This window comes from Monodelphis domestica, chromosome 5 (assembly GCF_027887165.1).
Source record: "Monodelphis domestica isolate mMonDom1 chromosome 5, mMonDom1.pri, whole genome shotgun sequence".
In the NCBI taxonomy this organism is placed as follows: Eukaryota; Metazoa; Chordata; class Mammalia; order Didelphimorphia; family Didelphidae; genus Monodelphis; species Monodelphis domestica.
In genome coordinates, this window is record NC_077231.1 from 220817170 (window position 1) to 220961348 (window position 144179).

The following is a 144179-nucleotide window of genomic DNA, read 5'->3' on the forward strand; positions in this document are numbered from 1 at the left end:
ATGAAAAGACCAAATCAGACCTTATATGATGATCAATCATAGATAGATAGATAGATAGATAGATAGATAGATAGATAGATAGATAGATAGATAGACTGTAGTACAATGTCCTTTGGGTGTATGAAGGTAGTTCACTCACACTATTTAACATCATATGCATTCAATTCAATTCAATTCAGTTCAACAAACATTACTTAGAGCCCAGATAATAGTTTACTGAAGGTCATTTCACAGTGAATCTACAAAGAAATTCAGGATGTACTTGTGGCGTACTTATGACTTTGAATGTAAAGTGCTATACTGTAATGAATGAAGATATAATAAAACTTCTGTGCAATCTTCCTAGATTAATACCATATATGAAGAAGTAATTTGTATTCTGGAGAGCATAACTAAATGGATTTAACTATTTTCTCACAAATAATAACCATCCTTCTCCTTGGTCCTATGATATATAATAACCTTTCCCCTGGGACCTTGGATAGCTCTTTGTGTATTAAGCCTATATTAGTTTATAATTGCCAAGAAGGAAAGGACCTTGCCTTGTCTAAACTTTGTATTCCTCCCAAAGTCCATTATAATGTTCTGAGCACAGACAGAATTAAGATGTTTGATGAAATAATAAACTAAAAATACTCAGTTTAACTATCCAGTCTCAATGTTTTTAATATTTGTTAAAATAAATATGAATGAGTTAACATCAAAATTGATATGGAAAAAGCAATGCATAATGAAAGTTCCTCAGTTCAAAAATATTGCTTGTTTATTCAACCATAGTTTCTAAATCTCTCACTGACCATTTTGTCTTCCTAGCATTATTCCAGATTCCCTCTCCTCACATTTTCAAACACTGTGGGATGATTGTAGACAGAATTGTATAATGTGCAATGTTCTTTGCCTATAGTGCCATCCTATTGTATATTTCACCTCATTGCTATGTTGTGGACTCCCTCCTGAACTAACCATCTTTGATCTATCATTCTGAAGTTAAGCTTTATACCGAGTCCTCAATTTGGCACCTTCCGCAGATATACCTTCTAAATGAAGTGTCCTATTCTGCAAAAATTTTTTCCTCTGTCTCCAGTTTGAAATAGTCTTTTGGCTAATGTGACATTCCCTCTTTATATAAATATAAATGGTGGCCCTTTATTCTTGAGAACACACAAGGCAGGGAAAGTGAGGGTGTTGGGTGAGGAAAGTGGGAGATAAGAGCCCCTACAAATCCCCCCAAATACTGAGGGGTTCAGGCTTTCTTCCTGACCCTCTTTTTGGTCAGTTGTTGGATGTGTCCCTTCCTCCTAAGCTAATCTGGCTATGAGTTGAAGTTCAGGACAATTTGGGGAAAAGAGATCTTCTCAGTAGATGGCTTTCTATAAAGTCCCAGTCTACTTTTGTCTTCAGCTTGAGCCAGAGAGATTTAGGGGTTCACTGGAAGGTATTCAGTGTCCAGAGGGATCCTCCATCTCAGAGGTCCTCCTCTCAGACCGTCCACTCCAGCAGAGAGCTGACCAGAAGTAAGCTGGCAGTTTTGAATTCTCTCAACTCCTCTATTCCTTCCTGGAATCTTGAGTCTTCCTTGCCCTTTCCCCATTTGGGCTGTTCCTTTGCATAGCTGGATCTGATTTTTCTCTTCTTTTGTAACTTCTCTCTTACAGTGGTGAGCAGAATGCTGGTATACACTGATATACACTGCTGGTATTCCGAATTCCTTTTTTAATATAGTGCTGGTATTTGCTGAATTGATTTCTGTTTTGTTTCAGTAACTTTCTTTTTTTTTTGAAGATATGTTTCCAATTATTTTAATTAGTAGAATTTAGCTTCATTTAAATAGCTTGAACTAAAAAATATTTGGACAGCTAGAAGAGAGCACTGGGCTTCCTAACTGGGAGTTAGGAAGACTCATTTTCTTTCTTTTTCTTTTTAAATAACATTCTTTTTTTTTTTTTAATTTGGTCAGTTTCAAACGTTATTCCTTGGATACAAAAATCATTTTCTATTCCTCCTTCCCCTCCTGCCACCCCTCCTATATCCGATGCACAATTCCACTGGGTATTACATATGTTCTTGATCCAAACCCATTTCCATGTTGTTGATATTTGTACTAGGATATTCATTTAGACTCTACATCCCCAATCATGTTCCCTCTACCCCAGTAGTCAAGCAGTTGTTTTTCTTTGGTGTTTCTACTCCCACAGGTTTTCCTCTGCATGTGGATAGTGTTTTTTCTCATAGATCTCTCAAGATTGTTCAGGGATATTGCATTGCCACTAATGGAGAAGTCCATTACATTCGATTGTACCTCAGTGTATCAGTCTCTGTGTACAATGTTCTCCTGGTTCTGCTCCTTTCACTCTGCATCAATTCCTGGAGGTTGTTCCAGTTCACATGGAATTCCTCCACTTTATTATTCCTTTGAGCACAATAGTATTCCATTACCAACATATACCACAATTTGTTCAACCATTCCCCAACTGAAGGGCATCCTCTCATTTTCCAATTTTTTGCCACCACAAAGAACGCAGCTATGAATATTCTTCTACAATTCTTTTTCCTTATTATCTCTTTGGGATACAAGCCCAGCAGTGCTACAGCTAGGTCAAAAGGTCGACAGTCTTTTAGCACCCTTTGTGCATAGTTCCAAATTGCCCTCCAGATTGATTGGATCAATTCACAACTCCACCAGCAATGCATTAATGTCCCAACTTTGCCACATCCCCTCCAGCATTCATTACTTTCTGTTGCTGTCATGTTAGCCAATCTGCTAGGTGTGAGGTGATAGCTCAGAGTTGTTTTGATTTGCATCTCTCTGATTATAAGAGATTTAGAACATTTTTATGTGCTTATTAATAGTTTTGATTTCTTTAACTGAAAATTGCCTATTTATGTTGCTTGCCCATTTATCAATGGGGGATTGGCTTGATTTTTTGTACAATTGATTTAGCTTTTTGTAAATTTGAGTAATTAGACCTTTGTCAGAGGTTTTTGTTATGAAGATTGTTTCCTGTTATTTCCCTTCTAATTTTGGTTACATTGGTTTTGTTTGTACAAAAAGTTTTTAATTTGATGTAGTCAAAATTATTTATTTTGCATTTTGTGACTCTTTCTAAGTCTTGATTGGTTTTAAAATCTTTCCCTTCCCAAAGGTCTGACTTGTATACTATTCTGTGTTCACATAATTTATTTTTTGTTTCCTTCTTTACCTTCAAGATGTTCACCCATTCTGAATTTATCTTGGTGTAGGGTGTGAGGTGCTGATCCAAGCCTAATCACTCCCACACTGTCTTCCAATTTTCCGAGCAGTTTTTATCAAATAGTGGATTTTTGTCCCCAAAACTGGGATCTCTGGACTTGTCATAAGCTGTCTTGCTGAGGTCTTTTACTCCAAGTCTATTCCACTGATCCTCCTTTCTTAATGTGACATTCTCTGAAATTCATGCTAACTTATTTAATGACTGACATTGAAATGTTTTCTCAGGGTTATTAGCATTAAAAAGAGGAACTTCATATCAGAAATTAATTTCTAATGAGTAAAAATGTAATACAGTGACTAATTAAAGTGACGATCACATGTTGTGGGGTCCTATTTGAGATGGGGCATAAGCTCTTCCCAGAAGCCCTTACTTCAGAAATTGGAGGTAACTTTTGATTACCTCCTTATGAAAGTCTCTTAGTTTTTTTTCCAACCATAAACATTTATTAGGCATGAGCCGTGTGCCATGAATCTACTAAATGCTAGAGATACAAAGAAATTAAAAGACAGTTTACACTCTCAAGAACCTCACAGCCTAATGGGGAAAAACATGTATACATTTCTGTATATACAAGCTATATATAGTATGAATTAACAGTGATCAATAGAGAGAAGGCACTAGAATGAAGAGGGATTGGGAAAGGGTTCTTGTTAAAGGTGGCATTTTAGCAGGGACTTGAAGGAAGCCAGGAAACAGATATGAGGAGGGAAAGAATTCCAGGCATGAGGGAGCCAACAGAAAGAATGTCTTATTCAAGAAATAGTTTGGAGCTCAGTATCACTGGATCACAAAACATGTATGTGTGGTGGAGGGAGATTAGAGAAGGTTATAAAGGGTTTTACATGACAGACTACTTGCATTTGATCCTGGGGGTGACAGGAAAGCATCTGCAGTTTCTTAGAGTAGCAGGGTGATGTGTTTGGACGTGCCCTTTAGAAAGGCATATTTCAGAAATGCTATGAAAGTAAATAAGCCTTGGCTACAGATTGGCTATGGAGTAGAGAAAGGATGAGGAGTCCAAAATGCCACCAGGATGGTGAGCCTGTGTGACTAGGAGTATTGTGTTGCTCTGGACACCAACAAGGAGGTTGCAAAGAGGTAGGGGTTAGAGAGAAAGACAATGAGTTCAGTTTTAGATGTGTTGAGTTCAATGGAACTTCCAGTTTAAGAAGTCTATAGTTGGAAATGAGAGAGGAAAGCTCAACAAAGAAGGTAGGGCTGCATAAGTGGATTTGAGAATCATCAGCAGAGAGATGATCATTGAATCCAAGAGAGCTGATGAGGTCACCAAGTGCAATAGAATAGCCATAGAAGAGAAAAGACCCCAGGAGAGAGCCCTGTGGGATATTCACATTTAATGAAAGTGACCAGAATGAAGATCTAACAATGGAGGTAGAGGAGGAAAGATCAGATAGAAAGAAGGAAAACCAGAGCAGAGTAGTATCTGGAAAACCAATGGAGAAGGGAATATCAAGGGAAGAGGATGATTTATAAACTCTATTGAAATCTTCTTGTTTCATGGACCCTGTTGGCATTGTGACTCATGCAACCTATGGATCTGTTCTCAGAATTAATGTTCTTTAAATGTATAAACTAAGACATATCGAATTACGAAGGAATCAATTACATTGAAATGTAGTGCTCTAAAAATTTTTTGAATGAGTTCACAGATCCCAAAATTAACAATTTCTGCCTATGTAGATTTACCTCACAAACAAAAATACTTTGATTTCAGTTTGGCAGATACAAGTCAATATAAATATTCAAAATTTAAGGCTTTGTCTCACTGATGAACTTTAATAATCTAGATTTACAAAAGAGATTTTCAAAATAGTGTTAACATTTTGAAATGCCTACACCTTATTTTTGTCCAACATCATACATTTAACTTCCAAGGAGAAGAACTATTTTTAAGTAATGTTTCTGACAATATCATTTCCTGGCATAGCATAATCCCTCTGCATTACCGAGGACAAATCATTTCCAGACATGTCTAGTAAGAGATACTTGCCCATCCATAATACTTACAAACTCTATTGAAATCTTGACATGCTATTTTCATTGCTTATAAATATACCCTCCACTAACTGAGCAAGGCTATAGCTGTCACAAAAAAGAAAAGAAAAGAAAAAGTTAACTTACTTTCCCTGTTATCAAAGTTAATGTAACTAAGGATGAAAAAATCATGTTTTATAGTTTTTAATGATGGAGATTGAGAGAAGGTGGTAACTGGCTAACTGCAATGATGAAGAGGCCATCCCCATGAAGGCCATTATTTGCATATGGATTCAGAGAGTTAAGCTCCATCCAGATGATGTACTTGGTATATTGGTGATAACTGTAGAGGTTGAGCTTTCTTCTTCCTTAAGAGTTTATACACCTGGGATTCTTAGTTGAAGGACATCAGGTGTAGTAATCATAGGAAGCATGCTTCAAAAAATGTAAAGCTCCCTAGAGTTTATAACGACAGCAGCAAATTTGAAAATGTATTTTAGGATAAATATTAGGACTTTAAATGTATCATGCTAGAAAAAATATTCTTTACTTTTTTTAAAGGGACAGACTCAGGTCTGCATTTGTTCCTATTTCCTAAATATAGAGTTTTGAAAAGTTTTCAACTTAAGTAAACCTATTCTTTCTAAGAGTTTTCAGATAGTCATTATTCAATATTTTCCCTAATTCTTATAAATATCTATGATACTCAAACCATGATTTTTAACATAAGGGGACCATGTATCCTCATGAATTCTATAGACATATTTCCAGTGGTCCATCATGGGAAAAATTTATATCTTTATTGAATATAATTGTGTTTTCTTTATAATGTTATATATTTTATGTTAATCATTTTAAAATATTGTTCTCAGACTGTGTTCTTGACTTCATCTGGATTCCAAAAGGGTCCATGACATCCCAAAAGGTTAAGTATCTTTGTCTGGAGTTAATATTTAGATAATGATAGTTACTAATAATTGCTGTAATTTTTAAAGAGTACTGTAAGGTTCGATGAGCACTTTTACAAATATTAATTTATACATGGATCAAAAATGTCAGAAGATGATTATTAAAAACTGTACTGACTAGCATAATCTAGAAAAAAACAAAACCAAACACAATTAACTTATTTTTTCTCTCAACATTTCTAGAACAGAGTGCTTTTATTATCTCCATTTTAAATGTAATGGAATTGAGGCAGTTGGAGGTAAAATTATTTTCCCATAATGATATAACTAATAAATGCCCAAGCCTAAATTTGAATTTGGGTCTTTCTAATTCTAAGGACAACCTGCTAGTTTTATCTGTCTAGATGCCTCTGATACTAAACTGCCTTCAAGGCTGGACTCCATTAATGTAGGGAACTCCAAGATATAAAAGCTCTCCTTACCAATCTGATACTTGATTTACAACTCAGAGAATTTCCTAGAACAGTGTTTCTTCATGCCTTATCCATGAGATCATTTAAGGGGTACACAAACTATCATATAAATTGTTCAGTCATTTTAGCCATTTCCAGCTCTTTTTTTTTCCAGCTAAGAAAGATCCTGAAGTAGTTTGCCATTTGACCAATCAAGATTAAGTGACTTGCACAGGGTCATACAGTAAGTGTCTGAGATCTATTTTGAATACTAGTCTTCCTGACTCCAGACAAGCACTCTATTTACTGTGCTTTCATATCTATCCTTTCATAGCAATATAAAAATTTTATTTGACTTTTAAGATGCTCCAATTATATAGCTGGGTGAGGACAGACCTTCATATGCTTTTAACAACAAAAGCATATTTTGTGATAAATTAAATGCAAAAGTAAATGTGAGAAACCAACTGTATTTTATTAAGGCAGACATTAAAAATATTGCAATAACTATTTAACCCAATACTATTCATCCCCAATTTATTTGTTTTGGAAAATGTTGTTAGTCACAAAAATGTCAAATATTTTAACATGATGGGTTTATTATTGTTTTATAATGTATTCATATTTTGAAATATTATGTCTTAATTTCCTAGATACTAAATTTTAGTAGATTTAATGAAATGAATAAAAGCACTTTGGCTTCTCAATTTTAGGAGCCTAAAGGAACTTAAAGAAATTAGGTTAGCTATCATACAGCCAATATGTATCAGTAGAAAGATTTGAACTTGAATCCAGATATTCTTGGCTGGGAGCTAGCTCTCCATCTTATAATATTTATTGGGAAAGGAAATGGGGAATATGAAAACTGGGGGAATAAATAATGGGAGGTTTGCATAGGGGTAAGGAGGAGTTAAGGGGAGAGAGGGAACACTGTTTGGTGAAGCAAAGGAGGGAGATGCCCCCTGCTGAGAGGAAATAGAAGGGTCCAATAAAGACTGTTTGTTGTAGAATGATTGAACTGAAGTTCAGCTCCCTTTATGACCAGAAAAAAATAGTCCACTTATCTGACTGCGAATTCAAATAATATAAAGTTTAATAACCAGTGAGAATTGGAGTTTTTCCTTAGCTTCAGAGTATAGGGCCAGGCCATAGAGACTGGCAGAGGGTTTTCCCACTTCTGTATACTCTATATCAGTCTAGTTTATCTTTTTAGAATCTTAGCAGTAGATAGAAAGCAAATAAGAACAGGTCTAACCTTCAGAACTCTGTGTCTTCCAGCTGAACCAAGAAGAGCATGCCACTCCAGACTGGGCTGAATAAGCTCCTCTCTCCTTCCACACCAGGAAGCAAGTCCCAACCCTGCAGGAAGGAAGTGCTAGTCACAAGACCCCACTGCCACTCCCAGTTGGCCCCTTCCCCCACAAACTGTCAGTCTAATTTGCTTTCCACAATCTACAATATCATATTTAGAAAGGGTGACAGTTCTCACTGAGGTAGGAAGGGGCTACAGTGGATAAAGTGCCAAACCTGGAGATAGGCAGACTTATCTTCCTAATTTCAAAACTGACCTCAGATACTTAGTAGCTATGTGACTCTGGGTAAGTATCTCTGCCAAGAAAACACCAAATAGAGTCACAAAGAGTTGGGCAAGACTGAAATAGCTGAATAATGACAAAACAGTTCCCATGGAGAGACAATTTAAATAGCTTTAAAAGGAAAACTTGGGTCAGCAAGGGCCATACACAAAAATGAAAAGAGATGGAATGAGCATCCACAGAGATTCTACATAAAATTGTCATCTACTCAATGATACGTGTAAAACCCAGCCGAATTGCTCATTGGCTACAGGAAGGGGGATGGCGAAAGGGAGGGAAAGAGCATGAATCATTTAACCATGGAAAAATATATTCTAAATTAATTAATTAATTAAATTTTAAAATGAAATAAATGTCATCTACATTATTTTTCATCTGACTAATTCTGTGAATATTTCATCAAGTAAAATTTAGTAAGATGTCTTCAGGATTTGTTAGGAATTTAACTCTAATTAATGTGAAAGAGGCAATATTAATGCTTAAAAAGACAGAGACAAGGAAATAACAGATTAAAGTTTCCCAGCTTGATCCCAACCTTTCAATATTTAAGTGCCTTTTGGAGGCTTATCAAAGCTCTTAAGTGATTTGCCATATCCTTCCTCTGACAATCACTGTGTAAATGTGAAGAATTCAGCTCATATAAGCATTAGTTATTGTCATTTGTAGAAAGGGGTTCTAAACTTTCATAAGCTACATAGTCTATAATAATATGTAACTTGCATGTTACATATTATATAACTAAACCTAATTAGATTTATACATCCATAAGAGTATGGGCCTTAAAGTATTCACCTCAGGAAAAATAAACTCATTCCAGTGATGCTAGCTCAGAACATTTATTCAAAGAAGTTTGATTTGAAAAAAAAAAATTGTTACATGACTTGCAGTTACTCCAATCGTTTGAATTGCTTTGATTAGGTAGAACTATTAGTATTTCTCAAAAATTATTTTAATTCCACAAAATTGTGGTATTTCAATAAAAATAAGATAATTTCGAATAGTGTTCCTAATACTAGTAATTGCTTATTCTCTAAAGATCTGAACTTTCGGTATTATTGAATGTGTAATCTGTTTTTCCAGGCTCAGTTTTTGATGTTTAAAATGATGAAACCTAGGAGAAAATGGCCTTCAGATTATAAGCATAAACTGTAAGAGTCCTAAATTACTTTGAAATAACCATATTTTGGACTACAGGTCTGATTTTGCAGTCTGTCTCCAGGTAGAGTTGACTCTGGCCTCTGAGCATCATTGGTATGGATTGCATCTCTCTATCTGTATTAAAGCATGCTGGAAATACAGCATTAGGTCACATTGTCAGGCAGTACAGCAATCATTTTGGGTACTCCCAGGCGATAGGAAAATGAATCCTTCCTAGCAAATGTGAGTTCCCTTACTGATATAAAGACTATTCAGCCTTGCAAATTGCATAAGTCAGAAGATCTTTATTATTATTTTTGCTTTCTATAATTATTGAGCATCTGGGGGATGGGAGATATGAAAAATGTCAGGAGAGGTGGAATCTTTGCCAATGGCCATATGTTTTACCAGTGACTAACATGTTAGATATATCCAAGCTTAGGAGCTGGAGCAGGGGAGAGAAGTTGGTATTAGGGAGTTCTTTTTTTTTTTTTAATTGTAAAAACAAGTTTTATAATAATCAAAATACTTAAACAAATTTTAAAGAGGTTTTGAGAGTTTTGTTTTCAAATCATTGCATAGGTCTAGTTGGCCCAGGAGCAGATGACAGTGAGGGCAGGTATGAGCAGAAGTAAGCAACACAATTCCTGAAGCCTCCAAGAAAGAAACTCCAGCCATACCCCTAAAGCAAACTCATCATTTTCTTTCCTGATCTCTATGTCCTTCCTGTATAATTTCCATACGTTAAGGACTTGCCCAATTAGTCTTATAGTCTTAGAGATTTGCTTGAGGTTCAGTGTTAAGTGTCTTGACCATGGTCACATAGCTAGGAAGTGCCAGAGGCAGGATTTCTTCCTAGATCCTCCTCATTCTGAGACTAGTACTGATTCAGATTCTAACATGGTTCTCTCTCCCTCTCTCCTTCTCTCTCTCTCTCCTTCAATCTCTCTTCTCTCTCCCTTTCTTTCCCTTTCTCTCTTTCTCTCTCCTCAGACTTGCTTTTTTCTTTTTTTCTCTCCTCATATTTGTAGACATACATCCATATAAACATACATATACATACACACACATATATATGTGTATATATATATATATATATATATATATATATATACAGATTACACGCAAACATGTACATTAATTCTGCTAACTGCTGTTACTGTGATGGTACCAACATACCTTTCCAGTTTCTTTTCTCATACTCCTTATGTCTTCTTGCATTCTGTTCTTCAGCAAAATGAATTGTTCTCCCCCACTGAACATACTCTGCCCTCTCCTATTAAGTACTCAATAAATGCTCATCAAGTCTACCTATTCCCTTTACCAACAAGGATATGAGATCCAGAGTGGTCAGTGTATAATCAAATGCCAGAGGCAGAACCAGGATTTGAACTTGTGTCCTTTGACTTGAAAGGCAGCATCATTCCCACTGTACAATGTCAAGACCATTTATCTCCTCTGGCACAGAATACAGGGCTCTCTACAGAACGCAGTATGTGTGTATAACAAATATTTATTGAATTAGATTTGATTGAATTGTGATAATTCATATGCATTATCTAGGCAAATCATCAATTTGTCAATGTCTAATGTCTAGAGCATAGCTAGGAGGCATGATGGAGGACTGGGCTTAGAGTAGGAAGACATGTTCAAATCTAGTCTCAGATACTATTTCTGTGACCCTGAAAGTTTGCCTCAGTTTTTTATCTGTAAAATGAGCTGGAGAAAGGAATAACAAACTACTCCAATATCTTCACCAAGAAAACCCCAAGTGGATCCAAAGAGTCAGATGTGGCTTGAATCACTGAATAACAACTAATGTCTTTGTATTAGGTCTTAACTATGTTTACTGAGTTTGACATGACATTTCCACTTCATATCCCCCCCTGAATGAATGACTTGGGACTTTGGCTGGCTCTGATTCCTTTGAATTCTATTTGTGCTCTGATTATCCAATTGGTATTTGACTTAATAACCTCAGAGTTTAAACTTGTATTATCCCCTGTCAATTTTTCTCTAAGCCTGCCCATGGCTGTGGTCTTCTAAATCAGTAAAACATAAACTAAAGAATATTTTAGATTTTATTTTTAAACTAGCCCCCTCACATTCAGGCTAGATGTTATCTCATTCATTTACAGTTAACTATCATATAAAAGATGAATGTATTGTGACTCCCTTGAACAATTAGTTTTATTTTTTCAATCTTTACCTTCTATCTTAGAATTGATAATAAGTATTGGTTCCAAGGCAGAAGAGAAATAAGTGATAAAAATGGAGGTTAAGTGACTTGCCCAGAGATACCTATCTAGGAAGTGTCTGAGACCAGATTTGAACCCAAGCTCTCTCATTTATAGATTATGGCTCTCAATCTACTGAGCTACCTACTCATTGCTCCAAAAATCAGTTTTAAAATTGGGTGTACTTTCATTTGAATGTATTGCCCAAATGTCTGGAGTTATTTGCTACAATATAGGTGCAATGAGTTTGTTGATGGTTTGATTCCTTTGCTCCTATCATGCAAAGGAATCACTGGATGTGTTATCATATTGATGGAGATACTTTCCCTAACCAGTATATCTCATAAACGATCTAAGCTTTCTCATCGTGCAAGAATCTTGTTCATATCATTTCATTAATTTCACATTGAACTTAATGCCATGGAAGCTTCCTTTTTGTCTTTTATCATTCTATGGGTAACCATGCAGCACTTGGGCTATCTGTCTCCAAATCCATTATATGACTGATCTCCTTTTCTAAACATACATTTCCTAGCTGATATTCTTATGTCATTTTAAAGAGTCATCATAATTGAAGATATGTTACAGTTTATGCAATATGACATATACCTCCTTTTGGATCTTCAAGTCACCCACATTTTGGATTTTTTTGGATTACAGTATTCAAATCATTAAAGAAACTCAGAATTAGAAGGCTGAGAGGCTATCTGGTCCAATTAATATATGAAGAAGAACTCTGTCTATAACATAAAAAAAGATGTTTCAGCCTTCACTTGAAAACCTCCATTCAGTTAGCATGTAGACCTCACCATTTCTCAAATTATCCCATATCATCAGGCATAGTTTTAATTGTTAAGCAGTTTTTCCTTTATTTGTCTAATTCCACAACTTTTCAAAACTTCTGTTTTTTGCTCTTTGCTTTTACCCCACAAAGGGACAAGCATAACAAGTCTAAGTTATTTTCACTCATGTGAAGTGATCTAGGAACCTAAGGGAAGTGGCATGTTAGGGAATAATGGAGTGAAGGTCAAAGGAAGAAGAAATAGAATTGATTTTGTCATTATTGTATACTATAGAATATCTGAATAGAAAGGAGAAAGAGACTCTATTTCCAAGGAATTTGGGAAACAAATTACAAGTCTAGAACAGTGGCATGATAGAGTAGAGAGAAAGGATGTTGATTATCTCGGTGTCTGTTGGAATCCTCTCTTTGCCAAAAAATTGAAGAAGCAATTATTTTTTTTTGATTTGCCTTAGTGATAATTTCATCCTTCAAAAGGCAGAGGGACAAAGAGGGAATTTTATTTTGAATCCGATTCTCACTAACCTGAATGAATAGGAGATAATAAGAGAACATCTAGCAGTCTGATATGTTTAAGTTACTTAGGTCTAGGTTAACTGTGTCCTACCATTATTAGGGAAAGTAATGGCAAATGTGATTTTTGAACTAATATCAATGAAGATTTGAGATTGAAAAAGGTACCAAAGTATTGGTGAAAACCAAATGTAGTCCTCATTTTTTAAGGAGAGGAAATCTAATAAAATTAGCACAGAAAAGCCAATCAGCCTGACTTTAATTTGTCAAAATTCTATAGCATATAAAAGGTGTATATCGATGCTTTCCAGAATGTGGTGCCATCAGAAGAAAGCAGATGACATGGGCTTTTGTACAATCATAGATGATGATAATATTATCACTGTAAAAAAATAGACACGAATACAGGACTACAATCCCCACAAGCCCTTGCTCCACTTCCCCAAGATGCTTTGTAATCTCACGGGAATTCTAGGGTGGGCCGAGATGGAGGAAGGATTTAAGCTGGTGGCAAAGGTTTTTGGGGCTCTCTCTCTCTTTTGGACTTCCGTTTTGGAGCAGATGCGTCTCTTCCGTCTCTTCTGTGATGTGAGGTTATCTGGCCTAGGCCTCTGGCCTAGGCACATGTTTTTTCTTATTCTGTATTTTCTTTAATCTTTAACCTTTAATAAACCTCTAAAAAATGTAATACTCCTTGCAGAGAGAAACTAATTTCTACCTGCCTCAGTCTCCCTAAATTTTAACCGTTACATCACCTTTTCTTTCTATTGACATAGAGAGAGTACAGGATATGATACTGTGAGATGCTGTGAGAAACAGCAAGGAACTTTAATATTTGCCAATGGACTATCAAATACAATTAGTTTTGAAAGTTCTTTAAAATTATTGGTTCACTGAAATAACTATGTAGGTACTCACATTGAGTTAAATGTTATTACAGAAAATTTATACAGATCATAGAAGAATAGAAGCTTTTTGAGGGTAGATTTTTAAAAAAATTCTGTTTTGATATTATAATAACCTACCCAGAACCTTTCACAAAAAGAATTCTTAATATCTCATTGTTAAATTGAGATATTGTCATTGAGGGCTAGCTAGGTAGCTAAATTGATAGGTTGCCAGGTCTGCAGAGGGGAAGGCCTGGGTACAAATCTGACCTCAGAAACTTTCTTGCTACGTGGTCCTGGATGAATCACTTAATCTTAATTGCTTAGACCTTACTGCTCTTTTACCTTGGAACCAATAATTAACATTGATTCCAAGACAGAAGGTAAGAATTTTGTGACTACTCACCTTCAAAAGTTTTTTTTTTCATAATAAATTAAATTTTAGATTGTTTAGTTGACTTAATTATAAAAAAGTTATCAGAAGAAGGCTGAATTTGAACTCAGGTCTTCCTGATTCCATGCCTACTATCTATCCACTAAGCCATCTTGCTGCCTCTAGTCTAAGTAAGTGCCTGACAAATGTTTGTTGATTGAACAACTGGCAATATTTCTAGTTTATCCTGCTTAAAGTTTATTTTTTTTATAGCTCTGTTTTCATTTTTCTCCTTCGTTAGATTGGAAACCCCTGGAGAGAAGGGATTGTCTATTACTCCTTTTTAAAATGTCTGGTGTTTAAAAGTGCGTGTGGCACATACTGACCTCAAATCCTAGTTCTAGAGCTCTTTCCACCATTCTGGGCTCTCTCCACAGTAGGACACAGGGAATAGCACAGGAAAGTGATGCTGGATGAGTATCTTTGTGCCTTGTTGAAGACAAACTTAGTCCATTCCATATGTTCCGGAGTGGGACAAATGCAGTTTTGCTTTATGGAGCTGATATTTAGAGCATACTACTGATATTTGCACTCTTTCAGAAAACAAAAACTACTGAGTTTATCACTAAGCACAAATAGTTAAAATGGAAGCTAGGACAGAGCATACTTCTTCCCTAATTGTGATACCACTCAAAGGGGAGATGCTCCTCACCCCAGGCTAGTCTTTCTTCTCCAACAGAGACTTTATGGCACCTCTCAATTTCTTCCCCCACTTGATGAGTCTCTGGATTGGTTCTCTTAAGAATTTTGCTTCTTCTCTTTCCTTCCATGCATATTTTCAGGTATATTTGTGATGCTTTTGTCCCAGCTTCCATAATTGCTAGTTAGGTCTCATATTCCATAATTTGTTTCTGTTCTGGCTGGTGGTGTTTTATTTTTATGTTTTGTGGCTCAGAAGTCTCTGGTAACAATCCAGGCAAGTAAAGTTTCTACCATTCCAGGATGCCTAGTGTTCTCTCCTCCCAGCAGTCATGAAGTCTTTTCATAGATTTTTGGATTCCAGGGTTTACTCCCTTTCAGACAGATTGAATATTTAACCGAGGCCCCTCTGGGATCAAATCCTTCAGTTCTTTGGGAAACTATTTAGTCTAATTTAGGGCTAGCATTAGTAATTTACTAAATGGTAACTTTCTCTAAATGATACACTAGAGAAGGGTCTGAAGGAATTAATGTAGCTTCCAAATAGACCTACTTACAATAAGATAACAGCTGATATACAAGGAAGAACATGGCTCAGTACATATTTTCTTTCCTTTCAGATACAGCAAACATTCATTAGCCAAGCACATCTTTCACTGTGAGGGGTAATGAGGAGTGACCTGAGCTAGCCCCACTTTTCAGTAGCCTTTCAGCTCCTCCATCACACTCTAAACAAATTTACTAAATTGTGCCTTAGGGGTCTGACAGAATTTCTGTGATATTTGCTCATTCCCCCCCAAAAAAAAAATATTGAGTAGATTACAGATTAGGAGAATCTGGTTTGGTAAACTAAGAATGATAGTCTAATCATTTTATTCAAATGAACAAGGCCCACAGAGTCATACATAATCATAGAAAAAGATTTCTAAAGTCACCCAAACCTAAGCCTGTCAGGTATTTTGGTACTGGTTGAGAGATACTGAATGTTGAGTCAACGTTGAGGTAGATAATCCATATGAAAGTGGGGAAACATGGGTGAGAGATACCTAAGAAAGAGTGGACCACTTACCACTGTAATTTGAGTAATACTATGTAGTGCCCATGAAAGTAATTATAGAAAAGACATTAAGATAATTGATGAAAGGTTAAAGATGATCTTCTGAATGTCTGGACTAGGAGTTCTTAACTTGAGGTCTTTGAACACAAGGATCTGGGGGTAAATTACAGGGTACCTCTGAACTTAGAGGGGGAAATTATATCTATATTTTAATTAACCATTAATGGAAGTTGATTATTTCCTTCAATTTTGAATATAGGCAATACTATTATCAATTCTGATATGCCTTTTAAAAATAAAAATGTGGAAAAAATAAATAAAAATGTGATTTTAATTGGCATTAATTTAAATGTATTATGTTTTTGTTAAATGCATTGACTAAATAAATCTATTACTATGTCATTTTTTCTATTTTGATACCTGCATTTCAATATAACTGTTTTCTCTTTTACTATGATATGTTTACTTCAAATATTTAAAAATATATTCTGGAAGAGAGTCCACTTATCAGGAGTCCAAAAGGAGTCCATGAAATAAAAGCTATTAAAAACCTATATTCTAGACTGATAGTAGGTATTGACATGGGCAAGAGAACATCCCTTCTGTACTAGGGAGATAGAATATCAGATAGTAAATTCACTTCGAGCTAACTTGAAACTGATAGTGCTGATAACATTGATGATGGTAGGAATATATAGACATGAGAGAATGAGTGAGGATCGAAAGGTACCTTCGTTTGGGGAATGTGTCTTTGAGCACCAATATGGCAGGAATATGATAGAAAAGGGAAATATGGCATAGTTGATAGACCACTGCAGTTTGAGTTCTAGGTTCAAATCCTACCTAATATTCAAGATATGTGTACCTCTGGGGAAATAATTCAATGTCTCTGAAATTTAATTTCTGTATTAATAATGTGGTGATAATAATATCCATAGGATTCACCTCATTCGTGAATGATTATTGTGAAGACAAAATGAAAGGATATATGTAGTGACTGATTTTACTTTTACTTTTACATACCTTAAAGTTGTATACATGTCAGTTATTATAAAACCTTAAAAAGTGAAGGCACCTATATTTGGAACTATGTTTTGAGTTAAGGATGAATTTGACTGAGATTGTGTAAAGATAATTTTAGGGTTGTGACTTAAAATCTAAATTTAATTGGTTGCCAAGGGAAATCTCAAATAAAATACCCAAGTCAGTCTGGAAATTTATGGTAATTTAATTAATATAGAGGGAAGGAATTTAAGGAGAAGGGGGAAAGAGGATATAAGATTTCTCCTGCCTGGCCTGTGTCAAGGGGAGTTTAAAATCTCCGCCTCTAGGTCTCTGAAGAAGAATACAGGCTTCTAAGAAGACAAAGCTAGAAAGTAAAGGAGGAAATCTCATCCAGAAATTCACCACAGAACCAGACAATAGCTTGTAGCCATGTTAAGATGCCAAAAGGCCCAGCACGCTGCCACCAGCCAACTCTCCGCCTCCAGAAAGAAGCTGGAGAAAGGAAGTAACCCAAATATATAGATCTTTCACTCTTGTGTCTCCTCTAAATGCCCATATCTTTTAGAGTTCTCATCTTCTTTGATTAGATTATACCTTTAGAGTTACTTAACCTTTTTGTGATTAATTTAACCTTTACGGTTACTTAACACCTTTTTGTATTAAGATCTTAAAATAGACTTAACTTAAAGTTCTAGCTTCACTATAAGGTAAGAATTAAGTACCTTCATGTTCAATCAGGAGATTACAACTTTATCTTCCCCTAAAGTATGGTCTAAGTAGGGTGGAGTAATTTACCATTCACAATCCCACCCCCCCCCAATTTTGTTAGACTATGTATCTTCATTGTTAAATTCAGGAAATAGCTAAATCCAGTCTTCATAATTGTGACTAGGGTATGCTTCCTCTATGGAGTAATAAGGAAGAGCTCTTTCCCTGGGGAAAAGACCAATTTTTCCCTCTGATAGGATTTTATGACATCTACAGGGGAACTCAGATGTAAGATGGGACCCTGGACAAATAGATATACTACAGTCTTCTGGGAGATAATAAATAGATGTAGGCAAACATGGATGCTCTATAGAAGATTAGACGATGGTACTAAGGATGTACTAGTGACTGGTAATATTTATTAGATATAAAAGAGAAATTTAAGTGGTACATTAAGACTGAAATTGCAAATGACTAGAAAGAATCAGAGGAGAATGCCAAAGAAGGGGAGCAACCTTGGAGAGTTGTTTTTTGAAGTCCTGTCCAGGGCAATATATAAGTAATTGAAAGTATATTTGTCAATTGGGAAATGTTCCTCATTGATGTTTATCATTATTTTAAAAAGTACATTTTTATTTCTATCTTTGGCTTTTTAATCATCTAAAATTCTTCTAGTTTCCTACCCTTCTCTGCAACTTCACAGTCATCTAATATAATAAATATTATTTTTAAGAAAAAAATCAGCAAAACTGATCAGTATATAAAAATATGAAAAAACTTGCATTGTATTATTTTGTGAACCTCCTATGTGCACAGGAATTTGGAAGGGTATATTTAAATATCTCCTTAATGAAGTCATCATGCTAATTCTTTTCATTTTGAAGCACTGACTTTTAATTGTTTTTTTGTTTATTATATCCATTTACATTGTTGTGGCCATTGTGTGTTTTTATAGCTGTTTGTTTACTTTTATCCTATTGAAGAAATCTTCCCATGCTTTTTTGTATTAATCATAATCATCATTTCTTACCAAAAAGCAATACTCACTATTGTAATTTACCACAATCTGTTTAACCATTACTCTATCTCTGCTATATATTTATATAATTTGGATACCAAACCCTTTGGATCCAAAGAGTTTTTCCTTCCAATTTGACTGCTTCCTATTATATTCTAAATATATTCTTTTGGTCATGTGGAAGGTTTTTGGTTTCATGCAATTAAATTATATATTTTATTTTTAACTGCCTATATTAATTTTTTTTCCTAAGAATATGTCCACTACTGCCCCCTCACACATTAATTTTAGTGGTACAGCCTTTAATTTAAGGATCATGTATTCATTTTATTTATTGTAGAATATAGCATGACAAATTTTTGTTTGAAGTGGTTGTTGACAGGTATTTAATTTCTAAATCCCAAAATGAATTACTAAAGTAAATGGAATTTATGATATAATAGAGGGAAGATATTAAGGAATATGAGAGAGAGAGAGAGAGAGAGAGAGAGAGAGAGAGAGAGAGAGAGAGAGAGAGAGAGAGAGAGAGAGAGAGAGAGAGAGAGGAGAGAGATAAATCTGGCTTCCTCTGAGCCAGGTAGAAATTCTAAGGCCCTAATCAGGGAAAAAAGTCTGAAGACAATGCACCTTTCCTGGAGGAAAGACCTGAAGCCTCCAGGAAAGGCAGGGTTATTAAGTCAGCCTTTCACTCACCAAGGGTGACTGTCTAAACGGGAAGCAGTCTGAGGTCTTCTGCATGAGCTCCTCCAGGGATCCAGTTCCACATTCTCTCCTCTGAGTCAGAGAGCTCTTTGATGTCCTCGAATTGAATATCAAATTGAATATCTCTTCTTCTGGTATCTGATCCTCTTTTTTAAAGTTCTTTTTCTCTTGTGTCACCTCCCCTAAATTTGACATCTACCAACCACAGCAGATGCTCCTTTCCAGGACTACCCACTCTTTAGGTCATACCTTCTTTGGTTAGATTATACATTTTTTGGTTAGTTCACCTTTTGAAGTTACTTAACACCTTTTTGTAGTAAAAATGGGTAGACCTACTTAAAATACTGAGTTATCACCTTTTTGTAGATTAAAATCTAAAAATAGATTGTGGATTATAATTCAATTTTCCCAGTAAAGGAAGAGCTAAGTACCTTCATTGTTACAATTAGGGGATTACAATTTAATCTTCACAATAAAGGAAGAGAAAAGTATCTTCACTGTTACAATCAGGAGATAGCTAAATCCAAACTTCACAATCCCCCTAATGATCATTGGGAGAGTAGTCTGCCCATTGATCATTTAACTGAATCATTTTGTAGTCCTAAAAAAGTCTAACTACAGATGTATACAATATTTCGCTTTCTAAGAGGAAATTACAGTAATTAGAGAGAAATAGAAAAGAGAGAAAGCAAAACCAATGTTTTGCTAGGCACATTGACAAAAATCCAAACTGGGGGCAGTCCCCTTTGGCATAAAAGTGTACATTTACAATAAATGTTCAATTCCTTTTTATTCAAATGATTGTACCCAAAAGTTCATTCTGGCTATTCTTGATGCAGTGTAGGTTTCTGCAAGCATATTTGTTCAAAGAGTTCATTCTTCTGGATTCGAGGATTTAGCAAACTTCTTTTCCTGAAATTCTTCTGAAACAAAATTTTAAATATTGGATTTTTATAAAAATACAATACAATCCCCCACTGAGGAGGGTATTTATCAACACCTGGATCAACTCAAAGTAGTTGAGTTATGGGTGTATGAGTCAATTATCAAAAGAAAAATCCAAAAACATGAAAGAAAAATGAATAGAGAAAAAATTAAGCTTTTGAGAGAAATAAAAATCTCAAAATTAGAATCAAAATAGCAAAAACTATATATGTACAATTTCTGAATTAAAAAGGAATAAATTCATAATAGGTCCTTATTGTTAGGGTCCATTTAAAGTAAATTTTATCCCACAAGTCTGTAAGGGAAAAATTGCAGTAATATTGTATTTACCCATTATAAGTTAAGAATACAGGAAGTTGCCATAATGAGAGAAAAAAAAAGACTAGATTTTTGTGTAAAAAGGGAAGTGTCATTTCTTAGCCTGATCTTTCGTCATTTCTCAGGGATAGGGGAGACAGAAAAGCTAATTCTTAGGTACTTTCATAGCAAGTATTTTACATGGAGTGTGGTTCAAGAAGTCCTGCTTCTTAACATATGTCAAGAGCTAGAACCTCGAATCTCACACTAAATTTAAGTCCTTTCATATTGGTGTAGAAGTGCAGCAATCCCACATGGATTGGTTTCTTTTGACCTCTGTGCTCCTTTGGCACTTTAAATCTGTGCTTCTATGGCACTATATAGATAACATGTGTGCTCCTTTTTTGATCCCTAGAATCAGATAAAATCATTAATCACAGTCCCATAACATTTATCAATAAATGGCAGGTTTCTATAGTCTAAAGCTTTTGGGTATGCATTTTTATGCTAAGCAAATGTATATCTTAGTTTATTGCAAAAATCAAAAATATAAAGAAAATCTTTTCAATACAATTACATGTGCTTCAAATGCAAAAATGAGAGAAAGGAAAAAATAAAATACTGTATGACAAAAATAAAGTGCAATAAAATAGTACAGATCCATCAATAGGGAAGTCTTATCATAATCAATAGTTAAATACTATCAATATAGTCAATTATTCATTATCAACAGAAGGTATAATCAGTCACAGAGGTACTGTATTCCAAAAAATCCATTTCTTCTTCTTTGCTACTATTTGGAGGGGAGACAAAACTGAAAAGGGTTAATTGATATCAACAAAATCAATAGAGTCTAAGAGGCACCACATTCTGCCTCACTTGAAGGGGTAGTAGCACCCCGAGTATTTTTTGGATGAGCTCCACTTTTTATATGTTCTATTGTCTCAGTTTGAGCACTATCATTTTCCCAATTTCTATTTCTATAATTTTGATTTCTAAAAATTTGATTCCTATAGTCATTTCTATCAGGTCTAAAGTCATGATTTCTATGGTCATTATTATAGCCATTTCTATAGTTATTATTTCTAAAGTTTTTATTATTTCTTTTCCCCATAGCCAGTTCTTACAGACCATCATTACATGGTCTTTTTTCCACAATGAAGGCATGTTATTGATTTATCTGTAGATTCCTGTAAAGGGGTTATGGTCTCTCCATGATTTTTCAGTTTTCTTTTTAAGATTTCAATTTCTTTCTATAAGTCTTCCACTGATTTACTGTTTTCGTCACATCTTTTTGAATGGCCCTTATAAATGTAGACTGCTACTCTCCTCAATTCTTCAAGGTCCAAAGAGTCCCAGTTTGGACAGCTAGTTTTAAACTATTCTTTTACCTATGAACAACAATTCTTAATGAATTGTCTACATATTTGTCTAATGTCTCTTTCTCTGGATATATCAAAGTCCATATATATGTTCCCCACATCAATAAGTCTGTCCATAAACTGAGATGGAGTCTCAGTTTTTAAAAAAGGAAAATTTTAAAAAAAGGAAAGAAAAAAACAAATTGACAGTATCCACGATGAAAAGGGAGACATCACATTAAATGAAGAGGAAATTAAGGCAATCATTAAAAACTACTATGTCCAAATATATGGCAACAAATATGGCAATCTAGGTGATATGGATGAATACTTACAAAACTATAAATTGCCTAGACTTACAGAGGAAGAAATAAATTACCTAAACAACCCTATATCAGAAAAACAAATTGAACAAGCCATCAAAGAACTCCCTAAGAAAAAATCCCCAGGTCCAGATGGATTCACAAATGAATTCTATCAAACATTCAAAGAACAACTAATCCCAATATTAAACAAACTATTTGACAGAATAGCCCAAGAAGGAGTTCTACCAAATTCATTTCACGACACAAACATGGTACTGATCCCAAAGCCAGGCAGGTCAAAAACAGAGAAAGAAAACTATAGACCAATCTTCCTAATGAATATAGATGCAAAAATCTTAAATAGGATACTAGCAAAAAGACTCCAGCAAGTGATCATGAGGGTTTTTCACTATGACCAGGTAGGATTCATACCAGGAATGCAAGGATGGTTCAATATTAGGAAAACCATCCACATAATTGACCACATTAACAAGCAAACTGACAAAAATCACATGATTATCTCAATAGATGCAGAAAAAGTCTTTGATGAAATACAACACCCATTCCTATTGAAAACACTAGAAAGTATAGGAATAGAAGGACCTTTCCTAAAAATAATAAACAGTATATATCTAAAACCATCAGCAAACATCATCTGCAATGGGGATAAACTAGAAGCTTTCCCAATAAGATCAGGAGTGAAACAAGGATGCCCATTATCACCCCTATTATTTAACATTTTACAAGAAACACTAGTAGTAGCAATTAGAGAAGGAAAAGAAATTGAAAGTATTAAAATTGGCAATGAGGAGACCAAGCTATCACTCTTTGCAGATGATATGATGGTATACTTAAAGAATCCTAGAGAATCAACTCAAAAAGCTAGTCAAAATAATCAACAACTTTAGTAAAGTTGCAGGATACAAAATAAACCCACCTAAGTCATCAGCTTTTCTATATATCTCCAATCCATCTCAGCAGCAAGAATTGGAAAGAGAAATTCCATTTAAAATCACCCTAGACAATATAAAATACTTAGGAATCTATCTGCTGAGACAAAAACAGGAACTATATAAACACAACTACAAAACACTCTCCACACAATTAAAAGTAGATCAAAACAATTGAAAAAAAATATTGATTGCTCATGGGTGGGACGAGCTAACATAATAAAAATGACAATCCTACCTAAATTAATTTACTTATTTAGTGCCATACCCATTGAATTACCAAAAAACTTTTTTACTGAATTAGATAAAAAAAATATAATAAAGTTCATTTGGAAGAACAAAAGATCAAGGATATCCAGGGCAGTCATGAAAAAAAATGCAAAGGAAGGAGGACTTGCAGTCCTAGATCTCAAACTATAAATACTATATTTATATAGTATTTAATACACAGACACAGACACACACACACACACACACACACACACACATATATATATATATATATATAAAATACTATAAAGCAGTGGTCATCAAAACCATTTGGTACTGGCTAAGAGACAGAAAAGAGGATCAGTGGAATAGACTTGGGGTAAATGACCTCAGCAAGACAGTCTATAATAAGCCCAAAGATCCTAGTTTTGGGGACCAAAACCCCCTTTTGGATAAAAACTGCTGGAAAAATTGGAAGACAGTATGGGAGTGATTAGGCTTGGATCAACATCTCACACCCTATACCAAGATAAACTCAGAATGGGTGAATTTCCTGAATATAAAGAAGGAAACTATAATCAAATTAGGCAAACACAGAATAATATACTTGTCAGATCTTTGGGAAAGGAAAGACTTAAAAAGCACGCAAGAGCTAGAAAAAAAATCACAAAATATAAAATGAATAATTTTGATTACATCAAATTAAAAAAGTTTTTGTACAAACAAAACTAATGCATCCAAAATTAGAAGGGAAGCAATAAATTGGGAAACAATCTTCATTACAAAAATGTCTGACAAAGGTCTAATTACTCAAATTTATAAAGAGCTAAACTAGTTGTACAAAAAATCAAGCCATTCTCCAATTGAAAAATGGGCAAGGGACATGAATAGGCAATTTTCAGTTAAAGAAATCAAAACTATTAATAAGCATATGAAAAAGTGTTCTAAATCTCTCATAATCAGAGAAATGCAAATCAAAACAACTCTGAGGTATCACCTCACATCTAGCAGATTGGCTAACATGATAGCAATGAAAAGTAATGAATGCTGGAGGGGATGTGGCAAAGTAGGGACATTAATTCGTTGCTGGTGGAGTTGTGAATTGATCCAACCATTGTGGAGGGCAATTTGGAACTATGCCCAAAGGGCAATAAAGACTGTCTGCCCTTTTACCCAGCCATAGCACTGCTGGGTTTGTACCCCTAAAAGATAATAAGGAAAAAAGACATGTACAAGAATATTCATAGCTGTGCTCTTTGTGGTGGCAAAACATTGGAAAATGAGGGGATGCCCTTCAATTGGGGATTGGCTGAACAAATTGTGATATATGTTGGTGATGGAATACTATTGTGCTCAAAGGAATAATAAAGTGGAGGAATTCCATGTGAACTGGAACAACCTCCAGGAATTGATGCAGAGTGAGAGGAGCAGATCCAGGAAAACATTGTATACAAAGACTGATACACTGTGGCAAAATCAAATGTAATGACCTTCTCCATTTGTGGCAATGCAATGACCCCTGAACAACTTGGAGGAACCTAAGAGAAAAGCCACTATCCACATTCAGAGGCAACACTGTGGGAGTAGAAAACAACTGCTTGAATACATGGGTTGAAGGGATACGGTTGGGAATGTAGACTCTAAATGAACATCCAAGTGTAAACAACAACATGGAAATAGGTCCTGATCATGGACACAAGTAATACCCAATGAAATTGTGCATTGGCTGCAGGAAGAGTGGATGGAGGGGAGGGAGGGAAATAATATGATTATTTTAACCAAGAAATAATGTTCTAAATTGACTAAATAAACTTATTCAAATGGGGAAAAAAAGAAATGATAATAAATGATTTCAGAAAAAATATGGAAAGACTTAATGAATTGATGCAAAGTATAGAGATAAAAACCAGAATTTTAATGTATACAGTTATAGCTCTGTTGTAATAATGATCAAGTGTGAATGGTTTAGCTACTTTGATAGATACAAATTCTAATTCAATTCCAGAACTCTTAAGGTGAAAAAATGCTATCCACTTACAGAGTGAATTAATGATCTCTACATGTAAATTGAAATATAGTTTTCTCAATTTGTTTTTCGTGCTTTTAGTGATATAAATAATAAGTAAATACATTTTGAATTATTTCACATGTAAAATGAATATATTTCCAAATTATATATTTTCCCTGTTTTAATAGCTCACATTTTCTATTTTGGATTTAATTATTTGTTGACTTTAATTTATAAAATATAAATTGAGTTCATCAATGTACTCCTTTCTTTCCTTGTTATAATATGTTTTTAGGGATAATATTTTCTCCTTCAAGGACTATTTATTTAGCTCCATTACAGAAATTTTATGTTGTTTCAACATTATTCTTCTCTCTAACAAATATTGATTGTTTCTATGATTTACTCTTTAATCAATTTGTTCCATAAGATTTTATTGTTATCGCCATTTTGTTTGAGTCTTTTGGTTTTTCTCCATAAATTTATGACTAGTTTTGTTTTGTTATTTAATATAAAGGATCCATTTATCACTTCAGCCTTTTATGTATTTTTTGGTAATATCTCTCTTTGGTCAGTTTTTGTAGAAGTTCCATATGTTGCCAAGAAATATATATGTATATATACATACATATATACATATATATATATACATACAAACCCATATACCCATATAATGTTCTTTAATGATGTTTAAAAGGTGACATAAATTATTTAGCTCTAGTTTTTTAGCAATTTGTGCAACTCTATATATTATGATTTTAGAAGTTAAGTAATTTGATAAATATGACTTTAATTTTGTTGATTTGTTGACCAAATCTCCTTTTAGAAAAATACATTTTCCTTTTATACTTATTTTTATGTAATAAACTATGATTTCTTTTTGATAGTATGGTTCAATTCTTTATCTTTTGGATTTTTCTGAAGCAGAATAATTTTTTCCCTAATCCCTCATTTACATTCTGTGCAGGTTTTTGTTTTGAAAATTTTTTTTTTCCAGAAGCAAAAATTGTATGGTTTTATTTTCTTATCCAAAGTCTCACTTTTTAATTTTATCAAATTTTAAAAATAGATTCACATTTAAAGTTATGAGAGTAAGGTTTATATTTCTATCATTTTGTCTATATTTTTTTCCAAAAAAAGGAATTCCCTGCCTCTTCCTCTCTTAACACATTGGTTTGATTCTTGTTATTTTAGTTTAATCTTCAAGATATACCTTTAAAATTTTATTTTTATCACACCTAACACATTTCCAAATTAGTCATTTTTGTAAGAGCCCATGTGTACAAAACCAAAATCCCCAAACAAAACCGTAAATACACTGATGGCAAAGACTGTATGCTTGGATCTGCATTCACCCAACTTCAACTTTTCTTTCTCTGGAGGCAAATAGCATTCCCCACCATGTCTTTCAGGATTTTCCCAGATCATTGCATTGCTGAGAGTATTTTTCCCAGCTGATCATTGTACAATATTGTTGTTACTCTGTACAATGTTCTCCTGGTTCTGCTTATTTCATTTTGCATCAATTCATGTAGCTCTTTACAACTTTTTCTGAAATCATCTTGCCTATTTTTTCTTGTAGCACAATAGTATTCTATCACTAACATGTACCACAATTTGTTCAGCCATTACCCAATTGATGAATATCCCCTCAATTTCCAATTCTGTGCTACCACAAAAAGAGCTGCTAAAATATTTTTGTACAAGTGTCTCTTTCCTCTTTTTTTTTATGATCTTTTTGGGATACAAATCCAGTAGTGGTATTGTAGGATCAATGGTGATGCAGTTTTATAGTCCTTTGGGCATAGTTCCAAATTGTCTTCCAAAAAGGTTGGATCAGTTCATAATTCCACTAATAATGTAATCGTGTTCCAATTTTGCCATATCCCCTTTAACATTTATCAATTTCCTTTCCTGTCATATTAGCCAATCTGATAGGTGTGAGGTGATACCTCAGCATTGTTTTAATTTAAATTTCCCTAATCAAGTGTGATTTAGAACATGTTTTCCTATGATTATTAATAACTTTGATTTACTCATCTGAAAAATGCTTGTTAGTATCCTTTCAAAATTTGTCAGTTGGGAAATGGCTTATATTCTTATAAATTTTACTTAGTTCTCTATAGGTTTTAGAAATTAGATCCTTATTAGAAAATTTAGCTAGAAAATTTCCCCTCAGTTTGTTGTTTTCCTTATGGTCTTGGTTACATTGGTTTTGTTTGTAAAAAACAACAACAACAACAAAACTTTTTCATTTAATATAATGACAATTATTTATTTTACATCTTTTAATGGTCTGGATCTCTCATTTGATCATAAATTCTTCTCCTGTACATAGATCTGCCTGGTAAGCTGTTCTTTGTTCTCCTAATTTAGTTATGATATCACTCTTTACATCTAAATTATATATCAATTTTGAACCTGTCTTGTTATAGGGTGTGAGAGAATGGGCTATACCTAGTCCTCCTCACTCTTAAAGCTGAGATTCTTTCAGGCTAAATGAGATAATATTAGTCACTTTGTAAATAATAAAGAACTGTATAAATGCCAGTTGTCATCGTCATCATCACCATCCATATGCCTACAAGCTACCAGGATTCTAGTGGGATGAACTCTTCATTCTTTGAGCCATATACTTCATTCCTGCTGAACTCAAAAAATGTTTACAGATTATGTATAGAAGAATACCCTTGTAGATGTTTAACAGAGTATACACAACACACTTTTATGTGTAACCTGTTTTATTAACATTTTCTAAAGTCTAACCAATCCATCAAGACTTGATTTATAGTCAATTGCCAATTTCTGGTGTATAAATGCTCAAACTGAGAATGTAGCAATCCACTGTCATGAACCAATTAGAGCTGGTTTCAGCATACCCTTGCTTTCAACCCGAACTCTCCCATTTGTCATCCCTTTCTCTTGATTTGTAATTTTGATTAGCATATTAATTCCTTTTTACTTTAATTATCTAGCTTTCCTTTTTTGATCCCTCAGTTATATATCCAAATAAAACCTCCTTTTTCTTGTCTTCTATTTGTCTTATTTGATAGGTTTTTTTTTCATTTTTTTTCTGTGCCTTGTTTTTTTCTACAAAACATTCCCTCTCATTCTCTTCCCTTTCTATATTTTCTAGACTTTTCTTCCTTGATTCATGGCCGTAATACATATTTATTCCATCTTTTTTCCTCTGTATTTTTCCTGAATTTAGTGTTCTGAAAATATTTGTTAGGAGTTCCTTCTAATTTGTTTTTCTATTTCCTTGCTTTGTAGAATTTTCTACTTTCTTTCTATTCCAAGGGCAGGAACTATAGATTTTTTCCCTCTGCATTCCTAGTGCATTGTAGAGGGTTTGTCTCATCAGAAGATCTCAGCAAATATTTGTTGACTAAAATAGATTAGGATTGGTTAGGATAGGAAAGGAGAAGACAGAACAGAGCAGAACAGAAGAAGGAAACAAACATTTATTAAGTGCCTACTGTGTCAGGACCTAGTAAGTGCTTTATAATATTGTTTTATTTCACCCTCACAGCAACCTTGTGAGGTAGATACAACTATTTCCATTTTATGGTTCAAGAAACTGAGGCAAATGATGGTTAAGTGACTTACCAGGTTCACATACCTAAAAAGTATCCAAGGCTGGATTTAAACATATTTTCCTGACTTTACACCAGGAGATGCATCCACTGCGTCTCTGGAAAGAGAAATAAGGAAAGAGGAATGAGAAGAGGGAAAAAGGTGGTAGGGAAGGTGGAGGGGAGGGGAAGAGGAAGTGTCAACTAATGTGGAATGTATGGACAACATTAACCATGTAAACTAGAAATACTACTATCTATTTTCATATTTTTCTAGAATTAAAATGAAGGGAAGTGATGGGAACAGAATGGGATGTGACTGGGATAGATTTCAATAGAAGAGAAATTGAGTTCTATACCACCTTTTTATAAGAGTCCATCTCAGCTACACTCCACTCTTTGGGTAAAAAGTTGCTATAGTAATACCAGGTCTAGCTTGTGAGGTGACTACTCTTCACATATGACTGCTGATTTGGACTAATTTGGTTTGATTTGGTTGGTTTTTATGGTGGATAGGAAAGCCTGAACCACAAATAATTCTTCCTCAAATACTTTCTGCCTATATCTCACAACAGGGAGCCAAAGAGAATGCTTTGTCAAGAATTCTGTCTTGCTGACCTGGGCATAACTTTGCCAAAGTCACGGTTTAGTGGATCTTACTAAACACAATCTTTTTTTCTTGCATTTTGTTCTGCTTCCCACACCTTACTATCCCCAGGTAATCTCATGTGGAACACAAGGACAAATGTAACTGTGGACTTGAATTAGTATTATTTTCACTGTTACTCCAGCACCAAAATGAAGAGCTTTAAAGTGAATAAGTAGAATGTAAGTGAAATACTGCTTGATGCCTGGAAAGTGCTTATTTTGGATGTTTTGGGATAATGAATGCTGTTTTTTTTTCTTTCCTGTTGGTGCAACTAATTCATCAACTTTGGGATGGGGTAGAGTAGTAGTATATCCAGTAAGTAGTATATCCAGGTCAAATGCCTTTTATTCTTTAGTAATTGTGTAATTCAAAATTGCTTTCTAAAATGATTGTATCCATTCATAGGTCTTCCACTAGACCATCATTGTTCTTTTTTCCTGCAGCCCCTCCAACATTTACATTTCTCCTTCCTTCCTTCTTTCCTTCCTTCTTTCTCTAACTTGATGAGTAGGCGGCAGAATCTCAGAATTGCTTTAAATTGCATTTCTTAATTAGTAGTAAAATTTGAATCATTTTTCCCCCCTGCAATTATAAATTATTTGGATTTCTTCCATTGAGAACTACTTCTTCATATCCTTAGACTATTTATTGGTTGGGGAGTAGCTCTTTTTCTTATAAATTTGAATAAGTTCCTTATAAATCTTGGAACTGAGACCTTTTTTCAGTGAAAAACTACAAAGATTTTTTTTTCATTTGTTTCCATTTTAGTTTTAGTTTCATGGATTTGCTTGTTTAAAACCTTTTACTTTTACAACCTAATTAGATAATCAAAATTCTCCATTTTATCTTCTGTGATCTCTTTATCTCTTGTTTATTCAGGAGCTTTTTTTTGTTTGTTTATACATATGAAAGGTAAATATTTCTATTGTTGCAAATAAAATTCTTTGGAGACCATATCTTAATTTTATAATTATTTGTTAAATGGCAAAAAGTGGACCAGAGACGGAGAGAAGCAGGAGCTTCTTTGCTGGCTAGTTGGGAACTTAAGAGACTCAAGTCACTGGCCAGCCAGTTCTTCTAGCTACTTGCTACACAAACAGCTAAGCAAGTCCAGAGCCAGACTATGCACTTAACAAGTTTTTGGTTCCAGGAAAGAGGACAACTTCCTTTCCCTTCTATCAATTTATTCTCAAGCCTCTCTGGCTGGAGTACTGAGACCTCAATCAGGACAAGGGAAGGTCTTCTAGATGGCAGGAATAAGCATTTAGAATGTTGGCATAGTACATGTGCACTTTTTCTCACAAGGCTCAGCTTAGCCTATTTTAATTATTTCACTACCCAAAAGACTTTTTGTTTACAGATTAAACAAAAATCTTGTCTCAACCTGTAGAAGAGAGTTAAGTTTGGAACTTCCACACTAAGACCATTTTTTTTTGTAGCTTTAAATTTAAAAAAAAATTCCTTCGTGAGGCCAAAAGGGGGTAAAAATTAATTAATAATAATAATACAATTAATATTAACTTTCTCTAATTTGTTTATGATGATACTTTTTATTCTAGGTCATGCATTCACTTGGAGGTTATCAAAGCTATATAATAAAAAAAATAGAAATAAAAGGCATTAATTTACTAAATCAGGCATTCACAAAACTGGAATTTTGGAATTCCAAGATCAAGGAATCTTAATAAATGCTAGTGAAAATATTTCATAATAGATAACACATGATCATTTCCATAGTCATTGGAAAATTTTGGAAAAATTTAAGTACTTGAAAGTATTTTTCCTGTAAACAGTAGGAAGAATGATTGAAGCTTTGCTTATACTATTCACAGGACATCAATAAACTCCACACACTCTAATCTCTTTCTGAAAGCACAGCATAAATAGATCTATACAATATAGATTATATATTCTGTGAATTATATTAGCATTTTTATCTTGGTGTGATTACTCATGAGTCAGTCTCTACTTGGAGTAAATACTCATTGCCTCTCTCTGCTTATCTTTTTGCAAAATCTTAAAGGATTGTATACATTTGAATTGCTAATGATGATAACAAAAGCAGTTATTTAGATATACCTGTATAATAATCAGCAGAATATAAAAAAAAAACAAAATAGAAGAATACCTATCTAGATAGCAATTTGTTTCAGGACTGTTTCACATGAATTTTCTTGATAAAGATGGGGAAAATGAGATAATAATAACAAAAAAATTTAAATCACAATAAAATTATATCCCAGATACAAGAATTATATCAAAAGATCCTCCACAGTTGAGATGAATTTATCCAAAAATAAAATGACCAACCTTACTTTTGTTATGTAGGTTTATTCATAGAAATGGCATTTACATTATAATACATGGTCATTGTTACCAGAAATTAGTGATCAGTTAGTCTTAAAATTAATGAACTATACACACATGTATATGATTATATAACTATGTATGTATACTATACATATATATTACAAATATGTTATATATATATATATACATTCATTCATTCATTCATACATACACACACATATGGTAAGATGGTTCTAATTATACAGCATAATACTAGAAGTTGCAAAAGCTTTAGGCCATAGTAAATACTTAGGAAGATATGGTAAAGTGGTCAAGACTAGTAAGTCCCTACCTTTCCATAAAATAATTGGTGCTATATGCACACACTACAAATACAAACCCTAAATCGTTATTTTCAGTTTCCATAAATTAAACTGATTAGAAGCATCATCACAATGGAAACTTTTGTTTATAAATGACTCTACAAAACATCGATCCAGAAAAAATTAGAACAAAAATTTTAATAGATGCAACCATGCTAAATATTCATTACTCATAAATCATTTAGAAGGAAAACCTTTCAGCATACAGAGGGCTAGCAAGAGAACAAAAACATGTCAGAACAGGACAAGATACATGTCATTCACATCATCCCGTTTCCTATTACAATTGTTTTGAAGATTTTTGTTTGTGAAATTACAAAAGATCATAAAACTTTTGCCTTGAGCCAGAGTCTGTAAATGTTTATTAAGTTCCCACTATATACCAGGCACTGTGCTAATGTATGAGGAAGGCATGATAGTCTCTGCCCTCAAAGAGTTCATAATACATACAAATATATAATAAGAAGCTGATAAGTGGGGGTAGAGAAAATTTCCTGCCTTTGGGCATGATGAAATCCTGAGACCATGATGGGGACATTGTGAGGAGATGTGACTTTCAGAGCTGATTTCGTCTTGGTAATTGATGAATTTATGGAGATGATGAAGTCCAAATGCAGAAAGCGTTTATTTTGTTCACTTGGTTAAAGGTCCTCAAATCGCTAAATGCAAAATGAAATTATAACAGTACAGGAACTTGTCTCTTAGTTTTTTTCTATCTGAACCACAGATAAATATGAGACAACATAATATTGATACTACTGCCACCATTATTAATAGGATTCTGAACTTACCTGCTTGGGAGGGGATGCCAATACTGTCTGTAACAAAGCATTTCTAGAAGGTGAGGCATTAGTATTCTTCACTTGTTCCACTTTATATTGGTTTCTTCTGGTACCAAAATACAAAGAAGCACCATTTCTTCCACAAAACTCTAGGTCAGGTTGTTCATTACAATGGTTTTGAGTTTGATCAGTTTCCAGCCCTATATTGCCCCATTTCCTTCATTTTTAAGAATAGTTATATTGGACTGGCTGGAGAATTAACTCAAGTACTGGAACCAGGATACCATTCAGCTAGTATTTCAAGGGATTTTTTGAGACTCTCTCAGATACTGTACATTACCTTTCCTAGCATGGCTATATTCTTCAGTTGCCTTCTACTGATGAGATGAATGATGGATTGGACTTTAAGGGAGAAATATTAATAATGATAAAATATTTCCCATTTTTCAAGGCTCAAATTTTCTTACTTTCTCCAGCAAATCTTTTTAGACCATTCCACAACATAGTTTTAGAAGTAAGAGCTTCTCACACTTATTTTCTATGACATCTACTAGGACTTATTAATATATAGACATTTCCTGTGCTATGAATATATAATCCATGAATGTCCCATACTTAGGAACAATTGACAACATGTTATTTTCCTTTTTCCCTTATTCATTCCTGGCTCCATTACTCATTGTTTGGACTTTTTAACCTTCCTTTTAAATGACTATCACAAGGGAAAAAACAAAACAAAACAAAGCACAAATTCTCTATTCCATGTTACTTGCTTCTGTTTAGTGAGTCCCTGCCTCAGTACACCATTTCATGAAATGCCCATGTCATGCTCACTTCATTCTCAGATCTACTTCTCATGCTTCAGATCATTCTATTGCCCTGTCATCATCTCTGACAGTATTCATTCTGCTATCCAGCTCTGATTTTTGCTATCATCTTCCCTCATTAGAACATAAATTGCTACAGATAACAACTTTTGCTTGTATTTGTATTTATTGTGTATATTCCAGTGATGGGTGCTTAGTAAACATTTAACAAAAGGAATCTATTTCAATGTATCATTTATATATTTATGTATCTGTCTATCTACATCTATCTCTCTATCTCTCTGGCTCATTGTCTTTCTGTCTATCTTGCCATCCATCTGTCCATCCTGTCTATATGTTCCACTTCATAGTGCCTTGTTGCTCTTTCATTTGGTTCAGGTATCATCTCAGCTTTCTTTAACTGACACATGAAATTGCTTGACCCACCATCTCTTTTCCAACAAACTCTTTCTCTTTGAAGGTTATTTGCATTTTGTGCTTCCACATTTTCCTCTTTCACTGCTCATAGTTCAGTTAATTTCACCCCTGATGCTCTCCTTATTGTATAGCCATATTCTCTTTAGTTCCCTTTCCTTCTACTATCTCTATTCTTTTCACTTCTGCTCAAATTATAGCAGGAAAAACTCTCCCATTCCATTAAATTTAATCCCATCCCATTCCATAACCATTAATTGAGCACTTTTATATGCCAGGAACTCTGCTAAGTGTGTAATACCTCTGTGATACTTCTGCTGAAGTGTATAAAAGCAAGCACAAAGAGATTGTACCCTTAAGGAACCTGGAGATGAATAGATACACACATGAATATATATAAAGTACTATAATATTTTAGAATCAAATAAGAAGGAAAGGATTGTCATAGAGCAATAAATCACAATTATAATTAAATAACATGAATTTTTGTGAACCTAGTTAACATATTTATAGTTTCCCTCCAGGTCTGTAGAGTACTACAAAAAAGGGTGAAGAAGGCAAATGGTGAGAATAACCTAGAGTTGGAGTTTGGCAAGAGATGAGCATCAATAGGACAAGAGGCAAAGAAATAGAGTATAAATGTCAAGCTGAATATGTTAACTGAGAAATCAAATTTTTGAATGTTGGATAGAAACACTAGAATACAGGTCAGCCAAGAGGAGGAGTGATATGACTCTAGGACGAGATGAAGAAAAGGAAGTTGAGAAATCCAGGGAGTGGCCAGGATAAGAAGTTATGGTCAGAATAAGGAATATTAGAGTTTAAATTGTAGTGACAATATTCTCTTCTGTTGTTATTGTTAATGAATCCAAGATTTCTAAAAGTATGACTACTGAGCAAAAAGAGTAGCTGTTGCATTATAATAGCCAAATTGGGTCAAATATTTACATGACCTACATGAAATTTGGTAAGTATGCCTCTTATGCATTATTGTCCCTCAGCATCTCTGAGACAAAACCCTAACATAGCTGAACTGATTTATCACCAAATAAATACTATCATGAGGTGGCACAATGAAGACAATGCTAGATCTGGACTCAAAAAGACCTGAGCTCAAATATGACCTCAGAATCTTACTAGTTGTGTGACCCTAAACAAGTTATTTAACCTGTTTGCCTCAGTGTCCTTATCTGTCAAATGAGTTGGAAAAGGAAATAGCAAACCACTACAGCATAACGGCCAAGAAAACTCCAAATGGTGTCATATAGTCAGACATGACTGAAATGACCAAATAAAAAATACTAGTTTACTATTATAAGCAAAATTTTATGCTGTTAAAAACATGAAGTTATAGAAAGGTAAAAATATAAAAATAATTTTTAAATGTCTCCTTCCCCATTAAGTATTGTGCTATTTGATTACTATGTAGTGTTGGTTTCATCAGTACTATCAAGGAAAATTGAAGCTATAAACTGTAAAGTTAGACATAATTAATGATCATATTTTCTAAAGGTTTAATTCATAATATTAGCATAATTGTATTTTTTCAAAGAGGTTTTGAAATCATACAGAATTCTCCTTTAGAGCCTCCATAACTGTCCATATATCTTCTTATACTTTTAAAATTCAATTATTTTGTTTTACCATTATCACTTGTTTTTATAGCAATATTCACAGAAAAAGAAATCTTGGGATGGTGGAGAACACAATAGCTGTGTTCAATTATTTTAGAGCTTGTCACAAGGAAGATGAATTGTTTTGTTTGGCCAATACAGATGGCAGAAACAGATGCAAAGAGAGGAAACTCCAAAGAAGAGTTTCAATGTAAGGAAAAACTTCTAAGCACTTATAGCCATATAAAAGTGGAATAACCTGTTTTGGGAGAAACTGAGTTTTTATCACTCGTGGTATTCAAGCAGTTGCAAGATGACAATTTGCATGGGATATTGTAGAGGGTACTCATATTTGCATATGGCCAGGATCTGGTGGACTTTGAGGTCTCCTCCAACTCTAAGATACAATAATTCTGATTGTTACTTTTATCATTTTTATTGCATATATGCAATATTTTACCTACATACTAGGTTAAATAGGTTGAACTAAGAATTTAGCCACTATCATTGGCTGATGTTATGGGAAAATATAATTCAGTTTCCAAATAAATCACAAACTAATATTTTTGGGGTCAAGCATTTTTAGAAATAAGAGACTTCCTTACTGTCTTGTGATAGCTCTTATTTACCTTTTACATTATCATTTAACTTCACAAGTGAATGTCTTGTCTACATAACTACAGTGGAATTGCATGATAATCAAAAGCATCAGTTTGAGTAATTGATATAAAACCATAGATGTACTTTAAGCTTTCACCAACATCTTTTCTTTTATTCCACTTAAAAACTAAACAAACTATATTTTACTTGGATGTTAATGAAATATAAAAGGTTTTTCCATTGTATCATTAATTGGTTCTAATTCATCTCTGAGAGTTCCCATGATTTTGGAACTCAGAGTTTAGGAGTAGGCAAATCAGATCATCAATAACTATGTAAATGTAATAAAATTATAACTTCTGTTCCCCCAGAACATGAATTGTCACATTCAACTATTATGCATGATATGTTTAACTTGTTTATCTCTCTAATGATTAGACCTAACTTATTATCAGAGACAGAATTTAAAATGTTTTCATTCTTACAAAAATAGCAGAAAAAATGCTTTGGGGTAATATCAGCAGCACAAAAGAATATCCCATTGTTCTCTTTTTTACTGAATATCATCTAAAAAAACTGAAAAAAGACTTTACTAAGAAAAAAAAACAGAGCAACTCACATATACTTCTACCTATAACATACACAGAAAATAACACAAAAGGAAAAAAAGGCTTCAAATGTAATACTCTCATGGCTGTAAACTGCATAAAAACTAGAATAGTCCTGCTCCTCCAGGCTAATTATTGGAAAGATGTATCTCCATGGGTGGTGAAAACTTTATGATACAAAGATCTCGTTTACTTTTCTCCCTTTAAATTTCCAAATGCCATAATTTCAGAGAGAAAGAGAGAGAGAGAGAGAGAGAGAGAGAGAGAGAGAGAGAGAGAGAGAGAGAGACAGAGACAGACAGAGAGACAGAGAGACAGAGAGACAGAGAGACAGAGACAGATTGTGTACTTGAAGGCTTTTCTTACTTGACAAGTGTTGTAGTGTATACATAATAGTTGGTTGAATCAATGGTACATTGGAGCTAGTTGTAACCAGATGGAAGAACTGATTTCTAAGCCTTCAGTATGATCATTTACACCTTGGAAATCAGTAAACTACAAATCAGGGCTTGATTTATTGCATTGTTGATTGTCTAGACTCAAATAAGTGATGTTATTAGAAGAAATGTTAATAATGCATATTAAGCTTAAAAGTATGCCCTACACATATTCCCCTTAGATATTAAACATCCCAGCACAACTCTGGTTCCTGGAATGTGACTTGTTTCTCTGCTTTCTGTAAGCCCACAGGAAATTATTTCACACTAATTAAATGATTGTCCAGTGAGGGAAACTTCTCTATGTTGATTTTCATGTAGCCCATTCCTACAAAGTCTTGAATTTAAAAGGGGCTGGCAAAGAAAGAAAATCAGTATAATCTGCATTTTGAATTCTAGGTCAATCTATAGGATAGATCCTAAAATGAATAAAACTGGGACTCTTCTCTGCTCTCATGTCCCAACCTTGGTTTAGGGCCCCCCCTTTATCATTCACAATGCTCCTTTATTATTATTTCTATTATTATGCTGTGTGTCTATTCCTATTTCTCCAAACAGAAGCCTCCTCCAATTGCCCTTCCTGGTTTTCCTAGAAACCTTGGAGAAGGTGAGTTTGCCTTTCCATCATCTAAACAGCTGATATAATTCTCAAAAGCTGTTAGTTCCAGGGACCCCACAATCTATCTCTATTCCAGATTTGACACACTCCAAATTGTGTAGATTACTATAGTCCTAATAAATTTCAAGTCTGGATCTCAGCTCTATTCTTCTCTGCCTTCTCTGTTTATTGTGAATTTAAGCTCTGATCACTGCTGCCATAGCTGCCAAGGAGAGTGGATCTGTCTGAACACAATTTCTGATCCCTTTCTCTGGCCATTATGCCTTATGTGCACATACTTGTCCCCCAATACCCCACTCTCTTGGCAGGAAATCTCTTCAGAGAAAAGGAAGAAGAAAATGAACGATATGGGGCAATGTAGGCTGGTATATATTTTCCTAGATTTCCTTTTTGCTCAGTGATTTATTTCCTTCAGTCAGCTCTCCTAGGAGGGGACAGAACTATCAGAAACACCTGCTACATTCATGTAGAAATGCACATAACACATGTGCCAACATTGCTTGAAACGTGTTAAATAAAAATGCTAAAAGGCCTACTTTAGAAATACAGCCAAGAGTTTTACTTCTTTTGGAGCTTTAGGACTGTTGACTTTGACCATAGTCTTCAGTCAAATGAGAAACTGATGTGAAAAAAAAAATTCATCTTATATTTTCTCCTCAAATTGCAACTGTAAAAGACATAGGAGGCTAAAAATGCAAGTACACATAGTACTTGTGATTTCATGGTAATATAACAAGCCATGTGTCGAAGCATGGTACAAATTGGTTTTATTTCCTGTTTCTTTAAAATGAACCAGCTGGTTTAGCTGACCTCTTCTAGCTGTAACATTCCAGGATCGAGGCTCTAGACCAGGATTATAAAACTGGCTTTCTTTGTAACTTGATGTAGTTTATTTTATGCATTTTAATGAATTTTTCTAAGAAGGTATCCTTAGGTTTCACCAGACTTCCCAAAGATGTTCATGACACACAAAAATGAAAGTCTTTCACCTAAACTGATTTGCTTACATAACTTTCAAACTGATGGAAAAGAATTCCAAATGACACTTTACTGTGTAATAGCAGTATCAGTGGAATAAGTGGATAGCCACCTATTGTTGAAGACATGAGCATGAATAGGATATGATCTATGCGCTAGCATGCTCAGCTCACACTCTAGGGATGCCGATTTCGAAGGACAACTCTCATTTGGGAGTTTAAACTCTGTTATATTAAAAATCCAGTTTCATGACTTTAAATTCATCCTCCATGTAATTTTGTTTCTATGAAAAACTCAGAGTGTATTATGAGGCTATGGTATAGTGCCCTGATACATTTCTCATTTCACAAGAATTGTAAACCTTCCCAGTATTTTGTATCATTAAAACAAAACTGATTTCTAGCATGTGGCTGCTCTGAGAATCCCCTCGACCTTCCCCAGTGGGTGACCTGTTAGAAAAGCAGAAATCAGACCACTTGCCTGTCAGTGCAGTAGTAAAGAAGAAATGATCTCAGGTAACCAAGCAAAATAAATACCACCTTCTGTCTTCACATGCCAAAGGCTTATTTCAGACTCTAAGGGGAAAATTAAGCTGACTGCACATCTTTTCCTTGATGCAAGAGTGAATCAAATTCTACTTTTTTTCTTGAGTATCCAAGTAACCATCTTTAAATTAAAAACTGGATTTCTAAGTTTCCAAATAAAGAATTCTTATATTCCAATCAGAGAAATGTGGTCTGCTATTGAACACACTGTTATAAATCAGTTTTCAGTTATGGAATTTAAAAACAAAAACATAAAAAGAGAGCAACCTAAAGTGACTTACTACTTCATTCCTTTTGAGTCAAAGAAATGGGGTGCTTTTCTTCCAAAACTGTCAAAACAGGCTGAAAGTTCACTTGAAATTTGTTCTCAGTGCAGTCTCAGTTCTCCAAATGACAGTGCTCTCAGACCTTTCTTCCAGAATCACTGTACAAATTAGAGATGATGGTGCAGCTAGGTGGTGAATTGTGTAGAGTGCTAGGCACAGAGTCAGGAAGACTCATTTTCTTGAGTTCAAATCCAGTCTCAGACATTTATTAGCGATGTGACCCTGAGCAATTTTCTTAATTCTTTTAAATTTAGTTTCCTAATTTGTAAAATGAACTGTAGCAAGAAATAGCAAACCACTCCAGCATCTTTACCAAGAAAACCCTAAATAGATTCACAAAGAGTCAGATATGACTGAAAAAGGACTAAATAGCAACATCTATAATGCAAAAAAAAAACCAAACAAACAAACCCAGAATGTATTATGTCTTAGATCACCTTCAGTGGGTACATTAATTCTCTATCCTTTAGAGTATTCAGCACATTATTACTGTCTTAAGCCATTAACTCTTTTTTTTAGTTACCAATATTCTATCCAATTCAATCTAATAGCATTTCTTAAGTTCTCATAATTGACAAAATTATGAGGCAATTTACATCCTACATGAGGGATGACACAAATAAACCAACAGGTATCTACTTGAGAAAGGAAAGAAGACAGCTCATAGACCTGATTGTTTAATTTTTAGTGAGTCTGTGTACCATAAAAAATCAGCAAAAACTACAAATCAAGATTTATTGTTTTGTTAATGATTTACAATTAAGAAAGTAAGGGAGAGGGGGGTGGAGTCAAGATGGAGGCTTAGCAAGCAGCAAAAGTTCAGACCTCTGTGGAAGACCCTTCCTTACTGATACATCATGAATGCTCCTAGGGCGCCGAAACCCAACCTGAACAACAGGACAGAAGCGGGGAACCCTCCTTCTGGACGAAAATCAAAAGGTACGCCCCCCCAAAAGCCAGAATCCGAGAATACTCAGGGCTAAGGGGAAGGCAGAGGGTAGATCCTAGGACCCCTCCCCCACAACCCAGAGCGCTGAGCCCACAACACCTTCAGCAGGAACCTTTGAGCAGCCAAAGGTGCTGGCTTGGAGGGTTTACCTTGTGAGCAGTGGGGCGCTGGGCTCAGAGAATCCAGCTTGGACAGCAGGGAGGAAGCCAGGGAGAGAGGGGCCCGCGGCTGGGTCCCTCCATCAGGCTCCAGCCTCACTTTTGCCTGGGGGCATAACCAGATCAATCCAGCCAATTCAATCAGAACTCCTCAGAGTTTAGGGAGGAGGGAAAAGGCACTTCTGGACAGTGGAGAAACAGCTAGAGAGAACTGGAGAGAGCCTGGGAGGCCCAGCCTTCCAGGTGTTTTCAGAGCCTCAGTTTCATACCGCATGCAGCCCAACCCACTTGAATTCAATCCAAGCAAAAGCCTCCAGCGGACAGGGAAGCTAACATTCCTCCCCTAGAGACTGTACCAAGAGATCTGACAAAGCTCCAAGAGGGGAGACTGACAGCCCCAAAACCAAAACAAAATGAGAGGAGCAAGAGCACAGCCAACTACGGGAAGCAAAGAAGGGGTAAACTCGAGCAAACAACAGAAAAAGAAGAAGGAAATTACAATAGACAGCTTCTGCACAGGTAATGAGCAAAGAGCGAATGAAACAGAGGGGGAGGGAACAGCAAAGGAAAAATCAGAAATCCCAGAGAATTGGATACAGGCTTTGGAAGAACTCAAAATGCAATTCAAAACACAATTAAGAGAGGCTGAAGACAATTGGGAAAAGAACTTAAAAACCAAGATAAGTCATCTAGAAACAGAAAATAGTGTCTTGAAAGCCAAAATCAACCAGCTGGAAAATGAGGCAAAGGAGATGAAAGATGACCTCCAAAGAAAATCTGACCAAAAGGAAAAGGACGACCAAAAAACTAAGGATGAAATCCAGTCTTTAAGAACCAGAACACAACAATTAGAATCGAGCGACTTCACAAGGCAGCAGAACTCTATAAAACAAAACCAAAAGAATGAAAAAATTGAGGAAAATATGAAGCATCTCATCCACAAAACAGAGGATTTAGAAATTCGTTCAAGGAGAGACAATTTAAGAATTATTGGCCTACCAGAAGACCATGACAAAAGAAAAAGCCTGGACATTATATTACAGGAAATTATTAAAGAAAACTGCCCCAAAATCCTTGAATAAGAGGGAAAAGTGGAGACTGATAGAATCCACAGATCACCTCCTGTACTTAATCCCCAACTGACAACACCCAGGAATATTATAGCCAAATTCAAGGACTATCAGACCAAAGAAAAGATATTACAAGCTGCCAAGAAGAAGTCATTCAGATACCAAGGAATCACAGTGAGGATAACTCAGGATCTGGCTGCATCCACACTGAAAAAAAGAAAGGCATGGAATACGATATTCCGGAAAGCAAGGGAACTAGGTCTACAACCAAGAATCAACTATTCAGCAAAACTGACTATATTCTTACAGGGGAAAGTATGGTCATTCAACAAAATAGAAGAATTCCAAGAATTCGTAAAGAAAAGACCAGACCTGAACAGAAAATTTGATGTCCAAGCAAGAGAATCATCAAAAGGTAATTAAAAAAAAAGAGGGGAAAAAAGAAAAACAAAAAAAAATTTTAAGAGACTCAATAAGTTAAAATGATATGTATCCCTATAAGAAAAGAGGTCATTGGTAACTCTTAAAAACTGTTGTTATTACATGGGCAGCAAAAGGAAGTATACTTAGAGGGAACAGCAACAAACTGTATAGGATGAAAGGACAAGACATAAATAGGTATATAGATATATGCATGCAAAAAATACATATGCATAAGTATGCATATATATATATATATATATAACTAGAGCTTAAAATGGGTGAATATTAAAAGAAATGGGAAAAGAAACAAATGGGGGTAAATTTATATGTCATAAAGAAGCTCATGGTGGGAGGGGGGAGAACATCAATACACTGGAAGGGTAAAGAGGTCAGAGACAGGAAATACTCAACTTTTACGTGATTTGAAAGTGACTCAAAGAGGGAAAAACAATCCAATCCATTGGGGGCAGAGAATAGATTTGCACCCTATAGGGGAGTAGAAGGGTAACAAACAGTCTGGTGGGGAGGGAAGCAGTACAAGAGAGGGAGGGAGTGGGGGGTTAATTTTAGAAAGACTATAAGGAAAATAAGGGGGGGATAAATAGGGATGGGGGTAGAAAGGGAAGTAAAATAAGGGGGTCTGTTCAAAGGCAAACATTGGTGTAGAAGGAAATAGGGAAAGAAGAAAAGGCAGGAAAATGAGCAGAAATTAAAATGCTGGGAAACACAGCTAGTAATCATAACTCTGAATGTGAATGGAATGAACTCACCCATAAAACGCAAGCGAATAACAGAGTGGATTAGAGTCCAAAACCCTACCATATGCTGTCTACAAGAAACACATATGAGAAAGGTAGACACACATAGGGTGAAAGTAAGAGGGTGGAGCCAAATCTATTGGGCATCAACTGACAAAAAGAAGGCAGGAGTCGCAACCATGATATCCAACAAAGCCAAAGTAAAAATAAATCTAGTTAAAAGAGATAGGGAAGGTAATTATATACTGATAAAAGGCAGTATAGACAATGAGGAAATATCTGTACTCAATATATATGCACCAAATGGCAGAGCATCCAAATTTTTAAAGGAGAAACTAGAGGAGCTCAAGGACAAAATAGATAGAAAAACTATACTAGTGGGAGATCTGAACCTACCCCTATCTGAACTAGATAAATCAAGCCAAAAAATAAATAAGAAAGAGGTAAGAGAAGTGAATGAAATCTTAGAAAAATTAGATTTAGTAGACATGTGGAGAAAAATAAATAGGGACAAAAAGGAATATACCTTCTTTTCTGCAGCACATGGTACATTCACAAAAATTGACCATGTTCTAGGACACAAAATCATTGCAAACAAGTGCAAAAGAGCAGAAATAATAAATGCAACTTTCTCAGATCACAATGCAATGAAAATAATAATTAGTAAGGGAACATGGAGAGGTAAATCGAAAATTAATTGGAAATCAAATAATATGATTCTCCAAAACCAGTTAGTTAAAGAACAAATAATAGAAACAATTAATAACTTCACTGAAGAAAAAGACAATGGTGAGACATCCTTTCAAAACCTATGGGATGCAGCCAAAGCAGTACTCAGGGGGAAATTTATATCCTTGAGTTCATATATAAACAAATTAAGAAGGGCAGAGGTCAATGAATTGGGCATGCAAATTAAAAAACTAGAAAGCGAACAAATTAAAAATCCTCAGACTAAGACTAAATTAGAGATCCTAAAACTCAAAGGAGAAATTAATAAAATCGAAAGTCAAAGAACTGTTGATTTAATAAATAAGACTAGAAGCTGGTACTTTGAAAAAACAAATAAAATAGACAAAGTACTAGTCAGTCTAATTAAAAAAAAGGAAAGAAATAAACCAAATTGACAGTATCCAAGATGAAAAAGGAGACCTCAACTCTAAAGAAGAGGAAATTAAGGCAATCATTAAAAACTACTATGCCCAATTATATGGCAACAAATATGGCAATATAGGTGATATGGATGAATACTTACAAAAATATAAATTGCCTAGACTAAAAGAGGAAGAAATACATTACCTTAACAACCCCATTTCAGAAAAAGAAATTGAACAAGCCATCAAAGAACTCCCTAAGAAAAAATCCCCAGGTCCAGATGGATTCACAAATGAATTCTATCAAATATTCAAAGAACAACTAATCCCAATATTAAACAAACTATTTGACAGAATAGCCCAAGAAGGAGTTCTACCAAATTCATTCTACGACACAAACATGGTACTGATCCCAAAGCCAGGCAGGTCAATAACAGAGAAAGAAAACTATAGACCAATCTCCCTAATGAATATAGATGCAAAAATCTTAAATAGGATACTAGCAAAAAGACTCCAGCAAGTCATCACAAGGGTTTTCCACTATGATCCGGCAGGATTCATACCAGGAATGCAAGGATGGTTCAATATTAGGAAAACCATCCACATAATTGACCATATTAACAAGCAAACTGACAAAAATGACATGATTATCTCAATAGATGCAGAAAAAGTCTTTGATAAAATACAACACCCATTCCTATTGAAAACACTAGAAAGTATAGGAATAGAAGGTCCTTTCCTAAAAATAATAAACAGTATATATCTAAAACCATCAGCAAACATCATCTGCAATGGGGATAAACTAGAAGCCTTTCCAATAAGATCAGGAGTAAAACAAGGATGCCCATTATCACCTCTATTATTTAATATTGTACTAGAAACACTAGCAGTAGCAATTAGAGAAGAAAAAGAAATTGAAGGTATTAAAATCGGCAATGAGGAGACCAAGCTATCACTCTTTGCAGATGATATGATGATTTACTTAAGGAATCCTAGAGAATCAACCAAAAAGTTACTTGAAATAATCAACGACTTTAGCAAAGTTGCAGGATACAAAATAAACCCGCATAAGTCATCAGCATTTCTATATATTTCCAACACATCTCAGCAGCAAGAATTAGAGAGAGAAATTCCATTTAAAATCACCCTAGACAATATAAAATACTTAGGAATCTATCTGCCGAAACAAACACAGGAACTATATGAACACAACTATAAAACACTTTCCACACAGCTAAAACTAGATCTAAACAATTGGAAAAACATTGATTGCTCATGGGTAGGACGAGCTAACATAATAAAAATGACAATCCTACCCAAATTAATTTACTTATTTAGTGCCATACCCATTGAACTACCAAAAAACTTCTTTACTGAATTAGAAAAAAACCATAACTAAGTTCATTTGGAAGAACAAAAGATCAAGGATATCCAGGGAAATCATGAAAAAAATGCAAAGGAAGGAGGACTTGCAGTCCCAGATCTCAAACTCTACTATAAAGCAGTGGTTATCAAAACAATTTGGTACTGGCTAAGAGACAGAAAGGAGGATCAGTGGAATAGACTTGGTGTAAATGATCTCAGCACGACAGTTTATGACAAACCCAAAGATCCCAGCTTTTGGGACAAAAATCCATTATTTGATAAAAACTGCTGGGAAAATTAGAAGACAGTGTGGGAGAGACTAGGTTTGGATTAACACCTCACACCCTACACCAAGATAAATTCAGAATGGGTGAATGACTTGAACATAAAGAAGGAAACTATAAATAAATTAGGTGAACACAGAATAGTAAAACTGTTAGACCTTTGGGAAGGGAAAGGTTTTAAAACCAAGCAAGACTTAGAAAAAGTCACAAACAGTAAAATAAATAATTTTGACTACATCAAATTAAAAAGTTTTTGTACAAACAAAACCAATGTAACTAAAATCAGAAGGGTAGCAATAAATTGGGAAACAATCTTCATAGAAACCTCTGACAAAGGTTTAATTACTCAAATTTACAAAGAGCTAAATCAATTGTACAAAAAACCAAGCCATTCTCCAATTGATAAATGGGCAAGGGACATGAACAGGCAGTTCTCAGCCAAAGAAATCAAAACTATTAACAAGCACATGAAAAAGTGTTCTAAATCTCTTATAATCAGAGAGATGCAAATCAAAACAACTCTGAGGTATCACCTCACACCTAGCAGATTGGCGAACATAACAGCTATGGAAAGTAGTGAATGCTGGATGGTATGTGGCAAAGTAGGGACACTAATTCATTGCTGGTGGAGTTGTGAATTAATCCAACCATTTTGGAGGGCAATTTGGAACTATGCCCAAAGGGTGATAAAAGGATGTCTGCCCTTTGATCCAGCCCATAGCACTACTGGGCTTGTACCCCAAAGAGATAATAAGGAAAAAGACTTGTACAAGAATATTCATAGCAGCACTTTTTGTGGTGGAAAAAAATTGGAAAATGAGGGGATGCCCATCAATTGGGGAATGGCTGAACAAATTGTGGTATATGTTGGTGATGGAATACTATTGTGCTAAAAGGAATAATGAAGTGGAGGAATTCCATGGAGACTGGAACAACCTCCAGGAAGTGATGCAGAGCGAAAGGAGCAGAACCAGGAAAACATTGTACACAGAGACTGATACATTGTGGTACAATTGAAGGTCACGGACTTCTCCATTAGTGGCAATGCAATGTCCCTGAACAATCTGTAGGGATCTAAAAAAAGACTATCCACAAGCAGAGGATAAACTGTGGGAGTAAAAACACCGACGAAAAGCAACTGCTTGACTACAGGGGTTGAGGGGATATGACTGAGGAGAGACTCTAAATGAACACTCTAATGCAAATACCAACAACATGGAAATGGGTTTGAATCAAGAACACATGTGATACCCAGTGGAATTGCATGTCGGCTGTGGGAGAGTTGGAGGGAGAGGGGAAGGGAAGAGAAGAAAATGATCTTTGTTTCCAATGAATAATGTTTGGAAATGACCAAATAAAAATTAAAAAATTAAAAAATAAATAAATAAAAATGTTGCCACCACAAAAAAAAGAAAGAAAAAAGAAAGTAAGGGAGAAAATGTTAATGTAGATTAAATTTTAAAATATATCAAATGTATTTTTTTCTTCTAGAAGTCAATAGTTAAACCTTTACCTGAATATTCCTGTAGAGAAATCACATAACTACTTGGGGAATCAGAAAAGACTTCTTTGGTGGATCTTGTATATAAGCTGAGCCATGGAGGAATGTAGGGATTCCAGGAGGTATCTTTCTTAGATGAGAAGAAAGTAGTTTCAGTAGGAGAATGCAGCCTTTTTTTTTTTTTGAGAGAGAGAGAATGCCACGTTTAGAGAAAATTGAGTACACTAAATGGGCAAGAATGTAGAATGGGGGAAGTGTAATCTTGTAGAAATATACATTAGATTACAAAGACAGACTTGGAGCAAAATTGGAAAGGGCTCTAAATATCAAGTTAAGAATTTGTATGTATTCTATAGGCAGTAGGAAACCAATGAAGGATTTGTTAACTGGATAGTGACATGGTCAGATTTGACTTTTGGTAATATTGAGAATGAGTAACTCATCATAAAAAAACAAAGTTACAGGATTAAAGCAGGCTCTTCTCCAAAACAAACAAACAAAAAGAATAGTTGAGTAAGATCACTTCCAAATATTAAAAACGTGTATGAGAAAACTAAATACATAATTGCTTATTTATTGAATTAAAATTATAAAATGCTTTGCAAACAATATCTCATGTGTTCTTCACAGTACTGTGGGGGTAAAAGTAAGTATTATCCTGTTCAGAAAAATTAAATGACCTTTTCAAAAATATCTAAAGTAGCTAAAAAGTTACAAAATCCCCCATATCCAGTTTTTTCATCCAATATTATGTCTTTCTCATCATGGGAAAATATTAAAAAAATATTACAAGTATTTGTTGTAAATCTTCATAGAGAAAAACAATAATTTTATAGTGAAGAAACTAAAATTTATTTAATGAGTCCCAATTCTAACATAATTCAAATATAAGTTAGACATATTTTTAAATCATCAATAAATGTATAAGTAACATTTTTATACTTTATTGAGTAGTATGAAGTTTTGTATAACTTATCAAAGGAAGTAATAGAATTATATTATTAGAACAGAAATTAGGATACAATTTGATCACTTGACTTAGAATCAGAAGATATATTCTAGTCTCTGTTTCCTATATATGCCTACATTCTTGTTGTTGTTATTACTGATATGGATATTATCTTGAATCTTGAATTATTCTTTGGAGTAGTTTGAGCATCAACTTGCCAAAGCTAAGACCAGAGTTTAGAATAAACAAACAAAAAAAAATAATAGTAGTAAGAGAGAGACATGGCATACAATGAAGATAATATAATTGTGAATTTTATAAACTAGCTTTTGAAAATAAAAAATAGAAGTGGACAATAGAAATGAAATCAACATTCTAATATATAGGTTTAATATACAGAAGGTTAATAATGTAACTTAATTTCTATAACCAGAAAACACCATAGTCAGCAAGCATATGACTCATTTGCCAGAAAGAAAGAAAGGGCTGCCAAAGACAAAACTCAGTTTGAAAATATACTCAATATGAGCAGTGTCATTTCCTAAAGCAGAGAGAGGCAACAGAATATTTAAAAAAACAACCTAATTAAAGAAAGTGTTGTGATTAGATTATTAAGAAGTTCCATGGAAGAGACTTCCAGGTAAACATGGCTGCAATCTAGATGCAACTTGCTTCCCCTCCACGGCACCGAACGAAATAGACTACCTCAAAAGAGCATAAAAATCACCTTTGGAAGAACAGAGGGACTCTCCAGTACCCCACAGAAACAAAGGTATGTGGGGTTTGAACATTTCCACACTATAAGGAAAAGCTCACACAAAAATGTGAACTGAGCCACCCCTCCCCACCACACCCCCACCAAACCAGAGTAAGCTATCAGAGCGCTCACTGGGACAGCAAGTGAGTGAGGAGCGTCTCTGTCTGGGGGGGCACACCAGGGTCCTTGGGATTTAAAGACTGCAAGGAAATGACCTCTCAGGGTGGTTTCACTGGAGAATCCTGCGCTGAGCACAGGGAGCTGCAAAGCTGAACTCCGGGGCAGTTGCACTGAGCACCTGGGCAGAGCTGAACACCTGGGAGGGCTGTGCTGATCTCCTGGGCGGTTGGGCTGAACACAGGGGCCCCTGCTCTAAGAAATCTTGGAGGCTGGGAAGAACTAGTCTGAGGCAACCTAAATTCACAGAAAACCCACCCATATCACCCAGACCCAGACCAAAAAAGAAAGTGGAATAAAACCACCAAAGGGATGGCTCATATGGCCCAAAATCAAGCCTCCAAGAAGAAAGGAGGGGGAGTGACTATTGAAAACTTTTATGAAGGGAGTACCCAAGATAAAGAAGAGAATGAGGATGAAATCCAAACAAAATCAGAACATGCCTCCCAAAATGGAAAGTATCCACAAACCCTGAAAGATCTCAAACTGGAGCTTACCCAAAAGATGGAAAGCTTTTGGGAAAAAAATGGGAGAAAGAGATCAGCAGTCTGATAGACAAGACTTCACAACTGGAGAAGGAGCTGGAAGCATCTAATAGAAGGGCAGACAAAGCTGAAAAGCAAAACCAGTCCCTAACAACCAGAATTAAGCAAAAGGAAGACAGTGAGATTACAAAACAGCAAGAATCAACAAAGCAAAGCCAAAAAATTAATGAATTAGAAGAAAACATAAAATATCTCACTGAAAAGGTCACAGACATGGAAAACAGAGGAAGAAGAGACAACCTCAGAATTATTGGTCTCCCCCAAAAACCAGAGATAAACAAAAACCTCGATGCTATTCTACAGGAGATTATAGAAGAAAATAGCCCATAAGTTCTGGAGCAAGGGGGCAAAATAGAAATAGAAAGGGTTCATAGAAGATCCTCTATACTAAATCCCCAAAAGACAACCCCCAGGAATATAATCGCCAAATTCAAGAGCTTCCAAGAAAAGGAGAAAATCCTACAAGAAGCCAAGAAGAGGAGCTTCAGATATAAGGGGGCTCCCATAAGGATCACACAGGACTTAGCTACTAACACACTAAGAGAACACAAAGCATGGAACAAGATATTTAGAAAAGCAAGAGAGCTGGGTCTCCAACCAATAATCAACTACCCAGCAAAACTGATTATATACTTCCAGGGGAAAGTATGGGCATTCAACAAAATAGAAGATTTCCAAGCATTTGCTAAGAAAAGACCAGAACTTAGTGGGAAATTTGATATCCAATCACAGAAAGCAAGAGAAGCATGACAAGGTAAATATGAAAGAAAGGGAAAAGGAGATAAATCTTATCTTTTTCTTTAAGTCAAACTCTCTTCTATAAGGACTATATTTATATTAAATTATATATATATATATTAATATGTGGGGAAAATGTATTGTGTAACTCTCAAAAATTGCATGCATCATAAGAGTAGTTAGAAGAATCATGCATAGGGAAAGCTTGGGGCATCAAGAAGATTTGGTGAAAGGGGGGGCAAAGAAAGAAAAAGGGAGGGGGAGAATTGTCAATAATACTAACATTTACTTCAAGAAATGGGGGGGGGACTAAATAGAATAATCTTTCCCATACAAAGATATACATGGGAAAGGGAGGGGAAGAACTCTCATATGAGAAGGAGAGGAAGAGAGCGTGAAGTGGAATTACTTAAAACTTACTCTCAGTGAAATCATATCTGAGAGGGAAGAACATCTAGATCCAGTGGGATCCTGAATTCTATATTATCCAACAGGGTAAGAAAGAAAGGAAAATCAAAGAGGGGGAGGGGGAAGGAAGTATAAAATGGGAGGGAAGGAGAGGGAGGGAGGGGAAGGGAGCATAAAAAGGGAGGGTTTAGAAAGGGAAGCATATCAAGGGAGGGGACTAGGGGGACTGACCTAAAGTAAATCACTGGTTCAAAAGGATATAGCTAGGGAAGAAAGGTCAGAACTAGGGGAAGATATCAAAATGCCAGGGAATCCACAAGTGACAATCATAACTTTGAACATGAATGGGATGAACTCATCCATAAAACGTAGACAAATAGCAGATTGGATTAGAACCCCAAAACCCTACCATTTCTTGCCTTCAAGAAACACATATGAGGTAGGTTGATACTCACAAGGTTAGAATTAAAGGATGGAGTAAGACCTTTTGGGCCTCAACTGATAGGAAGAAGGCAGGAGTTCCAATCATGATATCTGACAAAGTCAAAGCAAAAATAGACCTGATCAAAAGGGGTAGGGAAGGTAAATATATTCTGTTAAAAGGGAGTATAGACAAGGAGGAAATATCACTAATCAACATATATGCACCAAATGGTATGGCATCCAAATTTTTATGGAGAAACTAGGAGAATTGAAGGAGGAAATAGACAGTAAAACCATATTAGTGGGAGACTTGAACCAACCACTATCAAATTTAGATAAATCAAACCAAAAAATAAGTAAGAAAGAGGTAAAAGAGGTGAATGAAACCTTAGAAAAATTAGAGTTAATAGACATATGGAGAAAAATAAATAGGGTCAAAAAGGAATACACCTTCTTCTCAGCACCACATGGCACATTCACAAAAATAGATCATACACTAGGTCACAGAAACATGGCACTCAAATGCAGAAAAGCAGAAATAATAAATGCAATGTTTTCAGATCATAAAGCAATAAAAATATTGGTTGGTGAGGGTACATGGAGAACCAAATCAAAAATTAATTGGAAATTAAATAATATGATACTCCGAAATCTGTTAGTTAGAGAAGAAATCATAGAAACAATTAATAATTTCATTGAGGAAAATGTCAATGATGAGACATCCTTTCAAACCTTATGGGATTAAGCCAAAGCAGTACTTAGAGGAAAATTCATATCCATGAATGCATATATTAACAAATTAGGGAGCGTAGAGATCAATGAATTGGAAATGCAAATCAAAAAGCTTGAGAACCAACAAATTAAAACCCCCCAGAAGAAAACCAAACTAGAGATCCTAAAAATTAAGGGAGAAATTAATAAAATCGAAAGTGATAGAACTATTGAGCTAATAAACATGATTAGAAGCTGGTACTTTGAAAAAACAGACAAAATAGACAAAGTACTGGTCAATCTAGTTAAAAAAAGGAAAGAAGAAAGGCAAATTAACAGCATCAAGGATGAAAAGGGGGACCTCACCTCCAACGAAAAGGAAATTAAGGCAATCATTAAAAACTACTTTGCCCAACTATATGGCAATAAATATACCAACCTAGGTGATATGGATGATTATTTACAAAAATATAAATTGCCTAGACTAACAGAAGAAGAAATAGATTTCTTAAATAATCCCATATCAGAAAAAGAAATCCAACAGGCCATCAAAGAACTTCCTAAGAAAATATCTCCAGGTCCTGATGGATTCACCAGTGATTCTATCAAAATTATCTTTGTTTCCAATGAATAATGTTTGGAAATGACCAAATAAAATAATGTTTAAAGTGAAAAAAAAGAAAGTGTGGCAAGATAAGCCAATTAAACAAAACCATCCCAAAGTCATTAAAGCATAAAATAAATAAGTATATTATAAATAAAATAAAAATGAGAAAAATTGTTTGCAAAAATCAATATATCTCCCTAAATGATAGAGGAAAGACTGTATCTGCATTGTAACTACTCATCCCTTGAAGTGCTAATGGAATAGATAGAAATGACATGAAAACAAAGGTGGAGAAAGAAAATGAATAGGATCAAGTATATGCACAGGAGATCTGTACTGGAGGAGATATAATTACATTAGCATCAAGGGACTGATTTACAGTGTATCAACCTAAAGGAGAGGAAGATATCCAAATCATAATTTTCTATCTCAGAACTTTCCTTTTTAAAAATTAATAAAGTGACCCAAAATATCAACTATCTCTATGCCTACTCTCCCATCTATATAAAATATTTGTGAAGAGCAGTTATACATGAATTGAGGGCATCCTCTTTCGTGATAATGGAGATTAGGATTTATATAGCATTTAAACATTTACAAATGGATTTACTAATACCTAATGTTATCCTCACAACAATTCTTAGAGGTAAGTGTTATTATTATTATCTCCTTTCTACACATGGGGATAATGTAGGCAGACAGACTTTAAGTGACTTACTCAGGAATACTTGGCAAGTATTTGTGGCTGATATGAATTTCAATCATCCTGTTCCATTTATTAAAACAATTAGCTATCTGTAAGAATTTTAATAAAGAATAATTAGGCTTTTGAAAATGATATTCAATAATGGACTGTATCTTTGCTACTTCAAAATTTAATAAAAGTTGTGGAGAATATAAGCTCTTATTTGTGTTGATTTTTTTAAAAAAAAGCATTCAACTCAGTAGAACAAAATATCACTTTACAGCAAAGTGCCTTTTTACAGCAAAATATCTCCCATCCATATATTGAGATCAATCAATAGTCTTTGGAGAATATGAGAGAAATAACCCTGTACTTTGATAAATAAATATCAGGCGAAGACTAAAATGGAAAGATGTATATTTGCTGAAAATGTTCAACACTGTGATAGAAGAGATGCAACCCAGATTCCCTATGGATGGGAGGTCCTTTAGAATAATATTCTGATGATATAATATTGATAGCATCAAATCCCAAGATACAGCAGAGTTTCCTTGCAGAAATCTGTAATCATAGAAAGGAGTTTAGTGGTATCTTCACACAAGAATGACCAAATGAATAAAGAATGTCTATTGGCTGGAATTCGATGTGCATCTGAGCTCACAGAACTGTCCAATGCTATATATTTCAGACAGACATTACAGCTGGTCTCAGATTTGAAGTAAAAATAAATAAATAAATAGATAAATAAATAAATAAATAAAGAGGATTGTAGAGTTTTTAGCCAATTGCAAAGAGATTTTATTCATTTCTTGTAATTTTACTAGTGGTGTTCTATTTGGCAGCCAGTCTCAGAAAGCCACTCTCTCCAAAGAGTTAAGGATGACTAACTACCACACAGAAGGAAATAGAAAGTGACAAAGTTTATGTAAGCTGGCTATGATCCATAAGGAGAATCTTTGAAGAAAAGGAGGAATTAGGGACATCATTATGGCAGAAAGAGAAGATGAGAGAGTCACCTGGAAAAAAGAAGGGGTGAAAGATAGATAGCTAGAATGATTCACTTATATCTTCAGCATGCTAGGAACACGCGAAGAAGGTCTTATTACCCTTGATCTCCTGTGATGAACTTTTGGGAGGACATAGGTGAGAGTTATATGGATGGGAACCATGGATACTTTTGTGCCCTGCATCATTAAGGAGGAACCCCTGAACCTATAAAATCACAGATATATATTAGTATTTGAGGGAGCTTCTGGCAAGGAAATTCCCTCCATGTCATTGCTGTTTTGAACTTAAAGTTTATGTTATTCTTTACAGATTCTGCCTTCCTCAAAACGGTACTTTATGATAAGATATACAAATATTATCATTTATATTTTACAGTTGAAAGTTCTAAGGTACAGAGTGGTTATGCAATCCTTTATGCAATATCCCATAACTTGTTAAGTGCTAAAACTAGTACTCACTCCAGACTTGAAGACCAGTCTTCTTTCCCCTGTAGCTCACCGACTATCTAATAGATACAGAGTATTCCAAAGGTCTTAGTGCAGTTTTTAGTGAAACTGATAAACCTATATGATCTCTATAACTGAAGGCAAGTGCTTAATTTTTGAACCTATTTCCTTATCTGTAGAATGAAGATAATATTTTACTTCCTACCTCAAAGGGATGTTTTGAGCAAAGTACTTAACTTTGTAAATCAAAGTGCTGCATATAAATGTCTGGTATTATTGTTATATTAATGATGACTTTTTCTAGCAAGTTCTTTCTTCCAAGCCTCTCCCAGAAATAAATGGCAACATTTAGAGTATCAATAAAAACGTCCAGGGTGTGATGTGGATATAAGAACAGCTCCTTTTATAGCAAAGAAGCGTCTTTGGGTTGGGGGGAGAGCAAGTCACTCAAAACCAATCATCTAATGTATTCTGTGGACAGTGATGGATTGTTCAGCACACCAAGGAAGTATAAGGTCTCTGGAAAAAGCACTAGTATCATTAGCCTAGACAGTGGCAACCAAAAATGTATTTAAATATATAACAGGGTATTTTATCACACTGATTTCTCTCAGGAAACAGAATAGAATGACCTTCAGGGATACTGATTTTTTTCTTTGCCTGTCTGAAACTCCTTACCTCTCTTCTATTGTGATATGAGCATAAATGTTGTTTTTTACTTCATTTACTGCCACTAAATTCTTGTGATGAATTTGGAAGAAAAAAGTGAAACTTGATTTGAGCAAGGTTGGGAGTTTGGGTGTAAACATCTAATTGTTTATTCATGTTGAGATTCTTAGTGAGAGCGTTTTTTAAAAGTAACTTTGCTTTGGTTTTGTTTTAAAGTAATTAAATGATTAAAACTAAAAAGCATTCTATGCTACTTCACTTTTTAATTTTCTGAGAAAGTAAAATATTTTTTCACTGTTCACATCACTTAAAAAAAAGGTTCAGATAAAGTCCTGGGACTAGTAGCTATGCTCTCATTATTTTATATTTATTGTTTAGAGAATGACTGTACAGATAGATAAAATTATTCTTTTCTTATAATTTTATTAAAATATTATAATGTAAACTCTTTGCAGCCTCCCTGAATGCATCCTCATCTTATCTAATGGCAGAAAGACAATAAACAGAGATTAAATATGTCATCCTGTTGTTACATAATTTTGATTATCATTTGACAAATTTTGATGTGTATTTTTCAGTTGATCCCTTATCTCAATTCACACAATTATCACATTAGTTCAAACTCTCATCACATTGCTTGAATTATTTGTCTCCTAACTGGTCTCCTTGTCTTTAGTCTTTCCCCTCTACAATTCATCTTGCACATTGCTGCCAAAATGATTTTCTGAAGCATCATGTAATTCCCTTACTCAGACAACTCCAGTAATTCCCTATTGCCTATATAATCATATATAAAAAGGTAGTTTTTACATCCCTTTAGAATCTTTAACAAAATCTTTCCAGCTTCATTAATCATTAATCTCCCTCTTGCACTCTTCAATTCCATCAAATTCACTATCTCTATGTTCCTCCCATCCAGCAATCCCTCTCTCTGATCAGTAACTTCATTGGTGATCTTTTCTGCCTTCCAATGCTTGACATTTCACTTGTGCCTCTCAGAATCCATCTCTTTACAGCCAAAGCTCAAGCACAAACCTTCTCATGAAGCCTTTCCTGATATAATCCACTGCTAATTCCTCCCTTCCAAATTATCTTGTATTTAATTACTTTGCATTTCTCTTTTTTTAAAATTCACTACCTTCAAACCATTGACCTCTGCCCTGCTCTCTCCATCTTCCCTACCTCCTTCTCAGAGGAGCTTCTCTATTCAGGATTGTACTGGTAATTATTTTTTTCTGGTTCTATGAATAATTTTTGAGTAGTTTGGTATGGCACTGATAAGTAAATTTATATAGCTAGAATGATATTTTTATATTGGTTTGCCCTACCCATTAACAATTAATCTTTTCCCCAATTGTTTAGATTTAACTTTATTTTTTGAGAAAAATGTTTTGTGGTTGTGTTCATATAGTTTCTGTGTTTATCTTGACATGTGGATTGCCAGGTATTTATATTATCCACATGTGTTTTTAATGTTTCCTATCTATTGCTATTGGGCTTTTTTTAATAGCATAAAGAAATGCTGCTGATGATATTTGTGGGTTTATTTTATTTCCTGCAAGTTGGCTAAAGTTGTTCATTGTTTTCAATAGTTTTTTGGTTGATTCTCAAGTATTCTCTAAGAATATTAAATGCCATCTGAAAAGAGTAATAGCTTTATTTCCTCATTGTCTACTCTAATTCCTTTAATTTATCTTCTCTTAATGCCATACCTAGAATTTCTAGTACAATATTGAATAGCAAGAGTGATAATGGATATCCTTACTTCACTCCTGATCTTATTTCAAATGCTTCTAACTTATAGTCATTACAGAAAATATTTGCTGATGATTTTAGGTAAATTTTAGGTAGATCTTAGGTAGAACCTTAAGGAAGGTTCACTTTATTCTAATGGTATCTAGGTGTTTTAATAAGAATGGATATTTTATTTTGTCAGAAGCTTTTTCTGCATTGATTGGGATAATCATATGGATACTGTTGGTTTTGTTAGTAATATAGTCAACAATGTTGATAATTTTCCTAATATTGAATCGTTCCTGAATTCCTGATATAAAACTTTCTTGGTCATAGTGTAGTTTATTGCTGTTACTGTGTACAACATTCTCTTGCTTCTGTTCACTTTGCATCACTTCTTATTAGTCTTTCTAGGTTTTCTTGTGATCATCTTATTCATCAAAAAATATTTAGTTTCAAATTAGTTATTAGTCTTTTTTCTAAGGCTTGTTTTGAGTGTCATTTTTATAGTATTCTGCTTAGAAAAAGATGCATTTAACATTTATGCTTTTCTGTATTTTCTGCATTTTCTGCAAAAGAGATTTTTATGTTCTACTATATAGTCAATTTTTCTGAAAGTGTCAAGTACTGTTGGGAAAAAGGTATATAGCTTTCATTTCTCATTCAGTTTTCTCCAGGGATCTATCAAATTAACTTTTTTAAAAATTTATTCACTTCCTTAAATCCTTTCTTATTTACTTTTTTGGTGTGGTTTGCCTCATTATGAGGGAAAGGTTAGTGTCCTCTTGTAATATAATATTATTTTCTATTTCCTCCTTATATAAATTTTTTAAGGAATTTGGTGCAATAATTTGAATTTGGTGCAATAATTAGTATTGCTATTATTTCATTATTTATGGCACCTAGTAAATATTTAACAACTGATTCTCCAGGAAAAAAAAATAATAAGGGACATGACACCCTTCCATTTAATCTGAGTTATCAAAATTTTCTCTGTTCCTTTCTTAATCTAGCCAATCAATAAAAAATATACATCAAGACCTGATTTGTAATGTTTCCTAATTTCCAAGGTTGAAATGCTCACACTAAAAACAAATAAATATTTCTAGATAACCAATTTGAGTTTTCTCTAGTATATCCCTGATGCTATCTCTGGAATTAGCTAGGCCAGGGTATTATTTATTCTAGCATGCCCAGGACCATGCCACCTCCTCACTTCTTGGCCACCAATTCAGAAACACACCATTGTCTGGATATTATCCACTGTTCATACCATTTCTCTATATATGTTATCTTCTTCTACTAGTGTATAAGCTATTAGAGGAGAGAGACTTATTTGTATGTGTTTATATCTTTGATGCTTAGCATAACTGGTATATAAAAAATGCTTAATAAATGCTTTATTTATTTATTTATTTATTCTGTATTTGTTGTCTCCCTCCTTATTTTAGGGACTATTTCATTCTTGGTATATGAATCCATAGTGGCACATAAGAGTAAGACTTAGTAAATACTTGATTATTGATTGATTGATTCATTGATTGATCTCTTTTATTAGGTCTCTATAGACTGAAAGACTTTTACTTCACCTTTAAAATATGCAGGGATGGCCTCCCATACCACAAGTCTTTGGGCATTGGATACAGCATGTATAATACATCTAAACTCATGTAACAATTTTCATGTTCTTAAACTGGAAATTCTACTGTTGGAATTTATGTCTGACATTTTTTCTGTTGAGCTGATATTGTTGGGTTAAGTGGAACTGGGACATAAGATTACCCAAACCAAAAGGGATCCCAAATGGGAATATCTTTATCTGCTGAGAAATAAATATGGAAAACATTGCGAGGTTAGGAACACCTGGATCAGGTGACAAAGTTCTGAAACACCAGAACTAGGATGGATTCAAAGATACGTGAGAGTTCAGCATCATGGGCTAAAAAAAAAATGACAGGCCAGAGATGACTCACTCTCAGAGAAGAAAATGTCTTTGAGACTTAACTTACCTGGCCAGATCTGTTTTTCTCTACTTGCCCCTGATTTTCAGATTGACTTCAGTCTATCTGATTCTTCTATGTGAATTTACTATAAATTATGCCTCTTATTCTGTTTGAATGGCCCATTTTGTGGGAACCCAATTTGTTTGAAAATCTCGTTCTCTTTGAAGAATCAACTCATTTTGGTTGATATTAATCCTAGCCTTTGTCTGGATGCCCACATATACTACGGAGGATGTCAGAGGTATCCTGGCTTCCTGGCTCTGGGAAAGAAGAGGCTGGCCTCTAATCCCACATGGTTCCTGGCATCCAGAAGACTAGGTTCTGACCCAGTCTGAGGTCAAGTTTGTCCAATCAGAGAGATGCAGAAGGAATACTGTCAACAGGCTTTATAAGAAAGGTGATGGAAGAAGCGTACTTTCTTTCTGGTGCATGAGGGAGCTGGAGACACTTGCTTCTATGGCCACTTTTGGCTGACCAACAGAAACAGATTAATTAGGCACAGTCATGTGCCTAATAATCATGTGATTTTCTCTCTCTCTAACTTTTGTTCATATAGAATTATAAATTAACATACAATTTCCATGATTTTTAATCTTTATGAATTTTAATCATAACACTCCATAGGTGCCAGAAAGGCAATATCCCAGGAAAAATAACTTTTTAGGGTTTGTTGGTTATTAATAATTCAGCACCAATGTGTTAGTGCAGTGGAGAAAATAGAGCACTATAGGTTACTGAGGTAGAAAAATTCAGGCTGCAATACCCATAATAGAGACATGATTACTTTGGGATAATCTCTGTTGTACCTAGGATACCAGAAACAGTTAAATTAAATGGTAACTAGTTACTGTCATGCTTCCATGTGGAAGCTTCCAGGATCCAGACCATACAAAAGAGGTGACTTGATTTTTTTAATAATATTTTATTTGATCATTTCCAAGCATTATTCATTAGAGACAAACATCCTTTTCTTTTCTCCCCCCTCCCCCACCTCTCCCATAGCCGACGCGCGATTCCACTGGGTATCACATGTGTTCTTGATTTGAACCCATTTCCATGTTGTTGGCATTTGCATTAGGGTGTTCATTTAGAGTCTCTCCTCAGTCGTATCCCCTCCAACCCTGTAGTCAAGCAGTTGCTTTTCATCAGTGTTTTTACTCCCATAGTTTATCCTCTGCTTCTGGATAGTGTTTTTTAGATCCCTGCAGATTGTTTAGGGACATTGCATTGACACTAATGGAGAAGTCCATCACCTTCGATTGTACCACAGTGTATCAGTCTCTCTGTACAATGTTTTCCTGGTTCTGCTCCTTTGGCTCTGCATCACTTCCTGGAGGTTGTTCCAGTCTCCATGGAATTCCTCCACTTTATTATTCCTTTGAGCACAATAGTATTCCATCACCAACATATACCACAATTTGTTCAGCCATTCCCCAACTGAAGGGCATCCCCTCATTTTCCAATTTTTGGCCACCACAAAGAGCTTTGAATATTCTTGTACGAGGTGACTTGATTTTAATGAAAATTATCTAGAGAGCAATGATGAGAAAGAGAATTTGGCAAAAGTTAATGGAATGAATTAAAAGGAAATGTAGTTTGATGACTCAAATATCCAAGCCCGTAAGAAATCAATGGCATTTGGCTCTGGATCTTTCTCTCCTTCTACCATCATTGTGGTGATTACAAGAATATTTAGAGGTATTTTTTTGTTGGTCTGCAAACCATACAATTAACAGCAGAATTCAGAACTAAGAAATGAACCAATGATGAAAGCTGTGGGCAGATCTGAATTAGCTCTGCCTAACCAGAAAGTACAAGTTAAAGTTGATCCTATCTCTTTTCATCTGAAAAAAAAAAAAGGGTCCAAACCTGGGCATCAAATATGACAGAATGTTGTCAGATCCTATCTGTTGCAAAAAGATAGAGCCAGTTCTTGCTGAATAAGATAAAGAGCAGGCGAATTGATTGGGAGAAAGGAGAGTTAAAATATCTAGAGTTGGAGAAGTGCTTAAAGAAGGCAGGTCTGGCTAAGACAATATATAGGATGCGACTGAAGATAGCTCTGGGCACTTATTCTGGGGGAGGTGACTTGATGGAGGGAGGGGTTGTGGGTAGAAAGGAAAAAGATAGAAAAGGGAGAAGCTGGCAAAAATAGGTCTCACTTACATTACACTTGTTTTCAGACCTGGATTGATTTTGAAGAAGTATTAAAAAAATAACTCCATAAAGCACCGACTATGTTGGAGCTCATAGAATTCTTACTTTTTAATTTCTTTCTGCCCTATCCTTTGAAATGAAGGGGGGGGGAAAGGCCCAATTCAATCTATTATCAATAGTGTTTATGATAATTTCAAGCTTAAAGAAAGAGTAGTGCCAAAAGACTATAATGCTTTCATTTTCAGAAAATGTCAAATTACTCAGAAGCGTAACAGAGAGGAATGAAATTTAAGTAATCTTTTGCAGACTCAGAAGCATATTAGAACACTTTACAAAGTAATTAGAGACTGAAAGCGTAGGTGAACAAGACAGCCATCTCATTCTTCTGTGGAACACAAGCTCATTTGTATCCCAAAGCCCAGCAGTATTCAAAGCAAGAGAGTAATACAAAGTGTTATAGCTATGGCACCATCTTTTGAATAATCAACTATATCAAATTTAGCTATGTATATAAATACATGCATACTATATACAGATTTTATATTAATGCTCTACATATTTTCATGTAGTGTGTATGTGTTGGGTTTACTCTCCCTAAGTCAGGCTGCAATATTTCTTTCTCAACATTCTAGAAATATCTTAAGAGTTTAGGGCTATACTTACTCTTCTGATTATTGGCTTGAGCCCCCACCAATTATGTTTCCTACATTGTTAGGTGCCAGCTCCTATTAGCCCCATTCTACTTAATCATTTAATATTAATTAGCGTTTAAAAAGGAATAATTGCTTGGAAGATATAGCAAGAACAAAAATCTGAACATCTCCCCCACCTCCACCCCCTGAAACTAAAACTAAAGAATATATTATCTCTTATCCACCTTGATCTCAGGGGAGAGTAGGCTCAGATGAAGCTCTGTGTTTACATAGTATTTCTGCTAATGTCACATCCAAATATGGCATTACCACTGGATAATTATTTGTCTTAGTTACCACTGAAGTGAGTTCCAAATGTCACTCCCAAAGGTCACTCCTTGACCATGTAGCGTTAATTTCTGGATTGGTTGGAAACCAGGACTCTGGGAGGCTCAGAAACATTTTTGCTTGACCTTTTAAAACTCAGAAGGTTGTAGTCTCCAATGTTTTCACTTAAAATGGAAAAGAACCAACAGAGGCAAAGAGCCTAGGATCATTTTATAGAGCCACAAATCAGCCTTAAAGAGGAGAAAGCTCAAGAGTTCTCCCATTATGGCATTATTTATCATCAGATTCCATGAGTCAATGAATTAAACCAGGAAAAAGTAAGCAAGGAGAGAGCCTGATTTCACCAGTTTTGGTTATGCCACTGCAACCAATTAAAGAGAAGTTCATTCATGACTTATTTAATAGACCAGAAACAAGTACAAGTCATCTACATCTTTCCATCTCTAAAGCCACTTTTATTACGTGTCATCACAACTTTTCCAGAAATAGGCTTTCTAGACTCCCCCATTTTCAGAAAAGGATCATACTCTCAGCATACATGCCAAAATATTATTGCATTTATATATACTAGTCTTGACCATTAAAATATAAACTTATTGTGAATTTCATTCTTTTTTATTTTAATCTTCACCACTAATACAGTGCCTGAGTAGTCCTTTCAATCATGTCTGACTTCCTGGACAAGTTTGGAGTTTTCTTGGCCAAGATACAACAATAGTTTGCCATTTCCTTCTCCAGCTCATTTTACAGATGAAGAAACTGAGGCAAACAGGGTTACATGACTTGACCAGGGTCACACAAATAGTAACTGAGGCCATATTTGTATGCAGAAAAATGAATCTTTCTGCCTCCAGATCTAGCACTCTATCTACTGTACCATTTAAGCAGCCCTACATCCCTGGCATATAATAGGTATTTAATAAATACTTATTTGTCTATTGGCTTCTTCTGACCTCTTTATCACTCAGGTAAATGCTTTCTTGGTGGTTCTTCTGTCACTGTTTCTTTTATTGATTAGTTCAGCATGGATGTGACTGTGGGGAAGGTGCCTGGAATCTTAGGAGCTATTGATTGCCTTTTCAATTTGGCCACAGTTATACTCTGAGAGTTTACCTGTGGCTTATAGAAAATTAAATCATCAACAAGCATTTTAAGTTATTCACTGTGATACAGGCATTGTGTTAGGCCCTGGACCTTGAAAGAAATGAAGGAAATCATCTCTGCCCTTAAGAAGCTTAAATTCTATAAAATGCTAAAGAGTTAGGAAGTTCTACAGCTGGAAGGAAGCCCATCTAATCCATTGCCATGGTTTAGTAGGCAGGCTGTTCTTAATTCCTATTAAGAAAACTATGAGCTAATTATAGTGCTTATTTTACCCCGTTTTTCAGCATAAGGAAATGAATGTAGTTTATGGCTTCTAGGCCTAGGTCCCTGATGTGCTCCTTTGAAAGAAAGAAAAGTCACTGTAATTTTTTAAAAAATAAATTGAAAATTTTTAAATAAATGTTTTTGTTTTTCATCCTTGGTATGAGTGATTGAATGTGATGGAGAAAGATAAGAGCAAGGATAAGGGAGGAAAGATTGCCTTCTCCCTATGCCCTGGCCTGCAAGGATTACTTCCTATAGCAATAGAAACAATTTGCTGTGTTTTATTTAAGTAGGTATAGCATTGGCAACATGGATTCTTTAAATGTCATTGAGAATGAGAAGGTGCAAACTGGTAATTGGAGCAGTAGGACTGACCACAGCTAAGGAACCAAGTCAGGGTTAAGAGCTTGTATACTTAATTATCTTTGGAAATATAACAATTGTCATTTGTTTACTTCATTATCTTTTAGCTTCAGTTCAAGCAAAACCTACGGGCTTTATAGGAGAAAGTAATAGGACTGAGTCTTGTTTGGTAAAAGGGCTTTTGATAGTGCATAGCCTATGAGAGTATTTTCTTAGTTCCAAAATGATATTGAAGTGATTACTGTTCCAACATGAAAAATACACAGAGATTCTCATTGAGGATCGAAAGGAAGCTTTATTATTGCAAAAGCTAGCAGACTAGTCCCCTGGAGGGTCTAGCTTTGCAGGTGGGCTATGAGAGCTTTGACTGGGGGTGTTTGTATGCTCTGATTCAGGTAAACTGGTCAGGAGTTTCCTGGAACAACTAGAAAAACAGGATATTTGTGTTTGGCCCCCTCTAAGGGCTTGGGCCACAATCTGAAATGCTACTTGGTGCCAAGGAGGGAAAATCAGGATGTGGTTGCCCTCTTCAGTGTGCTTGGAGCACAGCCTGTGATGGCTACCAGATATGAAGAGGACAGTCATATCATTCCCACTTTTTTCTTTTATGATATGGGGGATCCCATCTCCTTCATCCACAAGTCAGTGTAGCCTCATCCAGGAGCATCAGAGGTGGAAGGGGGGAGTATCTAAGAAACTGTAGATTGAATTTCTTGAGTGTAGAACAAACAATCTTAATGAAAATGCTAAAAAAAAAAAAAAAGGCCCAAAATGAGACCCAGGAAGACCCAGGCATAACATTACCAGAAGAATGGCAAGGGTTCTGTAGGATTTAAATTAAAATCCAATACTTCAAGTATTATATTTATATAGTTTATTATCTGACAAAATAGAACCACATGACTAAGTTTTCTACCTGTTCAAAAAAGCCTGTTCCACCAAAACTGCCACAGGAAGGAAAAAAGAGGCGGAAGGATGGAACTCTACCAAATTTATCTCCTATCTATGTCAGGACATAAGGACAGGAAGAGAGTAGGGTACTGGGAATCATAGTTTTGCTGGGGATCAGAGATTTTAGGGTAACAGATTCAAATTACACAGTTCCCAGAAGAGACAAAGCCCAGGACTTCCAGGGACAGGTGGAGAAAGCTAGATCTCCTGGAGCCTCTTTGAAAGTTCCTCAGCTTGGTTGTACTTGTGTGATTTTTAAATTTCCTTCACCTTGCTTGGTCTAGCACCCAGGAATGTGCACATCCACACTACATGAGCATGTGCTAGCTAATGACAAATCAGAAAACACTAACTCCCCTCCTACCCCCCCCCCCCCCCCCCCCCCCCCCCCCCCCCCGCCCCAGCCTCCCAGCTATCCTAAGCCAAGCTTGAGCCACCATTGGCACATGTGAGACACAGGAAGTGAGGTAGAGAACAGCCTCTGGAGTTCTGGTGACTTCCTGTGGAGAGGGCTAGATGCCAGTTTGATCCTGTGACCCTGGAGCTCAAGCTTGGAGGAGCCCTGCAGACAGTTTCCTTCAGATCGGTCACGTGAGTGATAAGGACTGACTCCCTTCTCTGCCTTGGCTCTCCAGGGCCTTAACTCTCACCTTGGTTCAGCCTGAGGCAGAGTGGTTTTGAGTTAAAAACCTTTCCTTCTCTCCTTCTCTCTCCCTCTAATAATCTCTTCCTCCTGTTGTAATTAAATCACCATAAAATTTCCAACTGAGTTTGGGTGTTTCATTAGGATTTTGTAAATAAAATCCTTGGTGATCAAATATAATTATTACATTCAGTCTCAACCATAATTTTAACCCTTACAGTTGTCCCGGCTGGTAGATGCAGAAACAGACCTTCTAGGGAGGTATAAGTACCACACTAAGCTGCTATAATGACGTCAAGGGCATTCTATTTCGGAGAATAACCTGGGCCAGGGCCTGGTGTTGGAGGGCAAGGTCTCTAAGGCCCCTAACCAGGTTGCCATTAATTCTGGCCAACGGGGAGGAGTTCAGAAAAATGCTTGGAGGGGACAATAGTCCCAGTAACCCTAGTGTCCAGTGCTCCAGAAATGACCCATGTAGAGAAAAGCTGCAAAAGGGAAGGAAGCCTATAAACATGTGAAATGAGATGAATGGAATGAAAAGTCAAAGGTACCCAGGCAGTAGCATTAAGAGTGGTCATCCCTGGCTGGACATAGGCAAGAGAGCATAAACCTGTCCAAAGTGGGGGGAAGATATAGTAGAAGTATGACCAACAAAGGAAAAGTAGACCACTAGGAGGGAGAGTGGAGGTAGAGATGGAGAGGAAAGCCTTTTTTCCCTGAGTTATTGAACCCGATCAACATCTGGAAAAGCCACAAACTCATAGATGGATTTGGGGCCAGATTGGAGGTATAGTTACAGGGGTGTTTGTTGTCTTCATCAGACACATTGTGGAAGGCCCATAGATAATCTCAAAGAGGATCCCATCAGGTAGAATCATGGGGATTCAGAGGAATACAAGAACTGTGTCTGCTAATGGGGAAGGAATATTAAGAAGGACCACGATGGAGGAAAAGGAGCCACTAGGGCATCCTTGTGAGCACACATCATCATTTCCCCAGTCAGGAGAAAATAACTTTCCAGAAGTATGGAAAGGGGAGCTACTTAAAGAAGCCTTAATGTAATAACTGTGGCTTCACCATTATGATGGAGATGGAACCATGCTTTAGGAGTGAGAAGGATGATGTGTTGGTAGAGTGATGAGTTGAGGGTTCCAAGGTTAGGACCTGTGGAATTGATCTAATAACAGAATAGAAAAATGAGATTGGCGGAGATGTACAAATTGGTGTAAAATGGAACCGAATTGTGACTGTCTCTACCACAGGGGATAAAGAGGCTTTGATTAACTTGGAGGTGTATGGAGAGACTCAGTTGAGGTTCTTCAAGTGGAGTGTGCATTATGGAAGGAACAAGTGTTCTTTTCATGTCCAGCACAGAGTTCAGTTACCACCCTTCTTGCCCTGTCTTCAGTGTCATTGTATTCTTAAGTGGGGTTAGTTGTGGGGATTGCCATGGCTCCTAAGGGGTGTCTGGGATTGACCGTGGCCACCCCTCTTAGCTCATGTTGTTGGGCAAGGTTCAAAATCATATTCTTTTCCTTAATGGATCAGCAGGAGGAAAGGATCAAATTAACCTGCCCCCGCCAGGGTCAAATTGAAGGGAGAGTGTGAGGAACCCCTTTCTGAATTTGGAGGGGTCCTCTATTTACCAGTCAAGAGTCTCACTGATTTGCCCTAAATCACAGACCACAAAAGGGACATGAACTCTGATGTGTCCCAAAGCTATGGGGACTTGGTGTAAAGGGAAGAGATGGCTGGGATCAGGCAAGTGAGAAGGGAGGGGAATTTGTAGTTGGGAAGAGGAGAGGACAGAAATGGCTTTCCCTGCCTAGTGTGGGAGGAATTAGGGAAATCTTCTGATTTAGGGAAAAGGGAGGAAGTCTGCTAGGGTTAGAGGGCTGGTTTAGGGAGTGAGGGGGTGGGAGGAGCTGAAACTTCCAGAGAGCCATTCCTTAAGGATTAGGAGTGTGAGAGAGGCCAGACTAAGGAGGGAGAGGAACAGGTTGGAGAAGAGAGTGGTCTTCTTGTTAGCCTCCAGAGAGAAGGGGAGGGAGTGATCAGGAGGTCCAGAAAGGAGGGGCTCATTTAAAATATCTGTCTCTAATTTAGAGAGCTGTTTTCAGGCCATTTTTTCTTGGCTTTCCAGATTTTAATGCAGAACCGCATTGTTACAAAAGAAAATGAGGCATTTACATTTGAGTTCCTGCCCACCAATTTTGTCCCAATTTCTTAAGAGACACCCCAAAAGGGAATTTTTAGGAATAGACTCGATCTGACCCATTGCCTTTAGGGTGCTTCATCGACCATGATTGTCTGATTGTTGATCTCTGAGATAATCAACCCTGATGAGAGGAGAGTGGAGCCCTTCAGTGGTTGCCTAACTGTCCCCAGACATCCCTGGGTGAGCCGCAGTTTTTGGATACCTCCCTTTCCAGCAGATGTGCACCCAGAAAGAACAAGAAACCTGCCAAGACCAAGGTTAGGGAACAATCAGAGGGGAGGGAGTCAAATGAAAAGACCCACCACCGTAATAGGGAGTAGATCCTCAAGAGCCAGACCCATAAAAGGGATCCTGGATTTCAGCACCAAAATGAAATGCTTTTCCAGTGTAGGCTCAAACATAAAAAATTCATCAAGTCTCTTTTTGGGGATCAGAGGGAACCTTTATTATTGCAAAGGCTAGTGGACTAATCCTATGGAGGGTCTAGTCCCTTGCAGGTGGACAGGGAGAGCTTTCATTGGGGATTTTTGCATACTCAGATTCAGATAAATGGGTTAAAGGTTTCCTGGAACAGCTAGAAAAAAAGAACGTTTTTTTGGTTGGCCCCCTCTACATGCTCAGGGCACAGTCTGCAATGTTGCTAGATGCTAAGGGGGAAAATCAGAATGCTGGCACCCCCTTCTATGTGCTCTGAGCACAGCCTGTGATGGCTGCCAGGCATGAAGGGGACAGTCATATCAATATCCCTGAAAATGGGATCTCATTACTCTTATATCTGTCATAACTCTTTGAATGTAACATGTAATATTTGCCTCCAACTCTCAAGAGAAATGAAGACCATATAAGGACATCAGTTAGAAGGAAAGAGTGAATATCCCAGAAAAACATAATACATATTCCTAGTCTTTGGCTAACAAACTCATACCTAAATTTCTCCTAGTACTGATGACACAAATTTTCCAGTTGTCTAAATGAAAACCAGCTTCTTCTCCTATTCCTATGCCCCTCGTGTTCTTGCTTACCAAAACTCTCTCCCTCAAAAGTCCCACTGCAGGTCTATAGTAACTCTTCCATTTGTACCTTAATTCTATCATTAATAAATGATAAATGATAAATGATCAATCACTAACCAGTCTTGAGGTCATCATCCTTTCTGTCTCAAAGAATCCAGTAATATCTGGTTGTCTTTCTATTACAATATCTGGTTGTCTTTCTCTCTATTACAAAAAGCTTTATGCTAGGAGACTTCAAGATACATGCAGATCTTCCTGGCCTCCCTTTCATCTCCACTCCCATGTTTTATTGTCCTCTCACTCAGGGCTGCACAAAAACAAGCATACCTTTAGTCTTACCATTTCCCATATATGTCTCCTACCATGGTCAAGAATTGTCACCTCTACCATATGTTGAGTGATCATAATAGAATGCTATTGAAGCTTATATGGACAGGTAGATAGTGCAATGGATGCAACTCCAGGCTTGGAGAAAGGAATAATCATATTCATGAGTTCATATCAAGCTTCAGACACTTAACTAGCTTTGTGACTCTGGGCAAGTGACTTAACTTGGTTTGCCTTAAAAAAAAAGAAAAAGAAAAAAGAAAAATAAGCTCATACAGAGGGTATCTCAAAAGTCTTAGTTCAGTTTTAACAGCTGAAAACTTAAGACTTCTGGGAATAAGTCATGTAATGAAAGGTAACTTCTGTAATATTAAGTTATATTGCAGTACTCAGATGCTGAGCAAGCTGATGTGTCTGCTGTAAATGAAGGTGCCCTTCTCTTCATCAGTAGGTGAGGAAGAAACAAACCAGGTGTGAAAAATTAACACTAGCCTCTACCCTTTCACTTGGTACCCTAAATGGAACTTTGGTTTTTAAAAAGGGAGTTTTGATGCAAAATTTGAAATACCTCCCTCTCTGTTTGGATTAAGTTACAATTCACCTCACCCTTTAATTGAATTAAGAACAAACAAATCTTATTGCCTGTCTGTCAACAAACAGCTTGAGACAGTGTGAACATAGGTACTCTGCTGCCAGTTGAAATGGCATGCTAGAGGACTCCTGGCTTCTGGAAGAAGGAAGACACTTATCTCCCCTTCCTTGTAATTCCCTGGAGTCCAAAAAACCTTCCTTTGAATAGAGGCATCATGAGGAGCATAAATTGGAAATGAGAGAAGGAGAGAGGGAATTTTTTGGGAATTGAGAATGAGAAGGGTCAGAGGCATGACTCCTGGACTTGGAGGAATCTTAGTAAGGGAATTGCCAATCACATGTGGCTAGAGACTTTTTCTTTCTCTGACTTGCTTTTTAATAATTTAGTAGTGATTATAAGTTATGATACAGTCTAGAGAATTTTAATCTTAGCACAGACTTTTGAGCTTGTTTTGGACTTCTCAGAATGTCTTTAGATTAGAACATCCCTTGAGAATCTAGATGTTTCAAGAGTGACCTGGGATCTTGGGTTGACACTAGAATATGCAATGATTATAATGGATATTGCTACTCTTCAATGCCACATGCCTGTGACTGAGTTCCCTGTAAGAGTCAGGGAGCTGAATCCAAAAATGTGACTAAGTCAGCTCTCATGTCACCTATAAAATGAAGGCAAAAATCCCAGGTATTATCAATTTTATGTTAAATTTGCTGACATCTATTCCTATATTTTCTAGGAATTAAAAACTGTTCAACATTAAATAGATTGTATTTACTGGGGTTTACACATATTTTTAAGTATTCTCAAGATGTGATTCATCATCTTATTTGAAAAGAATCAAGCAGCAAAGTTATAGAATGAATGACTTAGTAAATGGTAAGACCCTTGTGGGAAGGTACCATCTTACTTTTCATTATGACTCCAGAAGAGTCTAACATATAGTAAGGGCACCATGTTGATAAGCATAGGAATTTATAAAAGAAAAGAGTTTTATGGGCTTAATACTTAAACTTTTAGAAAGAATTCACTCTAGATTGGTTCCTCTAATATCTTTTTGATCTGGCTCCAATATGCCTTTCTGATCTTAGTGAATATTACTCCCCTTTATGCATTTAAGCCAAACTGACCTACTTTCCTCTACACAACTGTTCATCCTCTGCCTGTGTACCTATGTCTCCCATTCCTAGAATGCATCCCCTCTTTACCTCTTCCTCTTAGAATCCTGACCTTCCTAAATGAGTTCCTTACCTTCCTAGTTGTCAATTCTTTCCTTGATGACTTGGTGTTTCTTTATCTGCATACATGTTGTTTCCCAGTATAATGTAGTCTCCTTGAGAATATGGGATTATATCTTTTTGTGTTTTAATCCTCAATTATTAGCACAATGACAGTGCCTGGAAGGTACTATAGTCATTTAATACATGCTAATTGATTATTTCTTTGGAAGAACTTAATAAATATGAAATATTTATTAGCTAATGTTAAAATTAAGAGAAATTTTATGGAATATATATTTGCTCATATTATCAATGACCATGCTGTTAGATGTGTGCTATAACTAGATATTTCTATGTAAAGTCACTGATTCTCTAGGACTGGCTGAAAAATATCAGTGATCTAGCACTAACTGGTTTATAGTTCTCCATCTAAAAGACTGTCTCATAGCCATTCCTGATTACTCCCCAAAAAGGTATTAGGCAGCCCCAGACCTACTTTAGAAATTAAGGTAGATTCCAATGTGCCTCCTATTCGATGGAGGCATTCCTTAAAGTCAGAAATATTTATTTCTTACTCCAAACTGAGCTGCAGAAGTACAATGAATTATAGACTATTCATTTTTGCACTTTTGGACTAGATGTGTGATTCTATTCCTATAGGGAACTTTCTCTATTGAGGCATGTAGCATCTGCTTTGCAATGTTTAGCCTCACAGAATTATCTGGGGCACTGAGAAGTTAAGTGATACTCAGGGTCAAATAGCCAAGATGATTGAGAAGCAGCTTTGAAACTCATTCTGAGTCTAAATCTCTAAGCAATATGAAGGAGGTTGTCTTTCATTTGACAGGTGGATAAACTGAGGTCCATATGATTTAAGTGAATTGTCTAAAGTTATATAAATTACAAGTGACAGAGAAAAAATTTGAACTTGGATCCTCTGACTTAAAATCCATTGCTTTTTCCATTATGATATATGGCTTTGCTTAAATTTGATTATATTTTATTTTTAATTCTAAATTCTCTCTCTCCCCTTTTTACTATTCTTCTAAAAAAGAAAAAAACAAAATTCATCACAAATATGTATAGTTAAGCAAAACAGTTTTCTACATTAGCCATGTTAAATCATTGATTTTGATTGATCTATATCAGTGAAGTGCTTGACTGTGTAAGTTCAAACATGACAAATTCATGGAGGCTCTTTTTGAGGATACAGCCTAGTGGACTAACTCCAGGGAAGATCTAGCCATTTGCAGGTGAATTTGGGAGAGCTTTTATGGAGGTTATCATTATTCCCAAACTCATGCAAATTGGGTCAGGGGTTTCCTGGAACAGTTAGAAAGATAGGATGCTTTGTAGTTAGTCCCCTCTTTGGGCTTAGGACACAGTCTAGGTGCCAAAAAATGGGGGGACAGCTAGAAAAATCAAATGTGGTTGCTCCCTTCTATGTTCTCAGAGCACAGTCTGTAATGGCTGCCAAGCATAAAGGGGACACTCATATCATCAGGAATGCATTGCTTTTTCTTTTTCTCTAAGTATGTTTCAATATCATGTTGAAACATGGTAATTCTAAAACCTAATGACTTTTTCCCATTGGGCACACTTAGAGTACACTTCCTATCCAAGTTACTATTCTTCATGTTTCTAAAAGCTTGATAAAAGCATTCCATTTTCTACTTAGTTATCTTTGAAATCCAAAGAGTTAGGTAACCAAATGCTGCTATAACTATCTAATATTATTATTCCTCCCCCATTTAAGTAATATGTCTGGTGGGAGAAGCTACCCAATTTGTTGGAAATATCATACCCACTGAAGAAGAAAAAAGCAGTTTCCATTATACCGATTTTTTGTCATAGTTTTTGGTGGAGAAACCATGGAGTTATACTCAACTAACGATATATAAATAGAAACACCATTAAGAGGAATTCTTTTTTGGCTTTTCTTCCTGTAAGACAGCCACCTTGAGTAGAAGTTTCCTGTCTAAGAGACCAACTTACTTTATGTATCACTTGTTGAAGAAATTGTTGGAAAAAAAAAAAGAAATGATTTCACTTGAAGCCTCAGTTGATTTAAGAGGTAGGTAAAGTCTGGCCATCTATTGTAAAACCACTTATGGAAATGAAAGAGGCACAGTATTTCAAGAAAAAAATTCCAATCTTAGGCTCTAATTAAACTTTTTAAAATGTTAAGCAAGGATTCTTCTTTGTTATATTTGAATGAAACTCTAAAGAGAGCTTTCAGACTTCATTATATAGCCAAATCCAACTAAGTCTGCATAATTTGCATTTGTTCACTTCACATTTATCAGTGTCACAGTTCCTTAAAGTAGTATCTACTTGTAGGAAATGCACTGAAGATGCAGACTATTAGGAACATCACTAAAAGGAACTGGAATGCAAATAAGATTTATACTCTTTAGCCAAAGGGCCTTAATGTCTCTTTAATCTTACCTTGATCTTTCTGAATAGGCATAGCCATGTGAAAAGTTAGGATGAGTATTTCATTATACAATATAAATACAAAGATATCAAAAAGACCCGACTGTCTCATAAAATAACTCCTTAGTATATTTTCTGATTCCAAGAATTCTATAATTAAAGATTAATTTCTTTGTCTAAAGTTAAAAAGACAAATTTCCCCTTATAAATGTGACATATTGCATCACATCAGTCATTTACTCTATCCAAGAATGAATTTCTCTTATCCTTTCCCTGTAGCTGGTCTTAATCTCCTTCTCACTCTTTCCTCTCTCTCTGTTACTTAGAGAGGCAGAGAGTATGAGGGTACTGGGTCCCTTAGGGAGATTATCTACCAAAGGAAAAAAGGGGAACAGCAAAGGGAAATTTCAACTACTTAACATATTTGCAGAGGATTATCACTGATCCTAGGCCTATGGAGCAATCTTTATTTCCATGAAATCCTCAGTGTTTATCAAAAATGTAATGTGGATGGAGGAGCACAGAGTTTAAAGAGAGAGGCATTTGGATAAAATTTCAACTTTCTATTTCCTGTGTGCTCTAATTAAAGCCTCTTCACTTTTTAAATTTCTGTTCCTTCATATGAAAAAAATTAGGGGATTGTACTTTATAAGGACATCATATGAATGATAACTTTAGATTTATAAATTTGGGGTGGTAATTAATTTAAACTACACCAGTGACTTGGAAGTGGCCAAAGACTTCCTTTTCAAAGCCAACTATTTGGAGTTAAGGGATGTCATAGTTTTGTTGCAACACTTCCCAAAGATAGGAACAATAATTTTATCCTCAAAATTTTAGCATCAAATTACAAATTGTTAGTGTCTAGAGAGGGTGATCCCCCCCCCCCAGATGCAAATCATTCTGTTCTATAAATCTTGAAAGACTCAGGACTTATAATGTTTAGTGAATAAAGAATAAGGAAAAACCAAATGAAATAAGCAAAACCAGTTCCCACCAGATTTTACAAAGCTGGACTGCTATACTGTCTGAATGCAATGGAGGATGCTAAGGCACCGGTTTATTTATGAGGGTCTGGAGATCAGCAAAGGAAGTAAAAATGCTTTGGGTATTTGCATGCTCATATTAGTCCAAGTTATAAGATGATTATAAATTGATTCTGATGCCATTGATAATGAGTCTATGTAATTATTCCAGTTGGGTTTTCATATTTAGAAGCACATGAGGAAAATTTTACCACCATCAACACCACCATGAAGTTAATCTTTTATCTTACATGAGGAGCTTTGACATTTAATAATATATAGACTGTCAGAAATAGAAAGGGACTTAGGGATCATTGAACCCTTCCTCCCATTCAGTGTAGGAACACCCTGGGCTAAGTATCCCTGAGAAATGCTCATCACACTTATATTTCAGGACCCATGAAGCTCATTAGTTCAATGTGGACAAGGAAGGATCAAAACAAAAGTTTTTAGGAGATCCTTGAGCAGACAATTCATACAAATGCCTTGAGCAAATTGCACAGAATCTAGTTCCATTGAATATCTTTCTTTTGGGGGTATGTTTTTTTGGATTTACTAGTCAGTCCAGCTTATCTATTCTCCCCTTATTACTTAGAACCCATCCTTCCCTTTTCCATGCTGTACTGACTAGTGCTAAGCAAAAAGATCATGGCTTGGATTTGGCATTTATTCCTGCTCGACTTTCTTGGTACTACTCATCCATGTCCTCTTCTGTGCTGTTGCAAATGGATGACTTAGCTAAGGCATTATTCAGATTCTCAAGACTCCACTTTGCCTTCTTTCTAGTAGCTGTGTAAAAATAAAACCAAGGTAACATGCATGGTGCTGTACCATTTGGTACAAAATAAGACATTGTTCCCTCCTTTCATAGGAAAACAATGATATATGTGTATCTGCCACTATTATAATGATATGTATCATTATATATGATATATAAATATATAATAATATAATAAATATATATATGTATATTTGTGCTTCCTAATATCTTACTATTACTTTGCATTAGGAAAAAGCACCCTGGGTTCAAATTTGATTTCAGATACTTTCTAGCTATGTGACCCTGGACAAATCACTTAACGCTAATTGCTTAGTCCTTATTGCTCTTCTACCTTGTAATCAATACTTGGTATCAATTCTATGATAGATAGTAAGGATTTAAAAAAATAACTCAAGTAAAGCAAAAATAACATCAAAATAATTTAATCTATTGCTTTTTCCCAACTGTACACAGTTCTCCCTTTACATATAGATCTCAATGTAAAGTTATTTTTATATAATGCAAATTTGCCCTACCAAAACATTTCACTTAAATGTGTGTATAAAATAAAGCCTTTATGAAAGTCCTAAAATGTACTAAAATACAGTCATAGTAAGTACTGTATAATGATAATACACAGAATTGTGAAATAAATATAAAGTTAATGATAAAGTGTGCAGAGTATTGTACAAAAAAGTTAACATAGGTAAGTAGTTATGCTGCCCCTTCCACATCCACTGTATCTTGCCTTTATTACTGGTGGTTGGCTGCACACTATTTTTTTTATGAAGGTATTGAGAGATGTTTGGACAGTGACTCTTTTTCCCCTTGTATATCTGATGATACCCAGCAATGTTATCTTCAACTAGTCTCTAAACTTTTAAAAATCTTAAGGTATTTAGATCTATCTTTTCAATACTTGAAAAAAAAATCACTGAAATGATGAAATGTTTCTACCAACTATTTCCTTGTGAACCTTTTTGGTTTAACCTTGGATTTTGGAGCCTCCCTTTCTACGTCTACAATTTTTGCAACTAGAAACTCAGTCACATCCTACATGAGATTCAGTTGACCTCTATGTCATTCTCATCCACTTTGACGTCCAATTCTTGTGCTAATTTTACATCTTGATATTAACTACTTCCAACATTACATCTTTGTCAAGTCCATAGAAACAAATTGTGAGCACACTTTTCCCCAAACTTTCCTCATCTGTGTTTCTATTACATCTTTCCATATGTTAGCAATATTCTGGATTGTCTGGTAAATATCATAGAATTTCCAGAAATCTCTCAACATCAAGTCCTTACCTGAATCCAGAGCTGCAATATCCCAGGCAAATGTAGTTCACAAATACTACACCTTAAAATTCACAATCATTCCCTGATCCATAGGTTGTGGTGAGATAATGCTGGGGAGAGGGTAAGGTAGACTACCTTTATATTTTTTATAATTATGAAATTCATCCACTTGAGGAGGATAACTTGAGGCATTATCCAAAATAAGAAGAATCTTAGAAGTAATGTCATTATCATTAACAAACTTCTGAACTTTGGGAAGGAAGCAGTACTTAAACCATTGTTCAAAAAAAATAAAGGTTACCCATACCTTAAGGGTTAGAAAAATAATACATGGAGAGTGAAGCCTTCTGTATTCCTTTTGGTGCTTTGGCATTTTCTGAGTCATACACAAGAACAGGTTTTAATTTGAAAGTCTAAGATGCATTTCCCTCCAAGCAGAAGAGTAACTACATTTTCCAAAGCTTCTCCCGAAGCAGTATTTTTTATCCATTGAAATGTATATTTGAGATGGCATTTTTTGATAAAAGGCTGGTTTCATCAACATTAAAGATTCTGTCAAATAGGGAACTATATCTGTTATTTTTTTGTAGAAACTTTGGGAACTCCTTTGCTGCTTCAATATTGGGACATTATAAATATAATCTTGCATGATTTTTAAATCTCACAAGCCAACCACTACTAGCTGTAAATATCTGTATTCCTGGAGGGTATTTTACATTTCAGTCTTCAAAGAAGTTTTGAGACTTGGCTTAAATTGTCATCAAGCTTAAAGGAATATTCTTCTGAGACTGATCTATCAAAATAGTTAATAGTTTATTCATGTTTAAAATATTACCTTCTTTTTGTTGCAACAGTTAGGTTGAATTCTTGTAAGAATTGCCTTTTGCATGTTCCTTTATCAGGGTGGCATCCTTTATTATTCTATTCATAGTCAACATAGTCAACATAAGACTAAATTCATGTTCTATCGATGACAATTTTTATCCTTCGTATTTTCTAATTAATTTCATTTTTATTTCTAAGTATTGTTTTATGATTATGAAATGGTTCACTTTCCCCCTCAAGAGCAAAACCCACCATTGTAAAAAATCTAAGGATCACTGTTTAACAGAAGGAGAGGCATTGACTTCAAACACTTGGTATGATTTGGAGATGGTTCTTAGATTCCCACCACTGTTTATGCTTCCCAAATCATAGAGAACTTTGTAGCCTGCAGTTTCAATAATTCACAATTTTCTTTTGGAAATGATTTTTTTTTCACAATTCTTTGCTTAAAATTGAATTTGCATCATGAGAATTTATGTAAAGTGAGAACTTCTTGTTCTCTAAAGCCAAGTCCAGAGAAGGTTGGAAGTATCCAAGGTATTTCTATGACTCATATTGAAAGTATGCCCAAAGATAAGTTTATGATATTCCATGAAGGATTCAATCATAGCCTGAATTAATAATTTAGCCAGAGATAACATTATTTTAAGAATGCTGAATGGTCAGTTATCAAGAAATCTTAATGAGGGTAGTAGGACAGAGCCAAGATGGCAGCTTTGTAGGAGCAAAAGCTGAAACTACTCTGAGAATCCTTCCAAACCAATTTTTAAAAAGTACTTCAAGATGACAAAAGTCAAAAACCAACAGCAAGACAGAAAGAAAGGGTTCTCTTGTGGAAAACAACTTCAAAAGTAAGCAGAGAGAATTGGAAGTAAAACTTCACATAGAGAAGTGTTGATCAGCCACTCCTCACCAATGGATCAGGTTATGAAACTGGGCATAGACCAGGATTCCAGAACCCTGCCTACACCAACAACAGAGCACTTCACATGCCACAACCAACTCCCTAGCCCTGACACTAGCCTGCAGTGAGGCTAAAAGTCCATAGATCTTGGTCCTGTCAAGCCTATGAGGCAGTGAAGACTTAACTCCAGGGCAAAATAGCTCACAGTTCTGAGTCCTTCAAGCCATCAGCAGAGTAGACAGAATCATCAGCTTTCAGAACTCCCAGTCCACAGGGAAAAAATTGGCTGGTGTAATGATGAGGAATAGGAAAAAAAAAAAGAATTGTTGAGATAGTTCTACAGAGATTGAGGCAGAAATAGCAGTTGGATACTGAACAAGGACTTTTGGGAAATTGTCTTGAGGAGGTGGTCTTGAGGGCAGAGACAGAGGAAGGAGTGGAAGGAGGAGCTATTTCTCTGGGCCATTTTGAAGACACCTGTGGAGATTTCTGACACTGACAGAAATCTTTAAAATCATAGGTTTCTGTTAAAACATTGCTGGTTCCTGTCAAGAAAACTTAATTTCTCTGAAGACATTTATTCCATGAACTATTGAGATACTGGATTCAAACTGGTGAGCAGTGTTCTCCCCTTTTCTACCTCTACCCTGCCTATGAGAAAAACTTTTACTTCAGTAATTAGTTTTATTTAGAAAGATTTTTAGGGTGACCAACAACCCCTCTAACCTTTATCCTTCTCCCCAATCAACAATTAAATCAAATAAGCAGTCAGATAGCAAATTTCAAACTTGTTTATTTACATACAGAGAGTAAGCCCATTGGCAGACTCAATCTTGTTACCAGTTTTCAAGAAGGCATGAGGGGGAGGCTTGTGAGCACCACAAAGCAGCACATATCCGGGTTGAGGTCCCTCATACATCTCCTTGTAGGGAAGACTTCCCCACCTACCTTGAGGGCCTGTATGGCCTTCACCTAGGGAAGATGTCCATTTTGTTTCCCACAAGTAATTCAGGGATTCTGGGAGGAAATAGTGAGGGAAGCCATTTCCATCAATCCTTTCTTTACTGCCTTTAACACTCATTTCTCTATCTAAGGAGTGTGAGCCCCAAAAAAATTACCCTGGGAAAATGAGCAAAGAGCAAAAGAAATACCTAACCATAGGAAACTTCTATGGAGACAAAAAAAGCAATGAGCAGAGTCAATAGGGGACAGTGAGATCCAAGAAACCACATGAAAAACTTTAAAGAAAAATAGAAATTGGTCTCAGGTGCTGGAAGAACTCAAAAAGGAATTACAAAACCAATTAAGAGAGATGGAATAAAAATGGGAAAAAGAAATGAAAGTAATGGAAAAAGAAAATAGCCAAAAAAGCAAAATTGGTCAAGTGGAAAAAGCGACACAAAAATCTAATAAAAAAAGAGTTCTGTGTAAAATAGAATGAATCAAATGGAAAAGGAGGATCAAAAATTCTTGGAAGAAATTCATTCTTTTAAAATTAGAATTGGGCAAATAGACACTAAGAATTTCATGAAATATCAAGAAAAAATAAAACAAAATCAAAATATGAAAAGACAGAAGAAAAAATGAGATATCACAAAAAATTGACCCAGAAAATAATAAAGGAGAGACAATCTAAGAATTATTGAATTACCCTGAAAGTCCTAATCAAAAAATATGCTTGGACTTCATATTACAAGAAATCATCAAAGAAAACTACTCTGATGTTCTTGAACAAGAGGGTAAAAGAGAAATTGAAATAATCTATAGATCACTTCTTGAAATAAAAGAAAAAATTCAAATATCCTGAAATCTCATCCAATATTACACAAAATCAGGCAAAAGGATTGAAATGCTTGGAATATGATATTTTGCAAGGCAAGAGAACTAGGTTTACAATCAAGAATCACTTACTCATCAAAACTGACTATATTCTTTTGTGGGAAAATATAGTAATTTAATAATATTAAATTCTTCCTGAAGTAAAGACCATACTTAAACAGAAAATTTGATATCCAAATGCAAAATTTAAGTGGAAGATTAAAAAGGTAAATAAGAAAGAGGAAAAAATAATAAAGGTCTCCATAAGGTTTAATTATTTATATTCCTATATGGAAAGATGATATCTATAACTTGAATTTTTTTTTATCATAATTGAGGTAGTTAGAAGGAATATACCTAGGTGGAAGGCTCAGCAGTAAGTTATAAAGGATGACATACAAAAACAAATCAAGTTGAAAAAGAGAATTGCACTAAAAGAAATGGGAAGAAAGAAGCAAAATAGGGGTAAATTATATGAAGATGTGTGGTGGGGGGAAAGGGAGTGATATAAGGGAGGGAAAAATGGAGGAGTGATTAAAAGCAAAGCAAGTTGAACTCCACTCAGGAAGTTGTAACTCCCTGTTAAAGACACTTTCTTTTGCATCACTTCCTGTGCCTTCCCCTAATTTTATGTCTACCATTCATATTTGAAGTGTTGCTTAGGATGGTCCAGAGGGCAGTCACTTTGATTCTTATTCGTCACCCACTATTGCACACATGGATCACAGACCTCCTCCACTTAATGATTAAGTGGGATGTTTATACTTTTGGTGATTAGATCCCAAAATGAGCAGATTTCTCCACAGCTTTAAGTAGGGTTTTTATATTGTTGGTGATTAAATCTAAAAATGGGCAGGGGAATTTATTTAATTTTCATAATTAGGGGAGAGTTATTTTCATTTTAATACCCTCTTTATTTCTAAATCATGCATCAGTTTTTGATTTACCTTGAGAAATGGCATGAGGTGTTGGTCTGTGTCCAGTTTCTGCCATGGTTTTCTAGTTTTTCCAGCAGTTTTTGTCAAATTATGAGTTCTCTTAGAAGCTTGGACTTTTGGGTTTGTCAAATACTATATTGTTATGGTCATTTACTACTGTGTGTTGAGTGCCTAATCTATTCTATTGATCCACTATATTTCTTAGACAATACCATGTTGTTTTGATGGTTGCTGTTTTATAATACAGTTTGAGATACGGTACAACTAAGCCATTTGCCTTCATTTTTTTTTCCAATAATTCCCTTAGTATTTTTGGCTTTTACTTTTTCCAGGTGAATTTTGTTATTTTTTCTAGTTTTATGAAATCAAAATGACAGTTTTATTGATATTAGCTTCTTCCCTGACAAAATATTGTTACCTTGAAAATAGATATTAATTATTTATCTCTCTATTTTCTTTTTTATGTTTGCAACCTCAATACCTACCATAGTGCCTAGTACATAGTAGATGAAAAATAGTATAGAGTACTATACATGGAGTCAAGATGGTATGTGTCTTTAGATACCAGTTGTGTGACTCCATATAATTCATTTAATGTTTCTCAGCCACAGTATTCATATCTCTAAAAATGCTGGTAATAATAAGATTGTTGTGATGCTCTAGTGAGATAATATGTGCCAAACACTTTTTAAAATTTAGAACAGGATGTAAATGTCATCTATTATTATTTTTCTTAGGACCCAGTGACCAGCCCATAGTAATTACTTAGTAAATTTTCTCTATTAATCTATCACCTGTCAATCAACATTATTATATGCTTCTTGACTGACTGACTTGACATCCTGCATAAGAATGAGGAGACTGTGATATTTATGACAAGGATACCTAGATGGGGACTCATCTAACTTTCCCTTCCCCATCATAATCAATTTAAAACACAGAAATCTGTAAGCTTGATACTTGTGAAAAGCAAATAATTGAAAACCAAGTTCTTGATGTTCTGTGATATTTGGGGGGCAACACAAATACGATGAATAAGAAATTGATTAAACATAGTTGATGATTGCAGTATTAAAGACTGCTCTAATGCATTCTTGTTTCTGTTGTTAGTAATAGGTAGCAGTAATAATATCTAGTAAATGTTAATTTTTGTTATCATTCATAAATGCTTGATGATTGATTGCTTGCTTGTTTGATCCTACCCAAGAAAGGAAAGAAGACAGAAAGCAACTACAGATTGGTAGAACAGAGATATGTACACTTCTTCATCTCCCTCAAAGTTTTATTTCTGCCCTTTCAACACAAGGGATCTAAGATAGTTATAATATTACTGCAGGAAAATCCGTATGTTTCTCTGGATGTTTGGCAGTAAGACCCCCTTTCTTTCTGTGAAGAAAGCTTCATGTTTGGTAGTAGGTGAGGAAGTCATGCAGTCAAGGACCTGGGAAAATTAGATAGTACTGATGAAAAAACTTCTCAAAGAGTATATTTTTGATGGAATGACGAGAAGCAACTGAAGACGATATAGCTATGACATTTTTGCTACATTTTAAAAAATAACTTTCCAAGCCCTTGTGCTAGAGTTTACCATGCAATGAAATGCAGAAAAGCGCTGTATGCCTCTCAGTGGAGAGGGGATCTACTTTCCATCAAAGTTCTTCCTCCTCCTTTAAGGAGAATTTCCTTTAAGGGGCTTTTTGCTAACACACAAATGATCCTTCTTCTTTTGTACTAAAAGATTGATAAGAAAGAATTCCAAAGAAGTCATTCTGAGAGTAATCAATTGCAGCCTCAGGAATATTGGGCGTGTATTTAATTCTATCATCCCTGCCATAAAAGCTATGCCTGTTATCAGCATTCCTTAAGCCTCTTGCCATTCTAGTTCACACAAGCAAAAAAAAAAAATTTTTTTCTTGTAAAAGTCTTTATATTTCATTTAACCCTCTTTCTACTTAAAAAAAAAAAAAGATAACATTTGGGTTCATTGCTATGTTATTCTTGAATAATAACAGCCTCTCTCCATAAATTAAGTATATCACAGAAGCCTCTGAATAGTAATTTTAACCATCACTAGCACACTTAAAAGGTAGATTTGTTACTCTTTACCTTTGCTGGGATCATTCTATTGTCCCATCATGTACATTCATGTTTCTTTAGACTCTAGTGCAGTGGCTGTGAAGTCCATGTGCTGAAAATAAGTCAGCTTTGGTTGGGGAAAGATTTGCTTAAAAACAAATTCCCTCTGCTTCTGTAGCTCAGGATTAAGAACACAACTTTTAGAGGATAAATTGTCAGTAGTAGTTTATGAATATGTGAACAACAAAGAAAGCTATACTCAACAACGTATTTCTAATAGGAAGCAGGGATGGTACAAAGCCAAATTTTGTCCTACTGACTTGGATAAACTCAGGTACAACTGATTACTCACTTCACTGATGGAATGATTTTTCTGCCCTGATAGGCTAATGAATGGGGGTTGGTAAATTTTGGAATATGTTTATGGATAGAGCATGGGGACTAGACCTGTGATGTTATTGGTAGAAGGATCTACAAGATGAAGAAACACCCAGTTAACCTGGCACACTGAGAATTTTTTTTCAACTTTTATTTAACTTTTATTCTGATGTTTCATCTTAAATATAAAAGTCAAAATTCTTACACCAATCTTCAAAAGAAAATCATGCAAAACAATTAAAAATGTTTACAGCCTTTTGTTTCCTTAGTTTGCTTCTTTATATGAGGTTGTTGTCAACAGAACACTTTTCCTGAAAAATTCCACATGGTTACGCAGCCCTCAAACCTGGTCTATACAAGTTTTTAAGTGTTCTGAGTATGGCTCCCACCTGTGGTTTACTAAAGGGGCAGAGAAGAGCTTTTTGCTAATGCCAACAAGGCAGAATTACTAATGGTCTTCTTCTATAGTTAATTCTGTTCTAATCAATCATAAGTAGGCCTCCTGCCCCCTCCAAGATAAATTCAGGGGATAGGAAATCACTTGGCCAACTATGTTTAAAAACCAGGATGAGAGAACATTTGTCCACTCCACTGAAGCTTATCTCTATTTGGGCAGAAGGTGTCTCCAGCTATCTTAAAGAGTTTTAAAGATGCAATTCTGCTAGCCTGGTCTGAAACATTTAACAATAGCCAACCCTATTACAATAGATACGTTTGAAATATGACAACTGTAAGATGTTCTGTTAAATTACACAGTAGGAATCAAAACTAATTGAGGGAACTTTGCAAGTTGCATAGAGACTAAAGAGATCTATACAATGAATGACATTAAGGAATCCTAATGTGGCACTACTAAGCCCAAATGTTCTGACCAAAAAATTATATAACTAAATATTTATAGGCTAACAGCTCTTAGGAGTTGATAACATCGATACTGTACATTTTTTACATTTTTATCAAATACATAGTTTGAGTTACAAAATAAGATCATGCATTATTACCTCTAAGAATATCATGTACAAGCTTTTTTAAAAATCCCGTGTCATAGAATGTTAAGTGGGAGTAGTTTTATGTACAAAAAATGCATCCATAAAATTCAGTTTCTTTTGGTTGTTTGAAATTCAAAGAAACTTCTCAAATGACTTACGTTACTCTGAGAAACACCTAGCATAGGGATTTTTCTAAGTCAATTTGTGGGATTTAAAAGTCACAAGTTCTCAGGGTGGACTCTGAAGGACTGAAGGAAGCCATCCTTTGCTGCCAGCGCCCTCAGGCAGGTTGGCTGATCCCTGGTGGGAGGAGGAGAAGACTTGTCCAGATAAAGGGTAGGACTCAATCCAGGTATTCACAATTTCAAGGCCAGCTCTTTATTGTGAAGATTAACTCTCCCCTGATTATGAAGATTAAATGAACTCTCCCTGCTCATTTTTAGATTTAATCACCAAAAGCATATATACCCCACTTGCACTTGAGTGGAGGAGGTCTGTGACTCACATGTGCAATAGTGGGTGATGAATCAGCATCAACTGACTGCCCCCCTGGACAGTCCTAAGCAAAGCTTTAGCTGTAATTGATACATGTAAAGTGAAGGAAAGTCACAGGAAGTGACAAAAAGAAATGGTCTTTAAAAATGCCAAGAACTTCCTGTGAAGAAGGCTCTTCAGTCTTTTCATTTTCTACTTGACTTTGGAGGATCTTTGATAGGATCTTGGACTGCTTCTACTTTCCTTAAAACTACCACATAGGGTGAGTGAAAAAGGCTGACTCCTTTCCTGGATTTTCTGAAGGGACTAGCTTCAGCCTCTCTTGAGAGAGACTCCCTGCATCCCCAGGCCCTTGGCTCAAGGTCAAGGCCCCTCCAGCTAAAGACTAATTAGCCTAGCCTCAATTGAATCCAGGGCCAGAACAAAATATTTAGTGTGTAGGCTAGATATCTTACCCTACCCTCTCTCTGATTTTCTTACTTTTACTCTTTCTATATTTTATAAATAAATTGTTAAAAATAAATCTCTTTGGAATTTCATAAAATTCTTGTCAACCCTACTCTTGAATAATCCAGTCCAATCTTTTATATTAACCCCTTACATTATCCAAAATTCCATATTGCCTGTCTATTTATATATATTATAATCCAAAGAAGTACTATATAGACAGGACTATGATGATTGACTTAGGGATATTGACACTTTAAAAAGGTGCAGATATCCAATAATAATCAGGCAAAAATTTGTTAAGCACTCGTTATATAAGGTATTCATGTGCTGGGATATTAGAGGGAGAAAAAAAGGAAATATTTACTACCTTCCAGAAACTTTCATTTCTATTGAGAAGGGTATAAGATGCATACACATAAGTAAATATAGTCTGAGGAGAAGGGCCTAAATAATAAGAGGATTAGAAATGGTTTTGAGTGGATGTGAAGACCTATCTGGCTGTTGAAAAAATCATTGAATCAATCACAAGCATTTAAATACTTAAAAGTAAGTGCTGGAGATATTAAGGGGAAAAAAAATGAAACATTCCTTGCCTTCAAGAAGTTTACATTTTGTAGGAGAGATGACCTGTACTCTATAAGGAATCTAAGGGTACTAAGAAATGAGAGAAGGAAGTGATGTATTCTAGGCCATGAGAGTTCTGTGGAAGGACAGTGACAGGAAATAAGATATAAGTTCTGTGAATTAGCTAATAGGTCCCTTTAGCTACAGTGTACAGTGCAGCAAGAGCCCTATGAGATGTCTGGAAGTTAAGTTGAAAACAGATCATGCTGGCCTTTAAATGCTAAACTGAAGAGTTTGTATTTTATCTAAAGTTAAAGAAAATTACAGAAGATTTTTATTCAAAGACATATGATCGGTCTTTACTTTAGAAAAAATTATTTTTGTCCTGTGGCCACACATATGCCTCTATAAGGTCACACTATGTGGCCACAGCATTCTCACATGTTCTCTCTCTGTATATATTGTTGTTGGTTGTCCTTCATTTTCTAAGATGACCAATGATATCACCAGTGATCTCCTGATTTGCCAGTGAGTTGGAATTAAGTCAGGAAGAACTGTGCAAAGTTGTTGACCTCACTGTCTCTTCCAGAGGCAATGAAGTCCAGTGGCAAGATAAAAGTCAGCATGGCGGGTGATGACTTGGCAAGCACTGGATGACCCTGGTGTCCTTGATGTCTTACCAAGCTCTAAATGCTCTGCATCAACAATCACAGATGAGAGAAAGTACCCAATGGGTGCATTTTGGAATATTTTCTTATCGTATAATTTTCTCTGTTTTATCAAATGTCTTTTGTTCTTAAGAAATGTGCTATCTGGTTGACCGGAAAAACTACATAGATCAGTGGGAATTATGAGCTTTGTATTGGTTGATAATCCACAGTAACATTTTTTTTTTTGGCAGGGCACATGTCTGTGTGGTAGGATAGGAAAAAGCCCAAGTACTTTAAACATAGAATGAATAATCTTGAACAAGAATTTTGTTGACTAGAAAAGGACTCTATCTATCTATCTATCTATCTATCTATCTATCTATCTATCTCTCTATCTGTCTGCCTCTATGCCTGTCTACTATCTATCTATCTATCTATCTATCTATGTGTCTGTCTGTCTGTCTATCTATCTGTCTGTCTACATGCCTGTCTGTCTGCCTGCATGCCTCTCTGTCCGCCTCTCTGCCTGTCTACTATCTATCTATCTATCTATCTATCTATCTATCTATCTATCTATCTATCTATCTATCCAGCTATCTACCTATCTGTCTGTCTGTCTATCTATCTGTCTGCTTGTCTGTCTATATCTATCTATCTACTATCAAGAAATAGATATAGATACATATTTAAATAAAAACCTTTACTTTCTGCCTTAGAATTAATGCTAAGTATCACTTCTGAGGGAGAAGAGTGCACTGTAAGAGCCAGGCAATTGGAGTTAAGTGACTTACCTAGTTTCACAAATAGGAAGTTTCAGATTTGATTCCAGGACCTCCTCCAGGACTGGCTGTCTATCCAGTAAGCTGCCTATCTGTCTCCCATACCAATTTTTAAAAATTATTAATTGTAAAGGATGATCTTTAAAGACCAGTCAAAAGACTTAAATTCTTATTTCATCTTTGAGCCCTGAGGAGAGGCACTTAAACACTAGAGCTATTCCTAGACTTGTATAATGAAGGGGTTAGACTAGATGATCTCTAAAATCTAAAGATTTTAAAGATTTCTGTGTTCCTCTACTCTATCCATAAAATGGCCTCATTTTTTAATTTATCATATTTATTTGTTCCATAGTGTGCCAGTAAACAACAACAAAAACAACAACATAATATTTAAAAGGGTCTTTAAAATAGCCACACAAATAGAGTTTTCAACTGATTAGCATGCAAATCATTTTCCCAGGTCTTACCATTTAAATCTGCTTTCCTTTCATTTGCCAATGTCACAAAATGATACCTATATGGCAGGGAACATTGGTAGCCTGAAGAAGTATAAAAAAAAGGGTGATGGGTTGTAGTTTCAATTTTATTAAAATTATTACTTCTTTATGCTTGGCCTAATTTTCTCTTGGCTGTGGGCAACTTTTGATGTCTCCTTCAGTCTCTTTATTATCACATTCATTATCATATTACATTCCTCTGCAGGCATATAAAATAAAATTGGTATCAATTTGGAGGTGAGGGAAACTAAGGCAGAGAGGTTTTATAGGCATGAGCTTGTCATTTCAGCATGATTCAGAGTTATTTTTAGCTACTTACATGGTGAATCACTATTCACTAGGTTATAGGATAATCAAAGCCATTATCATTTCTGACTTACTGAGGATGATGTGACAATAATGTCATTCTAGTAAGAAACTCTTAGGATGTCACCAATGACACGTCTTCTCATCAGAAAATAGTACATTTGGCTACCATATTATTTTGAAACAAGTAGGACAAATGTAAATGGATATTATTCCAATTAAATATGGTGAAACATAAAGGTTTGCTGTTGTGGAGGTTTTTCTTCTAGTTTATGAAGGGATGTTGTACAAAGAGTGATCTCCATTGCCACTACATATAGAATATTGAACACATATTTTTGAAATGGAAGGGATTTATGTTAGACTTTTGGAAGAACTTTAGAATTCCTTTGGCATATACTTACTTGCCTTAATAAGGGAGAAGGCAAAAGCTATTTCACTAGAAAATGTAGAGGAAAGGACGGATATCTCTGTGTTCAGTGGGTTGTATTAGTGCTTCCAAATCTTTTTTATCTCAAGGACTGATGAATTGTCATTGCATATACAGAAAAGATAGTAATGGCTAAGGATTTTACCAGGTCAAGACCGTTAAAGAAAATCATAGAATTATAGAACTGACTTGGAAGGGACCCTAGAGGTCATCTGGTTTAATTCCTAAACAAAGCAAAGATTTTTATCTAAGTTATTTATGACAAGTAGTCCTTCATATTCTTCCACTTAAATGCCTCTAGTGTTGGGGAACTCATTAGCCCCCAAGGCAGTCTATTTTATTTTGGGATGATTCTAATTCTCACCTCTACCATTAAATAACTGTGTAATCTAAGACTTCTCTCTTTAACCTTTCTGGGTCTCAAGGCTTTTCATCTGTAAAATTAAGAAGACTGATTAGGCCACTAAAAATCCTTCTAAAAGTAAAAAAAAAATCAATGATTCTTTGGTATTTTAAGCAAACACATTTACTAATTTTAGCTGCATTTTCATTGAATAATTTTAAATCTTGGGGCAAAATCTTACTATCATTTATATAAATGAGTAATTTGCCTGTCTGGTATATTTAAGTTCCAGGACTTTTTCTTACATCACTAGCCATCTTTTGCTCATCCTGGTTCATCATGTCACATTGATTTTTCTTTCTAAAATACAAATCCCTCATATTTGCCTAATGCTTTTCATCCTATTGTATGCCTGAGCACTTTGCATGTTAATTGATAAGCTGTAGATTATTTAGAAAGATTAAGTCCAATCACCATTGAAGGGATCACAACTGCCACTCAACTCCCTTGAATAAGAATGCAAACCATGCCCAGACAAGGAAGGAAGGAGATTAACAGTGCCACAGAATGCTGACTGAAAATTGGTTAGGTCATCAAGAACAATATTTTAACTCCTGAAATGAAATTTTCATTGTCTTTTAGTGAATAATGAGCAAAAAAGGCAGACTATTGACACGGGGGTCAGAGGTTTTAGGTTCAAGTCCTACCTCTCATGTTTATTACCTTTGTGCCTGGTAAATCATATACTATCCAGAGGTTTGGGGTTCTTCCACCCCAAAATGAAAGGATTAGATTAGTTGACTTCTGAAGTCCCTTCTCACTCTCAATCTATGAAGGGAATTTAATAGATATACAGGATGTCTATGCTCTCTCATTGGGTGACCTCATCAGTTTCCATTAGTTTAATTATTATCTCTGTGAAGATGTGAAGATGACTCTGTATATCTAGATCTGTATCTCTAGCCTTTGGTTCTCTTCTGCTTTCCATTCCCATATCACCAACTATTTATCAGGCATCTCCCACTGGATAGTCCATGGTATCTCACACTCCTCATATCTAAAAAGAACTCCTCTCTTCCCAGCTTAGGTTCTCCCTATCAGTACCATAACCTGTTTTCTCTATAGTTCTCATCCCATAAATCCATTAAGTTGCCAAATCTTGTCATTGCTGCATGCATAACATCTTTTGTTTTGGTCCTTTCCTCCTACTCCCACAGCCAACATTCCAGTTCAGACTATCCTCACTTCTCCCTTGATTGATTTCAGTCTCCATCTAACTGGTTTCTTTGTCTCAGGTCTCTCTCTTCCAAAATATCACCCACATAGCTATTAAAATCACTTTTCTATCACCCATCCTTGGATCTAGATCTTTCCATATCATTCGTTTACCTCCAGTGGATGCCTGCTAGGGGCAACATGATAGCCCCATGGAGAAAAATCAGGACTGGAACTTAGGAAGACATGGGTTCACATATAGTCTCAGACACTTACAAGTTGTGTGATGCTGGGAAAGTGATGTAACCACTGTTTGCCTCAATTTCCTTATCTGTAAAATGGAGATAAAAAGAACACCTTCTTTTCTGGATCATTGTGAGGATCAATTGAGGTACAAATTGTGAGGATTTATTAGTCTGGACCACTATTTTGGGGGGCTTGAAATTCAACCCCATTCTTGGAGTTAAGAACAAAGTCTGAGGCTTATTATTATTATTATTATTATTATTATTATTATTATTATTATAAGGGGCATGGATGTGCCCTCTGGGAAGACACCAGAAAATTCTTGGCTCCTGGACACCTAGAATATGCTTGTTTCTTGCCCCATGACTCCTGATATCTGGAAAGCTTCTGATCCAGACTGAAGTCAAGTCTGACAAATTAAAGACTCAGAATAGTGATGTCACAGAAAATATAAGTTTCAGGTCCAGAGAAGGAAAAGCCTCTTTTGCATTGGAATCCTGGTGAGATGAGGCATCTAGGGAAGTGCCAGTGATAGACCTCTGGTTAGGGGAATCCCATTGCCTTTGAGGTCTGCCTGAGAAGCTGGAACAGCTGTCTTGGATAAGAAGGCTTGATAAGGAAACAGCCGGTGACATGTTGCTGATGTCTTTTTTTCCTCTGATAAACTTTTTTTTTAATATTTTATTTGATCATTTCCAAGCATTATTCATTAAAGACATAGATCATTTTCTTTCACCTCCCCCACCCCCCATAGCCGACGCGTAAATCCATTGGCGTTACATGTTTTCTTGATTTGAACCCATTGCTTTGTTGATAATATTTGCATTAGAGTGTTCATTTAGAGTCTCTCTGTCATGTCCCCTCAACCGCTGTATTCAGGCAGTTGCTTTTCCTCGGTGTTTCTACTCCCACAGTTTATCCTCTGCTTATGAATGGTGTTTTTTTCTCCTAGATCCCTGCAAATTGTTCAGGGACATTACACAGCCATTAATGGAGAAGTCCATTACATTTGATTGTACCACAGTGTATTAGTCTCTGTGTACAATGTTCTCCTGGTTCTGCTCCTCTCACTCTGCATCACTTCCTGGAGGTTGTTCCAGTCTCCATGGAACTCCTCCACTTTATTATTCCTTTTAGCACAATAGTATTCCATCACCAACATATACCACAATTTGCTCAGCCATTCCCCAATTGATGGGCATCCCCTCATTTTCCAGTTTTTGGCCACCACAAAGAGCGCAGTTATGAATATTTTTGTACAAGTCTTTTTGTCCATTATCTCTTTGGGGTACAGACCCAGCAGTGCTATGGCTGGATCAAAGGATAGACATTCTTTTATCGCCCTTTGGGCATAGTTCCAAATTGCCCTCCAGAATGGTTGGATCAGTTCACAACTCCACCAGCAATGAATTAATGTCCCTACTTTGCCACATCCCCTCCAGCATTCATTACTTTCCTTTGCTGTTATGTTGGCCAATCTGCTAGGTGTGAGGTGATACCTCAGAGTTGTTTTGATTTGCATCTCTCTGATTATAAGAGATTTAGAACACTTCTTCATGTGCTTATTAATAGTTTTGATTTCTTTATCTGAGAACTGCCTATCCATTTCCCTTGCCCATTTATGAATTGGAGAATGGCTTGATTTTTTGTACAGTTGATTTAGCTCTTTATAAATTTGAGTAATTAAACCTTTGTCAGAGGTTTCTATGAAGATTTTTTTCCCAGTTTGTTGTTTTCCTTCTGATTTTAGTTATATTGGTTTTGTTTGTGCAAAAGCTTTTTAATTTGATGTAGTCAAAATTATTTATTTTACATTTTGTGATTCTTTCTATGTCTTGCTTGGTTTTAAAGTCTTTCCCCTCCCAAAGGTCTGACATGTATACTATTCTGTGTTTACCCAATTTACTTATGGTTTCCTTCTTTATGTTTAAGTCACTCACCCATTTTGAATTTATCTTGGTGTAAGGTGTGAGGTGTTGATCTAAGCCTAATCTTTCCCACACTGTCCTCCAATTTTCCCAGCAGTTTTTATGAAATAGTGGATTTTTGTCCCAAAAGCTGGGATCGTTGGGTTTGTCTTGATGAGGTTGCTTGCCCCCAGTCTATTCCACTGATCCTCCTTTCTGTCTCTTAGCCAGTACCAAATTGTTTTGATGACTGCTGCTTTGTAATATAGTTTAAGGTCAGGGACTGCAAGGCCCCCATCATATGTGTTTTTTTTTTCATTATTTCCCTGGATATCCTTGATCTTTTGTTCTTCCAAATGAACTTTGTTATGGTTTTTTCTAAATCAGTGAAGAAGTATTTTGGTAGTTCAATGAGTATGGCACTAAATAGATAAATAAGTTTGGGTAGGATGGTCATTTTTATTATATTGGCTCATCCTATCCATGAACAGTTAATGTTTTTCCAATTGCTCAAGTCTAGTTTTAGTTGTGTGGAGAGTGTTTTGTAGTTGTGTTCATATAGTTCCTGTGTTTGTCTTGGGAGGTAGATTCCTAGGTATTTTATTTTGTCTAAGGTGATTTTGAATGGGATTTCTCTTTCTAGTTCTTGCTGCTGAGCTGTGTTGGAGATATATAGAAAAGCTGATGATTTATGTGGGTTTATTTTGTATCCTGCATCTTTGCTAAAGTTGTTGATTATTTCAATTAGCTTTTTGGTTGAATCTCTAGGATTCTTTATCTGATAAACTTTTTATTATTTAATGAAAAATTATGAATTAAGATGCATTCTCCAGAGAATCTTAATCTTTAAAAATTATAAAACACTTATAGCATAGTGCCTAGTACATAGATAGTCCTATATAAAATCGCTTTTGTCATTATTATTAATATATCATTATTATCCCAAGGGCAAATGTAAATTCTTCTGCTGTTATTTAAAGATGTTTACATCTACCTTCTCAACCTGATTATACCCTGCTTCTTTGCATTCAAAAACTGGTGAATTCTTAATTTTATACAACATTGAAGTTTGAAAAAGGATTTAATTTTATTTCTACCACATATGATCCCTACTTGTTTCTTTTTACATTGAACTTTTCCTGATTCCTTGGATAGTACTTCCCCCATGAACAAGTATCTTGAATTTATTTTATATATACTTTTATGAATACATGTTTGAACTTTCAATAGAATGTAAACTCTTTGAGAGCTTCATGTATTCTTTTGTTATTTTTTTTGTTTTGCTTTTGTCTTTGAAAGCCTAGAGCCTTAGCACAAGATCTAATACACAATAGGCACTATATAAATATTATTTGATTGGTTACTTGGTTGATATTACAGAGCCTTCTTTTAATAAAGGAGGTTTCAGCAAAATTATTGTTAAATGTGGGTATCATATAATCTGACCATTAATATCATTGTGGTTATTGAGTCTCATTAGAGCAATTGCACTTTGAAATAATTTTGAAGATATTTTCATACCTTATGCTCACATCTACCACCCAGTATTGATATAACATCTAACCAGCCACATTGTAATTCCATCTGTAAATTCAAGAACTGCTATTAGAGCAGCACAGATCAGTACTTCTGTATCAGCTGCTAGAAGCACACAGTGTTTGCGAGGTATAGTAAAAGTTTATATAAAGCTGTTATGATGTTCTTAGAAAATAGCACCTTATATAAAAACACTAAATAGAAACTGAACAATGAAGGTGGAAACTGGGTTACCATTCCAGATTAGACAAAACTATTTGTCATGAAGAGGGAGAAAAGTTAATTCCTGTGTCATAATGTATACTCTTATGCTTCATTTACATTTTCCAATGATGCAAATCCTGAATTCCTTTATGTAAATAAATATATTGATTTGGGCAATAAGTACTAGTATGTACTTATCCAACATGTTGTTTTTTGTTTTTGTTTTATTTTTGTGAAATTCCTTCATCCTTGTCCTATTATTTTCCCTAGACTGCTTTTTAAATGAGGGAATTGAGATTTATTTTTAATGTATTGAATTATTTCTATACATTCACTTTAAATTAAAGCTCACGACCCTTTCTCTGACTTCTGTATCCATTCCTTCATTTTTAAGAGCTTCAAGGAATATCCTACCCTGAAGAATATTCCTCTTGAGGCAGAAAGAAAAAAGAGATTCAAGGTTTTATCATTTCAACAAATAGAACCAGTTGATGTAGCCCCACATAACACAATAGAATCCCTGAGTCTTCTTTCATAGAGAACCATCAGATAAAGACACATGTCTGGTAGAACAAGATTCCTTTTCATGCCCCTGCCAAGTTGGGGGCATGGAACTGAGTATGTGACCAACCACCATTTACCAGGGGATGGGGAGGACTTGAGAATTTTGATGGATCACGTCCTCATTGGCTGCCACCCATTAGAGATATCTTAGGATGTCCAAAGGAAGGGCTAAATAATAAGCTCCAAAAATTGTCTGTTTATGGATCTGCACAAGGGGACATCCTAGTCTTTGATCATCAGAAGAGATTACAGACTAATTGATTTATTGGTCAATGTTAGCCTAGTCAATAAATTGATTTTCCTACCCAGAAACAGTCTTTTGAGGTTTTTAATTGTTATAGATTAAAGAAAAATTATTGGCATCATTTATTCTAGTAGACCAATGCCTTTTACAGTTAAGGTATATGTTGCTTAGTACAGTGTATCTCACACAGTAAGTACTTAATAAATGCTTGTTGGCCAAATGAATGACCATCACATGGCAATTTGTTATTCAGAGGAAGACATAATTGCACTTTTATATTAACCTATCATGTTCTTTGAACTTTGTGTTTATTTGATTGACTTTCTACACTACTTGACTTCAACCTAATTTGGATTTTTACCTCCTTTGTCCACATTTCTGGGCATTTCCTTCTCCCTTTCCTCAATGACTTTAGCACTTCCTGTATCCATTTCAGGTATAAGTGAGGTGTGAGGTTATTCAGAGACATCAAGTACCTCTAGTGTGAGGGTTTGCCAAGCCCTTTTCAGGACTGCTCACTTCCCTTTGCTATCCACTGGCCACACAGCTCTCACCTGTGTCTATAAGAAGCTATATATGTGTAGTAGTTAGTCACTGGTAAACCATCCCAGCAGGTAGACTATACCAGATTGAGAGTAACCAACAAGCCTCCCACCTGTTGGCAAATGAAAGGGGTGTCAACACCAAGCATGTAAAGACTTGCCCCTGCAGTGGAAGAGGGAGTGGAGAATATTTTATCCCAAATGGTCAAACTTATAGTTTGGGTAGAAATTGAAAAAGTCAAATGTTATCCACTAAATCTAGAACTATCACCAGTTGTTTTGACTTTTGTCTTGCCACTGGACTTTGATAACTCCGGAAGAAAGAATGAGGCTGACAATTTTGTGCAACTCAGCCTTGCTTAAATCCAACTTATGCCTAATTCAGAAGACATCACCATATACTGTGGCATAACTGAACGTAATGGATTTCTCTACTAGCAGCAATGAAATGACCCAGGACTATTGTGAGGGACTTATGAGAAAGAACACTATCCACATCCAGAGAAAGAACCGTGGGAGTAGAAACACAGAAGAAAACAATTGCTTGATCACATGGGTCAATGGGGATGTGATTGGGGATATAGATTCTAAATGATCACACTAGTGCAAATATTAATAATATGGAAATAGGTCTTGATCAATGACACATGTAAAACCCAGTGAAATTGCTTGTTGGCTATGGGAGTGGGACTGGAGTAGGGGAAGGAAAGAACATGATCTATATAGCCATGGAAAAATATTCTAAATTAAATTAATTAATTAAAAAAAAACATCACTAGTAATATCACTTTGGCCCTCTTCAAATCAGAAAGGAAATAACCAACTTATCCATTTCTAGTGACTAGCTTCAACTTTCTCAGAATCTCAGTGTAGCAATTTCTATTTGGAAATTGGTAGTTTTTGATGTTTGTTTACTAAAGGAAAATCATGCTAAATATATGTGTGTGTATATATATATATATATATATATTTATACCTTTTGCTAATGTAGTTTCTATTTTCTCTTTAAAATATGAATTGGTTATTATTGTTCCCATATTTTAAGATTCTAAAATACATTGATTCTCCAAGGAAATGATAAGTATTGATGTGAGATTTATATTCACAAAAATAAAAGGCCATTTAATTGGATGTTATCTCACATAATAACAGATAATCCTTCATTCTCAGAAATCCAATTTGAGAAATCTATACAATTCAGTACCGTGTGAGAATATATGGATTAGATATATCACTATATAGCATCTTATTACACTGTCAAGCTAAAAGGGGACAATAATTATTCTTCAGTGGGATTCCCTAGAAGTTCTAGTAAAGAGAACTCAGAGACTTTGAACTATTCAGTTCAGTTTAATGAATATTAATGTCTGCTATGTTCCAGGAATGGTTAGGCATTCAGAATACAAAACCCAAATAAAAAAAAAGTTCCTGACCCCAAGGATTTTATATTCTATTGAGTGTTAGTGGGATGGGTGGGGAAGAAAATAATATGTAGTTACTACAAAATATAAAGACAGTTTGAATCTTGCATCAGATTCTTGTTTTGGTGGTATGACCCTGGTCAAATCATTTAACTGTTGACCAATCTGGGCTTTAGTTTCCTTGTCTGTAAAATGGGTCAGAGAGTGCAGGATTGATTGACTTCTAATATCCCTCCTAGTTCTAAAAGTTATGGTAGTATGAAAACAGAAAATCAGGCTCCTATAATGGGTTAAAGACTGGCCTCATAATCCAGATTCAAGTACTGTCTCTGAAACTTGCTAGCTTTGTGGCTCTGGACAAGCCACTCAACCTCTAAAATGATAAAACATTTAGCTGCTAATCTGCCTTGGCATTTTACTCACTATAATGGTGATATCAAACTCATATAGAAGTGGGGTAACTAAAGCTACATAAGGATTCCTGTGGCCCTGGGTTGACTTAGAATGCTAACAATATCTATTTCCTATTATATTTCCACTTATTCTGTTAAATATTTCCCAATTATGTTTTAACCTGGTTCAAGCTACCTTCAGAAGTGTGTCTGTGTATTTGATGCCTCTGCTCTATGAAAAAGTAAATTTGGGGAAGTGGGTAGAGCTTTTGACAACAGAGATGTGGAAAGACCTTGGATGGCAGATGGCATAAACCTAAACAAGTCTCAGAAAAACAAAACTTAGATGAACAGGAGGTTACGAATATGGATTTTTGAGAGAGAAAAGGGGACCTGCATTCAGTTGGTGCCTACAAAGTTTCAAAAAAGATGTAAAGCTCTTTTCTCAACACCAAATTGCCTCAATAGAACAGGAACTTACAAGTCACAGGAAATTCAGACTGTTCAACTCCTCTTAACACAAGTTTCTCAAACAAAGGAAACAATAGTCAGCTTTCAATTCGGTAACATTAAAATTCATGCCTATTTATAGTAACTCAGAAATTCAGGACACTCAGCTGAGCTCATGCTAATATCATACATTTACAAAGCATACATTTAAAAGCACATTCAAAGGCACATTAAGAAGACAAAATTAAAATGGACAACAAACCAAACAGCTTTCCTTTTCTTCTTTTTCCTTCTGTAATGGACAAATTTTCTTCTAGGAAGCACTGGGTGCATAAAATAAAATGCATTTTTGTTTTAAATACCTTGCAGCATGTTATGCAAATGGATTTTTAGCTAAGCCTCCCTCCAAAAAACAACAGAGCAAAACAAATCAAAACAAATCTTCTGTGGCTAAATGGAGTGTAGCATTTGACTTTGGGAAAGTCACTTTAAACAATAAATTTAGAGATGGAAAGAACATAAGTAAGTCCTGTTGAACGAGAGTCCAAATTTACTAATTTTATAGATGAGGAACTTGAAGCTTAAAAAATATAAATAAATTTCCCAAATTATTTAGAATGGAGCCTGGATTTGAACCCAAGATGTCTGACGTCAGGTCAGTACTATTTCTACTCTACCACATTGACTTTAAGAAGTGTGAGATCATTCTTTCACTGGACTAATCAAATACTAATTAAAATACTGAACCACAACTTTGTAGAGGATTAGAAAATTGTCAGAACGTTCAGAAGAAAGCTCCAGAGATGCTTACAGCATTTGAATATTGATGCTGTAAAAAGACATTAAGTCAACAAATATTTAAACATACTCAGATAGATCTGTGATCTGGTTAATTTGAAAGTTCCCTGCATTGATACAGATTCCAATTAATTCCCTATCCTGTATAATTCTTGTATTTGTCCACTGATCAAGTCTATGTAGGACTTCTGATCAATGTGCTAGATTTTTTTTTCCATTTCTCCTTAAATTCCAAGGCTATTAGTTGAACCCTTCACCAATCCCCCAGACACATACCCAGGCTCTCTTCTCTTCCTATCACACAGTTCCTTAATGATGTCTTTTATTCTTATTATTCTTGAAAGTTCTTCATTAGTTATATGTTGCAGTCTATTCATATCCACTGAGCACCTATCCATTGCTGCCATCTACCATTTTGAATCTGAGTCTGTCTTTTGGTAGACAGTCTTTAGACAACAAATAGCTATATAAATTTCATAGACTGTTAGAGCATGAAAGGACATAAGTGATCTAGATTGGTCCAAATTCTTCATATTATAGATAGGAAAACAGGTCAAAAGAGATGAAAAATAGCTGATTCACATAGCTTGTTGTGGACAGATAAGAATAAAAAACAAAACAAAACAAAATCAGCCCTTCTGTTTCCAGGGTTAGGGTCTTTCTATTGCCTCACACTCCCATTTGGAGTAAAGAAAATAAGTCTAAGAAATGATTCAGGCTACAGATCGCTTTGTTACCTTCATAGGGTTATAGACTTTGCTTTTTGAACCTTATGTGAATATAGAATGGGAAATTATTTGAGAAAACTTCAGGGACATAAGATCATAGATTTAGATGGAGAACTTCAGAGGTCATCTAGTCCAATCCTCTTATTTTACAGATGAGGAAACTGAGACACAGAGAGATGGTGACTTATTTTAGGTTCATATAGATGTCAAGTGGCAGAGTTGGGACTCAAATCCTATAGTCTTGACTCCAAATCTATCACTTTTCCCATTCTACTACATATGATACTCTTTGGAAGAACTAGGGTTTTCTAAGGAGAGGAATTGGATGTGAAAGAAGTAAAAAATAAGGGATTTTCTAATAATATAATGAAACATGCTAAAAAGAAGATCAGGAAGGAAAGGCTGTTGGGGTAGAGAATGGAATAGAGTGGGATGAGTTTTCATGTGAAAACAGCAGGAAAATTGGAAGATAGGGGAAACAGTAATGAAAACAACAAGAGAGTAGGGGCTAGAGCTAACATGGATGGGGCTAGTGTTTGATGAGAATGGGTTTCTTGTGGAATTTATTTTCCAGTTTCTTATGGAAAGGTTAGTGAGAAATGAAAAAAAAAAGGGACTCTGAGAGAAGTATGGAGAAAGTCATATATTATCAAGTGGAAAAAGACCTCTATGTTAATCAGGAGATCTGGGTTTTAATATTGATTTTATTACTTATTCTATGAGCTTATTTAAATACTTAAAATCCTGGGACCTCTTTTTTTATTTCCAGATGAAAGCTAAAGTCCTTTACATCTCTAAATGCTGTGGTCCTTTATTGAAGAGATAAAAGACAGAGGGTATAGGAAAGTGAAATCCCCCCACAAACCTGAGTCTGGATGGCTCTTGAAAGATGAAAAATTAAAGAATTTCTCAAAATAAAAATAATTTTTCAAACCATAAATATAGGATCTAAGAACCAGCCTAACGTTAAATATCTTCCACTCTCCAGTCATGCATAATGTAGCAAAACAGCCAAAGATAAAGATTTCCCCCAAGATTTTCCATAGACTCAAATTATGGAAAAGTCACTGTGTTAGGTTTAACTAGAAGGAAGAATTATTTTCTCAGACTTAAATGTGGCCTGGAAGTTAGTAGATAGAGATAGATAAATGCAGAGATATATGAAAAACCACAAACACATATGTATTGTGAAGTATTCCAAAAGTTACTTCAAAAGTATAGCTCAAACTTACAAAGAATGTTATCTGAAAATTTATTTACATTTTAATAATGCTTATTTATTTTTTGAACTTTGAATAATAATTTTACATTTTAAATTTTAACAAGCCAGGCTACATTTTCATATAATGAAAGTAATTGTAAAGAGAAGACTGTCACTGGCATGTGGGGGATCAGAGAAAGTTTCATAGCCAACATAGTACCTGAGTTGAATATTGCAGTACGTGAGGCACAACATGGATAGATAACAATGTTCCAAATATCTGAAGGCATTTATCTGGTTTTCAAAATGTCTTCTACAGATAAGCAATCCCACTTATTTGAACCGTTCTTCAAGAGACAATGTTTCAAGTCTCATCAACTTTTTTCGCCTTCTTCTATAAAATCCTTAGTATCCCTTTCTAAACTCTTTGAGGCAGAAATTATGTTTTCTATATCTCAATAGTCCTCACAATGTCATAAGAAATGATGAATAGCAAAAATTATGAGAAACTTAAGAAGGTTTGTATAAACTGATATAGAGTGAATGAAGTAGAACCAGTAAATTTATTTAGGTGCTGATTTTTATATTGTAAATAAAATAAAATGCAGCTCTTCTTAGATTTTAATGCAATGACTAATCTTGGTTTCAAAGAACAGAGAAGTAAATAAGTGGTAGGAGTAAAGATACAAAACATAGGCGCATGATATTTCTATAAATCACTTTATAAGCTGATTTTATTTAACTGTTTTTCTCTTGGTTAAAAAGTAGTGTTTGATGAGGTAGAACTGGAGGTAGAGGACTGAATTAGGAGATTATTATAGTGTAAAGAACCAAAGAGATTAAAAACCTTTTTTTTTTAGATTTTTATTTACACTCCAAATTCATTTTATAAACAAAATGCATTCTAAAACTCTTACAAGCAATTCTTTGAAAAGTCATTCCCACAATGAAATAAAAATTATTTTAAAAATTCTTTTCTAATCTGTTTTTGCTTTTTCAGTCTTTACTTGTCTTTTTTTCTGTTCTTTCCCTCTTTTCTGTCCTTTTTCTTTCTTTTAAAAATGAATATTTAAAGTGAAAATTTTGGCAAAGGACATAGTAGAAACCTTTATTATTTTTTTCAAGTTTCATTAGTTTGATTTCATGTTCTTTTTTCTCTTCCAAGTCTGATGACATCAGAAACACTATATTACCTAGACAGAAAACATTAAGTTGTACAGCTATAAAACTGATAGCTATACCAAGCAACAAAAAGTCTTATTAAAAGACATGACAAGAGGATATAAAATGCATGTAGGTCAATCTTCATTTCTGCTTTCCTACTTTCTTGCCTTTTTCTCCCATAAGACTAAAAATTCAGATTTTAGTTACTATCCAAATTATTTACAGTTTAGTTTAGATAAAAAAAATCTAACTGCCAGCAAAAATAATGGAAAAACATCTAAATTTTGTAAATGATCATAATAATGTTAGGATACACAAAGACATAAAAAGTCTCACAAAGAAAAGGTTATGTATCATCAAAAAATTAGACTATTTAGGTACAGTGTGGATGCTTTCATTTAAATATATGTAGATCAACATCTCAGTAACTATATCAATAAATATATATCATACTATTCTTCCTGGGATTACAGATTCTGTATAAAATATATCTCATTAATTTTAAATGACATTAACTAAATAAGACAAGAGCAAAAGGAATCTCCCAAATACCTACTACAATGTCTGTCACAAAGTAGGTACCTAATAAATATTTGTGGACTGAATGAATGAATGATGGCAGAAGAAATTTTCAGAAAAAGAGTAGTCTTTTTATCAGAGGTTAGGAGATTCAGATTAGAGTACTTTCTTTGCCTGGAATGACTCTTTTCCTGAATTACTTTATGACCTTCCTAAGTGAACATTATAGTGACTCAGGGTAAAGAAAAGAACTATTTTAGAGTTCCAATTCTTCAAAAGAGAACCACAAACTTTAGTTTGGAGACTGATCCCTAAAGGAGGAAAAAATCAAACAAACCTGCCTAGGGAACATTTGAAAGAAAGCCATACAAAGAGATGCCACTGAAAAACCTCTCTGCTGTTCAACACTTTCTATGTGAGGTACACAGAGGGCTACGCCAACACCCTACCTGTACTCCTGGCATCCCCAGTAATCCCTGAAGTTCTGAGGTTTATTGTGACAAGGCTGTCAGGCTGCACAGCTCTCACAAACAGTAGGTAGTCTTGACTGGCTGCTGAGGATTCTCTTCTCTCCCTGGTGAAACACGCCATCACACCTGGGGTGTTCTCTTTGTTACTTGGCATTAAAGAAAATGTTACTAGCAAGGAGAAAGCTGATGTAAGTGAGGACACCTCCGTGGCATTCAGTGTGTAGTTTAGTGAATCACAAACACAGTTTGCTAGCATTGTTATTCTTCCTTTACCCCGGCAGTCTTTTTGGACCATTTTAGGCGATCTCTAAGATCTCTTTAAGTCTAACAGGATAGAAGTCTGGTTCTATTTTTTTTGGTGCTATGAATATTTTGATAGTATGAATTATAAGAACACACAAAACCAAAGAGAATTCTTTTCTTGGGATTTCAAAGAGTGGAGAGGGAATCACAGAAGTCTGGGCTCAAACGCTGGCTCTGTCAGTGACTAGCTGTGTACCTTTGGACAAATTGCTTGAATGCAGAGTTTCCATGTTTCCTTCTGAAAGATGGCAATAATTCCTATAAAATCTGCTTTAAAGAATTGCTGGGAGATCATTGTTTGGAGATAATGTTAAACAATTTGCCAATTTGGAGTTCTATTTAAATGCCAATGTTATCACCATCTTGTTATTTTCACCTCATTTCTGTGGATCCAACACATCTGCCCTCTAACCTAATAAGCACATACGTAGCTACCACATTTAATGTCCACAAGCATTTTATTAAGTGGCAGGCACGGCAAGAGACCTTGGGAATATAAAGAGAGGGAACATTTTTATTGATTGGATAAAAATCCATACACATAGCTAAGTTGATAAAACTAGTTACATGAGAAATTTAAAGTAGTTTGAGGTCTGCTTAGCAATAAGAACCAATTTCTTATAGGAGGGGGCCCTGGAACTGTGCTTTTTTGCAAAGGAACAGAGGAAGCACAGCATTGGGACTTGAGTCAAGAAAAACTGAGTTCAAATCAAACCTCATGCATTTACTAGTTGTATGACCCTGAGTTATTACTTAACCTCTTTTGTCTCAGTGTCCTCATCCATAAAATGGAGATAATAATAAATTAACATGGCAGCTGGCACATAGAAAGCTGTCAAATAAAGGACATAAAATAGATCAGTTTGGCTAAAATGTAGACATTGTGGAGGGAATAGATTGTGGTTAGCCCCGAAAGATCAGCTAGAGATAACATGTGTCAGTAGCTTGATACAACAGCTAAAAGAGCTAGTACAATCCTCTGCAACTCTGAGAGATCTCAGTTCCAGGAATAAGAAAGCAATGGACTTTTCTGTGTTCTGGTTCAGTTCTGGATAATGCAATTTGGAAAAGCCATTGATAATGTGGAGAGTATCTGGATGAGGACAATCAGTATAGTGAAAGTCCTTGAATCCATGTCATGTGAAAATTTATTGGAGAAGTTGAAATATTTGGTTTGGAAAAGAAAAGATATAGAAGGAATGATCTTTGAGTCATTGAACAATTTTAATGTGGAAAAGGAATTAGAGTTCTTCATTTTGGAACTAGAAACAATTTGTGGAAATTATGGGGAGAAATAGAAACTTCTTAAGAAGTGCTATTTATCCAAAGTAGGAATAGACTTGTCTGAAGGTTCTGAGAGTTCTGGAGCATTTCCCTTAATGGGTGAATTTCAAGTAAAAAGCTGACTTAATACATTGTAGATATATTGTGGAGAAGATTCTTTTTTTAGATATGTATTAGACTTGATGGCTCTAAAATTCCTTCTCTCTATCAGGCTATACCCTGATATTCCAGTGATATATAATTTTCTTTAGCTGTGGAATACCATGTGAGTAATCCTTTCTCTAAGAGGCTCATTTCTCAAGAACTCACTAAATGAAGACTAATCAAACTCAAAATTATGATCACTTGAAATAACCCTTAAGTTATTACTCCTAGAGAAATCCTGCTTTTCTTTTAGAAAGTTAGACTGTAGGATCATGTTTGCTATCTGTCAAATGACTGGAATGTAAGAATATCAATAGATGCAGTGATATATTTTTAATCAATCATAAAACAAAGGAAAGAAGATAAAATATTTAAATATTTATATCAGTAGATACATTTTGTCCCAGGAAATTCTTCCATCTTCTCAATAGGAGACAATAGTTTATAAATATTGCCTTTGAACACATCTCATTGGTCATGTGGATTAATGTATCTCCTGTGCTTCAGAATATCTACTGTTAAGGAGCTCACCTCTTAGCAGAAGTCAGTAGGGATTCTCCATTCCTCCAAGTCCATCATAGATGGTTTAGAATTCCGAAGATGTACCAGAGATTGGGAAATATTATTGTCTATAACAAGGTAAAGAAAATTGTGGTCACTCAACAAACATATAAATAGTTCATTATCTATTGTTAGAGAATAAATGAGTTCCCATTAGGAATTGTCCAGATAACTAAAGTTAACCCTTTACATATTTATCATAATATTATTGGAACTTTAACCCTAAAAATATATATTTTTCTGCCTTCTGGAAAAAAGGCCACTGAATGAAATTTAGCCTTTTCTTAATGACTCAGCATCATTATTACGAACATAAGTAGTTGTACTGTGTGGTAATGTAGTGATGCAATCAGTAACTGTTGAAGTGGGTTGGACTGTTGCCTCTAATTGGTACTTAACTGTTGTTATTTCTCCTTTTTTTTTGTTAAGTTTTCTGTCTTGTCCTTTATTCTTGGACTATTATTTTCTTTTCTATTTAATATTATCAATATGCCTTCCACACGCAGCAGATTCACCATCTAAGTTTTTTTCTTTTAATCTGATGTGGGCCTAAGAAACCAGGTAACTGAATAGATTAGAAGAATTTCTTAAATAAGAGTCAGAAAACTTTGAATTAAGGACCTTATCAATTCTGCTATGAGTAAATGCATTAGGCATATAGGACATGGCCTGTTTGAATTCTTTTCACTGATTGGAAACAATTTTACTTATTTCTAGATGGTTATTTGTGTTTTGGATAACTGAGACTACTAAAAAAGTGAATTTTAATCTGTGAGGTGCTCTGATTTTTTTATTATATATATATATTTTTTTTCTGTCAAGTTAATGAAAATGTCTCAGTACTCCTAAGACATCAAATGTGGTAATATAGGAAACTGCTATGAGTTTAAGTTAAAACTTTTTGAACCTTACAACTTCCTGAAAAAAAAATACAACATTATCTCCTGTTACCCTGTTAACAATGCAAGTGCTGGAGATGAGCATAGAAAGTAGAAATCATTGGGAAATATAAAAAAGAAATGAGAGAATTTTTGGTATGTAAAACCAATTAGTTACAAGGAATTAGTCTGAAGAGCAATAATTAAAATTTAAATTTCAGCAGACTGTAAGAATGGCCTCTTGACAACCTCCACATTTTCTTGTAGTGTTAAAGGCATGTAGATTTGTTTTGTTTTGCTTTTTTCTATTTAGCATTATCGGAAAACTGTTAGACAGTTGCTATTTTTCAGTGATCCTTATTCATATGATTTTAATTAGAAAACATTTTTGCCTTCTTTTCATGTGAACCAGTGAAAGCAGTTTTCTTCATAATTTTGCCTTGGATTTGTGATCTTTTCATTCCTTTCAGTCCCAATAACACCTAGATTTTTAGCACTGGCATGATGTGCAAAACAGAATCTTATGAGTGGAATATGACTTACTGATCAGATGCTTACTTTTACTAATGCTTTTCAAACAGTGGCAGGAACATCTGTGGGGACAAAAGAGATAGCTGCACTGATAGACAGGAAGCCCTTAGGTAATACACTCTAGAACATCCCTCCCTAACTATGACAACAAACCTTATTCCATTCTATGTTCTCTGGACAATTGACTGAGTGACTCACAAGTTTATTGCTTCTCTTTTTGTAAACACACACGTACTACATTTTTGCTAGGTAGTGGATGAAGTTCTTATTAGGACAATGAAATATTTTCATTTAAGGTAACTTTCCACCTCTCCCTTAACTTCAAAAATCAGACAGTTTTTTTTTTCTTTTCAGGTAAAAGTCTTCAAGTGTTTTTGTCAGATGGTTGAAATAATTTTGGAGCATAAGTGTTGAATTTGTTGTCATATGACCATGGTTTAGGTTCTTGGAAGCAAAATCACTTTCTGGGCTTGTTTCCTCCACAAAAAAGAGTGGCTTGAACTCTAAGTTTCTTTCTATATTTAGATCTAGTATCCTAAGGTGTAACTGATTTTACTTAGAAACCTCCTATTTTGGAAAAAAAAAAGGGGACTACTGACCAAAAAAAATCATAAAAAAGAATTTTCCTATATGAATGATATATTATTTACAAAAAAAAAGGTTATGGCTATTCTTTTTCCATTGCCTTAGAGTAGGGAGTAATAGAGAAGGATTCAAAAAGTGAACATGACTATAAGTAATTTCATCTTTCTCTCAAAATAAGAAAAAAAACATTTTTCATTAAAACTACTTGAACAAGGAATCGATGACTTATCTTCAAGTCTTGGTTTAAAAATCCTGTTTTGTTGCTTTAAGGAAATTATACTAAGTGCTTTGCAAACTTTAAAATGCTTTCTTGAAAAAAAAAGTTCATGGATGTAAGAAGAAGCTCTTCTCTTCCTATTAGTACTTCTCTTTAATTTATACAAAGTGTCCAGCTGATCATGAAATTGTGGTTAATACCTGCTCAATACTAATAGTTCATAAGAGTTCCCAAATGAAAACAATGAACTAGCTCAATATCAGGGTTCTTTCTTTGTGTTTCTTCTCCATAATAGAAACTAATAATAATGTTTTGCCTTTATTAAACAACTTGGTGGCTTAATCTTTTTTTTCCTCTTAGCCTGCATAAATTTTTTTTCCTATCTTTTAAGTCAATGAGAAAAAAGAAAAGAAAATTAAAAAATAAAACCTTTGTGACAAATATGCAAGGTCAGGCAAAAGAAATGACCACATTTACCATGTATGTCTCATTATGCGTCTGGAGTTTATCACTTCTTTTTCAGGAGATGGGTAGTATATACTAAGTAGCACATACCATCTTTGGTCTTCTGGAATTTTGGTTGGTCATTGCATTGACTGGTTTTCTTAAGTCTATAAAAGTATTTGTTTCCATAATGCTATTTAAATTTTTTTGGTTCTGTACACTTCACTTTGCATCAGTTTAAATAAGTCTTGGGTTTTTCTGAAACTTCCTATAGTAGTACTACATTAAATACATTCATATATCATAGTATGTTCAGCCATTTTCCATTTGAAGGGCAACTCCTTGGTTTTTAGGACATAACCACTACAGAAAGAACTGCTACAGATATTTTTGTATATATGGGGTCTTTTCATATGTTTTCATCTCTTTGTGGTATAGGCCTATTACTGGCATCAATGTGTCAAATGTTAGCCGTAGTATATTGAATTTGGGGGATGTAGTTCCAAATTTCTTTCCATAATCACTGGAACCATTGATACCTCTACCAAAAATTCATTGAGGTTCCTGTTTTTCCATAGCATCTTCAACATTTGTTATTCTTACACATTGTTGAGATAGTCATTGCCTGAGTTCCAAATTATTTTTTTGCCCAGACAAAGAATTATTTCTAGTTTCCAAAATGAGGAACTAACACTAAAGAATGCCTCACATACATAATAAGGAAACTTCAGAATAGGAAAGTCTTTCAGAAGTCATCAAATTCATAAAAGAACAAGGATCCCTTTTACAAAAATTTTTAAAAGATGTTACTTAGTCCTTCCTTGAAAATCTCTAAAAAAATATGGAATCCATTACTTACCAAGAAAGTACATTTCACTTTTGTTTGGAAGATTTCTTTTAATATCCAACTTCCAGTTGCTCTAATTTGAAAGCGTAGAAGTTTCAATTGTCCCAATCATTGTGCAATTTAAATAAAGTTCCAATTGTTTAGAGTATTTCTGTGACATCTAACTAAAAATCTGGTTGGTTGTAATATTCACCCAGTCAGTCTAATTCTATCCTCTGAGGCCAAGCTGTTTTCTTTCTCTTACGGTAGCTCTCAAATATTTGAAAGTAGCAGTTAACATCTTCCAATTCTTATTTTCTTCAAACTAAATACTTTTAGTTCTTTCAAATATTCCTAGCATATTCCTGTGTCCAATTATCTTATTCCCCTAATCTAGCTCATCAATGTCCTTCCTAAAATTTATTATCAGAACTATGCTCAATAGATCTGAACATACATTGAACTATGAAACTAATACTTCCTCAGTTACTGAATTTTAATGAAGTCTAAGATTATACTAGCTTTCTTTCCTTTCATAACACATTATTGACTAGTGTTGAGTTTACAATTCACTAAAAACTCTAAAAAACTTTCACATGGATTGTCCTCATCCATTTGATTTTTTTCAATTTAAGTATAGTATATTCATCCCTATCACATTTTGCATATTTATATCTGACCCATAATTCAAACCTGTGGTGATCTTTTCAATTTCTGACTCTATTATGCAATATATTAACTTTGTGTCCTTTGAAAATGTGTTAAGTATGAACAGCAATCCAAGTCATTATTTAAAGAAAACAAAACATTGAATGGTTCCAAGATCCAAAGAGCATTCTTTTAAATATTTCCTTCTAGACTGACACTGATCAATTTATTTCTAATAATATAACTTGTTATTTATGCAAACATATCATGGCTTTGTTAAATGTCTTGTTGAAATTGAAATACACAATGGCTATGGCATTCCCCTGATCTACCAATCTAGTAGTCCTATGGCAAATAAATATTTCTCTTTCATGACCTATTTTTAATGACTCATAATGCCTCTTACTGACTGAAACTTATCTTTTAAATGATCGTGAAATATCCTTGTAATTAGTTCTAAAATTTTTCTGGTAATTAAATTTAGTTTATAACCTATACTTTGAAAAATATATATTCTTTCCCCTTTCATGAAATTGAAACATTTGATTCCCTAATTTAATACAAATCTTTCTCTTACTTCTCAAATTTTTAAATTTTAAGATTTTTCATTTTTTCATATATTATTGCTTTAAAGTATTCAGAAGCCAAATTCATAAGTTATTCTATTCCCCTTTTATATAATCAGCTTATTCTGAATCTATTAAGCATAGCAAGGTATTTTCTTACTAATTCCTTCACTATAGGATCATAGATCGAAAGCTAGGATATAGACTCACAGGGTCCAACTCTCTCAATTTATGAATGAGAAAACTGAGGCCCAGAAAAGCTAAATGACTTGTCCAGAGTCACACAATGGTTATCATTAGAGGCAAGATTTTATAACACAGATATTTTAATTCCAAAGGACAGTATTTCCATCCTGACAGATGAGTCTCAACTTTTGGTTGGCTACTATTTCTGCTGTTTCTATTTTTGCTTTGTTTTTGGGGGGCTTTGTATATCAAGGTGGAACATATAGCTGGCCTCTAAACACATTACATTTTAATTTCAATCTAACAAACCATCCCTGTCTTCATATAGCTTACTTTCTACTCAAAGGTGAAGAAGAAATATGGAACAACATTGAGATAGATAGGTAAATTCAAAGAAACATACAATTTAAATTTATACATTTAGGATGGGGGTGGAGAGAGACTGCTCTACTTTGGTCTGATCCATTTCTTGCTCTTTGCTGTTTTTTCAAGTGCAGCTTTTAAATTGTTATCATATCTCTGTTTTATTCTCAATGCAATTTAGCAGAATTAAAAACTAGACTGACTTGGTGACTCCATAGAAACATACACAAACAGACAAGCATATACAGTCACACACAGAAGCATGTTATGTTTCCTTTGGGGGACCCAGTCCCTGCACTACTGCCAAATGAGTTTCCATGCCTGTGACTCTAAAAGAACATACCCTTGCTCCAGTTCAAGACTACTTTGAGCCTTCCTCTGCAAACAATATATCAGAATTACAAGTAAAATCAGCCCATTAAGCCCTCGCAGCTTCCCAGTCTATAAACTGGTTCTTCGTCATGAAGGATTCTTAAAAGAAACCTAATCCTTTTCTGCAGACTCTCTAAACATATTTTTGAACATAATAGAGCAATTTTTAAACATACTCTTTACTCGGTAATTTCCTCACATTAAGTTAGAGTTGTTGCTAAGGAACAACTGAGGAGTGTTTAATCTATAAATATTAGGATTGCCTATACCCTAAATTTCAGTTTACCCAAGCTCTGGCTTCAAATGAAAAGGAAGGCAAGAAGAAGAACTAGATGACAATGACAAAAATAATAAGTCTGGATCTTTGGATCTGCCCCTTACACAACAGACCACCAAAAACTCTAAATGAATGAATGATCTATTTTTAAAAAAAATAATTCTGATGCAGGGTTTCATAGGTTTAGGGAACTCTCGGTAAGGAAACTATCAAAGTAGATCTTAACTCCTCAATTTTCTTTGACAGAAGGAGAAGTTATATTTAAGTTGTGCCTCTGGCACATGGATGATTTATATATGACTTTTAAAAATAATTTAAAACTGGAAGAAAAAAGAATAATCAAGCATCTCAACTGTAGAGGGCAGGAAAAATTTAAACCAAGCAAATTGATGAAATCACTGGGAAAAAGTCAGTATTTTGTTTATAAAAAGAAAAATAATTAAATGACAAGTATTATCTTTAAAAGTTTTTCCTAATATCACACCTATATATTTCCCTTTGAAAGTTCCCCCCTTCATCACTAGCTTTGCTCTTTAGAATGAAAGAGAACAATCTAATTACTCTTCCATGTAATAAACCTTCAAATACTTGAACAAAGTTATCATTATTCTTTGGTCTTTTCTACTATAGGATAAACATTCCCAATTTTTTCAAATGATCCTCATATGAACTCAAAAGTTTTGGGTCTTTTTAAAAATCATTCTGGTTGCCCTCCTATGCATGCTCTCTGGTTTTCTTATAATCTTCAGCTATCAAGTCCAAGGGGCAGTGAGTGGATAGAGAGCCAGGCTTAGAGATGGGACGTCCTGGGTTCAAATGTGGCTTGACACTTTCTGGATATTTGACCCTGGGTAAGTCACTTTACCCTATTTCCTAGCCCTTACTGAGCTTCTGCCTTAAACAATACTTAGTATCAAGTCTAAAACAGAAGGTAAGTGTGGGGTGAAGCACTAAACATGATAATCCAAATAAGATTTAATAATCTAAAGGACATATAAAGATCACTATCATTCTCTTATTCCTGAGAGTTATTTAATATGGTCTATGATTGCATTATCTTTTTTGCCTGTCATAATCTCGGATTTATTTTGAACTTGTCCCCTAAAATGGGGACTTTTTCCTTCATCTTTTCCATGGAAATTGCATCTAATTATTCTTTTCTCATTCTGTTTTAGTGAAATTGACTCTTTGGACTAAGTGTAAGAATTTTTGCTTTTATTCCTATCACATTTCATCTTTTTAAATTCAACCCAATGATGGAGCCAGCATTTTTGCATCTTTTATTCAATTCAATTTAGTAAGCATTTATTAAATACCTACTGTGTGCTAGGCACTAGAGATATAAAAAGAGGCAAAAGACAATTGCTGCCCTCAAAGACCTTATAATCTAATACCAGGCTGCATCTCAGGTTATTAATGGTTTTTTTTAAGGTGGTTATATTTACATATTAAAGTCTCATCATGCCTTAAGGGTAATAGTTCTACTCAGGTTTATACCGGAAGTACCAAGTAAAAAGAATTAGAATTGGAGAACTCAGTTTAAATCCATTTCAGTATTTAAATTCTTGTGAATTACTCAAGTTTCTCCATTCTGTTGGGTTTCAATTTCCTTTTCAGTAAAATCAAGATACAAAGGTGCCTCTACACCTATCACAGGGTGGCTAAATGGGAAAAGATAGTATAAATGAAAAGTAAGAGGATTATCATCGTTCCTTTTGGGTGTTTGTTATTTAAAGTAAGGATTCAGAGCAGGCACTGTCTCATAAATGTCCTTGTATTCTCAATGCCTACCAATATAGCATGCCTTTTACCTTGCACTATTCACTTACTATTAATTGTCCCTGGAATAGAATTAAACATTAAAAAAGAATGGGATGATGTGGTTCTGGTAGAGAGGGATTCACTTCATTTCAAAAAACAAGTGTTTGCTATGTACCAGGTGTTTATACTAGATTTTGAGTATACAAAGTTTGAAATAATCCCTGTCCTCAAGGAGTTTACATTCTACTGAGTTTTAAGATATTCAGGTAATTTACAATATTCAAGTGTTTTGCCCCATGCAGTGTCCTCTCCCTATTCTATTCCCATCACCAAGGCAGCTGTAAAGAACTGATTACAGTTCTCTGAAGAGCATTTGGGACATCAGGAAAAAAACAGGACAAAGAACAGGGAAGGAAAGACAGTGATGTGGCCGGTAGACATGTTAGTGTGAGGGCAGAAAGAGAAAGCATGGGAAAGTTTGGAGAATGAGAACTCATTGGGCTATGGTATTTGCTTCAGTTGTCCTGGCATTTGAGACTGTATGAATGAGAATTAGGTTGTTGTACACCCTACAGGGCAGGGAACAACACACTGGTGGAGTTTATGACAGTTAATCTTGTTTCTCAGTTTCTCTTTTCATAGGGGAGTGATTAAAAATGTGGAGTTATGAAGCAATTTAGGATCACAGATCTAAATAAAATCGGAAGAAACTGTTGGTGTCAAATGTCTCAACCTTATAGATAAGGTTATTGAGGTCAAAAGAATTTTGTAAAGACTAACCTCAGAGGCAGTGTCAGAGCCAGCATTTAATCAAGGTCCTCTGATTCAAAGTCCAGTGCTCCAATAACCTTGACTGACAATACATTTTTATCAAAAGGAAAGACTAGGAAATTGTTGCAATCTCTCTTCACCTACCTCGTTGCTAGAAGTTTCCCCCCTCCCCAAATAAATAGCACCACCTAAAGAGGTTATCATATTTTTATTATTGTCATTTTAGACTTTTATGATCCCATTTAAGGTTTTCTTGGCAGAAATACTGGAATGATATGCCATTTCCTTTTGCAACTCATTTTACAAATGTGGAAACTGAGACAAAAGGGATTGAGTGACTTATCCAGTAGCACACAGTTAATAAGTATCTGAGGCTGGAATTTTCATGAAGATGAGTTTTCTGATTCTAAGCCTAATGCTTCTTTCCATGGACCACCTTGTTATCTCTCTCATATCTTACTTCTTATTAAACCTCAGGATGGAGCTAGGTTAGAAGGGTTGAAGATGATAGATAGCAAGGAAAAGTTGAGGAGTGATTTCTGACTTACTTTTCCCATCCTCTATCCCAGCAGATGCCAAGCAACTGGTGCTACTTGTTCAAACTCAATCATTTTAATGCTGCATCAAATTCTTTCTGATCACCCGGCTTTCAGTGCCTCCCTTCATCCCACCCCAATTTGTGTATATTTTATTTAGCATACATGCCCCTGAGAAGCAATGTGCTCACTAGCTAGTGTTCCTAGATCCAATAAGGGTCAGGATCAACTGATACCTCTGACACCAACTGGCTTCCAAGTTCCTCAATCTATCAAAGACTTCAGGAAGCAACTAAAAATTAGTGGTACTGGTCTACTTTGGTAGAGGAAGTTTACTCACTGGGATGTCTTTACACTGATGAACTCCAAATTTGGGTAAAAAAAAAAAACAACCCAAAACAACTCAGTTAATACAGGTACACAGATCTATATAAGAGTACACATTCTTATATGTATAAATATACATGAGTATATAAATATAAATTTTATCTACCAAAATGCACGCATATACATATATCTATTATTTGGTCATTAAGATCTCTCTTTGTGTGTGTATGTTATATCAGGAGAGACACAACATCTCTATATCTATAGTTATATAATGAAACTGAGGCTCAGGGAGTTCAAGTGACTTGCCTGGAATCACATAAATAGCAAGGAGCCAAGGTAGGATCTGGGTCCCCTAACTCCTGAGTTGGTTTTCTTTCCCTTATACCAAGATACCTCATTCTTGAACCAAAACCATTTATCTACACGTACTATCTAATCATTACTTGATATCTTATACTGAGTGGAAAATTAAGAAGAACATTTTCCCACTTCATTTCCCCATATGAACTTTTTTTACTTTGAAGAGAAATCAGAGCTGTTGCTGAAGTTTCCAAGAGGACTTTCATATTATTACTTTCATAGTTGAAAACAGAGTGAGATAGATAGATAGATAGATAGATAGATAGAAGATAGATAATTAGATGGATAGAGATAGACAGTGATAGATAGAGACAGATAAACAGATAGAGAGATGGACTGATGGATGGATGGATGGATAGATGGATGGATGGATAGAAAGAAACAGACAGATAGAGAGATAGATAGAGACAGATAGACAGATGGAGATGGACTGATGGATGGATGAATGGATGGACATATAGAGACAGATAGACAAAGAGAGAGAAATATGAATTGGTAGGTAGATGAATGGGTGGATGGATGGTTGGTTGGTTGTTTAGATAGAGATAGACAGAGATAGAGAGAGATGATAGATACATAGTTTGATAGATACAAGATAGATAATTAGATGGATGAATGGATAGAGATAGACAGAGAGATAGATAGGGACAGATAGAAAGAGAGATGGACTGATGGATAGATGGATGGATCGATTGATGTATAGATGGATGGATGCATAAATACAGATAGATAGAGAAAGATGGACTGATGGATGGATAGATAGAGACAGATAGACAAAGAGAGAGAAATATGGATTGGTAGGTAGATGAATGGGTGGATGGATGGTTGTTGATTGGTTAGATAGAAACAGACAGATAGACAGACAGATAGATAGATAGATAGATAGATAGATAGATAGATAGATAGATAGATAGATAAACAGAGAGAGAGAGACAGAGATAGAGATGGATGGATGGATGGATGGATGGATGGTTGGATAGAGACAGACAGACAGATAGAGATAGGCAGACAGACAGAGAGCTAGACAGAGATTGGATAGATAGATAATAGAGAGATAGACACAGTTATAGTTATATAAATGTATATAGATAGATACATAAATCCCTTTATAGTTATATGCCATCTCCTTTGATAATATATATATATATACACATATATGTATATGTAAATATTTACAAAGATATTTATGTTATAGAATATATTAAAATTATATTCACATGTTTAGATTTATCTATATAAATATGTTTACATAGTTACATATCTCCTCCCCTGATAGACTATAGACTATAAAGGTATACAAATATCTATGTGACGGAATACACACATACATTTATATACATACACATACACATACACATAGATTTACAGAGAGAGAGTTTCCTTTGGTAGAACATGTATGAGTGTATTTAAAAATACATGTATATATATAATGTAAGTATATAGATATTAATGATAATATATATAAAATAGATATCCACATTCATAGATATAGAGATATATCTAAATAAACAGATCTATAAAGTTACATATCATCTCTCCTGATAGAATATAAGCTCTCTGAGAGCAGGTTCAGCCTCATTTTAATCTTTTATCCCATGCTGTTTGGTTGATTGGTTGTACTTTCACTCTTTGCCTGCCCTTCAAGGCACAAATCACATCTGATTTTTTTGTAAAAATTGTTCCCTAAAGGAAGAAATTACCCAAGGTCTAAAAAAAGGGTTTAGGGTGGGAAGTATTTAATGCAAACCAAATCATTTTTTCTTCCACTATGAAACTGATTGATGTTTCTGAAAGTCCCAATGGAAACTTTACTAGTAGCTCCAGTTTCTTTTTCACAGTAAAAGAAAAAAGCACATGTGTGGGGAAATGATGTGAGAAAATGCTCTTCTTAATTTTCCACTCAGTATGAGACATCAGATAATGATTAGTTAATGCATGCATATGAGTGGTTTAGCTTACAGAATGAGTTATCTTGGTATAATGGAAAGAATACCAGCTCCAGAATTAGGAGACCCAAATTCCACCTTGGCTACTTACTGCCTATATGATCCCAGATGAGAAACTTAAATTCCCTGTGCCTCAGTTTCCTCTTCCGTTAAATGGGATAATTGGACTAGATGACCCTTTATGTATCTTTCCATTTCAAAATTTGGGATTCTATGATTTTATTATATATCTAATACATTAAAAAAGAGAATTATCTAAAATAAAATCTAAAAAAAGGGAATGGGTTATTACATAATTTTGCATTTTTCCTAAACAAAGGAAAACTTTAAAGAGCAATTTCCTGGGAAATAAATAGAAGTTACAGGTGAGCAAAGTGGAGTGTGTGTGTGTGTGTGTGTGTATTTCTGTTACATTCTATATGTTCAAGAAGCTTAAAATAATGGAATAGGATCTACTCCAGTGCATTAGAGAAGCTGCCTTAGCACAATGGAAAGAAAATGAAGACCACAATCTTGACATATTATAAAATACAATATCACCTTGGACATGTCACCTCATTTCTTTGGGATTCAGTTTTCCTCATCTGTAAAATGGAAAGGTTGAATTAAATATTCTCTCTAGGCCATGGTAAATCAAACATAGGGATAGAAATAAAGAAAAAAAAGACACTAAAGGACATTTTGCTAATGGCTAAAATACTTTAGATATCTTCTAGGCCATTGAATATAGTGTATTTTCTCTTATACATTAAAAAGAAACACAATTTCAGCAATGTTGCTAAGGCCAAGAACCTCTAGACCAAAAAGCCCCCAGAGAATTCTTTAGTGAAGAAAACTATTAGGCTGAAACTTAATTAAAAGCAGACCCCAGTACATGACAATTAGCCCTGAGGCAATAATTTTCAAGTCATTCAAATGATCCTGTCACAAACCATCCTTTATTTCTTTTTGGTTATATGGAGTCACATAGCTTTTCTGGATCTAACAAATTCCCCCTTTCTGCAGAAACCAACTAAGCCTACCCTCTGGAGGGTACCTGACACCTTTCCAGGGCTTTCTTATCTGGGTTCCATGACAATGGCAGGGATGATTCCACCAGACCTCATGTCAGGAGTCATCATTAAATGGAAGTGACTAAAGATTACAATAAATAAATAGTGAAATTGACAAAATGAAGATGAACATACATATGTATTGGCATTTTTATCCTCAGATTCTGCCATGAAATTAAACATTTAGGTGGTGGTTTGTTTTCATGTGGGTCAGAAAAATGATTAAGATAGCCATGTGAAAAAAAAAATGCCTTAGAAGGAGCCTCAACCTTGAGTCTGTGAACTTTCAATAAACATTTTTGTAATTATTTAAATATTAATGATTTCCTTTGTAGTTCTATGCATTCTATCTTATGCATTCAAAAACATTATTCTGAAGAGAGATCCATAGGCTTCACCAGAATGTCAAAGAGATCTAGGACACAGAAAAGTTTAAGAACTACTGTAGCTTTTAAGAATGTGTGCCAGACAGGATCCCTGCTTTTTTTTTTCCTATGCTATAAAAAGTACCTTGTCTATTAATTGTAGTGCATGCTAGGGTTATTGGTTTAGACTCTAAGCTATCAGATGCCAGGGCTGATTTTTCTCTTTCATTTTTTTCCAGATTCCATATCAATATAATTTTTAATCATTGTATTTTGACACTTTTTGTGTCAAAATTTGACACCATATTTTCCCTCTCTCCCACTTCTCCCCTCTCCCCAAGATGGCAGGCAATATGATAGAGGTTGTACATATTTTATTATACAATACATATTTCCATGTTTGTCCTATTGTGAAAAAAGGTATATATCACTTACGCTAGAGAAAAATTAATAGAGGAAGTTAAGTGAAGAATGGTATGCTTCATTCTGTGGTTAAATTCCTTCAGTTTCTTCTTTGTTGGCAAATTGCCTTTTCTCATGAATCCCTGTGATTTCTCTTTAATGAACTTTGTATTGTGCCATTTCCCAATAGGTTCTTTTAAAGAGTTGGAGGAGGAAGAGGGAGAAAGAAGATGTTTATGTTGATGATGATACTGATGATGATGATGATGATGATGATGCTGGTGTTGAAGATAATGATGACAGTGATGATGAAGAAACTGAAGACAGCTCAACTTTAGAATGAATTGTGTTTCATTCCGATTCAATAATCTTGACATTTTAAGCTTACCAAGTAGCTGAGGAATCATAATGGAACTGAAAATGGAAAGAAATGATTACATTGTAGGCTCTTACCATTTTGTCAGTGTCTTGAAAATTTGGGGAAATTCTTATCAACCTGAAAAATCATTGCAGAATTATGGCAATAGCAGGAATACGGAATTTCTATGTCCTTGTCTCTTTCCCCTCTACTACACTGGGAACACACACATGCACATGTGTATATATACGTATGCTTAAATGATGCATATGTGTATATTCACATGTATGTATATAAGTATACATATACATGCTATATACATATATAGATATAGATTTGATTTTACTCTTATGATATTAGCTATAGCAAGAAAAAAAATGAACATTAACTTACATTCTAGGGCCAGATGATGTTAAGTAAAATGACTTGAAGGCATGCCTCTTTTACATTGTCACTTCTTTCAGCATGCATCACCTCTTCTATATGGAAAATTGATTTTTTTTCCTCATAGAAGGAAAGCACTGATGGACCTTTCTGCTGGTTTATAGTGTCAATGAAAGTTGAATAGAACAAGATGGAAATATATATATATATTTATAGATATATAGATATATACATGTATGTATGTAAAATAGAGTATTGAGACTTCTGATCAAGATGGCGGCTTAGAGAAAGCTAAAGTTCAGATCTCCGGAAAACCCTTCCCGACCAATCTCAAACTATAAGCTCCTAAGGCACCAAAATTCAAGACGATCAACGGCATAGACCCTGGGAATCCTCCTCCTGGACCTAGACCTGGATCAGAAGGTACGGCCCCCCTAAAAAGCCAGAACCTGAGACCACTCGGACCTAAGGGGTAGGAGCGCAGAGTCCAAGGCTCCAGGAAGCCGCAGCCCCGCCCCGCTCAGAGAACAGGGTCGTTTGAAACAACAACCCTCAGGGCCTTCTATCCCAGTCCCAGTGAAAGTCACTGCCCTCGGAGCTCCCCCTGCAGAGAGCAGGCTTGTCTGAAACAGCAGCAACCCTCAGGGCGGGCAAGACAGCCTCAGGGCTGGATCCTGCTATCCAAGTCTCAGTGAAAGTCACTGCCCTCAGAGCTCCGGCAAGCCGCAGTCCATCCCCCCGCAGGCCAACAAAACAGCCTCACAGCCAGCTATTCTGAAGGCAACTTCCAGAAAACAAACCCGACCCAGATAGACGGGGGAGAGTGTGGCCCCCTGGTACAACCCTTCCACTCCAGTTCCAGTGAGGCGTACTCAATTTAACCCAGGGAAACCTCATAGAACCGACAATCTGCCCAGGACTAAAGCCTCTGAACACCAGACAGAGATAAGAAAAGCTAATCCTCCACATTCAGAGATGGCAAATTCCACAGAAGCACAGAAGCCCCAAAATACCAAGAAAAAAAAGAAGAAAGGGGCAACTTTGGACACATTCTATGGAGCCAAAATACAAAATACAGAGGAGATAGAAGAAGATATACAAGAAAATGCTCCAAAATCTTCCAAAGGAAATGGAAACGCTCCACAAACCCATAAAGAATTTGAATCAGAAATGACCAAAAAGATGGAAGCCTTCTGGGAGGAAAAGTTGGAAATAATGCAAAAGAAATTCACGCATTTATAAAACCGGTGTGATGAAACTGAAAAGGAAAACCAGGCTTTAAAGGCCAGAATCAGGCAGCTGGAAGACAATGATCGTGTAAAAGAGCAAGAATTAATAAAGCAAAGCCAAAATACCAAGAAATTAGAAGAGAACATAAAATATCTCACCGACAAGGTGACAGATCTGGAAAATAGAGGGAGAAGAGATAATTTAAGAATAATTGGACTCCCAGAAAAGCCAGAAATAAACACCAAACTGGACATGGTGATACAAGATATAATCAAAGAAAATTGCCCAGAGATTCTAGAACAAGGGGGCAATACAGCCACTGACAGAGCTCACAGAACACCTTCTACACTAAACCCCCAAAAGACAACTCCCAGGAATGTAATTGCCAAATTCCAAAGCTCTCAAACAAAAGAAAAAATCCTACAGGAAGCCAGAAAAAGACAATTTAGATATAAAGGAATGCCAATCAGGGTCACACAAGACCTTGCAAGTTCTACTCTGAATGATCGTAAGGCATGGAACATGATCTTCAGAAAGGCAAGAGAGCTGGGTCTTCAACCAAGAATCAGCTACCTAGCAAAACTGACTATATACTTCCAAGGGAAAATATGGGCATTCAACAAAATAGAAGACTTCCAACTTTTTGCAAAGAAAAGACCAGAGCTCTGTGGAAAGTTTGATACCGAAAATCAAAGAGCAAGGAATACCTGAAAAGGTAAATATTAAGGAAAGGGGAAAAATGTTATCTTCTTCTTTTACTCAAACTCTATTCTATAAGGACTACATTTATATCAATCTATGTATACTAATATGTTTGGAAAATGTAATGTATAAATAGGGGGTAAAGAAAGAACAAATAGAATAATCTTTCTCACACAAAGATTCACATGGGAAGGGGAGGGGAAGAAAACTCCTATAAGAAGGAGAGGAAGAGAGGGTTTTTTTTTTACTTAAACCTTAATCTCAGGGAAATCAACTCTGAGAGGGAAAAACATCCAGATCCATTGGGATCTTGAATTCTATCTTACCCAACAAGGGTAGGGAGAAGGGAAAACCAAGGGGGGGGAGGGGGAGAGGGAGAACAAAAAGGGAGGGAAAGAGAGGGGGGAGGGGAAGGGAACAAAAAGGGAGGAACTAAAAAGGGAAACATCAAGGGAGGGGACAAGGGGGACTGATTCAAAGTAAATCACTGGACTAAAAGGTAGAGCCGAAGAAGAAAAGGTTAGAATTAGGGAAGGCAATCAAAATGCCAGGGAGTCCACAAATGACAATCATAACTTTGAATATGAATGGGATGAACTCACCCATAAAACGTAGACGAATAGCAGAATGGATCAGAATCCAAAACCCTACCATATGTTGTCTTCAAGAAACACACATGAGGCGGGTTGACACCCACAAGGTCAGAATTAAAGGATGGAGTAAGACCTTCTGGGCCTCAACTGAGAGAAAGAAGGCAGGAGTGGTAATCATGATATCTGATAAAGCCAATGCAAAAATAGACCTGATCAAAAGGGATAGGGAAGGTAATTATATTTTGTTAAAAGGGACTCTAGACAATGAGGAATTATCATTAATCAACATGTATGCACCAAATAATATAGCACCCAAATTTCTAATGGAGAAACTAGGAGAATTGAAGGAAGAAATAGACAATAAAACCATATTAGTGGGAGACTTGAACCAACCATTATCAAATTTAGATAAATCAACTCAAAAAATAAATAAGAAAGAGGTAAAAGAAGTGAATGAAATCTTAGAAAAATTAGAATTAATAGGCATATGGAGAAAAATAAATAGGGATAAAAAGGAATACACCTTCTTCTCAGCACCACATGGCACATTCACAAAAATTGACCATACATTAGGTCACAGATACATAGCACACAAATGCAGAAAAGCAGAAATAATGAATGCAGCCTTCTCAGATCACAAGGCAATAAAAATAATGATTAGTAATGGTACATGGAAAACCAAATCTAAAACCAATTGGAAATTAAACAATATGATACTCCAAAACCGTTTAGTTAAAGAAGAAATAATAGAAACAATTAATAATTTCATCGAGGAAAATGACAATGGCGAAACATCCTTTCAAACCTTTTGGGATGCAGCCAAAGCAGTAATCAGAGGGAAATTCATATCCCTGAATGCTTATATTAACAAACAAGGGAGAGCAGAGATCAATCAATTGGAAATGCAAATGAAAAAACTCGAAAGCAATCAAATTAAAACCCCCCAGCAGAAAACCAAATTAGAAATCCTAAAAATTAAGGGAGAAATTAATAAAATCAAAAGTGATAGAACTATTGATTTAATAAATAAGACAAGAAGCTGGTACTTTGAAAAAACAAACAAAATAGACAAAGTACTGGTCAATCTAATTAAAAAAAGGAAGGAAGAAAAGCAAATTAACAGCATTAAAGATGAAAAGGGGGACAGCACCTCCGATGAAGAGGAAATTAAGGCAATCATTAGAAATTACTTTGCCCAATTATATGGCAATAAATACACCAATTTAGGAAAAATGGATGAATATATACAAAAATACAAACTGCCTAGACTAACAGAAGAGGAAATAGAATTCTTAAATAATCCCATATCAGAAATTGAAATCCAACAAGCCATCAAAGAACTTCCTAAGAAAAAATCCCCAGGGCCTGATGGATTCACCAGTGAATTCTATCAAACATTCAGAGAACAGTTAATCCCAATACTATACAAATTATTTGACATAATAAGCAAAGAGGGAGTTCTACCAAACTCCTTTTACGACACAAACATGGTACTGATTCCAAAACCAGGCAGGTCAAAAACAGAGAAAGAAAATTATAGACCAATCTCCCTAATGAATATAGATGCAAAAATCTTAAATAGGATACTAGCAAAAAGACTCCAGCAAGTGATCAGAAGGATCATTTACCATGATCAAGTAGGATTCATACCAGGGATGCAGGGCTGGTTCAACATTAGGAAAACCATCCACATAATTGACCACATCAACAAGCAAACTAGCAAGAACCACATGATTATCTCAATAGATGCAGAAAAAGGATTTGATAAAATACAACACCCATTCCTATTAAAAACACTAGAAAGCATAGGAATAGAAGGGTCATTCCTAAAAATAATAAACAGTATATATCTAAAACCATCAGCTAATATCATCTGCAATGGGGATAAACTAGATGCATTCCCAATAAGATCAGTAGTGAAACAAGGATGCCCATTATCACCTCTACTATTTGACATTGTACTAGAAACACTAGCAGTAGCAATTAGAGAAGATAAAGGAATTGAAGGCATCAAAATAGGCAAGGAGGAGACCAAGTTATCACTCTTTGCAGATGACATGATGGTCTACTTAAAGAATCCTAGAGATTCAACCAAAAAGCTAATTGAAATAATCAACAACTTTAGCAAAGTTGCAGGATACAAAATAAACCCACATAAATCATCAGCTTTTCTATATATCTCCAACACAGCTCAGCAGCAAGAACTAGAAAGAGAAATCCCATTCAAAATCACCTTAGACAAAATAAAATACCTAGGAATCTACCTCCCAAGACAAACACAGGAACTATATGAACACAACTACAAAACACTCGCCACACAACTAAAACTAGACTTGAGCAAATGGAAAAACATTAACTGCTCATGGATAGGACAAGCCAATATAATAAAAATGACCATCCTATCCAAACTTATTTATCTATTTAGTGCCATACCCATTGAACTACCAAAATACTTCTTCACTGATTTAGAAAAAACCATAACAAAGTTCATTTGGAAGAACAAAAGATCAAGGATATCCAGGGAAATAATGAAAAAAAAAACACATATGATGGGGGCCTTGCAGTCCCTCACCTTAAACTATATTACAAAGCAGCTGTCATCAAAACAATTTGGTACTGGCTAAGAAACAGAAAGGAAGATCAGTGGAATAGACTTGGGGAAAGCGACCTCAGCAAGACAGTATACGATAAACCCAAAGATCCTAGCTTTTGGGACAAAAATCCACTATTCGATAAAAACTGCTGGGAAAATTGGAATACAGTGTGGGAGAGACTAGGAATAGATCAACACCTCACACCCTACACCAAGATAAATTCAAAATGGGTGAGTGACTTAAACATAAAGAAGGAAACCATAAGTAAATTGGGTAAACACAGAATAGTATACATGTCAGACCTTTGGGAGGGGAAAGACTTTAAAACCAAGCAAGACATAGAAAGAATCACAAAATGTAAAATAAATAATTTTGACTACATCAAACTAAAAAGCTTTTGTACAAACAAAACCAATGTAACTAAAATCAGAAGGGAAACAACAAATTGGGAAAAAAATCTTCATAGAAACCTCTGACAAAGGTTTAATTACTCATATTCATAAAGAGCTAAATCAATTATACAAAAAATCAAGCCATTCTCCAATTCATAAATGGGCAAAGGACATGGATAGGCAGTTCTCAGATAAAGAAATCAAAACTATTAACAAGCACATGAAGAAGTGTTCTAAATCTCTTATAATCAGAGAGATGCAAATCAAAACAACTCTGAGGTATCACCTCACACCTAGCAGATTGGCTAACATAACAGCAAAGGAAAGTAATGAATGCTGGAGGGGATGTGGCAAAGCAGGGACATTAATTCATTGCTGGTGGAGTTGTGAACTGATCCAACCATTCTGGAGGGCAATTTGGAACTATGCCCAAAGGGCGACAAAAGAATATCTACCCTTTGATCCAGCCATAGCACTGCTGGGTCTGTACCCCAAAGAGATAATGGACAAAAAGACTTGTACAAAAATATTCATAACTGCGCTCTTTGTGGTGGCCAAAAACTGGAAAATGAGGGGATGCCCATCAATTGGGGAATGGCTGAGCAAATTGTGGTATATGTTGGTGATGGAATACTATTGTGCAAAAAGGAATAATAAAGTGGAGGAGTTCCATGGAGACTGGAACAACCTCCAGGAAGTGATGCAGAGCGAGAGGAGCAGAACCAGGAGAACATTGTACACAGAGACTAATACACTGTTGTATAATAGAACGTAATGGACTTCTCCATTTGTGGCGGTGTAATGTCCCTGAACAACTTGCAGGGATCCAGGAGAAAAAAACACCATTCATAAGCAAAGGATAAACTATGGGAGTGGAAACACCAAGGAAAAGCAACTGCCTGAACACAGAGGTTGAGGGGACATGACAGAGGAGAGACTCTAAATGAACACTCTAATGCAAATATTATCAACATAGCAATGGGTTCAAATCAAGAAAACATGTAATGCCCAGTGGATTTACGCATCGGCTATGGGGGGTGGGAGGGAGGAAAAGAAAATGATGTATGTCTTTAACGAATAATGCTTCAAATGATCAAATAAAATATATTTTTTAAAAAATTGAGTGTTTAAAGACCAAAAAAAGGAAAAAAAAGAATTTTGATAAAATGAAAAAAGATGACATGACAGCCTAATGAAGGCAAATTCAATAAATGCTAGTTTGGTTTCTTTGTCTTTCATCTCAGTGCATTTAATCCTATTATGTACCTTAAAAACAGTGATGCAAGAAAAAATGATGAAGACTAAAAGAAATGACATCTTTTTACTACATCTTCAGATTAATGTGGGACATAAATCTATACATGCCTTGGGAATTAGACTAAAGTAATTTATAAGAGATTATACCAACTGGTCCCCTAATAGAAAACTTCAAGCTCAGTGTCAAATGGTCTTAGATTTTGTTGTCTAAGTCATTTCAGTTGTGTTCAATTCTTTAAGACCTCATTTGGGGTTTTCTTGGCAAAGATATTGAAGTGGTTTGTCATTTTCTTCATCAGCCCATATTATAGATGAGGAACCTATGGCAAACAGATTAAATGAATTCCTTGGAAAGATATCTTCCTGACTCCGAGACTAAATGGACAGTTAAGGAAACTGAGGTTTAGAGCAGCATTGATTAGGATCATCAAAGTAATCATTTTCAGAGCTATGATTTGCACCTAGGTCTATCTACACCAAATCCATTGCTTGCTATAGCACTGCAAAGATCTTATAATCCAGATTCATTCTTTGTATGTTTCATCTAATTAGATTTTATCTGAAGCATTTGAGTAATAAAATAACTTAATTATCTAGAATTCTACCGGCTCTACCAGTGGCTTCAAGTCTCTTTCCAAATCCTGTCCCTGTGGAAGAGTCCTTTTCTAGTCCTCTCCAGTGCTAGAACTATGCCTCCAAGATTATCTCTGATTCATTCTACATCTGTCTTGTACATACATATCATTTCTCCCATTTCTCACTTAATAAATTTTTGTTGGTTTGAAATAAATATTCTAGAACTATGCATAGGGGGTTATCATCTAAGAGATGTATATTTAGGGAAATAATTTAAAAATTCTTCACAAGGGAATGATATCTTCCCTGGGGTTACAGTGAGAAGAGTAGCAACCACAGAAAATGCCTTGAAAATGCTTTCATTTCTTCCTTGGTTCTTTCTGCCTAAAGGAATTTTGGCAAACTCTTGCCAGTCCCAATAGACCTACTAATGTTTATGGTCTAGAGTCCTTGCTAGGTTGACTTCTTTATGACCTAGCCTATAATTAGTAACTTGGTGAGAAGTGATTTTACATCTGGGATTACAAAGAACTCTGCCTGTGGCATTGTCAGCCTTGTGAGATTGCTTAGGAGACAAAGACCAGCCGCTCTTTCTACTTCCCTTTTTTTCTCATCTGCCTAGCAGTATTTTTGTATTTGTGCTCCTTCCTTCTGTGTCTCATCTGGGATTGCATTGCCAATAGGAATATTGGTTTTCTTCTTGATTCTGTTTGGCTACATTCTATGAGAGCCCCAATATCCAAAGAGAAATATGTCTGTTGTGATAGGCAAGACAATGAGCTAATTTTTTTTCTGACCTGAATGAGCCTGTATCATTTCTTTTCCAAAGTTAAAAAATAATCAGAAAATAAAAAGAAAAGATAGAAAGCACAGCAATCAGGTATAGTACGTTTTTCTTCTAACTTCATAGTTGAAAGCTTTTTTTCAAATTTAGAATTTCCATGAAAGCTAGCTTCATCAACTTGCTTTAGTTTCCATTCCCATCATGTAGCTTTAAATGAACAAGCAATTAGTTGGGGGTTTTTTCCTACTACCATTTTCATTTTTTAAAACCTACCTCCTAATACTGACTTTTGGCGCAAAATTGCTTCAAAGAGGATTATGTCCTTTTTCAACTTATATTTGAAAACAACAAATTATTAGTTTAACTAGATAATAACTTGCCAAACATTTATAACATTTCTTCTTTACCATGTATGATCATAACCCTATTCTTTTTTTCTAGTTTTCAACTTTCAATTTATTTTGATTGGTTATATCATTTGATTGATACAATTGTAATTCAAAGTATTAGGAAAACTTGAGGCCTAATAGAACTTGGCAGGCACATAGTAAATATCATGAATATAGTTAGGTAGGGAAAAGACCCCTGGGATTAGCATCTGAGTTTGTTTAGATTAATTTAAACAGTGGATTCAATGTATGGTGAATTAGCATAGGAGGCAAACCCATGTGGCTCTGGGGAGTTTCTATGCAGTGATCCATTGATCCCCTGAAGTGATATTGAGATCATAACCTGATTGGGAATAAAACAAGAAGTCAGATGATTTCTCTAGGTAGAAGTCTTCCATAGAAGATGAAAACCAGATGAAGACCAGGAAATAAAACAAAAAAAAATAGAATTAAGTCTCAAGTTTGTTACTCTACTTTTTTATTCCAAGAGATCTGCTTCCTAAGACAAGGACTCTCCTAAAAAGAAAAGATTTCAATGCAAAAAGCATCAATTAAAACAAGCAACAAATCCAAACAAGCAAAAACAAAACAAAACAACCAAACAACAATAACAGTGCACATAGAACAAATAGCCATTTTTTTCTGAACTATTTTTTTGGGGAACTACACACAGTCTGGCTCTTATCAGGCCTTGGCTTTATTTCAATCTATAGCCAGAAAGGTAGGAATTAAAAATGAAACACTAAGGTAGCTAGGTGTTTCAGTGGATAGAATGTCAGGCATAGAGTTGCGAGGATTTGGGTTCAGATATTTCCTTGCTAGTGACCCTAGCAAGTTAATGTAATAGTTAAAGGAATTGTTGTTGATTGAAGAGGTATAGGCGATAAGGAAAGTTTTGTAACAGGGAATGGAGGACTTGAAGAGATAGAGGGAATATGGATGCTGTTGAGTTAAGGAGAGAGGTACCTCCTGCTAAGAGGCTAGCTGTGAAAAATGGAGTTCTGAGAAATGGGCCAACTATGATAGCTTGAGGGTATGTCTTCTCTATTGATTGATGTTGAAAATACCCCAGGGCAGGTAAGCAAGGATCCTCCAGAGGGACAAGCCTCCCCCCAACCAAGGTTACCCATCAGGAGTCCAATAAGGACCATTTATGGTTGGATGGCTGTTCTTAGGTTCTTCTCCCTCTATATACCCCTGAAATGATAGTCCTCTTATCTGACTGTGGGTTATTTAAATGAAGATGAATTTAATAACAAGTTTGGATTGGAAAGGTATCAGAGTAAATGGAATAGGGATTCCCCTATATTTTGCCCTAGATTGGGCTTGGGTCTCTAAGCATTTGCTCTGAGGTCAGGCCTCACAGGCTGGTGAAGGGTTTCTTTTGTTCCTATCTATGCTAATCTTCAGAGTCTTTAGCAGTAGACAACAAGAGGAAGAAAATATTTTGACCATCAGAGCTGGTTGCACCTGTCTCTTCAGGCTAGCGACCTAAAGACCAGCCTTAAGTTCAAACCACTCCCCTTAAATCCTTTTGTTTGATGACAGGATCAGAGTAATCCAGGTAGAGCACACACTTGGGACAGAGACAGGGAGAGGGTGCTCCTTCCAGTCTGAGGGCCAGGAAAGAGTGACCTTGAGAGCAACTGTCACTCTCCAAGTTGCCCTTCCCCTACCAACTGTCATCATTGTCCATCAATCTTCACTCTAGCATACCACCTGCTGTCTGATCCACCTCTGTGGCAGAAAATTCAAAGCTTGATTCAGTTTTCCTTTACACATTAGTTAACCCTAATTGTTTAGCCTTTACCTTCTTCTGCCTTGGATCTGATATGTATGTTGATTCTAAGACAGAAAGTAAGACTTTAAAAAAATTAAACATCAAGCTACTAATAATTGCTGTAACTGAAAGCTTATGAAAAATTTTTGTTGAAAACAATTGAAACAAATTGCTTACTCAAAACAAAAAAACCCTAATGTTTACTAGAGGATATATTAAGAAGCATATATGAATAGATTACAAAAATTTTAAGGTTTGTCCCTGAAGAAGAGAATATTAAAAATCTAAGAACAAAGTAATAAGATTAAGAATGAAACTAGGAATTTCTTCCCCCTCATACTGTAAACTCCTTGAAGTCAAGGTCTTTTGTCTTTTTTTTTTCTTATCCCTAGTGCTTAGCACTATGACTGGCATGTATTAAGTACTTAATAAACATTTATTGGTTGATTGAAAATATATATGTTTAGGCTAATTTCTCAGGGGAAAATATATTTGAGGATAAGAAACAATAAACTCCACTAAGTGGATAATTTTTCTCTGTGTCATTTTAGGCAAGCCATTTTGTTTTTCTGTGCCTCAATTTTTCTCCTTCTATAAAATGTAAGGATTGGACTAGATGTCCTCAAAGGTTTCTTGCTTCTCTAATTTATGGTATATGATCTGTAAAAAGAAAAAAAAATATGAGTTGAAACTGTTTAATGATGAGAAGAACAAGGAGGATTGACCTGTTGGATCAATGTCTTTTATAATATTACTGAACATAATAGGTATTCAAATATTTGCAGATCATTCCTTAGATTCCACTCTCCTCTGAATTTTCCTTGATCTATGTTTCTCTTCCCAAACCAGAAGTCCCAGAAGCCACCTGATCTATGACTAAAAAGGCTATATCTCATTTGAAGACATTCAGACAGTCTGTCATGAGATTTCTTCCCCTTTTTCCCCAATACTTGCCACAAAAGGCAGAGACAGCTGGCCATCTCTGTTTCTGCTTCACCACTGTTTAATTAATGTTCAAAAGTGGGACACTTGCAGTGCCCATGGGTCCCCAAAGTGTGTAAGATTTTAATTTAGCAATGGTCCACATAAAGCCCAGCCAGGGCCAAAGATCTGGATGCTCTGACACAGGGTAATGATGATGACCTGTCAGTTATTTCCCTTCAACCCTGTTCAGTTCCCTCAGTGTACTGACTTCTTTTTAGAACATCTGGTCTAGTTAGCTTAGCTAATGATGGCTGTTGCAAATCTTTAGCCTTAAAAGGCAAGATTGTTTTATGATGGGCTGCTTCACAGTTCACCACCTTCCAAAATCTTTTGGAATGAAACTTCCATCTGGGGAACACTGTCGGTGTGAGTCAATCTGATGACCTTGCATTTAAGGAAATGATTAATTGAGAGGAGATCAACAAAAAACAATGTGCTTTGAAGACAGCTGCTAGTTGATGTGAAACATACTGCAAAGGATGAGAGGGGGGAGCATTTTGTTTCCTTCTCTTTTTTTTTAATAAATAAAAGAAGAAATATCTGCCTTTGAGGAAATATACATGCCCCAAATGACCCAAGCTAAGAGTTGTGAAGTAGGTAATAAAATTATGTTAACAGAAAGATGGACACAGTTTTCCCTGGTATGTCAGGACCAATGAAGGAAGAAGACTTCCTGGTGTATATAACAAAGAGGATGATAAAGATAGAACATGTTGAACCTAAGAGCATCAGAGTTCATAGATTATGGCAGCTGCAAGTTTCTGGAGTAGCAGTGTCAAGCTCGGCTCAGCTTCCCTGGGCAGTAGTGATGGGTTTGCCTTCTTTTTGAATGTTTCAGTTTCTACAAGAGTAGACACAGGGAATTACATCATGTCCAGGCAATAGTTTACTAAGCAAAACGTTGTACAGGTGTGGGTGTTATTTATCTGGGACAACGTATTGACTGTCACTGTGAGAATTTAAACTAGTTCATTTATTGACATTGGGTCTTCTATATTTTTGACCTAAGCAAGCAGAAATGTTAGGAATCATGAACTAATGTTCAAATCAGGGGTTTTTTTTTTAGTTTCTCTTTTGTTTTTATTATATTTTCAATTCCCATGAATTCCTTTGTTCCTCTGGATAGCAGTCTTCTGAAAATGGTCTCTGAAACATAGTAAGCATTTAATATTTTTCATTCATTCATTCATTCATACTTCCCCTTATCTGGAAAACTGAAAACAATTCTTTATAAAATATGCAGGTTTTAATTGTACTATCTGACAGGATTGGATCTGTTATGTAATGAAACTAATGCATTTAATCAGGATAAATAAGTAAATAATAAGGCAACAGAAATTGTTTTACCACAAATTCGCAAATAAATCCAATATTTTTCTCTCTCCAAACCTATCTTCAATCCCAGAAGAGGTTGGGAAACAAACCACTCATTTCATTGTCCCTCTCGCTTCAAAACCAGAATGAGAGCAAAAAAAAGTGGGAGCTGAGAATTTGAAGTCTCAAATAGAACAGTCTCAAGTTGGAAATTACCACTGATATTAGGGGCTATTAGCTGCTTCCTAGAAAGCCCAGGGAGAATTTTATCCACCAGAATTCACACAAAACTGGAGGTCAAATAAAATAAGTAGCCAAAATGAAAGGAAAATAACTTATTAGTACACTGAGAAAGTTTGCTTCTTATTGGCACCCTTATCCTTTTAAGGTATAGATGTTAGCTTCTATATTTTTCAGGTATGTTTAAAATACAGAGACAATAAGTAGCATTCTGTAGTTTTTGGATGGACCAGTGGCATGCAGTCTGTCCATATAGGGAAAGTGGTCTGAAAGATCTCTGTGATTAGGTACAATATTTATAGAATTAAATGGCACTAAAGATCTTGGGCAAATCTCTTAGCATTGTTTGCCTCAGTTTCTTTATCTGCTAAATGAATTAAAGAAAGAAATGGCCAATCACTCATATATTTGCCAAGAAAACCCCAAATGGGGGTTCATGAAAAATCAGATACAACTGAAAAAAAAAACTGAACATCAATAACAAATATTACACCAGACTGTTTTGTGCAAAACTTGTGTTTTCAACCGAGCAGTATGTAAAGAAAAAAAAAATGTGTCTTTAGACTTTAGTAGAATGGGGGGAAGGTGTATTAGGCTCAGTATTTCCTTAATGTACCTTTTTTTCTTCCTACCCACAAAATTGAGGAAATTTTACCTAAAAGAAGGCAGAGCTTCCCCCTAGACCCAAATGGCCTACATGCTTGGTCCTAACATCCTTGACAGTTTCATTCTCCATCCCACTCCATTCCCTATGGGAGAAGAAGTTAGCCCAAAAGTAAGCTGGTAAATATTTAACTTCTGGGTCTAAGAAAAACACAGGACACTATTTTAAATTTAATCTGTATTATCAACATATTCTGCATCATTTTAAGCCTCAAAATCAATAAAACATGAATCGAGCCCTGATCTGCAATATTTATCAATTTCTGAGGTGTCAAAATGGACACTGAAAATTTAGCAATGTCTTACACAACTCTGAGTGTACTTGAGTTACAATTTAAAATCTTTCAGAGATTGGTTTTTGAGTGAGACTCTCAGTGTATTGATTAACCTAACATTTAACCCATAAATTAGGGCAGTGATCCTCTTAGTAATCAAAGACAAGAAATTTCCCTCATGCCAGTCCTTAAATTCAATTTGAGTGCTAATTGTTCAGTCCCTCTCTTGGTAAATAACTAATGAGGAGGTGGCCGTAGAGACCTGAAATCCTCCCTTATTACCTCATCACAGGTAATATCACAATCACAGGTAATCACAGGTAAGTCTGTGCCTAAATAAGGAAAACTTCAGGGAAATGTGGCTGAAATTTACTTTCAAAGGGGTCAAAGTTCACCAAAACTGATCATCCCTATCAGATTTATCTAATCCTTTCAAGGTCTTAACTAAAGAGAGAAGGTCCCAACCCAATTTGATAGCTTTGGGGTTCAGAGTAAGCTTAGCTAGAAAGCAAGCTGTTTTAACCTGACTTTGGGAGGCTGGGGAGAAAAATAATTTCATGTAGGAAAATTACTAACAAATAATTCCGTTCAGTATCATTTTTCCTTATTTCCCACTCTTTGATTCATTCGGAGATAGAGTCTCCTCAGTGAATCATTTTAGATATAATATCTTTACATTTCACAATGGACTCAACAGGATACTGTGAAATTGAAATTAACTCTACCCAACTTATTCTTTAGATTTTTAACCACCGGGAATGTATTCAAACCCACTTAAGAATTTAGTGTTGGGGAGGAAGTTCTATGACCTACATGGGCTAGCAAGTGACAAATCAGAAACAACTGACTGCCCCCTGGGCAGTCCAGAGCCAAGTTTAAGCCACAATTGGTACACGTAAAGGTGGAAGGAAGGCACAAGAAATGACATAAAGAAGTACCTTTAAATTTGGTGGCCACTTCCTATAAGAGGATCTTCTTCTTGGTACTTGGCCTTGGAGGAGCTCAGATTGAGATCTCAGACTGCTTCCCTTTGCATTGACACATAGTGAGTGAAAAAGCTGACTCCTTTTCCTTGGCTTTCTGGAGACACTAGTCGCTGGAGAGGCCCCTCATCTTGGAGGAGGCCTCTTGGCTAGAAGCTTTTGTTAAATTAATCCTTTGGGGCCCCCCTTGTTTGGGCCTCTGAATTCTTAACTGGTTTGGACCAGGTCAGAGCAGAGCTCGTGCTCTCTCTCTCTCTCTCTCTCTCTCTCTCTCTCTCTCTCTCTCTCTCTCTCCTCTTATTTCCTTATGTTTTTCTCTCTATTTGTAAGTAAATTATTATAAAAGCCATTCTGACTTGAGTAATTCATTGGAATTTAATAATTAAATTCCTGGTGACCAAACTCTCAAATATTCAGTCCAGCCATAGTTTTTACCCCTTACAACCATAAGAACCTGAAGGTACTATATATACATTTCATGGACAGTCTAACTATGATGGTTTACTGTTTTTTAATGTGGTTTTAAAAATGACTGATGGAAACACTGACCGATAGCCATCAGGGAACTCTCCCTTTCTGGGACAAGGGTCTTACATATAAAACAAAATAATAGCTCTTGGCAGAGACATGAAAGTGTTGGGTGACCCAAGCCCATTGTACAGTTCAGTACATCCAAGGACTCAAAATCTCTGAGATCTTTTGCTGTCATCTTCCCCTTCTTAGGCTTTCTGGAATCATGTTAGTCCTCAGAGCACCTTTTCTAGCAGATATGCTTTTCCCTTGGCATGTCACTGGCAACCACTTTCCCTAAAATGATTTGAAAAATAGATCTTATTACAATTTAATACAGTCACTAAAGTTGTACATAACCCCAAACTAAGTCAGAAGGTAATAGCTAACTTAAATCTCAAGCATCTAATTGAGGTAAAGAATATTCAGCTATGAATTTCTGCCCTAGAGACTTTGCATGTTCTATACTTCTTCTGCTCTCTTTTTCTATCTGAACCAGGTACTTGTTTTAGAAAACTGCCAATAACAGACTGAAAGGAAATTCAAAAGTATCTATGAGGATCTAACTTTGTTCTGTAATTTCTAAATGCAGGAATGCAAATAAGGGAAACCAAGTCTCCAAGCCAAAAAGAAATATTTATTCGGAGAGGGCCATTCTCCCAATAAAGCCAGACTTCTGGTCAAGACCAAAAGACCCCGACCACTGTGAGAGACCTTCCTATATACCGCAAAGAATATTACAATTTATATACCAAGTTAAAAATAATCTGAGACCATGTTAAAAAATAGAGCAGGACATACTTTTCATTGGTAGAAGTCACTTGATGATGACTTGAAAGTCACTTCATAGACAAGGAAGACCTGGGGAGGCTGGACTAGTGAGACAAAATATAAGAGTGGGGGTGTTGGATGGTAACAGGCTTTGAGCCCCGGGTCAGACCTAGTAATGTATACTGGATCACAAGTTCAAGACCATAATTATTGCTAATGGTGCATGATATAGCAAATTTTGAAGGGTGAGGCCTATGTTAATGATTAAATATATATTAATTCAGTCATCTTGCTTAATTCAACCTTAATAATTATATTAAAACAATCACAAAAGGCCTACTAAAATTATCAATTAGGTTATTCGTTACCTATTTTAGAATTACATTTTATGATTAACTTGATACTATTGATAACATTAAAATCTAATCCTCATATAAATGGGTAGGGGATTTTTTCACTCACAACCTTTAGAGTTAGCTTTTCTAGTTAAAAAAATTGATATATACCTCAATTTTATAACTTGATGATAGAATATGCCAATGGTTTTGGGGAAAATTATATTTAAAATTCATAATCATCTGACTTTTCTACCTTAACTTTATTCTTTTTATTCAATTATCACTATTTAATATTTATTATTATATATCATCATTTATCCAATTATAGTTATTCACTTTAATCTTCATTATCCCCTTTTCAGGAATATGACATTCTGCTAAGGATCTTATCTTATGCATGAGCCACAGATGACAAATTTTTTTGTAATCGTATCAGTACAAATTATTTAGCCATTTTCATTAAAAATAGCTAAATAACATCAGAATGAAACTTAATGCTTCATAACTAGATATAAAACCAGAATTAGAATTAAAATTTAGAAAAATAACACATTAGAATATTATGACATATGATCAACATAAAATAACATCACAGCTTTTCCAAATATAAACATATAATTTCTTTATCTTTTTAAAAAATCCTTAATTTCCATCTTAGAAATATTACTTTGCATTAATTCCAAGGTAGAAGAGAGGGCTAGGCAATTAGGATTAAGTGACTTGCCCAGGGCCACACAGCTAAGAAATGTCTGAGATCAGATTTGAAACCTGAATCTTCCATTGCAAGGTCTGGATCTCTATCCACTGAACCACCCAGCTTCCCCTATATAACTTCTTTTAAAAGTTAAGATCACAATCTAATGACATACAGGTTAAAGAAAAAGAACTTTTCCAGCTGTAGATCTTTACAATAGTTTGCCAAATTTTACCTTTTCATAAGCAATATTAAGAAGTTAAAATATGAAACAAAACTGGTTACCAGATTTCCAAATTATTTTACACAGAATTACTTAAGCTTATTAACCACTGCATTGTTTTATCATATCTAAAACCCTGTATAAAGTTATCTACTATCAAGTTATTATATTCCACTAAAGAAATAATAATAATAACAATAGTAATTATAAATAGTACTTCCCTTGCACCTGGCATTTTTCATAAAGTGACAGATTGGTGTTTAACTCAGGCCTTTTAAAAATTTATAATGTCAATTAACAAATATATTTATTATTATTGTTGTTATTAACACTGTCTTCTGATTCAGTAAAATTATAACCCAAGAAGAGAATTCACTTCACTTTTGAAGAGACCATAATGTGATTTAGTATCAGTATGAAATTAAATCTGGCTTTATAATCACTAATGAAGTTTTAAGCCTCAATTTATCAAAGTAGTTATTAAAAAAACAGTTTGCACTGCAAAATGAAAAAAAAATCTCTTTTGATCAATACTCAATTTGTATATTGCACTTCCCTATAACCTTATTCCTATTTCCTTTCAAAGCATTGGATCAATTTTTGTTCTCTACAGGAAAGCCTATTAATTCCTTTTTCCTCCCAACTTTTAATCAACCCCCCAAATCTCTCCGACTTGTATTAGAAGCTTTTTCAGATAAGCAGCCTCACATCCTCTCCCCTAAGTCTCCAGAACCAGGAATTTCAAGCTTCAGAAATTCAACAAAGGATAATCATATAAAAAATTGTAGTTTTCTTAATTGCATGATCTGACCTTTCTCTTAACAATTCATATTCAAAATTCTCTATAAAACATAACCCTTTTACTCCATTAATTCTTAATTCTTTTTATTTTTGTCTCTCTTCTGCTTTCCAATAGTTTGAAAAGGAGAGGAGATTCCCTTTTAACTTTAAATACAGTATGATTAAAAAGTACGACCCTTAGTCTTCAGATCAGGGAAAAGCAAAACAAAACAGAATGTGGAAACCTCTGCCAGTATTATCTATCACAAAACACAGATAGAACAGCACAGACAAGACAGGAACTTATATATAAATCATTTAATCTTTTAACAAAGATTTTCCAACATTTACAAATAAACAACAAAAACAGACAAACATAAGACAGACACAGCACAATAGGCTTTTTCAATGACTAGTCTCAAAATCAATTTCTTTTTCTGTAATTTGCAATAATGTCAAGAGCCAAATTAATAAATTATCACATCCTCATTATCTTAAAGCTTTTCTATTTGCAAAACCAACCAAATTAAAACAAATTCTCAGTTAAAATTATTACAGGTATATGTCAGATGTTATAATGCAATTGTAAGCTGTTTAATCATTTTTAGTTAGAAGTCTTATTAATGCAATACCTGGGAGCCATAACTCACAATGGCAGAAATCTTGTGGCTGTCTTTCCATGAGGAAACATTCTTTCCACATGGGTCAAAAGTGAACTTGATCTTACCTAAGTTTTTTTCATAGTCTATTTCTACCTTTTTTTCTTATTTTAGAGCAGGATTCCAGCCCTCAGAGGCAGTATCTCTGGGGAATTTTCTGAAAGACAGTGGTTCAGGTCAGTGTTCTGACTTGACTTAGCCTCAGTAATATACAATTTATAAGCTTAAATGACTAAGGTGACATAAGGTTTAGCATCAGGGATCTACATATTAAAAGCTTTAAAGAAGTTAATCTTAGTTTTCTGAACATAAGTTATAGTTATTCAAATTCTAATTCAAGCCTCTCATTCTAGCCAGGGAGGGCTATTTACCTTTTAGTCTAGCTTATCTCTTATTATAAAAAGTTCAAAACATCAGATAAAATATTAAAAAGAAATGTTTTCCATAATTTCCATTATTATCTCAAAGAAACATGATACACTTTAAATTGGGCTTTTTTTTTTTGTCTAGAAGTCTTCAGAAAAACTTCTAAGGAAGCTGATCTGATGCTGGCAAAACTTAACTAGCCCCAAGTCCTTCAGAGTGGCACTGGGGGTTCAGGGAAACAAAGAGACCTAATGCATTATTTTCCAATTAACATAATATTATAAAGTTGAATAATAATAAAATATATTATAAAGCAATGAAGATCCTGGTAACAAATATATAGTGCTTGATATACATTGTAAGACAAAGTCCTGAAGCTAAGCAAAAATTCCTTATGAATAACTTATAGGAATTATTGACTACCTGATACTTTCCTGAATTGCAGAGGTAGGCAGCATAACTAGTTAGGGATCAAATTAAGTCAAATCCTGATCTATCTTAATACTTCCTAATGTCATGAATTTTCTCATTTATATTAAATTGATAAATAATTGAGGTCATTTGACCTAACAACTTGTTTTAATTGTAAATAACAGAGAAATTTCACTTTTCCTAATTACATTATTAAAATCACTTAAATTCCACCTGGACTAATTGATATCATTGAATACTCAAATAATAATTCCAGCACTAATTTCAAAAATGCCTACTCTCAGTTTCACAAATTTCAATTAGTTTAAGTATAGAAATTGAAAATGACTATTCCTTGCTTCTCCACATAATTTTCCTAATAAAGGGAAGCTTTTAATTAAGGACATATTTTAACCAAATCAAATCCAAGTTTTATAACTACTGACATAACTTTCTACTCTATTTCCTTTAAAATCATTCATCTGATTCTAACTTATTTTAGACAACTTCCTCAAACCTTTGTCCTTTAACATCTGTAACATTCCTCAGGTGGCTCTGATGCCCTTTCAATGCTATTTCTTATGCCATATTTCTTTTTAAAATTTTCTTTTACTTCTCTGAATTCTATAGCCTTCATATTGTAACCATATTTCAGACATATAATTTTAGCTCAATTATGACATTAAATCATAGTTAATAATTTACCCCCTCAAAATCTTACTTCTCTAGTTACGTAGCCAGATTTTCACTCAGCATCCTTATCATTAGTCACTAGAAGAATGTAACCAAATCTCCATTCTCTTGCCTATTCCTGAGGGAAGCAAAGAGATAAGTCTATGCTCCCAGCTAAATTTGAAACCATGAGATTTGGGTGGGAGGGAGATCCTTGTTAATGAGAAGCTAGAGGAAAGGAAGGGTTAATATAGGCTAGTGGTATGGAGATGGAATTTAAGAATTATCAAGGAGTTGTCAACTTGGAATCTAGAAACCCCAGTCTTGAGATCTTGAGAACCCCAAGTTTGTAGCAGCATGAAGTCTGAAGACCTCAAGTTTGACCTTGTCACATGAGGGAAATCCCAAACTCAAGAGTTTCAGACTAACAGTAAACCTTAAAGTACTTTAGGGGGAGCTAGCAGATTCAATCAGATGTTAAGTACCCTTTTTGTCCTGGTAGGTTTTTCTATTGTAGCACAGTCCTTTCTCAGGTAGCCCAGCCCTTGGCTTGATCTTTCCCTTTTGTGTCCAAGTAAGGCATCAGTCTCTCCCTGATATTTCTGTCTAGAACTCCTCATTTCTTTGTAGCCATTATAAAGCCAATCAACCATACTCCTCTGTCCTCAGTTCCCCCAAGAGGTATATAAATTCCCCAATTTTCATGGTCCTAGGAGTTATCATCTCTTGGGGTGATTTCTCCTAGGGATTGGTACCCAGATTGGCCAGAGCTTTTGTCTCTGTGTGGTTTTGAGTGTATGGCTCTGTGTGGAGGCCTAAAGATTGTACTGTTATCCCTCTCCTGATTAAAGACTTGTTTTTTCTAGAAACTCCAATCTTGAGATCTTGAGAACCCTAAGTTTGTAGCTGTGTGAGGTCTGAAGACCTCAAGTTTGAGGTTTCTATATTCCAAGTTGACATTGTGAATTCAGAGAAATTGCTTGGTTGGGGGGTGGGGAAGAAAAGCAAGAGAAATTTGAGTTAGCTGATTGAATCTTTGTGAGAAGCTATTTTGGGGTCTCATTTTAAAAATCTTTACCATAGTTTCCTATTTCAGCTGTTTTAGATAAAGCCTCTTAAACTAACTTCAGGCTGTAGCTCATCACTAGACAAAGACAGCATTTCCTCTTTACTGCTTTCTATGCTCTTCCCTCTTCAAACTGAAAAAAAAAAGTTATTTTTCACAAACAGAGATGTATACATGTTAGTAGGCAAAATTTTGACTACATTTTCTTTTAAGACTGTGGAATTCAGGGCTGTACTTCAAAAATGAAGCTTTTCCCAGAAGCTCTTCCTATATGTCCCTCACTTAGAAGTCTTTCTTGAACACTGCTTATGAAGATAATGTTGCATAATTTAATATGTTTCTGGGAGACTGGAAGAGAGGCCCTTATTTCAAGAATTAATTTTTCTTGAGAGAATCATTTCCCCAAAGGGAAGTCTTTCTTGAAAGACAAGAATCCTGCCAGAGCTAAACAGACACAAAGAACCCTTGTATATTTTCAGGAGTCTGTTTCCCAAAATGCCCTTTACTTCACAAGTATACTCCTCTCTCTCATTATTTATACACCACACACCCACACATTTAACAACCTAAAAATAGGTGAGTCACTCAAGATTAGGTCCAATGATTTACACACAAACAAAAAAAATTACAGACATACACAAAAGACATACAATTCTTTCTCATAAAGGATCTGATTGTCAGGAAGAGGAATCCCGAAGAGGTTAACAGATATTTATTTTTCAGAAAGTCCATTCTGTTCACTTAGAAAAAACACAGAAATATTAAATAGTTAGAAAAACCAAGTCTTTAATCAGGAAAGGGATAGGCCCAATATTCAGTTGATACACAGAACCCAGCACCAAGAACTTTATGGGGCCTACACCCTGGTATTCTGGGGACAGGAATCCCTGGGAGTATTCCCATGCTAGATGATGGCTCTGAGGAACAATAGAATTTGGGGGATTTATATACCTCTTGGGGAACTGGCATCAGGGGAATATGGTTGATTGGCTTTACAATGGCTACAAGGAACTGAAAAGTACAAGACAGGATTATCAGAGAGAGGCTGATTCTTTACAATGGATACCAAAGTGAATGATCCAGCCAAGGACTGGGTTACCAGGGAAAGTACTTTCCCTGGTAAGAAAGAGAAACTACCTGGACAAAAAAAGAGTACTTAACATCTGATTAGGTTGGCTAGCCCCACCTAACTAGGACCACCAAGTACTTTAAGGTGTATTCTTAGTCTGAAACTCCTGAATCTGAGATCTCCCACAGGTGGATTCTCATGGGACAAGAGGGCAAATTTGGGGTTTCTAGATTCCAAATTGACAATTCCTAGAAAGATTAAAAATATCCACTGAGTCCATGATTTTGGAGTAATGTTTCTGATAGAATTTGGAAAGATCTAGAAGAACCTCTGATTCCTTTGTTAGTTACCATCTGTTATAACTAAAAATATTTGGGAAACTGGTTTTGGAATATTGATTTGTTGATGTCTAACATTTAAACAGTAAATTAATAGGTCAACGAAACTCTTGGTGATCAAGAAATCAATAAGACATGAATCAAGCCCTGATCTGTAATATTAGCCAATTTCTAAAAAATGGACAGAGAAAATATAGCAATCTCTTACATAACTCTGGGTATATCTGTGTTACAATTTAAAATCTTTGAGAGATTGCACGGGTTTTGGGGTGAAAATATCAGTTAATTACAAAACTGGCATTTTACCAATAAATCTCTCAGAGGAATTTCCTTCATACAGGTCTTTTAATACAGTTTGAGAACTCATTGTTTTGTCCCTCCCTTCAGCATCCCAGAATATCTCTAACTGGTAAATAACTAATGGGGAGGTAAACTTAAAGATCTCAACTCCTTTCTCAGAAATATGAAAAACTCCAGGGAAACATGGCTTGACCCACCTTACTTTCAAATGGGTCAGAGTTTACCAAGGCTTATCAGTCTTGCTTTCAGACTCATTTAATCCTTTCAAAGTCTTAAAATATAGAATATCCCTGTCCAGTTTGATAGCTTGAGACTTGGGAGTAACCTTAGCTAGGAAGCAAACTGTTTTAGACTGCCCTTGGAATGTTAAGGGAAAAATGATTTCACATAGAAATATTACTAATAAATAATATATTTCAATAATAATTTCCCTCACTTTGGACAAAGTTTTCTGATCTTTTGCAACTGCCAACTGTTACTCCTATTTCTGTTCTTCAAAGCCAAACAGAACAAATCTAAACCTGCTTCCAAACTGCAATCCTGCAGATACTTAAAGATAGGTATTGTGTTGCTCTCTCAGTCAAGTCTCTTCAAAAAGCTAAAGAACACCAATTTCTTTAATCAATCTTTTGATAACATGAACTCCAATCCTTTTGGTATCCTGGGCAGCCTTTCCAGGAGTTAACTTTTTAATTTATGTTTTTCCTAAATGTGGCACCCAGAAGTCTAGTATCACAACATCTATATAATATTGCTAATATGATCACATTTCTCATTCAGCAGATCATTCTTCTCTTAACTCCACCTCAGACAGCATTCGTATATTTTGGCCATCATATCACACTGTTAACTCATATGGAGCTTAGCTTTTACTAAAATCTTCAGCTCTTTTTCAGTGAAACCATCATCCAGCCACATCTCCCTGTCATGCATTTCTGAAATTGTTAATCCAGTTGCAAAAGTTTATACAATTTCATTTTACTCAATACTCAAAAGACTATCTAGATCTCCTTTAAGGCTGGCACCTTCTCTCTGAGTTGATCTACAATTTCTCCTGTATATATCTTATTTGTATATTTTTTTTTTCATATTGTTCCCCACCAAATTCTGATCTTCTTGGGGACAAGTACTGTCCTTTGCCTTTCTTAGAGTTTCTAGCACTCAACATAGGATCTATCCAGCACACAGCTTAATATAGTGTTTGTTAACAGAATGATTCACTAATTTCACATAGTATTTCATATTTCACATATTACACATAATTTCACACATTCAACAAGAACATGTTATTACTGTTGTTCAGTCATGTCCAACTCTACATGGCTTGTTGTTGTTGTTGTTGTTGTTTTGGCAAAGATAATGGGGTGATTTACCATTTCCTTCTCTGATGGATTAAGAAAAACAGAGGCTGAGTGACTTTCTCAGGGTCACTTGACTAATAAGTAACTGAGGCCAGATTTGACCTGTTCTTCCTCATTCCATGTTGAGTGTTCTATCTCACCAGGAACATAGTCGGTGATTAATAAATTCTTGTTGAGTTGATGACTTTTTGGATCCTGATCCTTATATCCAATATGATCATAGACATACAAAGTACATTTCATTATGGTATTGTAAAAATGGACTTGAATACAGGACTTCAATCCCCAGAAGTCCTTGCTTCACTTCCCCAAAATGCTTTGTAATCTCACTGAATTCTCACCTGGGCAAATCATTATTTAAAAGGTCTATGCCCACGGAGGGGACTGTTTCTCTTTCCTGTTTCCGCTTGCAAGCAGATGTGGCTCTTTTTCATAATGTAGGTGAGGTTGTCTAGGCCAGAGGCCTAGACATGTGCTTTCATATTCTGTATTTTCTTTAATC

The 144179-nt window shown here is 35.2% G+C and overlaps 2 long non-coding RNA genes across 5 annotated transcripts; one reads left to right on the plus strand and one right to left on the minus strand.

Annotated features, from left to right (window-relative positions):
- Window positions 1-20121: 20121 nt before the first annotated feature.
- On the minus strand, window positions 20122-106739 carry LOC103097349 (uncharacterized). Of its 4 annotated transcripts, none has more exons than XR_001625045.2 (4): window positions 106642-106739; window positions 105176-105273; window positions 29025-29109; window positions 20122-20262 (listed from the first exon to the last, which is right to left on the minus strand). It is a non-coding gene; the product is annotated as an uncharacterized LOC103097349 (long non-coding RNA). The 4 variants fall into 4 exon arrangements; XR_008912330.1 differs by having other exon boundaries at window positions 102893-105273; XR_008912332.1 differs by having other exon boundaries at window positions 106627-106739.
- LOC103097234 (uncharacterized) lies at window positions 105563-119073 on the plus strand. Its single transcript, XR_473160.2, has 2 exons — window positions 105563-105766; window positions 118812-119073. It is a non-coding gene; the product is annotated as an uncharacterized LOC103097234 (long non-coding RNA).
- The last annotated feature ends 25106 nt before the right edge of the window (window positions 119074-144179 follow it).